General features: G+C 46.6%; 1 long non-coding RNA gene and 3 pseudogenes across 6 annotated transcripts; 2 read left to right on the forward strand and 2 right to left on the reverse strand.

The window, feature by feature from the left end:
• Nucleotides 1-26,366: 26,366 nt before the first annotated feature.
• On the reverse strand, nt 26,367-86,386 carry LOC127488760 (uncharacterized). 6 transcript variants are annotated; one of them, XR_011385987.1, is made up of 9 exons: nt 86,218-86,376; nt 85,713-85,824; nt 46,095-46,232; nt 44,974-45,095; nt 43,282-43,447; nt 41,342-41,633; nt 40,411-40,630; nt 39,139-39,265; nt 26,367-35,357 (listed from the first exon to the last, which is right to left on the reverse strand). It is a non-coding gene; the product is annotated as an uncharacterized lncRNA (long non-coding RNA). The 6 variants fall into 6 exon arrangements; XR_011385986.1 differs by having other exon boundaries at nt 26,371-29,000; nt 35,148-35,357; nt 39,139-40,630; nt 86,218-86,386; XR_011385989.1 differs by having other exon boundaries at nt 39,139-40,630; nt 44,974-45,137; nt 86,218-86,386.
• On the forward strand, nt 67,860-68,624 carry LOC127488759 (BRISC complex subunit Abraxas 2 pseudogene; annotated as a pseudogene).
• Nucleotides 86,387-86,490: 104 nt separating the features above from the next.
• LOC100357451 (NIF3-like protein 1 pseudogene) lies at nt 86,491-111,866 on the forward strand (annotated as a pseudogene).
• On the reverse strand, nt 91,854-93,387 carry LOC100357707 (E3 ubiquitin-protein ligase TRIM13-like; annotated as a pseudogene).
• Nucleotides 111,867-144,179: the final 32,313 nt, after the last annotated feature.

Below are 144,179 nucleotides of genomic sequence, written 5' to 3' on the forward strand. Positions count from 1 at the left end.
GCAGGCTGCAGGGTCGGGCGCAGCGGCCGTGGGGCTCTGGAGCTTGCTGCCCTGCCCGTGGGCGGAGCCTCCACGGGCCAGCCAGGTGGCACAGGGTTCCTGGGGCTGCGCCTCCTCCCGGCCCGGCCCAGCCCAAGGGAGGTGGGGGGAACCTCGGAGGCGCCCAGGAACGCAGGAGGGCCCAGACTGCGGCCCTGCCGGCCCTCGGAGAGGGCCCACGCGTGTCTGCTCGGGCTCAGGAGGCCACGGTGGGACAGCCAGTACCCCAGCACCGAGCTCATCTCGCGTGGACCACCCAGTGGGCGTCAGGAGTAGGTGTGTCCCAGCAGGAGCCCCTAGGAACAGCCCTGCCCTACCAGCTCTTAGCACAGGGAGTCCTGGTCTGCACATGCATGAGCCAGAGAGCCAGAGAGCCAGAGGAGGACGCTGCCGTGGGCTCTAACTGTCCTCAGAGAATGTTGGTATGACCCGGGGATCCAAGGGAGGTGGGGGGAACCTCGGAGGCGCCCAGGAACGCAGGAGGGCCCAGACTGCGGCCCTGCCGGCCCTCGGAGAGGGCCCACGCGTGTCTGCTCGGGCTCAGGAGGCCACGGTGGGACAGCCAGTACCCCAGCACCGAGCTCATCTCGCGTGGACCACCCAGTGCGCGTCAGGAGTAGGTGTGTCCCAGCAGGAGCCCCTAGGAACAGCCCTGCCCTACCAGCTCTTAGCACAGGGAGTCCTGGTCTGCACATGCATGAGCCAGGGAGCCAGAGAGCCAGAGGAGGACGCTGCCGTGGGCTCTAACTGTCCTCAGAGAATGTTGGTATGACCCGGGGATCCAAGGGAGGTGGGGGGAACCTCGGAGGCGCCCAGGAACGCAGGAGGGCCCAGACTGCGGCCCTGCCGGCCCTCGGAGAGGGCCCACGCGTGTCTGCTCGGGCTCAGGAGGCCACGGTGGGACAGCCAGTACCCCAGCACCGAGCTCATCTCGCGTGGACCACCCAGTGGGCGTCAGGAGTAGGTGTGTCCCAGCAGCAGCCGCCCCCCACCCCGGGAACGGCCCCTCCCTAGACAAGCCTTTCCTGTGAGGAGTCCTGGACTGCGCACGCGCGAGCCGGCGAGCCCGCCAGCCAGAGGGAGATGAGGCCTGGGGCTCCTCTTGCCTCAGAGAATGCTTGTGCGGCCTGGGGGCGCCCGCAGGTGTGCTCCGAGGCCTGCCGCGGCCTCTAGCTAGCACCTGGGGCCAGTTGGCAGTGCCGGCTGGCCAGCCTCCTAGAGCCAGGGCTGGCTGCAGCAGGCTCCGCGGGCGGGCGGGCGAAGGGCGAAGGGCGAAGGGCAGACGGAAGCCCAAGGGGGCCCGCCCACCCGCTCCGCTGTGAAGCGCGCCCGCCCTGGAGGCCAGGACCCCAGGGGGCAGAAGTGGGTCTGGCTTTGCATTGCCCGACCAGCGGGAGGGAGCCAGCCAGGGGCAGCCAGTTGCATCCTCCCGGGAACTGCCAGCGGAGGCTTTTGGGGAGCGCGCTGCCAACTCTTGGCTTGGCCGGGGGAGACCTGCCGTCTCTGTGGCTCCAGCCGGCCAGCAGGCTGCAGGGTCGGGCGCAGGGGCCGTGGGGCTCTGGAGCTTGCTGCCTTGCCCGTGGGCAGGGCCTCCACGGGCCAGCCAGGTGGCACAGGGTTCCTGGGGCTGCGCCTCCTCCCGGCCCGGCCCGGCCCAAGGGAGGTGGGGGGAACCTCGGAGGCGCCCAGGAACGCAAGAGGGCCCAGACTGCGGCCCTGCCGGCCCTCGGAGAGGGCCCACGCGTGTCTGCTCGGGCTCAGGAGGCCACGGTGGGACAGCCAGTACCCCAGCACCGAGCTCATCTCGCGTGGACCACCCAGTGCGCGTCAGGAGTAGGTGTGTCCCAGCAGGAGCCCCTAGGAACAGCCCTGCCCTACCAGCTCTTAGCACAGGGAGTCCTGGTCTGCACATGCATGAGCCAGAGAGCCAGAGAGCCAGAGGAGGACGCTGCCGTGGGCTCTAACTGTCCTCAGAGAATGTTGGTATGACCCGGGGATCCAAGGGAGGTGGGGGGAACCTCGGAGGCGCCCAGGAACGCAGGAGGGCCCAGACTGCGGCCCTGCCGGCCCTCGGAGAGGGCCCACGCGTGTCTGCTCGGGCTCAGGAGGCCACGGTGGGACAGCCAGTACCCCAGCACCGAGCTCATCTCGCGTGGACCACCCAGTGGGCGTCAGGAGTAGGTGTGTCCCAGCAGCAGCCGCCCCCCACCCCGGGCACGGCCCCTCCCTAGACAAGCCTTTCCTGTGAGGAGTCCTGGACTGCGCACGCGCGAGCCGGCGAGCCCGCCAGCCAGAGGGAGATGAGGCCTGGGGCTCCTCTTGCCTCAGAGAATGCTTGTGCGGCCTGGGGGCGCCCGCAGGTGTGCTCCGAGGCCTGCCGCGGCCTCTAGCTAGCACCTGGGGCCAGTTGGCAGTGCCGGCTGGCCAGCCTCCTAGAGCCAGGGCTGGCTGCAGCAGGCTCCGCGGGCGGGCGGGCGGGCGGGCGAAGGGCGAAGGGCAGACGGAAGCCCAAGGGGGCCCGCCCGCCCGCTCCGCTGCGAAGCGCGCCCGCCCTGGAGGCCAGGACCCCAGGGGGCAGAAGTGGGTCTGGCTTTGCATTGCCCGACCAGCGGGAGGGAGCCAGCCAGGGGCAGCCAGTTGCATCCTCCCGGGAACTGCCAGCGGAGGCTTTTGGGGAGCGCGCTGCCAACTCTTGGCTTGGCCGGGGGAGACCTGCCGTCTCTGTGGCTCCAGCCGGCCAGCAGGCTGCAGGGTCGGGCGCAGCGGCCGTGGGGCTCTGGAGCTTGCTGCCCTGCCCGTGGGCGGAGCCTCCACGGGCCAGCCAGGTGGCACAGGGTTCCTGGGGCTGCGCCTCCTCCCGGCCCGGCCCAGCCCAAGGGAGGTGGGGGGAACCTCGGAGGCGCCCAGGAACGCAGGAGGGCCCAGACTGCGGCCCTGCCGGCCCTCGGAGAGGGCCCACGCGTGTCTGCTCGGGCTCAGGAGGCCACGGTGGGACAGCCAGTACCCCAGCACCGAGCTCATCTCGCGTGGACCACCCAGTGGGCGTCAGGAGTAGGTGTGTCCCAGCAGGAGCCCCTAGGAACAGCCCTGCCCTACCAGCTCTTAGCACAGGGAGTCCTGGTCTGCACATGCATGAGCCAGGGAGCCAGAGAGCCAGAGGAGGACGCTGCCGTGGGCTCTAACTGTCCTCAGAGAATGTTGGTATGACCCGGGGATCCAAGGGAGGTGGGGGGAACCTCGGAGGCGCCCAGGAACGCAGGAGGGCCCAGACTGCGGCCCTGCCGGCCCTCGGAGAGGGCCCACGCGTGTCTGCTCGGGCTCAGGAGGCCACGGTGGGACAGCCAGTACCCCAGCACCGAGCTCATCTCGCGTGGACCACCCAGTGCGCGTCAGGAGTAGGTGTGTCCCAGCAGGAGCCCCTAGGAACAGCCCTGCCCTACCAGCTCTTAGCACAGGGAGTCCTGGTCTGCACATGCATGAGCCAGGGAGCCAGAGAGCCAGAGGAGGACGCTGCCGTGGGCTCTAACTGTCCTCAGAGAATGTTGGTATGACCCGGGGATCCAAGGGAGGTGGGGGGAACCTCGGAGGCGCCCAGGAACGCAGGAGGGCCCAGACTGCGGCCCTGCCGGCCCTCGGAGAGGGCCCACGCGTGTCTGCTCGGGCTCAGGAGGCCACGGTGGGACAGCCAGTACCCCAGCACCGAGCTCATCTCGCGTGGACCACCCAGTGCGCGTCAGGAGTAGGTGTGTCCCAGCAGGAGCCCCTAGGAACAGCCCTGCCCTACCAGCTCTTAGCACAGGGAGTCCTGGTCTGCACATGCATGAGCCAGAGAGCCAGAGAGCCAGAGGAGGACGCTGCCGTGGGCTCTAACTGTCCTCAGAGAATGTTGGTATGACCCGGGGATCCAAGGGAGGTGGGGGGAACCTCGGAGGCGCCCAGGAACGCAGGAGGGCCCAGACTGCGGCCCTGCCGGCCCTCGGAGAGGGCCCACGCGTGTCTGCTCGGGCTCAGGAGGCCACGGTGGGACAGCCAGTACCCCAGCACCGAGCTCATCTCGCGTGGACCACCCAGTGGGCGTCAGGAGTAGGTGTGTCCCAGCAGCAGCCGCCCCCCACCCCGGGAACGGCCCCTCCCTAGACAAGCCTTTCCTGTGAGGAGTCCTGGACTGCGCACGCGCGAGCCGGCGAGCCCGCCAGCCAGAGGGAGATGAGGCCTGGGGCTCCTCTTGCCTCAGAGAATGCTTGTGCGGCCTGGGGGCGCCCGCAGGTGTGCTCCGAGGCCTGCCGCGGCCTCTAGCTAGCACCTGGGGCCAGTTGGCAGTGCCGGCTGGCCAGCCTCCTAGAGCCAGGGCTGGCTGCAGCAGGCTCCGCGGGCGGGCGGGCGGGCGGGCGAAGGGCGAAGGGCAGACGGAAGCCCAAGGGGGCCCGCCCGCCCGCTCCGCTGCGAAGCGCGCCCGCCCTGGAGGCCAGGACCCCAGGGGGCAGAAGTGGGTCTGGCTTTGCATTGCCCGACCAGCGGGAGGGAGCCAGCCAGGGGCAGCCAGTTGCATCCTCCCGGGAACTGCCAGCGGAGGCTTTTGGGGAGCGCGCTGCCAACTCTTGGCTTGGCCGGGGGAGACCTGCCGTCTCTGTGGCTCCAGCCGGCCAGCAGGCTGCAGGGTCGGGCGCAGCGGCCGTGGGGCTCTGGAGCTTGCTGCCCTGCCCGTGGGCGGAGCCTCCACGGGCCAGCCAGGTGGCACAGGGTTCCTGGGGCTGCGCCTCCTCCCGGCCCGGCCCAGCCCAAGGGAGGTGGGGGGAACCTCGGAGGCGCCCAGGAACGCAGGAGGGCCCAGACTGCGGCCCTGCCGGCCCTCGGAGAGGGCCCACGCGTGTCTGCTCGGGCTCAGGAGGCCACGGTGGGACAGCCAGTACCCCAGCACCGAGCTCATCTCGCGTGGACCACCCAGTGGGCGTCAGGAGTAGGTGTGTCCCAGCAGGAGCCCCTAGGAACAGCCCTGCCCTACCAGCTCTTAGCACAGGGAGTCCTGGTCTGCACATGCATGAGCCAGGGAGCCAGAGAGCCAGAGGAGGACGCTGCCGTGGGCTCTAACTGTCCTCAGAGAATGTTGGTATGACCCGGGGATCCAAGGGAGGTGGGGGGAACCTCGGAGGCGCCCAGGAACGCAAGAGGGCCCAGACTGCGGCCCTGCCGGCCCTCGGAGAGGGCCCACGCGTGTCTGCTCGGGCTCAGGAGGCCACGGTGGGACAGCCAGTACCCCAGCACCGAGCTCATCTCGCGTGGACCACCCAGTGCGCGTCAGGAGTAGGTGTGTCCCAGCAGGAGCCCCTAGGAACAGCCCTGCCCTACCAGCTCTTAGCACAGGGAGTCCTGGTCTGCACATGCATGAGCCAGAGAGCCAGAGAGCCAGAGGAGGACGCTGCCGTGGGCTCTAACTGTCCTCAGAGAATGTTGGTATGACCCGGGGATCCAAGGGAGGTGGGGGGAACCTCGGAGGCGCCCAGGAACGCAGGAGGGCCCAGACTGCGGCCCTGCCGGCCCTCGGAGAGGGCCCACGCGTGTCTGCTCGGGCTCAGGAGGCCACGGTGGGACAGCCAGTACCCCAGCACCGAGCTCATCTCGCGTGGACCACCCAGTGCGCGTCAGGAGTAGGTGTGTCCCAGCAGGAGCCCCTAGGAACAGCCCTGCCCTACCAGCTCTTAGCACAGGGAGTCCTGGTCTGCACATGCATGAGCCAGGGAGCCAGAGAGCCAGAGGAGGACGCTGCCGTGGGCTCTAACTGTCCTCAGAGAATGTTGGTATGACCCGGGGATCCAAGGGAGGTGGGGGGAACCTCGGAGGCGCCCAGGAACGCAGGAGGGCCCAGACTGCGGCCCTGCCGGCCCTCGGAGAGGGCCCACGCGTGTCTGCTCGGGCTCAGGAGGCCACGGTGGGACAGCCAGTACCCCAGCACCGAGCTCATCTCGCGTGGACCACCCAGTGGGCGTCAGGAGTAGGTGTGTCCCAGCAGCAGCCGCCCCCCACCCCGGGAACGGCCCCTCCCTAGACAAGCCTTTCCTGTGAGGAGTCCTGGACTGCGCACGCGCGAGCCGGCGAGCCCGCCAGCCAGAGGGAGATGAGGCCTGGGGCTCCTCTTGCCTCAGAGAATGCTTGTGCGGCCTGGGGGCGCCCGCAGGTGTGCTCCGAGGCCTGCCGCGGCCTCTAGCTAGCACCTGGGGCCAGTTGGCAGTGCCGGCTGGCCAGCCTCCTAGAGCCAGGGCTGGCTGCAGCAGGCTCCGCGGGCGGGCGGTCGGGCGGGCGAAGGGCGAAGGGCAGACGGAAGCCCAAGGGGGCCCGCCCGCCCGCTCCGCTGCGAAGCGCGCCCGCCCTGGAGGCCAGGACCCCAGGGGGCAGAAGTGGGTCTGGCTTTGCATTGCCCGACCAGCGGGAGGGAGCCAGCCAGGGGCAGCCAGTTGCATCCTCCCGGGAACTGCCAGCGGAGGCTTTTGGGGAGCGCGCTGCCAACTCTTGGCTTGGCCGGGGGAGACCTGCCGTCTCTGTGGCTCCAGCCGGCCAGCAGGCTGCAGGGTCGGGCGCAGGGGCCGTGGGGCTCTGGAGCTTGCTGCCTTGCCCGTGGGCAGGGCCTCCACGGGCCAGCCAGGTGGCACAGGGTTCCTGGGGCTGCGCCTCGTCCCGGCCCGGCCCGGCCCAAGGGAGGTGGGGGGAACCTCGGAGGCGCCCAGGAACGCAAGAGGGCCCAGACTGCGGCCCTGCCGGCCCTCGGAGAGGGCCCACGCGTGTCTGCTCGGGCTCAGGAGGCCACGGTGGGACAGCCAGTACCCCAGCACCGAGCTCATCTCGCGTGGACCACCCAGTGCGCGTCAGGAGTAGGTGTGTCCCAGCAGGAGCCCCTAGGAACAGCCCTGCCCTACCAGCTCTTAGCACAGGGAGTCCTGGTCTGCACATGCATGAGCCAGAGAGCCAGAGAGCCAGAGGAGGACGCTGCCGTGGGCTCTAACTGTCCTCAGAGAATGTTGGTATGACCCGGGGATCCAAGGGAGGTGGGGGGAACCTCGGAGGCGCCCAGGAACGCAGGAGGGCCCAGACTGCGGCCCTGCCGGCCCTCGGAGAGGGCCCACGCGTGTCTGCTCGGGCTCAGGAGGCCACGGTGGGACAGCCAGTACCCCAGCACCGAGCTCATCTCGCGTGGACCACCCAGTGCGCGTCAGGAGTAGGTGTGTCCCAGCAGGAGCCCCTAGGAACAGCCCTGCCCTACCAGCTCTTAGCACAGGGAGTCCTGGTCTGCACATGCATGAGCCAGGGAGCCAGAGAGCCAGAGGAGGACGCTGCCGTGGGCTCTAACTGTCCTCAGAGAATGTTGGTATGACCCGGGGATCCAAGGGAGGTGGGGGGAACCTCGGAGGCGCCCAGGAACGCAGGAGGGCCCAGACTGCGGCCCTGCCGGCCCTCGGAGAGGGCCCACGCGTGTCTGCTCGGGCTCAGGAGGCCACGGTGGGACAGCCAGTACCCCAGCACCGAGCTCATCTCGCGTGGACCACCCAGTGGGCGTCAGGAGTAGGTGTGTCCCAGCAGCAGCCGCCCCCCACCCCGGGAACGGCCCCTCCCTAGACAAGCCTTTCCTGTGAGGAGTCCTGGACTGCGCACGCGCGAGCCGGCGAGCCCGCCAGCCAGAGGGAGATGAGGCCTGGGGCTCCTCTTGCCTCAGAGAATGCTTGTGCGGCCTGGGGGCGCCCGCAGGTGTGCTCCGAGGCCTGCCGCGGCCTCTAGCTAGCACCTGGGGCCAGTTGGCAGTGCCGGCTGGCCAGCCTCCTAGAGCCAGGGCTGGCTGCAGCAGGCTCCGCGGGCGGGCGGTCGGGCGGGCGAAGGGCGAAGGGCAGACGGAAGCCCAAGGGGGCCCGCCCGCCCGCTCCGCTGCGAAGCGCGCCCGCCCTGGAGGCCAGGACCCCAGGGGGCAGAAGTGGGTCTGGCTTTGCATTGCCCGACCAGCGGGAGGGAGCCAGCCAGGGGCAGCCAGTTGCATCCTCCCGGGAACTGCCAGCGGAGGCTTTTGGGGAGCGCGCTGCCAACTCTTGGCTTGGCCGGGGGAGACCTGCCGTCTCTGTGGCTCCAGCCGGCCAGCAGGCTGCAGGGTCGGGCGCAGGGGCCGTGGGGCTCTGGAGCTTGCTGCCTTGCCCGTGGGCAGGGCCTCCACGGGCCAGCCAGGTGGCACAGGGTTCCTGGGGCTGCGCCTCCTCCCGGCCCGGCCCGGCCCAAGGGAGGTGGGGGGAACCTCGGAGGCGCCCAGGAACGCAAGAGGGCCCAGACTGCGGCCCTGCCGGCCCTCGGAGAGGGCCCACGCGTGTCTGCTCGGGCTCAGGAGGCCACGGTGGGACAGCCAGTACCCCAGCACCGAGCTCATCTCGCGTGGACCACCCAGTGCGCGTCAGGAGTAGGTGTGTCCCAGCAGGAGCCCCTAGGAACAGCCCTGCCCTACCAGCTCTTAGCACAGGGAGTCCTGGTCTGCACATGCATGAGCCAGAGAGCCAGAGAGCCAGAGGAGGACGCTGCCGTGGGCTCTAACTGTCCTCAGAGAATGTTGGTATGACCCGGGGATCCAAGGGAGGTGGGGGGAACCTCGGAGGCGCCCAGGAACGCAGGAGGGCCCAGACTGCGGCCCTGCCGGCCCTCGGAGAGGGCCCACGCGTGTCTGCTCGGGCTCAGGAGGCCACGGTGGGACAGCCAGTACCCCAGCACCGAGCTCATCTCGCGTGGACCACCCAGTGCGCGTCAGGAGTAGGTGTGTCCCAGCAGGAGCCCCTAGGAACAGCCCTGCCCTACCAGCTCTTAGCACAGGGAGTCCTGGTCTGCACATGCATGAGCCAGGGAGCCAGAGAGCCAGAGGAGGACGCTGCCGTGGGCTCTAACTGTCCTCAGAGAATGTTGGTATGACCCGGGGATCCAAGGGAGGTGGGGGGAACCTCGGAGGCGCCCAGGAACGCAGGAGGGCCCAGACTGCGGCCCTGCCGGCCCTCGGAGAGGGCCCACGCGTGTCTGCTCGGGCTCAGGAGGCCACGGTGGGACAGCCAGTACCCCAGCACCGAGCTCATCTCGCGTGGACCACCCAGTGCGCGTCAGGAGTAGGTGTGTCCCAGCAGGAGCCCCTAGGAACAGCCCTGCCCTACCAGCTCTTAGCACAGGGAGTCCTGGTCTGCACATGCATGAGCCAGAGAGCCAGAGAGCCAGAGGAGGACGCTGCCGTGGGCTCTAACTGTCCTCAGAGAATGTTGGTATGACCCGGGGATCCAAGGGAGGTGGGGGGAACCTCGGAGGCGCCCAGGAACGCAGGAGGGCCCAGACTGCGGCCCTGCCGGCCCTCGGAGAGGGCCCACGCGTGTCTGCTCGGGCTCAGGAGGCCACGGTGGGACAGCCAGTACCCCAGCACCGAGCTCATCTCGCGTGGACCACCCAGTGGGCGTCAGGAGTAGGTGTGTCCCAGCAGCAGCCGCCCCCCACCCCGGGAACGGCCCCTCCCTAGACAAGCCTTTCCTGTGAGGAGTCCTGGACTGCGCACGCGCGAGCCGGCGAGCCCGCCAGCCAGAGGGAGATGAGGCCTGGGGCTCCTCTTGCCTCAGAGAATGCTTGTGCGGCCTGGGGGCGCCCGCAGGTGTGCTCCGAGGCCTGCCGCGGCCTCTAGCTAGCACCTGGGGCCAGTTGGCAGTGCCGGCTGGCCAGCCTCCTAGAGCCAGGGCTGGCTGCAGCAGGCTCCGCGGGCGGGCGGGCGGGCGGGCGAAGGGCGAAGGGCAGACGGAAGCCCAAGGGGGCCCGCCCGCCCGCTCCGCTGCGAAGCGCGCCCGCCCTGGAGGCCAGGACCCCAGGGGGCAGAAGTGGGTCTGGCTTTGCATTGCCCGACCAGCGGGAGGGAGCCAGCCAGGGGCAGCCAGTTGCATCCTCCCGGGAACTGCCAGCGGAGGCTTTTGGGGAGCGCGCTGCCAACTCTTGGCTTGGCCGGGGGAGACCTGCCGTCTCTGTGGCTCCAGCCGGCCAGCAGGCTGCAGGGTCGGGCGCAGCGGCCGTGGGGCTCTGGAGCTTGCTGCCCTGCCCGTGGGCGGAGCCTCCACGGGCCAGCCAGGTGGCACAGGGTTCCTGGGGCTGCGCCTCCTCCCGGCCCGGCCCAGCCCAAGGGAGGTGGGGGGAACCTCGGAGGCGCCCAGGAACGCAGGAGGGCCCAGACTGCGGCCCTGCCGGCCCTCGGAGAGGGCCCACGCGTGTCTGCTCGGGCTCAGGAGGCCACGGTGGGACAGCCAGTACCCCAGCACCGAGCTCATCTCGCGTGGACCACCCAGTGCGCGTCAGGAGTAGGTGTGTCCCAGCAGGAGCCCCTAGGAACAGCCCTGCCCTACCAGCTCTTAGCACAGGGAGTCCTGGTCTGCACATGCATGAGCCAGGGAGCCAGAGAGCCAGAGGAGGACGCTGCCGTGGGCTCTAACTGTCCTCAGAGAATGTTGGTATGACCCGGGGATCCAAGGGAGGTGGGGGGAACCTCGGAGGCGCCCAGGAACGCAGGAGGGCCCAGACTGCGGCCCTGCCGGCCCTCGGAGAGGGCCCACGCGTGTCTGCTCGGGCTCAGGAGGCCACGGTGGGACAGCCAGTACCCCAGCACCGAGCTCATCTCGCGTGGACCACCCAGTGCGCGTCAGGAGTAGGTGTGTCCCAGCAGGAGCCCCTAGGAACAGCCCTGCCCTACCAGCTCTTAGCACAGGGAGTCCTGGTCTGCACATGCATGAGCCAGGGAGCCAGAGAGCCAGAGGAGGACGCTGCCGTGGGCTCTAACTGTCCTCAGAGAATGTTGGTATGACCCGGGGATCCAAGGGAGGTGGGGGGAACCTCGGAGGCGCCCAGGAACGCAGGAGGGCCCAGACTGCGGCCCTGCCGGCCCTCGGAGAGGGCCCACGCGTGTCTGCTCGGGCTCAGGAGGCCACGGTGGGACAGCCAGTACCCCAGCACCGAGCTCATCTCGCGTGGACCACCCAGTGGGCGTCAGGAGTAGGTGTGTCCCAGCAGCAGCCGCCCCCCACCCCGGGAACGGCCCCTCCCTAGACAAGCCTTTCCTGTGAGGAGTCCTGGACTGCGCACGCGCGAGCCGGCGAGCCCGCCAGCCAGAGGGAGATGAGGCCTGGGGCTCCTCTTGCCTCAGAGAATGCTTGTGCGGCCTGGGGGCGCCCGCAGGTGTGCTCCGAGGCCTGCCGCGGCCTCTAGCTAGCACCTGGGGCCAGTTGGCAGTGCCGGCTGGCCAGCCTCCTAGAGCCAGGGCTGGCTGCAGCAGGCTCCGCGGGCGGGCGGGCGAAGGGCGAAGGGCGAAGGGCAGACGGAAGCCCAAGGGGGCCCGCCCACCCGCTCCGCTGTGAAGCGCGCCCGCCCTGGAGGCCAGGACCCCAGGGGGCAGAAGTGGGTCTGGCTTTGCATTGCCCGACCAGCGGGAGGGAGCCAGCCAGGGGCAGCCAGTTGCATCCTCCCGGGAACTGCCAGCGGAGGCTTTTGGGGAGCGCGCTGCCAACTCTTGGCTTGGCCGGGGGAGACCTGCCGTCTCTGTGGCTCCAGCCGGCCAGCAGGCTGCAGGGTCGGGCGCAGGGGCCGTGGGGCTCTGGAGCTTGCTGCCTTGCCCGTGGGCAGGGCCTCCACGGGCCAGCCAGGTGGCACAGGGTTCCTGGGGCTGCGCCTCCTCCCGGCCCGGCCCGGCCCAAGGGAGGTGGGGGGAACCTCGGAGGCGCCCAGGAACGCAAGAGGGCCCAGACTGCGGCCCTGCCGGCCCTCGGAGAGGGCCCACGCGTGTCTGCTCGGGCTCAGGAGGCCACGGTGGGACAGCCAGTACCCCAGCACCGAGCTCATCTCGCGTGGACCACCCAGTGCGCGTCAGGAGTAGGTGTGTCCCAGCAGGAGCCCCTAGGAACAGCCCTGCCCTACCAGCTCTTAGCACAGGGAGTCCTGGTCTGCACATGCATGAGCCAGAGAGCCAGAGAGCCAGAGGAGGACGCTGCCGTGGGCTCTAACTGTCCTCAGAGAATGTTGGTATGACCCGGGGATCCAAGGGAGGTGGGGGGAACCTCGGAGGCGCCCAGGAACGCAGGAGGGCCCAGACTGCGGCCCTGCCGGCCCTCGGAGAGGGCCCACGCGTGTCTGCTCGGGCTCAGGAGGCCACGGTGGGACAGCCAGTACCCCAGCACCGAGCTCATCTCGCGTGGACCACCCAGTGGGCGTCAGGAGTAGGTGTGTCCCAGCAGCAGCCGCCCCCCACCCCGGGCACGGCCCCTCCCTAGACAAGCCTTTCCTGTGAGGAGTCCTGGACTGCGCACGCGCGAGCCGGCGAGCCCGCCAGCCAGAGGGAGATGAGGCCTGGGGCTCCTCTTGCCTCAGAGAATGCTTGTGCGGCCTGGGGGCGCCCGCAGGTGTGCTCCGAGGCCTGCCGCGGCCTCTAGCTAGCACCTGGGGCCAGTTGGCAGTGCCGGCTGGCCAGCCTCCTAGAGCCAGGGCTGGCTGCAGCAGGCTCCGCGGGCGGGCGGGCGGGCGGGCGAAGGGCGAAGGGCAGACGGAAGCCCAAGGGGGCCCGCCCGCCCGCTCCGCTGCGAAGCGCGCCCGCCCTGGAGGCCAGGACCCCAGGGGGCAGAAGTGGGTCTGGCTTTGCATTGCCCGACCAGCGGGAGGGAGCCAGCCAGGGGCAGCCAGTTGCATCCTCCCGGGAACTGCCAGCGGAGGCTTTTGGGGAGCGCGCTGCCAACTCTTGGCTTGGCCGGGGGAGACCTGCCGTCTCTGTGGCTCCAGCCGGCCAGCAGGCTGCAGGGTCGGGCGCAGCGGCCGTGGGGCTCTGGAGCTTGCTGCCCTGCCCGTGGGCGGAGCCTCCACGGGCCAGCCAGGTGGCACAGGGTTCCTGGGGCTGCGCCTCCTCCCGGCCCGGCCCAGCCCAAGGGAGGTGGGGGGAACCTCGGAGGCGCCCAGGAACGCAGGAGGGCCCAGACTGCGGCCCTGCCGGCCCTCGGAGAGGGCCCACGCGTGTCTGCTCGGGCTCAGGAGGCCACGGTGGGACAGCCAGTACCCCAGCACCGAGCTCATCTCGCGTGGACCACCCAGTGCGCGTCAGGAGTAGGTGTGTCCCAGCAGGAGCCCCTAGGAACAGCCCTGCCCTACCAGCTCTTAGCACAGGGAGTCCTGGTCTGCACATGCATGAGCCAGGGAGCCAGAGAGCCAGAGGAGGACGCTGCCGTGGGCTCTAACTGTCCTCAGAGAATGTTGGTATGACCCGGGGATCCAAGGGAGGTGGGGGGAACCTCGGAGGCGCCCAGGAACGCAGGAGGGCCCAGACTGCGGCCCTGCCGGCCCTCGGAGAGGGCCCACGCGTGTCTGCTCGGGCTCAGGAGGCCACGGTGGGACAGCCAGTACCCCAGCACCGAGCTCATCTCGCGTGGACCACCCAGTGGGCGTCAGGAGTAGGTGTGTCCCAGCAGCAGCCGCCCCCCACCCCGGGAACGGCCCCTCCCTAGACAAGCCTTTCCTGTGAGGAGTCCTGGACTGCGCACGCGCGAGCCGGCGAGCCCGCCAGCCAGAGGGAGATGAGGCCTGGGGCTCCTCTTGCCTCAGAGAATGCTTGTGCGGCCTGGGGGCGCCCGCAGGTGTGCTCCGAGGCCTGCCGCGGCCTCTAGCTAGCACCTGGGGCCAGTTGGCAGTGCCGGCTGGCCAGCCTCCTAGAGCCAGGGCTGGCTGCAGCAGGCTCCGCGGGCGGGCGGGCGGGCGGGCGAAGGGCAGACGGAAGCCCAAGGGGGCCCGCCCGCCCGCTCCGCTGCGAAGCGCGCCCGCCCTGGAGGCCAGGACCCCAGGGGGCAGAAGTGGGTCTGGCTTTGCATTGCCCGACCAGCGGGAGGGAGCCAGCCAGGGGCAGCCAGTTGCATCCTCCCGGGAACTGCCAGCGGAGGCTTTTGGGGAGCGCGCTGCCAACTCTTGGCTTGGCCGGGGGAGACCTGCCGTCTCTGTGGCTCCAGCCGGCCAGCAGGCTGCAGGGTCGGGCGCAGGGGCCGTGGGGCTCTGGAGCTTGCTGCCTTGCCCGTGGGCAGGGCCTCCACGGGCCAGCCAGGTGGCACAGGGTTCCTGGGGCTGCGCCTCCTCCCGGCCCGGCCCGGCCCAAGGGAGGTGGGGGGAACCTCGGAGGCGCCCAGGAACGCAAGAGGGCCCAGACTGCGGCCCTGCCGGCCCTCGGAGAGGGCCCACGCGTGTCTGCTCGGGCTCAGGAGGCCACGGTGGGACAGCCAGTACCCCAGCACCGAGCTCATCTCGCGTGGACCACCCAGTGCGCGTCAGGAGTAGGTGTGTCCCAGCAGGAGCCCCTAGGAACAGCCCTGCCCTACCAGCTCTTAGCACAGGGAGTCCTGGTCTGCACATGCATGAGCCAGAGAGCCAGAGAGCCAGAGGAGGACGCTGCCGTGGGCTCTAACTGTCCTCAGAGAATGTTGGTATGACCCGGGGATCCAAGGGAGGTGGGGGGAACCTCGGAGGCGCCCAGGAACGCAGGAGGGCCCAGACTGCGGCCCTGCCGGCCCTCGGAGAGGGCCCACGCGTGTCTGCTCGGGCTCAGGAGGCCACGGTGGGACAGCCAGTACCCCAGCACCGAGCTCATCTCGCGTGGACCACCCAGTGCGCGTCAGGAGTAGGTGTGTCCCAGCAGGAGCCCCTAGGAACAGCCCTGCCCTACCAGCTCTTAGCACAGGGAGTCCTGGTCTGCACATGCATGAGCCAGGGAGCCAGAGAGCCAGAGGAGGACGCTGCCGTGGGCTCTAACTGTCCTCAGAGAATGTTGGTATGACCCGGGGATCCAAGGGAGGTGGGGGGAACCTCGGAGGCGCCCAGGAACGCAGGAGGGCCCAGACTGCGGCCCTGCCGGCCCTCGGAGAGGGCCCACGCGTGTCTGCTCGGGCTCAGGAGGCCACGGTGGGACAGCCAGTACCCCAGCACCGAGCTCATCTCGCGTGGACCACCCAGTGCGCGTCAGGAGTAGGTGTGTCCCAGCAGGAGCCCCTAGGAACAGCCCTGCCCTACCAGCTCTTAGCACAGGGAGTCCTGGTCTGCACATGCATGAGCCAGAGAGCCAGAGAGCCAGAGGAGGACGCTGCCGTGGGCTCTAACTGTCCTCAGAGAATGTTGGTATGACCCGGGGATCCAAGGGAGGTGGGGGGAACCTCGGAGGCGCCCAGGAACGCAGGAGGGCCCAGACTGCGGCCCTGCCGGCCCTCGGAGAGGGCCCACGCGTGTCTGCTCGGGCTCAGGAGGCCACGGTGGGACAGCCAGTACCCCAGCACCGAGCTCATCTCGCGTGGACCACCCAGTGGGCGTCAGGAGTAGGTGTGTCCCAGCAGCAGCCGCCCCCCACCCCGGGAACGGCCCCTCCCTAGACAAGCCTTTCCTGTGAGGAGTCCTGGACTGCGCACGCGCGAGCCGGCGAGCCCGCCAGCCAGAGGGAGATGAGGCCTGGGGCTCCTCTTGCCTCAGAGAATGCTTGTGCGGCCTGGGGGCGCCCGCAGGTGTGCTCCGAGGCCTGCCGCGGCCTCTAGCTAGCACCTGGGGCCAGTTGGCAGTGCCGGCTGGCCAGCCTCCTAGAGCCAGGGCTGGCTGCAGCAGGCTCCGCGGGCGGGCGGGCGGGCGGGCGAAGGGCGAAGGGCAGACGGAAGCCCAAGGGGGCCCGCCCGCCCGCTCCGCTGCGAAGCGCGCCCGCCCTGGAGGCCAGGACCCCAGGGGGCAGAAGTGGGTCTGGCTTTGCATTGCCCGACCAGCGGGAGGGAGCCAGCCAGGGGCAGCCAGTTGCATCCTCCCGGGAACTGCCAGCGGAGGCTTTTGGGGAGCGCGCTGCCAACTCTTGGCTTGGCCGGGGGAGACCTGCCGTCTCTGTGGCTCCAGCCGGCCAGCAGGCTGCAGGGTCGGGCGCAGCGGCCGTGGGGCTCTGGAGCTTGCTGCCCTGCCCGTGGGCGGAGCCTCCACGGGCCAGCCAGGTGGCACAGGGTTCCTGGGGCTGCGCCTCCTCCCGGCCCGGCCCAGCCCAAGGGAGGTGGGGGGAACCTCGGAGGCGCCCAGGAACGCAGGAGGGCCCAGACTGCGGCCCTGCCGGCCCTCGGAGAGGGCCCACGCGTGTCTGCTCGGGCTCAGGAGGCCACGGTGGGACAGCCAGTACCCCAGCACCGAGCTCATCTCGCGTGGACCACCCAGTGGGCGTCAGGAGTAGGTGTGTCCCAGCAGGAGCCCCTAGGAACAGCCCTGCCCTACCAGCTCTTAGCACAGGGAGTCCTGGTCTGCACATGCATGAGCCAGGGAGCCAGAGAGCCAGAGGAGGACGCTGCCGTGGGCTCTAACTGTCCTCAGAGAATGTTGGTATGACCCGGGGATCCAAGGGAGGTGGGGGGAACCTCGGAGGCGCCCAGGAACGCAGGAGGGCCCAGACTGCGGCCCTGCCGGCCCTCGGAGAGGGCCCACGCGTGTCTGCTCGGGCTCAGGAGGCCACGGTGGGACAGCCAGTACCCCAGCACCGAGCTCATCTCGCGTGGACCACCCAGTGCGCGTCAGGAGTAGGTGTGTCCCAGCAGGAGCCCCTAGGAACAGCCCTGCCCTACCAGCTCTTAGCACAGGGAGTCCTGGTCTGCACATGCATGAGCCAGGGAGCCAGAGAGCCAGAGGAGGACGCTGCCGTGGGCTCTAACTGTCCTCAGAGAATGTTGGTATGACCCGGGGATCCAAGGGAGGTGGGGGGAACCTCGGAGGCGCCCAGGAACGCAGGAGGGCCCAGACTGCGGCCCTGCCGGCCCTCGGAGAGGGCCCACGCGTGTCTGCTCGGGCTCAGGAGGCCACGGTGGGACAGCCAGTACCCCAGCACCGAGCTCATCTCGCGTGGACCACCCAGTGGGCGTCAGGAGTAGGTGTGTCCCAGCAGCAGCCGCCCCCCACCCCGGGAACGGCCCCTCCCTAGACAAGCCTTTCCTGTGAGGAGTCCTGGACTGCGCACGCGCGAGCCGGCGAGCCCGCCAGCCAGAGGGAGATGAGGCCTGGGGCTCCTCTTGCCTCAGAGAATGCTTGTGCGGCCTGGGGGCGCCCGCAGGTGTGCTCCGAGGCCTGCCGCGGCCTCTAGCTAGCACCTGGGGCCAGTTGGCAGTGCCGGCTGGCCAGCCTCCTAGAGCCAGGGCTGGCTGCAGCAGGCTCCGCGGGCGGGCGGGCGAAGGGCGAAGGGCGAAGGGCAGACGGAAGCCCAAGGGGGCCCGCCCACCCGCTCCGCTGTGAAGCGCGCCCGCCCTGGAGGCCAGGACCCCAGGGGGCAGAAGTGGGTCTGGCTTTGCATTGCCCGACCAGCGGGAGGGAGCCAGCCAGGGGCAGCCAGTTGCATCCTCCCGGGAACTGCCAGCGGAGGCTTTTGGGGAGCGCGCTGCCAACTCTTGGCTTGGCCGGGGGAGACCTGCCGTCTCTGTGGCTCCAGCCGGCCAGCAGGCTGCAGGGTCGGGCGCAGGGGCCGTGGGGCTCTGGAGCTTGCTGCCTTGCCCGTGGGCAGGGCCTCCACGGGCCAGCCAGGTGGCACAGGGTTCCTGGGGCTGCGCCTCCTCCCGGCCCGGCCCGGCCCAAGGGAGGTGGGGGGAACCTCGGAGGCGCCCAGGAACGCAAGAGGGCCCAGACTGCGGCCCTGCCGGCCCTCGGAGAGGGCCCACGCGTGTCTGCTCGGGCTCAGGAGGCCACGGTGGGACAGCCAGTACCCCAGCACCGAGCTCATCTCGCGTGGACCACCCAGTGCGCGTCAGGAGTAGGTGTGTCCCAGCAGGAGCCCCTAGGAACAGCCCTGCCCTACCAGCTCTTAGCACAGGGAGTCCTGGTCTGCACATGCATGAGCCAGAGAGCCAGAGAGCCAGAGGAGGACGCTGCCGTGGGCTCTAACTGTCCTCAGAGAATGTTGGTATGACCCGGGGATCCAAGGGAGGTGGGGGGAACCTCGGAGGCGCCCAGGAACGCAGGAGGGCCCAGACTGCGGCCCTGCCGGCCCTCGGAGAGGGCCCACGCGTGTCTGCTCGGGCTCAGGAGGCCACGGTGGGACAGCCAGTACCCCAGCACCGAGCTCATCTCGCGTGGACCACCCAGTGGGCGTCAGGAGTAGGTGTGTCCCAGCAGCAGCCGCCCCCCACCCCGGGAACGGCCCCTCCCTAGACAAGCCTTTCCTGTGAGGAGTCCTGGACTGCGCACGCGCGAGCCGGCGAGCCCGCCAGCCAGAGGGAGATGAGGCCTGGGGCTCCTCTTGCCTCAGAGAATGCTTGTGCGGCCTGGGGGCGCCCGCAGGTGTGCTCCGAGGCCTGCCGCGGCCTCTAGCTAGCACCTGGGGCCAGTTGGCAGTGCCGGCTGGCCAGCCTCCTAGAGCCAGGGCTGGCTGCAGCAGGCTCCGCGGGCGGGCGGGCGAAGGGCGAAGGGCGAAGGGCAGACGGAAGCCCAAGGGGGCCCGCCCGCCCGCTCCGCTGCGAAGCGCGCCCGCCCTGGAGGCCAGGACCCCAGGGGGCAGAAGTGGGTCTGGCTTTGCATTGCCCGACCAGCGGGAGGGAGCCAGCCAGGGGCAGCCAGTTGCATCCTCCCGGGAACTGCCAGCGGAGGCTTTTGGGGAGCGCGCTGCCAACTCTTGGCTTGGCCGGGGGAGACCTGCCGTCTCTGTGGCTCCAGCCGGCCAGCAGGCTGCAGGGTCGGGCGCAGCGGCCGTGGGGCTCTGGAGCTTGCTGCCCTGCCCGTGGGCGGAGCCTCCACGGGCCAGCCAGGTGGCACAGGGTTCCTGGGGCTGCGCCTCCTCCCGGCCCGGCCCAGCCCAAGGGAGGTGGGGGGAACCTCGGAGGCGCCCAGGAACGCAGGAGGGCCCAGACTGCGGCCCTGCCGGCCCTCGGAGAGGGCCCACGCGTGTCTGCTCGGGCTCAGGAGGCCACGGTGGGACAGCCAGTACCCCAGCACCGAGCTCATCTCGCGTGGACCACCCAGTGGGCGTCAGGAGTAGGTGTGTCCCAGCAGGAGCCCCTAGGAACAGCCCTGCCCTACCAGCTCTTAGCACAGGGAGTCCTGGTCTGCACATGCATGAGCCAGGGAGCCAGAGAGCCAGAGGAGGACGCTGCCGTGGGCTCTAACTGTCCTCAGAGAATGTTGGTATGACCCGGGGATCCAAGGGAGGTGGGGGGAACCTCGGAGGCGCCCAGGAACGCAGGAGGGCCCAGACTGCGGCCCTGCCGGCCCTCGGAGAGGGCCCACGCGTGTCTGCTCGGGCTCAGGAGGCCACGGTGGGACAGCCAGTACCCCAGCACCGAGCTCATCTCGCGTGGACCACCCAGTGCGCGTCAGGAGTAGGTGTGTCCCAGCAGGAGCCCCTAGGAACAGCCCTGCCCTACCAGCTCTTAGCACAGGGAGTCCTGGTCTGCACATGCATGAGCCAGGGAGCCAGAGAGCCAGAGGAGGACGCTGCCGTGGGCTCTAACTGTCCTCAGAGAATGTTGGTATGACCCGGGGATCCAAGGGAGGTGGGGGGAACCTCGGAGGCGCCCAGGAACGCAGGAGGGCCCAGACTGCGGCCCTGCCGGCCCTCGGAGAGGGCCCACGCGTGTCTGCTCGGGCTCAGGAGGCCACGGTGGGACAGCCAGTACCCCAGCACCGAGCTCATCTCGCGTGGACCACCCAGTGGGCGTCAGGAGTAGGTGTGTCCCAGCAGCAGCCGCCCCCCACCCCGGGAACGGCCCCTCCCTAGACAAGCCTTTCCTGTGAGGAGTCCTGGACTGCGCACGCGCGAGCCGGCGAGCCCGCCAGCCAGAGGGAGATGAGGCCTGGGGCTCCTCTTGCCTCAGAGAATGCTTGTGCGGCCTGGGGGCGCCCGCAGGTGTGCTCCGAGGCCTGCCGCGGCCTCTAGCTAGCACCTGGGGCCAGTTGGCAGTGCCGGCTGGCCAGCCTCCTAGAGCCAGGGCTGGCTGCAGCAGGCTCCGCGGGCGGGCGGGCGAAGGGCGAAGGGCGAAGGGCAGACGGAAGCCCAAGGGGGCCCGCCCACCCGCTCCGCTGTGAAGCGCGCCCGCCCTGGAGGCCAGGACCCCAGGGGGCAGAAGTGGGTCTGGCTTTGCATTGCCCGACCAGCGGGAGGGAGCCAGCCAGGGGCAGCCAGTTGCATCCTCCCGGGAACTGCCAGCGGAGGCTTTTGGGGAGCGCGCTGCCAACTCTTGGCTTGGCCGGGGGAGACCTGCCGTCTCTGTGGCTCCAGCCGGCCAGCAGGCTGCAGGGTCGGGCGCAGGGGCCGTGGGGCTCTGGAGCTTGCTGCCTTGCCCGTGGGCAGGGCCTCCACGGGCCAGCCAGGTGGCACAGGGTTCCTGGGGCTGCGCCTCCTCCCGGCCCGGCCCGGCCCAAGGGAGGTGGGGGGAACCTCGGAGGCGCCCAGGAACGCAAGAGGGCCCAGACTGCGGCCCTGCCGGCCCTCGGAGAGGGCCCACGCGTGTCTGCTCGGGCTCAGGAGGCCACGGTGGGACAGCCAGTACCCCAGCACCGAGCTCATCTCGCGTGGACCACCCAGTGCGCGTCAGGAGTAGGTGTGTCCCAGCAGGAGCCCCTAGGAACAGCCCTGCCCTACCAGCTCTTAGCACAGGGAGTCCTGGTCTGCACATGCATGAGCCAGAGAGCCAGAGAGCCAGAGGAGGACGCTGCCGTGGGCTCTAACTGTCCTCAGAGAATGTTGGTATGACCCGGGGATCCAAGGGAGGTGGGGGGAACCTCGGAGGCGCCCAGGAACGCAGGAGGGCCCAGACTGCGGCCCTGCCGGCCCTCGGAGAGGGCCCACGCGTGTCTGCTCGGGCTCAGGAGGCCACGGTGGGACAGCCAGTACCCCAGCACCGAGCTCATCTCGCGTGGACCACCCAGTGGGCGTCAGGAGTAGGTGTGTCCCAGCAGCAGCCGCCCCCCACCCCGGGAACGGCCCCTCCCTAGACAAGCCTTTCCTGTGAGGAGTCCTGGACTGCGCACGCGCGAGCCGGCGAGCCCGCCAGCCAGAGGGAGATGAGGCCTGGGGCTCCTCTTGCCTCAGAGAATGCTTGTGCGGCCTGGGGGCGCCCGCAGGTGTGCTCCGAGGCCTGCCGCGGCCTCTAGCTAGCACCTGGGGCCAGTTGGCAGTGCCGGCTGGCCAGCCTCCTAGAGCCAGGGCTGGCTGCAGCAGGCTCCGCGGGCGGGCGGGCGAAGGGCGAAGGGCGAAGGGCAGACGGAAGCCCAAGGGGGCCCGCCCGCCCGCTCCGCTGCGAAGCGCGCCCGCCCTGGAGGCCAGGACCCCAGGGGGCAGAAGTGGGTCTGGCTTTGCATTGCCCGACCAGCGGGAGGGAGCCAGCCAGGGGCAGCCAGTTGCATCCTCCCGGGAACTGCCAGCGGAGGCTTTTGGGGAGCGCGCTGCCAACTCTTGGCTTGGCCGGGGGAGACCTGCCGTCTCTGTGGCTCCAGCCGGCCAGCAGGCTGCAGGGTCGGGCGCAGCGGCCGTGGGGCTCTGGAGCTTGCTGCCCTGCCCGTGGGCGGAGCCTCCACGGGCCAGCCAGGTGGCACAGGGTTCCTGGGGCTGCGCCTCCTCCCGGCCCGGCCCAGCCCAAGGGAGGTGGGGGGAACCTCGGAGGCGCCCAGGAACGCAGGAGGGCCCAGACTGCGGCCCTGCCGGCCCTCGGAGAGGGCCCACGCGTGTCTGCTCGGGCTCAGGAGGCCACGGTGGGACAGCCAGTACCCCAGCACCGAGCTCATCTCGCGTGGACCACCCAGTGCGCGTCAGGAGTAGGTGTGTCCCAGCAGGAGCCCCTAGGAACAGCCCTGCCCTACCAGCTCTTAGCACAGGGAGTCCTGGTCTGCACATGCATGAGCCAGGGAGCCAGAGAGCCAGAGGAGGACGCTGCCGTGGGCTCTAACTGTCCTCAGAGAATGTTGGTATGACCCGGGGATCCAAGGGAGGTGGGGGGAACCTCGGAGGCGCCCAGGAACGCAGGAGGGCCCAGACTGCGGCCCTGCCGGCCCTCGGAGAGGGCCCACGCGTGTCTGCTCGGGCTCAGGAGGCCACGGTGGGACAGCCAGTACCCCAGCACCGAGCTCATCTCGCGTGGACCACCCAGTGGGCGTCAGGAGTAGGTGTGTCCCAGCAGCAGCCGCCCCCCACCCCGGGAACGGCCCCTCCCTAGACAAGCCTTTCCTGTGAGGAGTCCTGGACTGCGCACGCGCGAGCCGGCGAGCCCGCCAGCCAGAGGGAGATGAGGCCTGGGGCTCCTCTTGCCTCAGAGAATGCTTGTGCGGCCTGGGGGCGCCCGCAGGTGTGCTCCGAGGCCTGCCGCGGCCTCTAGCTAGCACCTGGGGCCAGTTGGCAGTGCCGGCTGGCCAGCCTCCTAGAGCCAGGGCTGGCTGCAGCAGGCTCCGCGGGCGGGCGGGCGAAGGGCGAAGGGCGAAGGGCAGACGGAAGCCCAAGGGGGCCCGCCCGCCCGCTCCGCTGCGAAGCGCGCCCGCCCTGGAGGCCAGGACCCCAGGGGGCAGAAGTGGGTCTGGCTTTGCATTGCCCGACCAGCGGGAGGGAGCCAGCCAGGGGCAGCCAGTTGCATCCTCCCGGGAACTGCCAGCGGAGGCTTTTGGGGAGCGCGCTGCCAACTCTTGGCTTGGCCGGGGGAGACCTGCCGTCTCTGTGGCTCCAGCCGGCCAGCAGGCTGCAGGGTCGGGCGCAGGGGCCGTGGGGCTCTGGAGCTTGCTGCCTTGCCCGTGGGCAGGGCCTCCACGGGCCAGCCAGGTGGCACAGGGTTCCTGGGGCTGCGCCTCCTCCCGGCCCGGCCCGGCCCAAGGGAGGTGGGGGGAACCTCGGAGGCGCCCAGGAACGCAAGAGGGCCCAGACTGCGGCCCTGCCGGCCCTCGGAGAGGGCCCACGCGTGTCTGCTCGGGCTCAGGAGGCCACGGTGGGACAGCCAGTACCCCAGCACCGAGCTCATCTCGCGTGGACCACCCAGTGCGCGTCAGGAGTAGGTGTGTCCCAGCAGGAGCCCCTAGGAACAGCCCTGCCCTACCAGCTCTTAGCACAGGGAGTCCTGGTCTGCACATGCATGAGCCAGAGAGCCAGAGAGCCAGAGGAGGACGCTGCCGTGGGCTCTAACTGTCCTCAGAGAATGTTGGTATGACCCGGGGATCCAAGGGAGGTGGGGGGAACCTCGGAGGCGCCCAGGAACGCAGGAGGGCCCAGACTGCGGCCCTGCCGGCCCTCGGAGAGGGCCCACGCGTGTCTGCTCGGGCTCAGGAGGCCACGGTGGGACAGCCAGTACCCCAGCACCGAGCTCATCTCGCGTGGACCACCCAGTGGGCGTCAGGAGTAGGTGTGTCCCAGCAGCAGCCGCCCCCCACCCCGGGAACGGCCCCTCCCTAGACAAGCCTTTCCTGTGAGGAGTCCTGGACTGCGCACGCGCGAGCCGGCGAGCCCGCCAGCCAGAGGGAGATGAGGCCTGGGGCTCCTCTTGCCTCAGAGAATGCTTGTGCGGCCTGGGGGCGCCCGCAGGTGTGCTCCGAGGCCTGCCGCGGCCTCTAGCTAGCACCTGGGGCCAGTTGGCAGTGCCGGCTGGCCAGCCTCCTAGAGCCAGGGCTGGCTGCAGCAGGCTCCGCGGGCGGGCGGGCGAAGGGCGAAGGGCGAAGGGCAGACGGAAGCCCAAGGGGGCCCGCCCGCCCGCTCCGCTGCGAAGCGCGCCCGCCCTGGAGGCCAGGACCCCAGGGGGCAGAAGTGGGTCTGGCTTTGCATTGCCCGACCAGCGGGAGGGAGCCAGCCAGGGGCAGCCAGTTGCATCCTCCCGGGAACTGCCAGCGGAGGCTTTTGGGGAGCGCGCTGCCAACTCTTGGCTTGGCCGGGGGAGACCTGCCGTCTCTGTGGCTCCAGCCGGCCAGCAGGCTGCAGGGTCGGGCGCAGCGGCCGTGGGGCTCTGGAGCTTGCTGCCCTGCCCGTGGGCGGAGCCTCCACGGGCCAGCCAGGTGGCACAGGGTTCCTGGGGCTGCGCCTCCTCCCGGCCCGGCCCAGCCCAAGGGAGGTGGGGGGAACCTCGGAGGCGCCCAGGAACGCAGGAGGGCCCAGACTGCGGCCCTGCCGGCCCTCGGAGAGGGCCCACGCGTGTCTGCTCGGGCTCAGGAGGCCACGGTGGGACAGCCAGTACCCCAGCACCGAGCTCATCTCGCGTGGACCACCCAGTGGGCGTCAGGAGTAGGTGTGTCCCAGCAGGAGCCCCTAGGAACAGCCCTGCCCTACCAGCTCTTAGCACAGGGAGTCCTGGTCTGCACATGCATGAGCCAGGGAGCCAGAGAGCCAGAGGAGGACGCTGCCGTGGGCTCTAACTGTCCTCAGAGAATGTTGGTATGACCCGGGGATCCAAGGGAGGTGGGGGGAACCTCGGAGGCGCCCAGGAACGCAGGAGGGCCCAGACTGCGGCCCTGCCGGCCCTCGGAGAGGGCCCACGCGTGTCTGCTCGGGCTCAGGAGGCCACGGTGGGACAGCCAGTACCCCAGCACCGAGCTCATCTCGCGTGGACCACCCAGTGCGCGTCAGGAGTAGGTGTGTCCCAGCAGGAGCCCCTAGGAACAGCCCTGCCCTACCAGCTCTTAGCACAGGGAGTCCTGGTCTGCACATGCATGAGCCAGGGAGCCAGAGAGCCAGAGGAGGACGCTGCCGTGGGCTCTAACTGTCCTCAGAGAATGTTGGTATGACCCGGGGATCCAAGGGAGGTGGGGGGAACCTCGGAGGCGCCCAGGAACGCAGGAGGGCCCAGACTGCGGCCCTGCCGGCCCTCGGAGAGGGCCCACGCGTGTCTGCTCGGGCTCAGGAGGCCACGGTGGGACAGCCAGTACCCCAGCACCGAGCTCATCTCGCGTGGACCACCCAGTGGGCGTCAGGAGTAGGTGTGTCCCAGCAGCAGCCGCCCCCCACCCCGGGCACGGCCCCTCCCTAGACAAGCCTTCCCTGTGAGGAGTCCTGGACTGCGCACGCGCGAGCCGGCGAGCCCGCCAGCCAGAGGGAGATGATGCCTGGGGCTCCTCTTGCCTCAGAGAATGCTTGTGCGGCCTGGGGGCGCCCGCAGGTGTGCTCCGAGGCCTGCCGCGGCCTCTAGCTAGCACCTGGGGCCAGTTGGCAGTGCCGGCTGGCCAGCCTCCTAGAGCCAGGGCTGGCTGCAGCAGGCTCCGCGGGCGGGCGGGCGAAGGGCGAAGGGCGAAGGGCAGACGGAAGCCCAAGGGGGCCCGCCCACCCGCTCCGCTGTGAAGCGCGCCCGCCCTGGAGGCCAGGACCCCAGGGGGCAGAAGTGGGTCTGGCTTTGCATTGCCCGACCAGCGGGAGGGAGCCAGCCAGGGGCAGCCAGTTGCATCCTCCCGGGAACTGCCAGCGGAGGCTTTTGGGGAGCGCGCTGCCAACTCTTGGCTTGGCCGGGGGAGACCTGCCGTCTCTGTGGCTCCAGCCGGCCAGCAGGCTGCAGGGTCGGGCGCAGCGGCCGTGGGGCTCTGGAGCTTGCTGCCCTGCCCGTGGGCGGGGCCTCCACGGGCCAGCCAGGTGGCACAGGGTTCCTGGGGCTTCGCCTCGTCCCGGCCCGCCCCGGCCCAAGGGAGGTGGGGGGAACCTCGGAGGCGCCCAGGAAAGCAAGAGGGCCCAGACTGCGGCCCTGCCGGCCCTCGGAGAGGGCCCACGCGTGTCTGCTCGGGCTCAGGAGGCCACGGTGGGACAGCCAGTACCCCAGCACCGAGCTCATCTCGCGTGGACCACCAAGTGCGCGTCAGGAGTAGGTGTGTCCCAGCAGGAGCCCCTAGGAACAGCCCTGCCCTACCAGCTCTTAGCACAGGGAGTCCTGGTCTGCACATGCATGAGCCAGGGAGCCAGAGAGCCAGAGGAGGACGCTGCCGTGGGCTCTAACTGTCCTCAGAGAATGTTGGTATGACCCGGGGATCCAAGGGAGGTGGGGGGAACCTCGGAGGCGCCCAGGAACGCAGGAGGGCCCAGACTGCGGCCCTGCCGGCCCTCGGAGAGGGCCCACGCGTGTCTGCTCGGGCTCAGGAGGCCACGGTGGGACAGCCAGTACCCCAGCACCGAGCTCATCTCGCGTGGACCACCCAGTGCGCGTCAGGAGTAGGTGTGTCCCAGCAGGAGCCCCTAGGAACAGCCCTGCCCTACCAGCTCTTAGCACAGGGAGTCCTGGTCTGCACATGCATGAGCCAGGGAGCCAGAGAGCCAGAGGAGGACGCTGCCGTGGGCTCTAACTGTCCTCAGAGAATGTTGGTATGACCCGGGGATCCAAGGGAGGTGGGGGGAACCTCGGAGGCGCCCAGGAACGCAGGAGGGCCCAGACTCCGCATTCAGAGAGGGCCCACACGTGTCCGCTCAGGCTCAGGAGGCCACGGTGGGACAGCCCGTACCCCAGCACCGAACTCATCTCGTGTAGACCGCCCAAGTGGGTGGCAGGAGTGGGTGTGTCCCCGCAGCAGCCCTCTGGAATGGCTCCACCCTACCAGCTGTTAATGCAGGGAATCCTGGATGGCGCTTGCGTGAGCCCGGGAGCCCGGGAACAAGAGGAGGAATCCTGGATGGCAGACGTGCGAGTCCGGTAGCCAGAGATGGAGAAGAGGACACTGCCAGGGGCTCCAATTTCCCTCAGAGAATTTTTGTGGGTCCTGGGGATGCCCGCAGGTGTGTTCCTGCGAGTGGCCGCTGCATCTAGCTAATACCTAGGGCCAGTGGACAGCTTTGGCTGGGCAGCCTCCTAGAGCCAGGGGTCCGGCAGGCTCCTTGGGTGAATGGCAGATGGAAGCTGAGGGGAGCCGCATGCTCCTAAGCATGCCCTGGAGGCCAGGACCCCAGGGGGCAGAAGTGTGTCTGGGTTTACAATGCCTGACCACAGGGAGGAAACCAGCTGAGGCGCAGCCAGGTCCATCCTCCCGGGAACTGCCAGCGGAGGCTTTGGGGGTGCTCGCTGCCAACTCTTGATTGGCCAGGGAAGACCTCCCATCTCTGTGCCTCCAGGAAAGCAGGAGTGCCCAGACTCCATTCCTGCAGGCAACCCGAGAGGGCCCATGGGTGTACTCTCAGGCTCAGGAGCCCACGGTGGGACAGCCCGAATCCCCACACCAACTCATCTCGCATGGACCACCCAGTTGGCGTCAGGAGTGGGTGTTTCCCCGCAGCAGCCCCTGGTAACGGCCCTGCCCTATCAGCTCTTTTTGCAGGGATTCCTGGATGGTGAATGTGGGAACCCGGGAGCCAGCGAGCCAGAGGATGCTCCTGGCTCCTCTCTTTGGATCAGCCCATCTCCACACTTTTGGTCAGTTAGAGGGTTAAAGAGTGGATTGTAGACTTTTCTTTCTCTCCTCTCCCTGTAACTCTTTTTTTTTTTTCCTAGTCCCAGTCGGGGCACCAGATTCTGTCCCTTTTGACCCTCCTCCAGGCCAGCTCTCTGCTGTGGCCAGGGATTGCAGTGGAGGATGGGCCAAAGTCCTTGGGCTCTGCACTCCATGGGAGACCAGGGTAAGTACCTGGCTCCTGCCATCAGATCAGCGCGATGCGTCAGCCACAGCGCTGGCCGCAGCAGCCATTGGAGGGTGAACCAATGGCAAAAAGGAAGACCTTTCTCTCTCTCTCTCACTGTCCACTCTGCCTGTAACTCTTTTAAAAAAGATTTATTTTATTTATTTGAAAGAGCTAAAGAGAGGTAGAGACAGATATAGAGGTGTTCCATCCACTGGTTCACCTCCCAGATGGCCGCAACACCCAGAGCTGCACCCATCTGAAGCCAGGATCTAGGACTTTCTTCTAGATCTCCCACATGGATGCAGGAACCCAAGGACTTGAACCATCTTCTACTACTATCCCAGGCCATAGCAGGGAGCTGGATTGGAAGAGGAATAGCCAGGACTAGAATTAGTGTCCATATGGAATACCGACGCTTCAGGCCAGAGCTTTAACCTGCTGTACCACAGCGCCAGCCCCTCAATTCTGTAAGTTTCAACTAGAACATGTAAAACATCTTGTAGCTATGACAATAAAAAAAAATTGAAACCAATGTGCATTCAGCTCAGAAGGCTTTAAATCTTGCAGCCATGCTCCCTTTTTCCTGATTCTGAATTATATTTCTTTATGCTTTTCCAATCTAACCAAATCTTATAAACATCTTAAAATACAATGTAGGGGCCGGCACCGCAGCTCACTAGGCTAATCCTCCGCCTTGCGGCAACGGCACACCGTGTTCTAGTCCCGGTTGGGGCGCCGGATTCTGTCCCGGTTGCCCCTCTTCCAGGCCAGCTCTTTGCTGTGGCCAGGGAGTGCAGTGGAGGATGGCCCAAGTGCTTGGGCCCTGCACCCCATGGGAGACCAGGATAAACACCTGGCTCCTGCCATCGGATCAGCGCAGTGCACCGGCCACAGTGCACCGGCCGCAGCGGTCATTGGAGGGTGAACCAACGGCAAAATGGAAGATCTTTCTCTCTGTCTCTCTCTCACTGTCCACTCTGCCTGTCAAAAAAATAAAAAATAAAAATACAATGTAGGCCGGCACCACAGCTCACTAGGGTAATCCTCTGCCTACGGTGCTGGTACCTCGGGTTCTAGTCCCAGTTGGGGTACCAGATTCTGTCCCGCTTGCTCCTCTTCCAGCCCAGCTCTCTGCTGTGGCCTGGGAAGGCAGTGGAGGATGGCCCAAGTCCTTGGGCCCTGCACACATATGGGAGACCAGGAGGAAGTATCTGGCTCCTGGTTTCGGATCAGCACAGCGTGCCAGCCGTAGCAGCCATTTGGGGGGTGAACCAATGGTAGGAAAACCTTTCTCTCTGTCTCTCTCTCACTTGCTAACTGCCTGTCAAAAATAAAATAAAATAAAATAAATACAATGTGAAAGAAGCTGAGGAATAAACAACTTACTGGCAATATATTCATTTTTGTCAGACTTGGGTACATGAAGATGTCTCCAGGATCTTATCTGCAAGAGAAATTATTCAGAGAGAGTGGTGAGACAAATAATCTAGATTCTTCCTAGATTCTACTGTGCTAGCAAGATCATGAAGGAAATGCATATAGACAAGTGGGTATATTAGCTGGGCAACAAAAATAAAGTACCCTCCCTATGGGGGAATATAGGCTTTACACATGGGAAGAGCAGAAAAGACCCTGAAAGAGCACACACAACTCTACCAATCACTCAGGTTAAACAGAAAGTATTGTTAGGCTAATTAAAATATTAATTTGTTACCAATTCTGTAAAAAAAAAAAATCAATGTCAGAGCCATCACTGTGGAGCAGTGGGTGAAGCTTCCTGCTGCAGTGTGGGCATCCCATATGGACACCAAGTTGAGTCCTACCTGCTACACTTCAGATCTAGCTCTCTGCTATGGACTGGGAAAGCAGTGGATGAAAACCCAAGTCCTGGGACCAGCACTGTAGCACACTGGGTTAATCCTCTGCCTGCAGGACTGGCATCCCATGTGGGCACTGGTTCTAATCCTGGTTGCTTCTCTTCAAGTACAGCTCTCTGCTGTGGCCCAGGAGGGCAGTGGAGGATGGCCCAGGTGCTTGGGCCCCTGCACCCATGTGGGAGACCAGAAAGGGTCACTTGGCTCCTGTCTTCAGATTGGCACAGCTCCAGCTATGGTGGCCATTTGCGGGGTGAACCAATGGAAGGAAGACCTTTCTCTTTGTCTCTCTCTCTCACGGTCTATAACTCTACCTGTCAAATGAAAAGAGGGGAGGGGGGAGAGGAAGAGAAGAGAGGAGAGGAGAGGAGAGGAGAGGAGAGGAGAGGAGAGGAGAGGAGAGGAGAGGAGAGGAGAGGAGACCCAAGTCCTTGGGTCCCTTGCACCAACATGGGAGACTTGGAAAAATCTCCAGGCTCCTGGCTTCAGATTGGCCCAGCCTTAGCCAATGAGGCCATTTAGGGAGTGATCAGCAGATGGAAGACCATCTCTCTTTCTGCCTCTGCCTCTGCCTCTCTGTAACAGCCTTTTAAATAAATAAATAAATCATAAAAAAAAGTCACTGCCTAAATAATTTATAATATTCATCAGGATTGTCCAATTAATTAGCAATACACCAGAAAGAAACCTGCTTTCGTTAGTATCTATATTACACAGAAAATTAGTCAGGCAATATTAACTGTTTTCCTTACAACATCTCTTGCTTTTATGTATCTAAAATTCCATTAAAGTATACAGCTTAAAAATTGGTTTTTGGCCACAATTATATGTATAGGATAAATTGACATGATATATCTATTACAGCTTTCTTTAACTGTTCCATGACATTCCTCTCTGTATACAAACCTTGATATAATTCTTCTCCACAGGGACCCCTGACATTTTCCAGTTCACTTTTGTTCTAGCCCATGAGACAACAGTAAATATGATACCAACATAATTTGAAAAGTATTTTGCCTTTGGGAGTTTCCCTTCTTGTACAGTAATCATGTGGAAAATCCTGAGACTTTCCTGTTGGACACATGGGGCCTAGGTCACAGGCTGCACAAACCAGACATTGGAAGCATAGGCATCATGATACACTAAGTTAAGCTACTTCTCTGGACATACCACATATATATCAGAGTGCTTGGTGTGTGTCCTGGCTATTTCAGACCTCCAAACCAACTTACTGCAAGTATTTTTTTTCTTAAGTTATTTTTTAAAGTTTTAGTTATTTATTTGAAATGCATAGTTACAGAGACACAGAGACAGAGAGAGAGGTCTTCCATCTGCTGGTTCACTCCAGAGGTGGCTGCAATGGCTAGAGCTACAGTGATCCAAAACCAGGAGCCAGGAGCTTCTTCCAGGTCTCCCACACAGGCACAAGGGCCCAAGGACTTGGGCCATCTTCTTCTACTTTCTCAGGCCATAACTGAGAGCTGGATTGGAATCGCAGCCAGAACTCAAACTGATGCCCATATGGATTGCTGGCAATGCAGGTGGTGACTTTACTCATGACACCACAGCAGCGGCCCCACAAGTGTTCTTTTGAGTCAACAGATCATGGCTCAAAAACTTGCTTTTCTGCCATCTGCATGGAAACCCACATGGAGTCCCTACCTCCTGGCTTTCATAGATAGAACCCTGGCTGTTGTGGGCTTTTGCAGAGTGATCAGGCAACCTTGGTTGGCAATGTTCAGATTTTTAAATATTTCACTTTTTTAGGTTTTTGAGTCAGTATTCTGAGTCCTATTGCTTCTTTATTACCAAGAATTCCAAGATCTAACTCAGTATGGGTGCTATGTATAGCATAATATGAGTTACGATGAGGTGAGAGAACTCCCAACATTGTATCTAGTTAGCATACCTTAGAAATAGTGGCATTCTGTAGAAGCTGCAAATTTACCTACCAGAGTGGTGGGACATTTAGGGGATTTTAATAATTTCCAAAATTTATTAAAAGGAAAAATGGTAACATGGTAAGGGCTGGCTTCCCATGATTCCTAACCATCTTCATCTTACTGCACTACACACCCTCACCCATCACCCTCATCCATCCATTATCCATGCCCACCCAGCAATGGCTTGCCTGGGCCACAGCTGGGTGCCCAGCCACGGCTGTGGGAGGGAGCTCCAATAGGAGAATAGCAGCTATCCTAGGCACCTGATCACAGCTGGAGGAGGGACATGGATAGCAGAGCACCACCACTCCAGTGGGCCCTGTGGGTACTTGCCTGGGCCAAGGGTGGAGACTAAGCCCCCACCTCCCTGTCCCCAGTTTTGGGCTCACCAGAGTACACCTGTGAAATGCATGTCAGTAGAGAAGAATTGTGGTTACCAGTGAGTGAGGGGGAGAAATGGTGGATTAAGGACAAAGGAGATACATTGGTCATGGGGCACAAAGTCTCCAGTAGACAGGAGAAATGAGTCTACAGCTGTACTGCAAAGCATGGAAACTACAATGCTGTATTTCATATTTCAGCTTGTTAAGAGAGGCTTTTGAAAGTACTCACCATAGAGTATAGGAGGTGATGAATGAATTATTCTGATTAGACAATTCCAGAATTAACACTCATCAAATGATCACATTGTATCCCACAGGTATCTATAGCTATTTCTCAGTTGAATAGTTTAAAAAGGCAAAGATTACCAGGCTAAACTAAAAAAGCTAGGAACAATACAATGTGTATTAATATAAAGAGAAATGTTTAATGATTTCATAGTAGGACAAAAATGATTCTTAAAGATTTGTTAAATTGAAAGGCAGAGTTAGAGAGAAGAGATATAGATCTTCCATCCACTGGTTCACTCTCCAGATGGCCACAACAGAGCTGTGCCAATCCAAAGCCAGGAGGCAGGGGCTTATTCTGGGTCTCACATGTGGGTGCAGGTGTCCAAGTACTTGGGTCATCTTCTGTTGCTTTTCCAGGCACATTAGCCAGGAGCTGGATTGGAAATGGTGCAGCTGGGACTTGAACCTGGGCCTGTATGGGATGCCAGTGCTGTAAGCTGCAGTTTATCTTCGTTTAACACAGCAATGGCCCCAAAAGAAAAAAATAAAATAAAAACTCCAAAAAATAAAAAATAAAAACCAAAAAAACGTCAGGGATACAAAGAGTTTAAAAGCTGAATGATGAAAACAATACATATAGAAGGGGCTGGGGCCATGGCTTAGAGGATAAAGCCGCCCATCTGCAGTGTTGGAATTCCACAAGGGCACCACTTCAAGTCCCACCTCCAGTGCTGGCATCCCATATGGGCACTGGTTTGGATCCCGATTGCTCCACTTCCAATCTAGTTGTTATGCCCTGGAAAAGCAGTAGAAGATGGCCCAAGTCTTTGGGCCCCTGCACCTCTGTGGGGGACCTGGAAGAAGCTCCTGGCTCTGGGTCAGCAGAGCTCTAGCTGTTACAGCCAACTAGGGAGTGAACCATCGGATAGAAGACCTCCCTCTCTCTCTCTCTGCCTCTCTTTCTCTCTGTGTGTAACTGACTTTTAAATAGAAAAATAAATCCTTAAAAAACAAATGTGTAACTGTTCATATAGATAGGCTCAAAGGGATCACATAAGTAAGATCAAGTGTCTACTAATAACAAAAGATAGAATTAAAAAGGAGAGAATGATGCAACATGGGAAGCAGGCCACACAGCAGACTCACAGAATGACAAATGCCCTAAGCAGCACAATGATATCAGAATCAGCCTTAAGGCCTTCAGATCTAGCTAAAAATCCCATGAGAGCATTATAGGCATGGAAAGCCAAGGCACTGTAGCAAAAAAAAAAAAAAAAAAAATCTACATAAATGATCTCGGTGAGTGAGACCCCAGTAGAAAGAAGAGGACATCAAAGGAGGTACCTTTTTCAGAAGGCTAGAGAGAACTTTCAACTTTTCTTATGTCCCTGTCTACACACTAACAGAATTTGTGGACTCAAAAGGCTTCCATAGCCTTGGCAGCTCATGACAAGAGCCTCGGTGATCACTGACATCATAAATAAAAGTGTCAATTGTTAAAAACAATAGGAGTCACTGTGTACTTACTCCCTATGTAGGACCTCTGTCCTTAATGAGTTGTGCTATGAGAATTAATAGTAAAACTCATCTTCAAGAGTACTTTAGACATTGTGTGTCTTTGCAAACTGTTGAAATCTATACTGAGCTCTAAGTGCTAGGCCTTAGGCTAGTGGAGTCCAGGTATTGTGGTAGCTGGAGAAAGCCAGTTGATAGGAGATCCCTGTGCTTCTCTCTCCCTTTTGCTCTGTCTCTTAAGTTTCTCAAATAAAAAAAATTTTTAAAATTTACAACCCTAGAACCCAAAACCAGAAGGATATTAGAGAATTCTTCAAACTTGTAGTAAATAAGAATCATATTCCCAAATGGACAGTGAGTTATTGAAGAAACCACATGGGAAATTCAGAAATAAGATGATTAGAATCAAAGTACAACACAAATTAATGGACTAAATGCAAAGCAAGGCTTAGGAGGAAATAGCTGTAAAGATCTATATTTCATAATAAAATATAAAATAAGTTATCTGCAATTCTACCTTAAGAAACCAAAAAACAAAATCAGAGAAAACTGGAGCCAAAAAAGGCAGAAGAAACAGAGAGTGGAGTGGAGTAGGGTGGAGAAAGGAATGTGTGTGCTCCCCACTTTGTGTAGGAAAGACACAGTGCTGTGATTCTGGCACATAGCAAGGGATGCTTCTCATACCAAGAGCCAACAGCCTCTGCACCATGATATCAAGCTACCCTACCCAAATCTTATTTTTCAAATAAAGAAATCTTGAAAAACACAGATGTAAATAATCAAGCCCTCTTATTATCCTAAGCTTCTAAGGTAAACTTTTTAACATTTATTTATTAACATTTTTAACATTTATTTTAAAGGCAGAGTTACAGAAAGAGAAAACAAAGAGACCTTCCATCTGTTGGTTCACTTCCCCAATGGCCACCACTACAGGGATGGGCCAGGCTGAAGCCATAGACAAAAGCTTCATCCTTGTCTCCTACAGGGCTACAGAGACCCAAGGACTTGGGCCATCCTCTCCTACTTTCCCAGGTGCATTAGCTAGGAGATGGATCAGAATTGGGCCACCAGGAATCAGACCAGTGCCCATATGGTTTGCTACTGTCACTGGCAGCAGCTTAACCTACTATGCCACAATGTCATAAAGATAAGCGTTTCTAACTCAGGCCACAATAAAGGAGGAGAAAATAGCTTACAGGAGATGACTAGAAATTTGAAAGGAGTCAATCAAATGGAAATTTAAAAAAGCTGCAGTTCAGAAGATGATTGAAAATGTTATTAGAGGTTGCCCTCATTGTGGCATAAAATGTTAAATAAACCTCCCCCTTCAGTGCTGGCATCACATATGGCCACTGATTCAAATCAAGTCCTGGCTGCTCCACTTCTGATCCAACTCTCTGGGGTGGTCTGGAAAAGCAGTAGAAGATGGCTGAAGCCCTTGGGCCTCTGCACCCATGTGGGAGACCCTGAAGAAGCTGCTGGCTACTGGCTTCAGATTGGCCCAGCCCAGGCCATTATGGCCATTTGGAGAGTGAACCGTGGATGGAAAACCTCTACCCATGCCTCTCTGTAACACTGCTTTTTAAATAAATAAATAAATCATTTTAAAAAACAGAACAATGTTTTAACTAAGACATAAAAAACCCACCAATTTCACCAGTTCATTGAGTCCTATAATTACTTTTTTTCTCTTTTTTCTCTTTTGATCTCCATCAGCAGTTTCACAATTCTGTCTTTTTTTTCTTTTTTTGAGTTCTAGAAATTCATGGTTACTCCATTGATCTTCCATGAGAAACCCATATTTATAATTATTTTTAATGGTCTTATAAATATAAATCCTCCTGGAGAAGAACTAGAACTGTGGATGACAAAGACAAAATCATCACAATTAAAATTTTTAAACTAATTTAGCAATTTAGCAAAGGAGATGCCCACAGGATTTGAAAAAGCACAGCAGTATTTTACAAACCAGTTCATCATTTCAGGCAATGATAACACTGGAGCAATTTCAAAATTCTTCTAAAGTACCCAAAGGACCCCCCTCCCCTTTTTTAAGAACAGCAACTTGTAATATTTCACCACTGGACTTCTCAATGTTACATAACCCTTGGAAAACTTACATCAATAACATTTCTATATCAATGTAACAACTTAAAATTTATGATATTGCAACTAGATAATAGTTTTCATGTAAAGTGAGCCTAATTAGCCATCATCTCTGCAAGTTGAAAACCACATCCTTTGTTGATTTCCAGGGATCCACAAAGAAATCAACGTCAAATCAGTTAATTTAGAACTTTTATTTAAAAAAAAAAATGTCAAGGATATCAAAATTGAAAAAAATACTTCATTAACATAGGATCTCTGATTATTATGAGGTAATAATCATTCACTTATATAAAGAGTCAAATTATGTTTAAATATATTTAATACATAGTAAGTATATTTAATATTTGATTAGTAGAAATATATACTTAAAAGATATTAAAAATCAACTCTTAACATTCAGTTTTCTAAACCCAAAGATAGAAAATATATGAGATTATCTTGACAAAACACAAAATTTCTTTCCCTCATGTAATTAGTTACCAAAAGATAAAGAAAATCCTTTTGTACTGTACTTCTTCTAATGGGAAGTTCCCCCAGATAACTTAGAAGTTAAACCTAATGGAAAGGTACCCAAACTTAGACATTGAAATAGTATGTGTGGAATCTGTAAGCATTCAACCTTATAAAAGAATGAGAACACTTAGAAACAAGTACACCTGAGGTGGGTGCTGTGGAACTGCAGGTAAACCACCGCCTGCAGTGCTGGCATCCCATATGGGGGCAGTTGAAGTCCTGACTGCTCTACTTCTGATCCAGCTCTCTGCTATGGCCTGGAAAAGCAGTAGATGGCCCAAGTACTTGGCCTCTCGGCACTAGTGTTGGAGACCCAAAAGATGATGTTCCTGGCTCCTGGCTTCAGATTGGCATAACTCCAGCCATTGCAGCTTTTTGGGGAGTGAACCAGCAGATGTAAGACCTCTCTCTAACTCTCTCTCTGCCTCTCTGTAACTCAGCCTTTCAAATAAATACATAAATCTTTAACAAAAAAGACAATAATACATCTTAGAAACAAAAGCAGAAAAAAAATCCATAGAACAGTTTAAATACATCTAGAAAAGTCAAGTATAGGGGCCAGTGTTGTGGCATGTTGTGTAAAGCCAGCCCCTGTGACACAGGCGTCCCACATGGGCACTTGTCCAGTCCTGAATATTCCAGTTCAGATCCAGATCCCTGCTAATGCACCAAGGAAAATAATGAAAAATTGCCAAGTCCTTGGGCCCCTGTGTGAGACCCAGAAGAAGCTCCTGGCTCCTGGCCATTGTGGCTCAGGTCTAGGCATTGTAGCCAGTAGACCAAAGATCTCTGTCTCTTCCTCTCTCTCTGTGAACTCTGGCTTACAAATGAAGAAATCTTTACAAAAAAATAGGTACTCTTAATATCCTAGTTTTCTAAGATAAACATTTCTCTTTAAGATTAATTAATTTCAAAGGTAGAGTTAGAGAGAGAGAACAGAGAGAAAGATCTTCCCATCTGCTAGTTCATTAGCCAAATGGCCACTACAACCAGAACTGGGCCAGGAAGAAACCACTGCCAGGAGATCCATCCAGGTCTTCCACATGGGTGCAGGGTCCCAAGGACTTGGGCCATCCTCTCCTGTTTTGCCAGGTGGATTAGCTAGGAGATGAATCAGAAGTGGGCCACAAGGAATCAAACCAGTGCCCATATGGGTTGCTGCCATCACAGGCAGCATCTTAACCTGCTGTGCCACAATGTCAGCTGTAAGGACAAGCATTTTTTTTTTTTTTTGACAGGCAGAGTGGACAGTGAGAGAGACAGAGAGAAAGGTCTTCCTTTTGCCATTGGTTCACCTTCCAATGGCCGCCACAGCCGGTGTGCTGCGGCCAGTGCATCACGCTGATCGGAAGCCAGGAGCTAGGTGCTTCTCCTGGTCTCCCATGTGGGTGCAGGGCCCAAGCACTTGGGCCATCCTCCTCTGCACTCCCGGGTCATAGCAGAGAGCTGGCCTGAAAGAGGGGCAACCAGGACAGAATCCGGCGCCCCAACCGGGACTAGAACCCAGTGTGCCAGCGCTGCAAGGTGGAGAATTAGCCTATTGAGCCATGGCACCGGCCTGAGGACAAGCATTTTTAATGAAAGGCCATAACTAAACAATAAAGGAGGAGAAAATAGCTTATAAGAGATGGCTAGTTGTTGGAAAGGAGTCAATCAAATGGAAATTTTAAAAAATTGCAGTTGAGGAGAGGGTTGAAATGTTATTAGAGGGGCCAGGCACTGTAGCGTAGTAGGCTAATCCTAGAAAAGCAGTTGGTGGCTCACTTGGTTAACCCTCCACCTTCAGTGCTGGCAACCCATATGGGTGCTGGGTATAGTCCCAGTTGCTCCTCTTCCAGTCCAGCTCTCTTCTGTGGCTCAGGAAGGCAGTGGAGGATGGCCCAAGTGCATGGACCCTTGCACCCACATGGGAGACCTGGGAGACAGGGAGGAAACACCTGGCTCCTGGCTTCAGATCCATACTGCAATGGCTGTAGCAGCCATTTAGGGGTGAAGCAATGGAAGGAAGACCTTTCTGTCTCTCTCACTGTCTAACTCTATCTGTCAAATAAGTAAAAAAAATAAAAAACAAGAAGTTGCAGTTGATTAGATGGTTGAAAATGTTATTTAGAGGGCATTGTAGGCTAATCCTAGGAAAGCAGTGCAAGGTGTGCTTGAGCATGGGGGATATGCAAGAAGCTCCTGGCTCCTGTTTTGGATTGGCTCAGCTCCAGCCATTGTGGGTATTTGAAGAGTGAACTAGTAGATGGAAGACATTTCACTCTCTCTCTCCCTCTCTTTATCTCTCTCAAAATTTTTAAAAGTTATTAGACTGGGGCAGGTACTGTGGCATAGAAGGTTAAACCTCCACCGCAGTGCCAGCATCTTATATGGGTACCAGCTCAGTTGAATCCCAGCTGCTCAACTTCCAATCCAGCTCTTTACTAGTGCACCTGGGCAAAGCAGAGAAATGTGGTACTTGAGCCCCTGAACCTGTATGGGAGACCCAGAAGAAGCTCCTGGCTCCTGCCTGACCCAACCCCGTCATTTGGGTAGAGTCATTGGATGGAAAATCTTTCTTTCCCTCTTTCTCTCTTTGTATCTCTGCCTTTCAAATAAATAAATGTGTTGTAGAAAGTTATTAGACTTTAAAATCAAATATGAAAACCTCTTGCAAAAAATTATCATTAATATTTATATTTTTGTAAAAAAATTACTAACTTAATGTGGGGTATAAATCCTAGTTTTATTTATTTGAAAGAATTCCAAAAAAATAAAGACAATGAGAAAGTGATCATCTGGATCACTTCCCAAATGACTGCAGCAGCTAGAGCTGGGACAGACTGAAGAAGCCAGAAGCCAGGGAAGTCCATGTGGTTCTCCCACATGTGTGACAAGGGTCCCAGCACTTGGGCCATCTTCTGCTATCCCAGGCACATTCACAGGGTGCTGGATTAGAAGTGGAGCAGTCTGGACTCATGCACTCTTATGGGATGCAGGTATGATAGACTGCACTTAACCTATGATGCTGGCTGTACCTTGAACATTTTTAATGTCAGGGCTGGAACTGTGATGTTGTGGGTAAGGCCACCACCTATGATGCTGGCATCCATATGGTCCCGTGTCACAGCTGCTCTGCTTCAGATCAAACTCCCTGCTAATGGCCTGGGAAGAGCAGAGGAAAATGGCACAAGTGTTTAGATCCTTGCCACAGATGTAGGAGACCTGAATGGAGCTCCAGGCTCCTGCCTTCAGTCTGGCCCAGTGCTTGCTTGCTGCAGATGTCTGGCATTGAACCAGTAGGTTGAAGATTTCTGTCCCACTCTCTAACTCAGCCTTTCAAATACCTAAATAAAACTTCAAAGAATTCTAAATTTTGGTATGTTGATTTAGAATTATTTTTATTGGGGCCAGCACTGTGGCATAGTAGGTTAAACCTCCACCTGCAGTGCTGGCATTTCATAAGAGCACTGGTTCAAAATGCCCTAGAAAAGCATTGGAGGATGGCACAAATCCTTTGGTCTCTGCACTCATGTGGGAGACTTGGATGAGGGTCCTGACTCTTGGCTTCAGATCAGCAAGATCCAGCCATTGTAGCCCTCTGGAGAGTGAACCTGTGGATGGAGGACCTCTCTCTCTCTCTCTCTCTCTCTCTCTCTCTGTGTTATTCTGCTTTGCAAATACTTAAATAAACCTTAAAACAATATTTCTTATCCTTGATAACTTGATTTTTTTTACTTTGAACTTTTATTTGGCAAAGCAACACTGCATAAACTGTGCAGTAACAAATGACAATTTACACAGAATGTTAAATTCATATACATTATTAGCAGCAAATTAGAAATAAATAAATGAAAAACCACTAAGCTACAAATCCCCTATCACTTTTAGAGAGAAAGAATGAACTCTGTCAGTTATGTCCAATCTGAACAGCAGTGTCTACAGGACATCACCTGCCATCTTAAGTTTCAGTACTTACAGATGCCTACTTGGAAGGTAACAAAGCAGTTGACTGTATCTACAACACGCTATTCTGTGACACCACCTCAAAAGCTTTAAAAAGAAAGCTTATCTATATTTTCTTAGTAGCATCTAACAGATATCCAAATACCAAGAATCTTAACTTATGAATGGTGGTGTTATCTGATACACAGAAGAAATTTGGTATATTAACATCAGAACAAAATTAAGTGTCCATGAAAAGGAAAGCCACTCCTCAAAATCAGTCATAAACTAAAATTTTCCATTTTGCAGAAGCCCTATTTTCCTGTTTTAAAGTAAACTGTGGGCATGTGAAAGAAGTAACTCACACATTCCTTCCTATTCTGCAGCCTTCCTCTGCCAGTCAGGCTCTCTGCCTCTGAGGAATAAGAAACCCCTACCAAACCACACATTTTCATGCTGAAAGTAACAGTGTGAAGTCCAAGTGAGCTGTGATGCTGTTGGTTTCCAAAAAGCTTTAAGGCCTGAGATGAACAATCCACTGAAATATCGTGGGCTGGTCAAGCTGATGCTCTTAGAGTTCATCCCCTGCACATGTGGAAGAAAAGAGCAGAAAATAAAATCACTCCCACCTAGACCATTGTTTTTATCTGCTAAAGGCACAGATACCACCCCTACCAAAGGCTTCATTTTGACTCTACCATCTTGTAGGTAACTTATTGTTTAGTGATAACTTAGCAAGTAATTTTGAACAGCTGTGTATAACAACTTATAAAAACATTTACCAAAAGGCCCAATCCCTTCTATATATTTTAAGCCAAGAGTACATGTATTTAGAAAAATCTATCTTTTACATTTAGCAATTCATTTTTTATTTTTTCATGAGCATTTATCATTTATTGAGGAAAAAAAAGTCATGCTACTGCAGAGTAGCCCTTGGTCTCTCTAGCTGTTACACTGCTTTATCTCTCTGCAGCCACTGTAAGTCAGAGATGCTCTTATCCCTGGGCAGGAAAACCTGAGGTCTATTACCTCATGTCAAATTGCATAGGAGCCCCAAATCAGTAATCCATCCCGTGATCACCTTGAGGAGAGGATCTGGGTTGCGCATGGCACAAGCATCATGAGCCATCAGGGGTGGGATTCCCTTTGTACCCAGTCATCCTCCTCACCTTGCACAGCTTGTAGTTCAGTTTGTATACCACCTCCTGCTCATGTCTGCCACCACATGCCTTCTGCTGTGATGTAGTGATCAGCAAAATGGCCCCTTGGTGTCAAGGATGAGGCAGAAATGCTCACCTGTCTTCTCGATGCTAGTCAATGTTTGCTCCATCTCACATGCATCTATGAATGCAGCAAGGTATGCAACATCAGTTTGAACCTGGTTGCTGATTCTGATCAAGCACTGCATACAGTTCTTTACCTCCTCTCCAGTCACTGCACACTTGAGTCCATTTCTCAGGCAGATGAGGAGAGGGAGACACCCTTAGGTTGCAAGGACATGATGATGCACAAGGTGCCACAGCAAAGTGCAGAGAAAGCAAAGACCACCAATTCATTTTGAGCATTTATACTTAGATTGCCTGAAAAACTAAAATATTAGATAAGTATGGTTATTCTTAGGTTATGATCTTGCCAAAGAACAACTTTAAAATTGAACTTCATAGAAAGCAAAGAACATTGCATCACTTTCATATATTCTTTGTGCTTAGCTGAAAAATTATATTTTGATTTTAACACAATAAGCACAACAAACTTTTAAACATACTACATGTACATGTATATAAGGCATAGCATACATTATGAGACAGAGAAACATAGAAATCTCTGCAACAGTTTTTAAATCTTTTAACTCCATTACCTGACAAATAATCAGGCCCTTATGGCTCACCATGTGGGTTGCCAATTCAACAGAGATGAATGTTGGCAAGAGGAAAGAGCTTATTTCTAGAAGCTGGCATCTTGGGGAAAGATATTTATCCTTTTTTTTAAAGATTTTATTCATTTGGGGCCCAGCGCTGGCATCCCATATGAGCACCGGGTTCTAGTCCTGGTTGCTCCGCTTCCAGTCCAACTCTCTGCTGTGGCCCAGGAGGGCAGTGGAGGATGGCCTAAGTGCTTGGGCCCTGCACCTGCACGGGAGACCAGGAGGAGGCACCTGGCTCCTGGCTTCATATCAGCACAGCGCCAGCTGCAGCAGCCATTTGAGGGGTGAACCAATGGAAGGAAGACCTTTCTCTCTGTCTCTCTCTGTCTATAACTCTACCTGTCAAATAAATAACTAAATATTTTATTCATTCATTTGAGAAACAGAGCCATGGAGAGAGGGAGAGCCAGATAAAGGTCTTCTACCTGCTGGCCCACCCCCAAAATAGCCAAAATGGCCAGAGCTGGGCTGATTCAAAGCCAGGAGCCAGGAACCTCCCCAGCTGGGTGTTGGGCCCAAGCACCTGGAGCATCCTGCACTGCAGAAAGCCGAATCAGGAGAGAAGCCAACATGCACATGAAATGGTGCCCACAAGGGAAGCCAGCACTACAGGTGAAGGCCCAGCTCTCTATGCCACAGCATGGCTCCAAGAGAGAGCTCTTGATGTAAAATGTTCTCTTTCTCCCAAAGAGTTTTTAAAGGACAAGGGTAGCTTCAGGGGGAAGTTAGAAATAAAATGATGAGTCACCTTAACTGATGATATGTAGATGTCCAAGCTTTTTTTCTGATGGAGACCTCTTAACCAGGGGAGTCAGCATCAGTTGGTTGGAGGATCCTTGTCAGTGGGGTCAAAAGTCCACCATTATGAGGCCAGCACCATGGCACTGTAGGTTAATCCTCTGCCTGTGGTGCTGGCATACCATATGGGCACTGGTTCTAAGCCTGGCTGCTCCTCTTCCAATCCAACCCTCTGCTGTGGCCTGGGAGAGCAGTAGAGGATAGCTCAAGTCCTTAGGCCCCTGCACCTGCACGGGAGACCTGACTCCAGGTCGGCACAGCTCTGGTAGTTGAATTACTCTGGTAGCTCCAGAGTAATTCAGGTAATTCAGAATATCAGTAAGTGGTTTTTGCTATACAAAATGTGAAAAGGAAAAGGGAAGGAAGATGGTTTTCTTATGGTTACAACTCCTTTTTAAAACTCCCAATCAAAGAAAAATAAATAAATGTTCTAATCAATTAAATATAATTACTTCTTGCTTTTAGTAACCTCAGTTAACCCTATTGTTCCACAGTTGAAACCTGAGAAACTTACTTGAGCATTTAATTTGGAAAGCAACTCTAGTCCCTGTGATGGTACTGGACACTAACATATATAAAGATAATTATATCTTCATTTCAGGTTCAGTTGGCATTCTGCTTGAAAAACACCTTTTATTGCATTAATTCTTGTTCCTCACAGTCAATTTCATCAGAGGCATCTGTGGAAATTTACAACAGGTTTTTAAGAGATCAGGGAGCCAGGAAAGTAAGGGTTTAGTTCAGGTAGGAGAGGGGAAAGTCTGCAAACTAGGGTAGTGTCCATACCACTCAGAGAGCAGGCCAAAGCCACGTGCAGCAAGCACCTCGAGCTGCTATCCACCACTTATCACCAGCAGCAACGCAGAGGCAGAGAGTGTTATTTAAGAGAGAGACGTAAACATGGGTTCATACCGAGCACCAGGAACCAGCCACATGGAGGAGCATCTAGGCCTGGAAGCCTAGGGCACGGGGCTACAGCAAGCCCCTCCTGGCAAGAGGTCAGGGGAGAGAAGGGCCAGACACATCATGTCCTAGGAGTTTAACCAGCTTCCAAAGGGGAGTGGTTAATTAACCTGATTGGCTGGTTGGCACCCAGGTGTGGCCAGGTAGGGGCATGACATCACACAGAGGCGTGAAGGCATGGCCTTCCAGCTCACAAACCTAATCAATTTTAACCTGTATGCCTGCCTACTTCAACTCTGACTTTCAAATGAAATAAATATTTTAAAAATCCACTTAACAGCCATCTTCTCTTAAATTTAACACATACACAGGCCATGCAGTATTACAATAGGACACCACTTTCTTCTTAGTAATAGGATTAGGTTTGTGAGCTGGAAGACCACACCTTTGCCACACCCCTGTGTGGCCTCATGCCCCTACCTGATGCCTTTGCCATGCCCCTGTGTGGCCTCATTCCCCTACCTGCCCACACCTGGGTGCCCACAAGCCAATCAGGTTAATTAACCACTCCCCTTTGGAAGTGGGTTAACAGTCTGGCCACGGTGTAGCCACCTGCTCTTCTTCCCTGGCCTCTTGCCAGGACAGGGCTTGTTGTAGCCCTGCACCTCCAGGGCGCAAGGCCTTCAGGCCATGTGTTCTAGGCTTCCAGGCCTAATGGTCATCCATGTGGCTGGTTCCTGGTGCTTGGTATGAACCCCTATTCACCTCTCTCCCTTAAATAAAGCTCTCACTCTCCTATGCATCTTTCTCACTAAATAAAAGCTTAAAACGTACCATGCTGCCTCGTTTATCTGTGCTGGTATTTAGAATTTTTCTCTAAATATTAGGCAAGAACCCTCTTGGGCTTATTAATATCGAGGATTTAGTAATAAGCCCACGGTGAATCATATGGCACCCCAAATTGTGGTAGTACATGTGGCACCCCGGATAGCATTTCTAGGGAACTTTAAGGGGCCACAATTTAGTGTGGATTTTATGGGGTATTCTCCGATTTCACACAAACCAGTACCACAAAAAATGACCTAAGCCAGGTCCAAATTCCATGAACCCAAAGAGCAGAGACAGAAATTTCAGTCTCAGAGCTGTTGACTCTGTACACAAATGGAAGCCATTGTCTTAATAGGTAGCTAATGTGCAGCAGGAAGAGAAAGGACAGCTGCTGGATGTCCCCAGAGTCCCAGCCACCACGTTAGCTCACAAGCTGCTCTGGGGAGGGAGTACAAGTGGCCATTGCCCTCCTTACCAGTGTGAGAGGGTCAGGCCACTTGAAGAATACACCCGACTTCTGGTTCGCTCACCAATGTGGTTATTGAGCGAATAATCCAGCTCTTGATGCTCGCCGCTTCAATTCACCAAAGATGAGGCCTGGCCAGAGGAAAAGGTTTATTGCAAGAAGGCAGCAGCAGCCTTGGGGAAAGAAAAAGAAGTTTCTCTCCATCCAAACAGGTGCTTTTCTACCAAACCACGCAGTACAGAGGATTTTTAAAGAGACAGGGTAATTGGAGGGTGAGGATTCAAATAAAACAATGAATCTATTCAATTGACAATTATGCAGATTGTCAGGCTTTGTTCTGAGGCACATCCCACCACCCAGTCAGAGGAGTCCAGGGTGTCACCCCAGGGGCTTTCTGCCTCAGTTGGGGGAGGGGGGAAAGGGTTCTTTGTCAGCTGGGGCAAAAGCCTGACACTCCTAATCATCTCCTTTTTTCAGTGGGCTTCTGAAATTCTTATGCAAATATTATTCACAAGATTACAGCAACAGAGGGTGCCTTCATTAAGGTAAACATTTGAAAAGGAAAAATGCATTTATTGTGGTTACAGGAGTACCATTCTGTTGGAGGAGGGTATTTGAGGGCTTATAAAGAGGTTTTAAGGAAGGGTGTGCTGGTGTAAGGACTAGATGACCTAATGGGGAGTCCTTTTAAGAGTGGGCAAGACACTTGCTTCTCCCCAGAACCTGTCTATTAGCAAGACAGAAGTGGAGAGCCCACTCCTCTGAGTTTCATTTTCTCATGAGAATAGAAGGGAAGTTAACAATCCCACCCTTCTAACCTAGTTTTACCACAGAATTTGCCTATCAGATCGTTCCCAAGGTTTTTTGTTTTAACAAGAGCAGGCTAGACAAGATTATGATTTTGTCCCTCTGATAGATTGTTAGCTGTTATTATTCTGCTCATCCAAATTGTGGTTAAAAAACTCCACTCCATTTTTCAGGTCTCCCTCTCTTGGGGACCCCTAGTGGCTGCTGTGGCAAGGTTTCTCATGTAAATAAATCTTGCTTTGCTCACTGCCTGTCCACATGGAAATTCCTTGTGAGACATGCATCCCCATCACCCTCCTTCATCACCATTTTCCCCCCATTACTTTGGTGTGGTGAAGTCATGGAAGAGTTGACGGTCTCTGGTTTCAGATGTCATGGCTTGTCGCTAGATCGATGACAAGGCTTAAGTTCTCCGATTCCTCCTGGTGGTCAGCACCTGTGTCCTTCAGCTCTGCCTCAGCCTAATGGTAGAACAGAGACCTGGGGCTCCCCTGCTCTTTTAAAAACCTACTGTAAATTTCCACAGATGCCCCTATGAAGTTGACTGTGAGTAGAAGACTTAATAATCACTGGGATTTCTAAGGGTTGGGTGTCTGGGTGTCTACTTCTCACTGTTTCTACACACACACACACACACACACACCCCACTCATGGACAAAATATTTCCCAGGTGCAAAATTAGGTAATGTTATCAGACTCAATAACCTCCTTTGCACCAAGCAAACAGGTTTCTCCTGGTGTGCCTTTATTGGAGGGGCAGGGTTTTGTAGTGTAAAGTACTGGGCTGCTTTCCTAGGCCTGCTTCTAAGGCTGCTGCATTCCTTCTGCAGAGCACATGTTTTGTTTCCCATGACTGCTTTCACACACATAGGCTAATTTCTATCTTCCTGTCTAAAAATATTATTGCCTTCCTGGTCCACAGCAGAGAGCTGGACTGGAAGAGGAGCAACCTGGACTAGAACCCAGCACCCATATGGGATGCCGGCAGGTGGAGGATTAGCCAAGTGAGCCATGACGCCTGCCCCATGAAAACCTTGAATAGAAGAATACCCTTAGAAACAAAAGCTGAAGGAATTGTCTGATTACATGAAAAAAATTAAACACATTAAGAAAAGACAGAAGAATCAAGTATCCTATGACCTTAGGCTTCTAAGACAAACAGTTTTAATGTTAGGTCACAAGAGTCAGAACCAAGGAGGAAGAAATAACTTACAGGAGATGCCTAGAAATTTGACAAAGAAAATGACCAATTAAGTAGAAACTACTAAAAGGAGAAACTGCATTAAAATAGATTTCAAAATGAAACAGCAAGATTATTACAAATATGTATGTTACCAGAGGGAAGGCCATGGAAGCTGTGGGGTTCTGTCTTCACACAAGAAAGAATTCAGGTGTGAGACAGAGGGCAGAGTGCTAAGGCTTTGTTGGGGATAGGGCATCTGTCAGGACGGAAGGGACAGAAAGAGCACCCACTCGCTCAGACTGGGGAGAGTGAGGTTACATGGTTGAGTGGAAATACACCTGGGCAGGTGGCTCAGCAGAGAGGCAGAGGGCAGAGCAAGCAGTCTGCTTAGACTCCCTAGGTTTTTAAGGGAGTCTGTTTACCCTCCTCCCCCTCTCCTCCAGGACAAAGGATGGAGAGTCCAGGTGGAAGGGTTTGTTGGGTGAAAATTAGCAAATTCCTCCCCAGATTTGCTGGCAGACTAGGGGGGCTTCCCTTAGGGCATCTGAGGAGGTTTTATTGCCCCATGTAACCAAGTAACCCATTTGGTCCTGAGCAGAGAGAATTCCCCTGGGAGCTTTCCTGGGGGGGGAGGGGAAGGGCTGGGACCCCCTGGGAGGTTATCGGGGTCTGGGGTCTGAGCAGGACTTTGAAGTGCAAGTTGCTGGGCTTCCAGAGCTTTCACAGCAGGTGCTGGTCTTCAGGCCTGCCTCACAAACACATAGGCTAAATTCCTGACTTCCTACCTAACATATATACGCTTTGAATAACCTTATTGCTTTTGCATAGTGAAAAATCCATAGTTCTATTTCATTGAACTTTCATAAATGCTACCAAAGGCAATCTAGATGAGCCCTTGCAAGAGACTTCCTCCCTAGAGACCCCGTTTCAAATCCTAAACAAGGCTCTTCTACAAGCACCCGCCTTGAGCCTTCCTAACCCACTTAAACTGTTCTTCACTCTACCCTTCTCCAGCCCACTGTTACTTTTCATCCCTGCTCTTCTCTCAACCCAGCTACTCTCCTCCCCACTTCTCTCATCCCCTCGAACCCCATTCCTGTCCTGACTTCCTTGATTTTTTCTGACCTCATCACCTCAGACCTTCATCACCTCAGACACTCCTATTCCCAAAGCCCTGCATTGGATCATTAATGGTAGTGCTTCTAAAGCTCCCCCTTTTCCCACTGGATATGAAATAATTGAGGGGCATCATGATGTCACCTCCTCCTCTCCCTGCAAAGGACCATAGAGGCTGGGCCCCTACCTCAAGGCACTACCTCCCAACAGGCCAAGTTATTAGCCTTGGTTCAAGCCTTCACCTTAGCCAAAGGAAAGACAGTCAATATATATACAGATTCCCGATATGCCTATAACATTTTGCATTCCAATGCCCAGATACGGCAAGCCCGAGAGACCCCTATAATAAATGGCAAGTTGATTAAAGCTCTACTTGAGGCTGCCCAGCTGCCAACAAAAGCTGCTGCTATTCACTGGAAAGGACACCAGAAAGGTAAACAATTCCTATCTGAAGCTAATAACAAGGCTGATCTGACAGCTAACACAGTGGCTCCTGGGGAGAGGATCCCATCTTTTCTCTGTAACTTAGCTCCTGTGTATTCAGACCTAGACATCTCTTAGTTCCAACAACAAGGGGCATCTAGAAAGGACTCATGGTGGTTTCTAGATGAAAAACTAATACTCCCTTCTTCTCTCCAAGTTACCTTTCTAAAGAACCTCCATTCTCTCTATCACTCAAACTCAAACTCTCTTCTTCACTTCCTGAGATCACATATACACCTAACTCCTGCCATAAGAGAAACTCTGCATAACATATCTCAGACTTGTAGCCCCTGTCAAACTGCTAACCCCAATTCTAATATCAGGCCACCCCATTCCCCACTCACCAGGCCCATGGATCACTCCCAGGAGAGGACTGGCAGATTGACTTCACCCATATGCCACCAGTTAAGCAAACATGGTACCTTCTGGTGATGGAGGACACCTTCCTGGAGTGGGTGGAAGCTTCCCCCACTACTAACAAAAGAGCTTCCACCATTTCCACTATATTAAATGATATTAACCCAAGATTTGGATTGCCTGCTTCCATCAGTCAGACAATGGACCAGAGTTTATCTCTAAAATAACTCAAATAGTATCTGCCTCTCTTCATAGCTCATGGCATTTTCACATCCCCTATCATCCCCCCTCCTCAGGAAAAAGTAGAATGGATGAATGGAATTTTAGAACAGGCTCTAACTAAACTCTCCACCCAGGTTTACTTGGACTTGGTAAAACTCCTTCCTTTAGCTCTGTTAAGAATCGGATCTCTTCCCCAGAAGCCCTTAATGCTTAGCCCATCTGAAATTCCCTATGGAAGGCCTCTTTCACCTAGCTTCCCTCCCCTACAGAGCTCTGAAGCTATTCCTCCTCCTCTCTTCTTACTGAAATGTGCGATGACTTATGGATGTATGCAGATACACACCTACCCAAACCACACTCTCTGCCTCCCGACTATATCCCTACCTTTCCACCTGGTGACTGGGTTTATCTAAAACAAAATGAGGCTGCTCTAAACCAAAGTGGAGCGGGCCCTACCAGGTGATATTGACTACCTCCACCACAGCCAAACTCAAAGGGCACCCTCCCTGGGTGCATTTTACTTCATTAAAACTAGTTACATCTCCCTCATATAAGTCCACCCCAACAGGACCCACCTCTCAGGTCGACACGCTAACACGATGCATTTACAAGGTAACTCTGTCTCATTTTGGCCGTTGTTTCCACCATGGGCCATGGCTCTAGTGTCTCCTTTTGCCCTCATAATCATAGTGCTCCTATTTCTGCCATGCATAATTAACCCATTCCAAAGGTTCTTGCAGAAACAAATAACTGCTATATCTCAAGCCAACTCACAGGCACAACGCAAGGCTGCTCTTCCTCTTCAATCAATCCAATCCCAAATATAGGTCACTGCTCAAGTCCTGGCTCCATGTCTAAGCCCCCTATCAGCAGGAAGTAGCCAGAGAGAAATCGGCACCCCTCTCCTCATCTATACTCAGAGTCAGGATTGATGGAACAATGACATAAGCCTCAGCCATTCTCCCTCATTGCCCAAAATAGGTAAACACTGGAATGTAGTCCTTGGAATGTATTCCTTGCCCTTGAAACTCAACTGGATTTCACACCCTATTGCATTCATACCCCACCCCTTACAGCCACCTGAAAGACCACTTGTTCTTAACACCTGAAAGACCAGTTCCAGGAATTCCCCTCTGCCTGCTGGCCCCTACCCAAAATATAAAAAGGCCCAGCCCCTGGGGTTGGGGACTTCTGCCCTGTGATCCACTAATGTGCATGTGGGCAGTTGATCACCCACCTCTACAGACTTATTTTCTCTGAAAAAAATGCAGTCTGGCTGTAAATTTGTACACTGCCCCCTCTCTATTCTGCACCTCTTTCCCTAACATTTTGGTGCCCCAAATGGGGAAGCAAAAATCTGCAACTCTTTTCCTAACAATTAACAATGCTCAATTTTGAGAAACTCATAGAATTAATTTCCTTCTAATCTCAGCCAAAGTAATCTCACACAAAATTATCTGCTACAAATCTTCTGTAACATTTTTATATTACCTAAGTTATTTATTCTGTTTTGTTCCTCTCTCTCCTTGCCAAACACCAGTTTTATTTCAGGTAAGACAAAGATCATTTGCTTTCTTTGTTATTCAAAACACATCTTGAGTACAAGACACATTCTCATTCTCGAATTTATAGCTTCCTTAACATTTTTCTCTTCCCTATCTATTGGTTCCTTAATTTGCAATTTAAAATGATCCTAAAAAGCCTCTAAAATAAGAACAAAGCATTTTAATGAAACATAAAATTTCAAATTATTTTAAAGTAGTCAAATCCAAAAGTCCATTGTCTTTTACAACGTTTACAAGACCAACAGTACAAAAGTTTGAAAACATTTCTTTTATGTTTACCCACTTATTATTAACAATTTTTAAAGAAACTAAAATATTAGACTAGTATGGTTATAATCTTGAGTCATGTTTTGCCAAAGAACAACTCGAGGAGTTAAATTTTACTTCAAACAGGAATTAATGAACATTCCGTTATACCACTAACCTGCATCATTTTTTTCTTGTCAAAATCGAACTTTTATGACTTTGAGTATCCAAAAAAGTAAGTATAACTTTTGCTTGACCAGCAAACCCAGGCACAAAACATGTCAATAACCCTGAAAATATTTTAATTTGTATCTATCAACAAAGTTAAAACAACCTATCAGATACTTACTTAGGTCACATGAATCAAAAGATATTTGAGGCCGGTGCCACGGCTCACTAGGCTAATCCTCCCCCTGCGGGGCCGGCACCCTGGGTTGTAGTCCCGGTCGGAGTACCGGATTCTGTCCCAGATGCTCCTCTTCTGGGCCAGCTCTCTGCTGTGGCCCCGGGAAGTGCTTGGGCCCTGCACCCGCATGGGAGACCAAGAGGAAGCACCTGGCTCCTGGCTCCAGATCTGCCCAGCGCTGGCCGCAGCGCCATTGGGGGGTGAACCAACAGAAAAAGGAAGAGCTTTCTCTGTCTTTAACTCTTCCTCTCAAAAAAAAAAAAAAAAAGATATTTGAGTTAATTAGTTTTAATTTATGTGAACACTCATTTGCCTATGTCAGTTAAAACAGAGCTCTTAAGGAATTTTTTACCATTCAGACATAATATACAACAATATACAACATACACAAATACACACACACACACACACATATATATATAGCATATATGAGAAGGAATAATGTCATTTTGAAATCAGACACAACCCCCTAAATTCCACACTGAAATGTGGCCCTTAAGTTCCCCAGAAGTGCTATCTGGGTGCCACATGTGTTACCAGAATTTGGGGTGCAATATGATTTCACCATGAGCTTATTAATCCCCAATATTAAAAGCCCGAGAGGGTTCTTGCCTAATATTTAGAGAATTCTAAATACCGGCACAGATTAACGAAGCAGCATGGTACGCTTTAGGTTTTTATTTAGTGCGAGAGGTGTCTAGGAAAGTGAGGGTTTAGTTCTGGTAGGAGAGGGAGGAAAGTCTAGAAACCAGGGTAGCATCCATACCAAGCAGGGAGCAGACAAAAGCCACGTGCAGCAAGCACCTTGAGCTGCTATTCACTGCTTACCACTGGCAGCAAAGCAGAGGCTGAGAGTTAGGTAAATGTAGGTTCATACTGAGCACCAGGAACCAGCCACATGGAGGAGCATCTAGGCCAGGAAGCCTAGAGCACATGGCCTGAGGGCACACGTCCTGGAGGCACAGGGCTATGGGAAGCCCCTCCTGGCAGGAGGCCAGGCAAGAAAAGAAGGCCCAGACACACTGTGTCCCAGGCTTTTAACCCACTTCCAAAGGGGAGTGGTTAATTAACCTGATTGGCTGGTTGGCACCCAGGTGTGGCCAGCTAGGGGGATGAGGTCACACAGGGGCGTGGTGAAGGTATCAGGTAGAGGCATGACATCACACAGGGGTGTGGCGAAGGCATGGTCTTCCAGTTCACAAATCAATTTTAGCCTGTATGCCTGCCTACTTCATCGCCCCTTTTTAAAATATTTAACTCCTTTTGAAAATTATCGACATCACAGAATTCTTCCTTTCAATAATTTAATTAACCATAATTTTTTTCTCAATTAGGACTGGCAGGAATAAAATCTTAACATAAGCATTTAGTTTGGAAAATAACTCTAGTCCCAGTAAAAGAGTTGAACACCTACACATGAAAAGAAAATCGTGTCTTCAGTTCAGATTCAGTTAGCACCTTAATAAAGAAATATTTTGTAGTGCATTATTTTTCTGATTCTTGTTCCCTGCTGTCAATTGCACCAGGGGCTTCTGTGGGAGTCACAACTGGCTTTAAAGGACCAACGGGACCTCAAGGGCCTCCTCATTCTTTAGAATGCAATGCAAACAAATCCATGCATTATCACAATGTTTCTTAGTTATGAGGCCAGAAATATTGCCTGTCCTTATCAGCTCAGAGGGATTTGGATGGAATTAACATCTAATTACCTGTATTTTAACCAAGATAAACAAATTTTCACACAATGACTCTTCCAAACAAAATTTCCCTTGTGGAGGGACTGATCAAAGAGTCTTAGAATATCATCTCCCCAGGGCCGGTGCTGTGGTGTACTAGGCTAAAGCCTCTGCCTGAGGTGCCGACCTCCCATCTTAGAGCTGGTGTCCCATACAGGTGCCAGTTCTGTTCCCGGCTGCTCCTCTTCTGATGCAGCTCTCTGCTATGGCCTGAGAAAACATTAGAAGATGGACCAAGTACTTGGCCTCTGTGCCCATGTGGGAGACCTGGAAGAAGCTCCTGGCTTCAGATCAGCCCATCTCTGGCTGTTGCAACCATTTGAGAAGTGAACCAGTGGATGTAAGACCTTTCTCTTTGTCTCTCCCTCTCTCTGTCTATAACTCTACCTCTCAAATGCATAAATAAAAATCTTTTAAAAAAATCTACCACCAGTTGGTACTGGAACAAATGACCTAAGCCAGGTCCAAGTGGCATGAAACCTAAATGTCAGATAAAGAGGATTTCCAGTGGGTATCATGTTTGATCTAAGCAGTCTTGGAGCCTCAACTCCCCAGCAAACCCCATTTCTTTGTGTCAACAGATATTCACAGGGAGCTGATGCCAAGGCAGGGAGAAAAGGGAGAGTCCCCCAGAAAGGATGCTTGGCCTCTGCTTGGGCTGCCTCTGAAATCCCTGCCCAGGGTCTGCTCATAACCAGCAGCCACAGCTGAGAGCTGATGCAGGGAGACAGCCTCACCCCCCTAGGAAGAGCTGTGCTAAGAGGACTGGGTTGTGGACTTGGTGACCTGCTTTCTAGCTGAGGGGAATTCTGTGATCCAGGAGGAGAAAGAAGGGACAGGGATCCCAAAACTCACAGCTCCTCCCCCCAAATTCCATGTATGAAGTCTGGATTCTCCCTGAGGACCCACGAATCCTAACCACACAATTTGGAAAAATACAGAGCTCTAGGGCTGAGCCAAAGTCACCACATTCAGGAATGAAACAAGATATCCAGGGTCCCATGCCAGCTGCCAGCCCAGCTGCCATCCTGCAAGAGGGAGGCACCTGGCCCCCACACACTCACCTCATTCCAGATTCTGAGCTGCCCAGGCATCCTTCTGAGGGCTCTTGTACTGAGAGAAGTGCACAGAGAGGCAAGGACTGAGCATCTGGCATCTCCATGAGCAGCAGACTAGAGAAGCTGTTTAGCAGCATACAGAAAAAGACCTCATGTCGCTCTTTATTATTGCTCCCATGTGTCTGATTGGACAGCTTGCTGAGCCAGTGAGCAGGCAGCACATCAGATGATGCAGCCAATCAGTCACACCTACCAGCTTTCCCCAATGGATTGGGGGGAGGGGTGCAGTTCAACCACCCTGTGGCTGGTGGGGGAAGTGAGGGTTAAGTCTTGGGCTCAGGTCTGGTGGTGCTCATGGGGGCCTAGCTATCCTAAGAGCCAGGGCTGCTGTCACCTTCCTGCTGACCCAACCACACAAGATTGGAGACCCTCCCTCCACTGTCTGTGATCCCGCTGGGATCTTAGGACCTGGAGCTTCCAATAACCTCCTTCACAAGGGATGCAATTCACTCACAATTTACTGAATGCGGAGCTTTTCATCCTCTTCATGTTGTTGGCTTAATTGTCTTTTAGGTTTTTCATTTTGGTTTTTAATGATTAGAAAATATTTGCTGGCTCCACGGCTCACTAGGCCTGCGGCACTGGTACTCCGGGTTCTAGTCCTGGTTGGGGCACTGGTTCTGTCCCGGTTGCACCTCTTCCAGTCTAGCTCTCTGCTGTGGCCTGGGAGTGCAGTGGAGGATGGCCCAAGTGCTTGGGCCCTGCACCCCATGGGAGACCAGGAGGAGGCACCTGGCTCCTGGCTTCGGATCAGCGCAGCACACCGGCCATGGTGGCCATTTTGGGGGTGAACCAACAGAAGGAAGACATTCTCTCTGTCTCTGTCTCTCACTAAATCTGCCTGTAAAAAAAGAGAGAGAGAGAGAGAGAGAGAGAGAGAGAGAGAGAGAAAGAAAGAAAGAAAGAAAGAAAGAAAGAAAGAAAGGAAATATCTAAAGGTATTCTTTTTTTATTTTTACTTTTTGACAGGCAGAGTGGACAGTGAGAGAGAGAGAGAGAGAAAAGGTCTTCCTTTGCCGTTCTTTCTTCACCTTCCACTGCAGTTTAGTTCACAGTGCAAATATGGAATAGGAAGTAATCATCAGGAACATGAACATAAAACTCACTTGCTGGGACTGGCATTGTGGTACAGCACATTAAACTATCACTTATGATGCCTGCATCTCCTATCAGAGTGCCAACTTGAATCCTAGCTGTGCTCTTTCTGATCCAATCTCCTAACTGTGCCTAGGAATTAGCAGATAATGGCCTGATTACTTGACTCCTTGCCACCCACATGAAATACTCAGATGGGGTTCCTGACTCCTGGCTTCAGTCTGGCTCAGGCCCAACTGTTGCAGCCATTTAGGGGAGGGAACCAGTGAATGGAAATCTCTCTCTCTCTCTTTATTCCTCCCCTATGTATGTGTATCTCCCTTCTCACTCTGCCTTTCAGCAAAATAAATAAAATATCTCCCTTCAGGATCAAGCATCTGGGGGATACTACACTTTAGAAAGAAATGGACTGATTTGTTCAGAGTACTCAAAGCAGTTTCTTTATATCCCAGTTCTTTCTCTGTACATACTTATGTTTTTATAGTACTGATTATGGCACCAGTGTGAGTTTTCATCCATTTTCTCATATCTGGTGTGTGACCTATTAAAAAGCAGCCTTCCTGATTGTGTGTCTTTTTGCTGCTCCATCCCAAATACTTAGAATAGTGTCTAGTGCCTGACATGTGAAGATCATTTGTTGAATGAACAAACTGAAATATTTACTAAATGTTAATGAAGGAGCTCATGCATAATCAGTCCATATATAAAATAAAGCTCAGCCAACTATGAAATGTTTATATTGTACATAAAATATATATGAATTTGCATCTGCCTTTGAACTCGGTCATAAGCATCAGCATCCTGGTCTCCTTAATTGTTGTGGGCAGTAAGAAGACTTCTGTCTGCTCTGTTTAAAGATCCCCATGGTTCTCAGTGTTCAGAGAGCTTTTCTGCTGGTGACCTTCCATGTCCACCTGGTTTCTCTTTGTACCAAGCCTGGACTTGAGGATTGTGATTGTGGCTATAGATCCCAGCTCAAAACTCAAAATGTACCCACTGAAATATTTTCTGATTTCCTCTTCAAGCCAATGGCTGTTTGACACAGTGTGGATTGACATCCACATACGTGTGACTTTTCCCATTTTTCTGGAATTGATTTCTATTTTAATTCCATTGGAGTTATGAAAGCAATGATATGACTCCAATTTTCTAAAAAATTGTTGACACATATTTTCTGAAATAACAGATGATCCCACCTGGAGGATTTAGACAGCTGTTGAGAAGAACACATGTTCTGCTGCTGTCAGGTAGAATGCTCTCTGTGTAACTGTTAGGAAAAGTTGATTTATAATATTGTTCAAATCTACCACTCTTTATTGATTTCCTACTTAGATATTCTATTCTGTGTTGAAAGTGGAATATTGATATGTTCTGTTTGTTCCATTGCTGTTTATCTCTTCAGAGCTGTCAACATTTGCTTATATATTCTGGTGTTCTGAGGTTGGGTACGCATGTTGTTCAACCTAGAAAAGTACACAGAGGAACAACTCAAGAATATCAAGAATAATATGGAAACAAAATGAGGAATTCAAAAAACACATAGAACAATGAAGAATCAATCAAATTTCAAGATGTAGAAAATGGTGAATAAAAAGAAAAAAATCAAATAGAAAAGTTCTACTCCAAGGAAACACAACAGAAGAAATCTTTCGTTATGCAGAAATGGGGTTGGACTTGTATGATCTTCAAGCTCTGATGCATTTCCCTGGCACAAATCCATGTCTTCTACTGAGAACATTGTCCCAGGATTTCTTCAGGGAGTGATCCATCCCACCTGTCAGTGCAAGTGGTAAGTGAGGATAGAACTAGCTCTGCTGCAGGGGCAAGGGTCATGCTTGTTCTTCCTGCTGTGGCAGTGTTGGTGCATGAGGAGTTGGGGCTCAGGTGTGCACATTTTATGAGGGAATGCACAGGCCCCAGGATTTAGCCCTGGCTGTGGACACAACACCTCTCTGTTCAGCACAAGGTACACCTGCTTCCACCTAAGTGTAAGATGCCCAGGGATGACCAAATTATGTCTCCCTCAAACACAGCCAGGAGGGAGGGAACCCAGGCCACACCCACACTGAACACGGCTTCTGCACTCTGTCATCAGTGTCTTTAGTGAGAGAGGATGGCATCGGATTCCTATTTCAAAAAAAATGACATAGCAACTCAGCAAAATGGAATCAGGGATGTTACTGTTGTGAAAATGGGCAAATATGAGATTATACAAAATTAATAAGTATTAACTGCACTTCTGAGAAAGCATAACTTTTATGAGATGTGTATTTGACCACTTTTTTCTTTTTTTTTTTTTTTTTTGACAGGCAGAGTGGACAGTGAGAGAGAGAGACAGAGAGAGGTCTTCCTTTTTGCCATTGGTTCACCCTCCAATGGCTGCCGCGGCCAGCGCACTGTGGCTGGTTCACCATGCTGATCCGAAGGCAGGAGCCAGGTGCTTCTCCTGGTCTCCCATGGGGTGCAGGGCCCAAGCACTTGGGCTGTCCTCCACTGCACTCCCTGGCCACAGCAGAGAGCTGGCCTGGAAGAGGGGCAACTGGGACAGGATCCAGTGCCCCGACTGGGACTAGAACCTGGTGTGTTGGTGCTGCAAGGTGGAGGATTAGCCTAGTGAGCCATGGCGCCAGCCCACTTTTTTCACATTAACTTTTTTTTTTTTAAAGATCTGTGTTGTTTATTTGAAAGGCAGAGTTACAGAAAGAGAGGTAGACAGAAAGAGATCTTCATCAGCTGGTTCACTCCCCAAATGTCCACAATGGGCCAAACTGGGCCAATATGAATCCAGGAGCCAGGAGTTTCTTCCAGGTCCCCCATGTGGGTGAAGGGGCCCAAGTATTTGGGGCATCTTCCTCTGCTTTCCCAGGCACATTAACAGAGAGTTGGATGGGAAGTGGAGCACCCAGGACTTGAACCGGCACCCTTGTGGGATGCTGACATTACAGGCCAGGGCTTTAACCTATTGTGCCACAGCTCTATCCCCCATTTGACCACTTTTAAAATGTACTGTTAGTGTGGTCCTGACAAAACAAAATATAGCTGATGAATTTTATCATCTTAAGCATTTCTAAGTGTATGATTGAGTAGTGTTGAGGATATGCACATTGCTGTGGGACCAATATTCAGAACTGTTTCTCCTTATGAGACTGAAACTCTACCCATTGAAGGAAAGTTTTTCTTTTTTATAATTTCACCACCTCCAGATCTCAGCAATTGCCATTCTACTTACCATTGCCCACATTGTGGAGTCTTTAGGAGGTATGGTGATATTTTAGGGTCACATAACTGAGAGGGTAGAGGGAACCCTCCTGGATCTCAGTTTGCCTCTGCAAAGCTGGGTCCTGATTGTACCCAGGCATTCCCAGGGTTTTGGATTGGGCTATGTGGCATACATATGTGAGGTTATGGACACGGCATGAGGCAGAAGGAGGATGAGACTTTGGAGAGGTCTTTTCTGCTGAGGAATCCCATAAAAGAGGATCCCAAGAAATGAAATCAATTTCTTGATGAAAGTCTACAATAGAACCTGGAACTCAGGGTGTCTAAGCTTTCTTTGCTGAAGCCCCACTGGAGAAAGCCATCTGTTCTCTTCTGTCCTGACTTTCCAGGGGCCCAGCCTCAAGAAATCCTGGATGTGAATACTTTATAACAGATATTGGCTCAGCTCTTGCTATTGATACCTCAGGCATTTGGGCAGGAAGGACTCCATGGTGACATGGGTTGTCCCTAAGAAGGAAACTAGGCAAGGTCACCACGATGATCCCACTTGGGCATTGCAACACTACTTCCCCTTTTGTGGGTATTTTTGGGAGCCTCATGTAGGCTATCCTGTCCCATGTAGGAACAATTTATTGGAAGAGTTAAAATCTGGGTTGTCCTGTTAGGTCTACACTCTAGGTCATGACAGCCAGAATGGGTAGAGGAATTTGTGGTAGCACTCATCTTTTATGTGAATCCTAAGCTAGAGAAATGTTTAGACAGAAATCTGTGCTTGACCTTGCTAACAGAAAGTTACCTGGAACAGAAACAGTATTGATAGCCAGATGGGGTTATGATACCTGCAGACCTGGCTTTAGAACCACCGCAGGAAGTTGAAAATGTACTTAACAGAGTCATACACTTCTCCCTGGGTGATGGGCAATTTCACCACACTGACAATGAAGCCCAATGCTGATTCACCTTGAGTGCAAGTGCAGAGGGATCTTCATAACCATGGCCAGTAATGGCCAATATGACCTCCTGCTCCTGTTCTTTAAAAACAAACAAACAAAAAACCCAGGTGCATAATTTGATGAAGATATAAAGATTTTCAGCTACATGTACAGTGTCGGTGGTAATGTAAAATGATGCAACCACCACAGAAAACAGTATGAATGTTCATTACATCAAAAATAAAATTTTTATATGATCTGATAATCTCAGTTCTGATTATATATCTAAAGGAATTGAAAGTTGATCGGCCAGTGCCGTGGCTCAATAGGCTAATCCTCCCCCTAGTGGCACCGCGGCACACGGCACACCAGGTTCTAGTCCCAGTCGGGGCGCCGGATTCTATCCCTGTTGCCTCTCTTCCAGGCCAGCTCTCTGCTATGGCCAGGGAGTGCAGTGGAGGATGGCCCAAGTGCTTGGGCCCTGCACCCCATGGGATACCAGCAGAAGCACTTGGCTCCTGCCTTCAGATCAGCGTGGTACGCCAGCTGCGGCAGCCATTGGAGAGTGAACCAATGGCAAAAGGAAGACCTTTCTCTCTGTCTCTCTCTCTCATTGTCCACTCTGCCTGTCAAAAAAAAAAAAAGTTCATATAGGCCGGCACCATGGCTCAATAGGCTAATCCTCCACCTTGTGCTGGCACACTGGGTTCTAGTCCCGGTCGGGGCACCGGATTCTGTCCCAGTTGCCCCTCTTCCAGGCCAGCTCTCTGCTGTGGCCAGGGAGTGCAGTGCAGGATGGCCCAAGTGCTTGGGCCCTGCACCCACATGGGAGACCAGGAGAAGCAGCTGGCTCCTGCCTTTGGATCAGTGCAGTGCGCCGGCCGTGGCAGCCATTGGGGGGTGAACCATTGGCAAAAGAAGACCTTTCTCTCTCTCTCTCTCTCTCACTGTCCACTCTGCCTGTAAAAAAAAGAAAGAAAGAAAGTTCATATAAATAAAGTATTAGCACTGTTTGCCACAGCATAATTCACTGTAGCCGAGACTTCTAGTGTGGCCTGCACTTACAGTGGAAAGTTATGCAGGCACAGAGAAAAGAAAATCCTGTGCCATGGATGAACAGTGAGGACAAATACTCTAATATTCCAACATATGAAGTATTTAAAGTAGTCAGAGGGGTCAGTGCTGTAGTGCAGTGGTTTAAAGCCCCACCTGCAGTGTTGGCAATGCCATATGGGTGCCTCTTCAATTCCTGGCTACTCCACTTCTGACCCAGCTCTCTGTTATGGCTGGGAAAGCAGTAGAAGATGGCCCAAGTCCTTGGGCCCCTGCACCTGTGTGGGAGATCTGGAAGAAGCTCATGGCTCCTGGCTTCAGATCAGCTCAGCTGTGGCTGTTTTGGTCATTTGGGGAGTGAACCAGTGGATGGAAGATCACTCTCTGGCTCCACCTCTCTCTGTAACTCTTTCAATTAAATAAAATAAATCTTTTTTTTTTTTAAATAGAATATGAGAAGCATAAAGTAGAAGGGTAGTTATGGATGGTAGGGAGGGTATGCTATTCAGTAGAAATGGAATTTTTAGATGAAAAAGTCCTAGAGATCTGGCGTGTGTGTGTAGACACATGTACATGTCACTTACCTTAGAGTGACATCTGTGCGTGTGAGATACAGTACTCAAGCCCTCTTCTGCCTGACCTTGTATAAGAAAAGGGCTCCCCCTCTTGGTCTTTGGTCACTCCTCAGGTGCTTGTGAGTAGGATTGGTGGCAGGCTATTCCCAAATGTGTGGAGATTCATGATTAGAGTCATCTAGGAATATTGGGAAAGACTGCAATGCAATATCTCCTCTCTCCCCAGCTTGGTCTCCTTAGTTATCACACTGTATTTCGGTGAGAATACAAGAAGATACACCAGTCTCTGCTGAGTTTATGAAAATGCAATTGCAATTGAATCCTATAAATGGATCCTCCTTTATAAGAAAATGGTCAGCCTCTCATCTTGGCCTGAGACTTCTAATAACAAATATTAGTTCCAGTTTTATTTATTTTATTTTATTTGTTTAAAGATTTATTGATTTATTTGAAAGTCAGAGTTACACAGAAAGAAGAGAGACAGAGAGAGAGACAGAGAGAGAGAGAGAGGTCTTCCATCTGATGGCTCACTCCCCAATTTGCTGTGACAGCCAGAACGGCACCAATCTGAAGCCAGGAGCCAGGAGCTTCTTTTGGGTCTCCCATGCAAGTGCAGGGGCCGCAGGACTTGGGCCGTCTTCTACTGCTTTCCCAGGCCATGGCAGAGAGCTGGACTGGAAGAGGAGCAACCAGGACAGAATCCAGCACCCCAACCGGGACTAGAACCTGGGGTGCTGATGCTGCAGGAGGAAGATTAACCAAGTGAGCTGTGGTGCTGGCCTCCCAGGCAGGTTTGTAAAGATAGTCAAATGTGACTGTGGAGAATAAGATTTCTGCCAAAGCAAAGACATTTTCTTCCTAGTACACAGTGTGTGGCTACAGGGACTAAGTATACTTTATGGTCCACTAACAAGAAGAGCACTGAGCCTTGTGTGATGGTTGGCTTCCCAAAGACATGTTTATCTAATATGCCTATCTAAACATGTTCCAGAGAAACTTAGAATTAGATGATCACAGGCATGAGCTGTACAATATGCGGTTGTCATCCTTTTTTTTTTTTTTTTTTTTTGACACGCAGAGTTAGAGACAGAAAGGTCTTCCTTCCATTGGTTCACCCCCCAAATGGCTGCTGTGGCCAGCGCTGTGCAGATCCGAAGCCAGGAGCCAGGTGCTTCCTCCTGGTCTCCCCTGTGGGTGCAGGGCCCAAGCACTTGGGCCATCCTCCACTGCCTTCCTGGGCCACAGCAGAGAGCTGTACTGGAAGAGAAGCAACCAGGTCAGAATCTGGTGCCCCAACCTGGACTAGAACCCATGTTGCCAGTGCTGCAGGCAGAGGATTAGGCAAGTGAGCCATGATGCCAGCCGCGGTTGTAATCCTTATCAATAAAGAAAACACACCGGGTTAGTCTGGCAGAACTTTGCAGAGGAACAGTTCCCATGTCCTGTCTCTCCTTTCACTTGCACACCCCAACATCTGGTGCCCGAACAAGGACCATGGCACAACATGCAAGGGGTGGCTCACCACACCTGGCAAGGGTACAGAAACATTGCTCATCTCTTCAAGATCCTGGTGAGTCATTAAGATGGGGAATTCCCTGTACCTGGTGCAATGGAAACATAAAGCTGGGCTGCATTATCTCCTTTAGAAAGAGGGACACTCTTTACCAGAAAAGGCAATTGGGTGCTTGCTGTAAAAAATTAGTAGTTGATACCCTTGGTACCCTGATGAAGGCACTTTAGAAGTAACTGATTGTTGGGGCCAGCACTGTGGTGTAGTGGGTAAAGCCACCACCTGCAGTGCTGGCATCCTGTATGGGCACTGGTTGAAGTCCTGGCTGCTCCACTTCCTATCCAGCTCTCTGCTGTGAGCTCTATGGCAGTAAGAAGATGGCCCAAGTCCTTGGGCCTCTGCACCCATGTGGGAGACCTGGAAGAAGTTCCTGACTCCTGGCTTCAGATCAGCACAGCTCTGACCAATGTGTCCAACTAGGGAGTGAAACAGTGGATGGAAGACTTTTTTCTCTTTCTCTCACCTCTCCTTCTCTAACTCTTTGAAATAAATAAATAAATAAATCTAAAAAAAAAAAAAGAAACTGAGAGAAAGTTGGTCAAAAATAACATCAGGAGCCTTGAGCTCCTGTTCTGTTTTTGCACGTGTGATATCTCTGCTGGGATGCCATTAGTAAGGTTACAATTCCCTTGGCCTCTGTCCCCGGCCAGGAAGGTCAGTCAATGGGCTTGTCCCCACTGCCTCACAGAGACCTCTGCACTCTCAGCATCTGCTGTTGTGGTGGTGATATCTGAGTCCCCTTCAGGTGTGTCAGCAATACTAGGTACGCTTCCGCAAGCCAAGGAGCAAGGGGAATCACCAGTGTTAACTGTTTGTCCTGTAGCTTGACCCGAAAATGCAGCTCCATGGCATGAACATCTTCCTTATAATGTTTACAGAGAGCTAAAAAAGGGCTTAACGGAGTACAAGATACAGAGTTCTGGTACAGTGGGCATACTGGAGGGAATTGGAGAAGGATGTGAGATGGTGCCATGGAACTGGAAAACTTTAGTTAAAATCTTGGTTACTCCAGCCCAGTACACTGTTTGGGCTCAGGAATAGAGACTGGGCCTCTGTACAAGCCATAGATTAACTAAATAACAATGTCCCTACCACTTTTGAGCAGTTGCTAAGAGAGGGAGTGTATTTGGATCTTGGTCGACAAGTTGCTTATCCTTGAAGTAAGGCTTATGTAAAAAATTCTAACATTAATTAAAAGCATGGAAAAAGATTCTCGATGTTACAGTCCATCAGGGGCTGACTGAGGGCTATATGTCCTTTGCGGATAGGCTAGAAAAAGCTATTGGACATCAGGTAGATAATCAGGAAGTGGCAAAATATTACTAAAACAAATGGCTTATGAAAATGCAAATCAGGATTAAAACATGTTTTAAAAAGCTGTTGTCTCCAAAACCTGAAACTATGATGGCAGAAATGATTAAATTCCTTCAAACAGTACAGACTGAGACTTACAAAACTAATTTACTGGCTGCTGCCCTTAAACATCCTGATAGAACAAAATACTTTGGCTGCGGGAAGCAAGATATTTTATTATTTCTTTTTCTTTTATTTTTAAAAAAGATTTAGTTATTTACTTGAAAGGCAGAGTTAGAGAGGCAGCAGCAGAGAGAGAGGGGGAGAGGGCTTCCATTGGCTGGTTCACTCCCTAGATGGCTACAATGGCTGCACCTGTGCTGATCCAAATCCAGGAGCCAGGAGCTTCTTCTGAGTCTCCCAAGTGGGTGCAGGGGCCCAAGGACTTGGGCCATCCTCTACTGCTTTCCCAGGCCATAGCAGAGAGCTGGATTGGAAGTGCAGCAGCTGACACTTGAACCAGCACCCTTATGGGATGCTGGCACTCCAGGCAGCAGCTTTAACTGTTATGCTACAGCACCAGCCCCATTAAAGTCATTGTAAAAGAAACTTTCTGTCATTGCCAAAATCAGTTACTCAACCTTCAAAAAAGTGTCCAGGGTCTGGAGCTGTGGCATAGAGATCAGCTCCCTGCTGATCACTTTAACAGTAGTTAATTTTGAAATTATTTCAAACTTACAGAAATACCATGAGTGAGTCCCATTCATTGAGAATGCCTAGTTATTATCCTTTTAGCACTGTTGCCCCGATCCAAGATGTTTCTGCTAAGTATAGGGTGGTCCCCTGATAAAAAGCATATGAACCCCAATTTAGGGAACCAAAATAAATTCCTCACCATAACCCAATCGACAGAACTATTACATTTTTTTCCAACCATGTTAAAATATCTTTTCTCCCATTGAGTCAATGTTATTTTACTGGAATTCTCCTTGACACTTTTCTAATATGAAAACCCTCAATAGGTATCAAGAGCAGAGATGACTCAAGCTGGGTCCCTCCAGTGTTCCTTTCTGAGAAAATGTGGGCCCTGTATTCTCATCAGAAGCTCCCTGGTCCGATGCTGAGCTCTGCTCAGTCTCCCATCCATTCCATGATGGATGCTATCAACTTGGTATTTAGTGAATTTCTGCCAGATTGATTCACATGCAACCTTTTAAGGATTTATTTTGAAGGCAGAATGACAATGAGAGAGGGAACTATATCTATATCTACATCTACATCTATATCTTTTAAAATGATTTATTTATTTATTTGAAAGTCAGAGTTACACAAAGAGAGAAAGAGAGGCAGAGAGAGAGAGACAGGTCTTCCATCTGCTGATTCACTCCTGAATTGGCTACAACAGCCAGAGCTGTATCAATCCAAAGCCAGAAGCAAGGAGCTTCTTCCAGGTCTCCCATGCTGGTGCAGAGGTCCAAGCACTTGGGCCATCCTCTACTGCTTTCCCAGGCCATAGCAGAGAGCTGGATCTCTCTCTCTCTCTCTCTCTCTCTCTATATATATATATATATATATATATATATTTCATCTCTATCTCTATCTATCTCTGTGGTTCATTTCCAAAAGAGTTGCAATGTTAAGTTCTTTGTCAAGCTGAAGCTAGGATGAATGACTATTTCCCGGTCTTCCACATGGGTGGCAGGGCCCAAGGACTTGGGCCATGTTCTGAAGCCTTCCCAGGTGCATTCACATAGTGCTTGATCAAAAGCAGAGAAGCTGGTACTTGAGGCAGCACCACAGCACTCTGATGTCAAATGCTGGTGTGGCAGGCAGTGGCAAAACTTGCTGCACCACAACATTCATATATGCTGTGCTATATGCACATTTTTATTTCTTTTTGTAATGTGTGGACTTTTATTAAAAATATTCTAATATTATGCCAGTATCCTATTTCCTATCAAATTTTCATCCAGTACCTTTGATAGTATTTTTAATCATCAACACTATATGAAATGCTGGTGTTTTAATTCCCAATATTGTTTCTCCATTTATATTTTGATCTAGCATCAAAGCTAAGGGCTCACCCTTCTGTCCTAGTTAGTGTGTCATTATGTTTTATATCATTATGAGTTCGTAGATTCTTTTTTTTTTTTTAACAGGCAGAGTGGACAGTGAGAGAGAGAGACAGAGAGAAAGGTCTTCCTTTGCCGTTGGTTCACCCTCCAATGGCCGCCGCGGCCGGCGTGCTGCGGCCGGCGCACCGTGCTGATCCGATGGCAGGAGCCAGGAGCCAGGTGCTTTTCCTGGTCCCCCATGGGGTGCAGGGCCCAAGCACCTGGGCCATCCTCCACTGCACTCCAGGGCAATAGCAGAGAGCTGGCCTGGAAGAGGGGCAACCAGGACAGAATCCGGCGCCGCAACCGGGACTAGAACCCGGTGTGCCGGCGCCGCTAGGCAGAGGATTATTCTAGTGAACCGCGGTGCCGGCCAAGTTCATAGATTCTTATCTTGTTAAAGGTATTATAGTCTGAAATTATGTGTTCTGATGCTCAAGTTATTCCAGATCCTAGTGGAATCCTCTTCAACACACCAAATTGGGGCCCCAATATCTACAGTTGGTGTAAGTACCATCCTAGGAGAAAAGATTCACTAATTCTTACCTCTCTTCCCTGAATTACATTTCCCTTAAAGGCGCCATTTCTTTCATCAAATCTTGTTACTATTAATGAAGATTTACAATTCAGCTGTATTCTTCAATGTTTTCTTTGGAAATGTTCTTTAGTACTTAATTAAAAGGCCATTTTATGAACCAGAATCTCATCAAGTCACACTCCTCTTTCAACTGTGTGGATGGTTTCCCATGACCTTTGAACAGGGAGTGGTCTTCAGAAAGACAATGCTATGGGTTGTACCCTATTAGGTCTTGTCTACCAGCTGTCTGCTCGCTATTCTCTTCTTACATGCTAGGACCCAGAAGGCTCCCAGTTGTACCACAAACTTTACAAATTTCCTCTCAACCCATCAAAATTACTAAAAGTTCCAAATGTGAGGCTAAACTCTGTTTTGTTTTTAATAAAATGATTTTATTATTTCATTTGAGAGGTAGAGTTACAGACACAGGGAGAAACAGAAAGATCTATCCACTGGTTTACTTCCAAATAGCCACAACAGATTGAGCTGGGTCAATCTGAAGCCAGGAGCTAGAAGCCTGGAGCTTCACTCTTCTCCCCCACATAGGTGCAGGAGCCCAGGCATTTGGGCCATCTTTGACTGCTTTCCCAGGCCAACGCAGAGGGCTGGATTGGAAGAAGAACAGCTGGACCTTGAACTGGCACTACAGGCAGAGGCTTAGCCCACTGCGCCACAGTGCTGGACCCTAAGTACTTTTAAAATAAGATGTACAGTATTTGAAAGGCAGAGATAGAGAGAGAAGGTTTCAGGGAGAGATAGAGATCTTCCATCTGCTGGTTCATTCCGCAAATAGATGCAGTAACAGGGAGATGGGTCATAATGGAGCAGCTGGGACTCAAACCAGTGCTCACATGAGATGCTGCATTACAGGTAGTCGCTTCATTTCTTCTTTCAAAGGAGTTCTCATCTCTAAGTGATTCAGAAAGATGTACCAAAGGACCTTTGAGGTGGTTATGATAAATTATCTCTTTTAAACTTTAAATTCCACAGAGAACAAACAGTATAACTAAATCATAAACCAACACAACCTCATTCCTTGAGAGTGGCCTAACTCAGATGAGATGTGTAATGAATACTGATCTCTGGGTAAGAAGTGATGATCATGTCCATAAAGAAGATTGTCGTATAGTTCAGCTGAACAGACAAAGGATAACATGATACTGTGAGTTAGTCAATAGGAACACAAAAATGCAATAAGTGATTATTTAAGATTCCTGATATTAAAATAATGCATTCAGAGAATTTCATCACGACAGCCATTTTGGACTACACCTTCAACACTATACATTTCTATATCACTAGCAGCAATGTGGGCCATGAAATATTGTTGCTGAGAGAGAGAAGACAAGAAGCAACTTTTAGCATCAGTGACTGGCACATTAGCAATACAGAACTTCTGCAAGTAATTGAAATCCATAACTAACAGGTTTATTCAAAACTTCATTTTCTGTAACCGTGAAAGTGAAATTAAGAGAAGAGATTTGGGACAGAATTCTTAAAGATACGTGAAAGAAGGTTATTGAGTGGTACATAACTTGGCAAACCCGCAGCAGCAGGTTTTATAATAAGGAACAGATCACCCATAAACAGCTCACTCACACCATCAGAGTGCCCTGTCTTGGCTTCCTTCTCTTCAGCTTCATCTTCATTATCAGTAATTTTATTCATGTTTTAGAATTTAGTTCAAACTGAAGGTATAATCAGAGGATATCACTACTCCTAATCTAGGTAATACTAGTGAGCAAAAATACAGTGTCTTCAATGGCGAAAGCTCCCTCCTTTCAGTATTATGCCAAACTTATTAAAGAACATGATACTGGCATTTTTACAATGATGGAGTAATAAAAATCATTAGGGCAATTTATCAGGTTTATAGTGCACATCAAGAAAAGTGCTGGCAGGGTGTGCAGGTAAAGAGCACGGTGCACAAATTGTTGAATATTGTCAGGCAGAAGTGAGAAAATTAAGACAAACCATGTTGAGTAAAAATACATAGGAACAAAAAGATCTCACCAGGCAATGGTAAGCAGAGAAGCACCACATGGAAGTATGGAATCATTGTTTAATGGATACCCTATTCTGGGTTCACAGCTGGGAGGTAGAAATACACTTGGAGATGCAGAGGTCCTTGATCCTCTTCATGATAACTTTTACGCAATCAAGACAGTATTCTTAGTCATTCTCACATGGAAGCAAGGGTCTTTATGCCTTGGCCTCAGCTGTGGGCTCTTTCAATTATGCTTCCTCCAGTGCTGGACTTAAGTATCCTGCAAGTGGAGCAGATTTTCTTCCCCAGCAGAGCAGCTGGGGACAACAGTGGGGAATCAGGTGTCAATGATTGGGAAAATGTAATTGATGCTACAGAACCCTCTAGTGGTTCAAATGATTTTGACCCATTATTATAGCCCAATGAGGACCCCAGCAACACTCAGACCTCCCAGAGTTAATTAAACCAAAGAATCTCTTCAGTTAGCACACCTTCTCTCGCTTGTTATTGAGAGAGACACTTGAGGACTTAATCTAGGAGAGCTTCCTTGTCAGATGCTTTGACCCTCAAGAGGAGAGTTCTTGCACATGGTAATCATAAGCCTTTCTGCTGTTCCATGTCCTTGGATGCAGTGTGCAAGCTTCATGACACAGAAAAATAAGGAAGGAAGGAAGGAAGGAAGGAAGGAAGGAAGGAAGGAAGGAAGGAAGGAGAGAAGGAGGGAAGGAGGGAAGGAGGGAAGGAGGGAAGGAGGGAAGGAGGGAAGGAGGGAAGAAGGGAGGGAAGGAGGGAAGGAGGAAAGGAGGGAAGGAGGAAAGGAGGGAAGGAGGAAAGGAGGGAAGGAGGGAAGAAAGGAAGGAGGGAGGGAGGAAAGGAAGAAAGGAAGGAGGGAAGGAAGGAAGGAGAAAGAAAAGAAAATTGTATTCTGGTGCAATTCATGGGTTTACTGTAAATTTAGGTAAAGTGGGGGCCGGTGCTGTGCCATAGTCATTAAGCCTCTGCCTGTGGCACTGGTATCCCATACAGGTGCCGGTTCATACCTTGGCTGTTCCACTTCCAATCCAGCTCTGTGCTAATGACCTGGGAAAGCAGTGGAAGATGATGCAAGTGCTTGGACTCCTATACCCATGTGTGAAGAAGCTCCTGGCTTTGAGTTGGTCCAGCTCTGGCCATTGTGTCCATTTGGGGAGTGAACTAGCAAATGGGAGACCTCTCTTGGTCTCTCCCCTTATCTGTCTGTGCCTGCTTGTCAAATAAAAAAGTATTTTAAAAAATTAGACAAAGTGAAATTTATCTGTGTAATTTCTGTTCTATAAGTAAATCAGAAATTAGAGACTAAACATAATTGGTTTTCAAATTTCCTATATATTAAAAATTTACTTCTTGCAGTATCATGCAGTAAAATTTACTTTTTCAAAGAGGAACAAGTTTAACAAGAGCCTTCAAAGAACTTTCTATGATGAGCCAAATTCACTGTTACCAGAAAAAAAATTTGTAAATTTTATGAAGGCTGATTAGAATAAATCAGATATGCCTTCTCCTAGCCACATGACTTTGTGAGATTAAGAGAGTGCTTTGTTTCAACTTTTTTCTACTGATGAATGCAAGGTGTCCTGTGCATAACAAATCTTCCCAGGCAGATGAATCAGTTAATTCACAGGCTTTTATTGGGGTTCCGCTCCTGGGCGAGGTTCCCAGTCCCAACAGAGCAACAGAGCGGGGGCTGGGGAAGTCATGCTTCAGACTGGGGAACCTCGCCTGGGAGCAGAGGTCTCAGAAAGCCTGGACATATGGGACCTCTGACCACTTTCTCTCCCTGCGACAGAAATTCTCAAGGTTATTAGGCCATGCCGGGTGGAGTAGAAGATTAGGCGTTTACTCCATAGGTCCTAGGCCAGTCTCAGTTTCTTCAAGTTCTTTAGCAGGCAGGCCAGGGGGCATTTTGAGTCCCACCCTCAGGATTGGCCAGATCCCATGGTCTCCCCGTTAGCCCAGATCTACTGAAATTCAGTCAAGGCATCCCCTGTCCCAGACTTCAGTAGACGGATTAGAGGTCAGTCCTCTATGGGGCCACGCCAGTGGTGGGACATCTCCACAGCCACGGGGAGGCTAAACAGCAGAGAACAGAGCCCATGTGCACATGATTTGGAAGTCTCTGTCCAGACTGAGAGCTAGCCAGAGATCGCAGAGACTGGGCCAACCCAGAGGAGGGAGGGAGAGCAAGGGAGGAGTTACTTACAGTTGGTGAGGCATGGTCCGTAGTCCCGGGGCACCAGACAGGTTCAAGGAGCGAGGGGGCCTCAAACACAGAAAGGAGAGGCACAAACCTTCAGCTCCCAGGTTTCGGCACCATCTGCAAGGTGTCTGGTGCATAACAAATCTTCCCAGGCAGACGAATCAATTAATTCACAGGCTTTTATTGGGGTTCTGCTCATAGGCCATACAAAATTATAATTTTAAATATTAGCCTGTGATCTACTTACTGTATTTTGAGTCCCACCTGCAGTTACCTTGGCAGGGCCAGACCAGTGATTTTGCAGGTTTTCTATGGCCTGCATTCCATACATTCCCCACTCCTATAGACCTAAGAGAGCTGAGAGAAGGAATTCAAAGTAGCTTTACTTCCAAGTTTCCTGGGTAAAGCAGTGGCTGGAAATCAACACTAAGAAGGATTAGCTAAGGATCCAAGTTACAGTACAAATGGAAGCTAGAGGAGCACCCAAATTCCCTGAGCCAACAGTCCTCCCGTATCAGCCTCCTGGTTAGGAAATTTTACAAAAGCATTTCCATAAATGGTAACAACATTTATTCCTTTTCAATTGACAAAATTACCAGGTGTATTCTGCTTGTTGGCTTCTCAGTCTGTTAGGCTAATTGTTTTATACTTTTATCATTTATGATTATTCAGAATTTCTCTACAAACCCCTCTACCTGCAAAAGTTGAGTGGCCTTTCTCCTGGTCTCAGCTGGGATCAGATTTAAACCACGTCCACCAAACAATCCTAAGGGTCCAGAGACCCTCCTCCTTTCCTCTCCTCTATGAAATCCTTTCATTACCTGCTTAATGCCACTCTTAGGATTATTGGTTGCTATTCTCACCCTGACTTGAATACTACAGTGTCTGTTTAAGTGTTTACAGCAGGTGATAATGGAATGAACTGAGGCCTTCAGCAACCAGGCAGTCAACCAGATGCTTCTCCATCCATACATGCCTGTCCCTGTGGAGCCCCAAGATACCCCCAGTGGGTCCCTGTAGATGACATCCCCAGTCAGAAGGAAGTAGCCAGAGAGACTCATCGTTACCCCCTTTCCTATCATCAAAAGGTCACGATGGTATCTTTGGGATCCGCATGGAAGGAAGGCCTATACATCTGGGAATGGAGAAGTCCCTACCTGTACTTCTTGGGAAGAAAAGTCCTTGTCAAGGTCCCCACAGGAGCCTAAAGGTCAACCAATGAGGATCAGACCCACCTCAACCTTTAACCCCATGCCCTGAATCTATAAAAGGAGCCCTCCCAATCTCTGATGAGAGACTTCCACGGCCCCCGCTCTGTTGCTCTCTTGGGACCAGGGAACCTCACCTGGGAGTGGAACCCCAATAAAAGCCTGTGAATTAATTGATTCATCTGCCTGGGAAGATTTGTTATGTGCCGGACACCTTGCAATGAATATTGTCACTTGAAATTTTTTTCTTTAAAATTAAATATTAATTACAAGTAATCAATCATCCAAATAAGTACATGATAATATACATTAATTATTTTTTATTCAGCACATCATAGTGACAAATGTAGAGTAGTAGCACATTTATAGTCTGTTCTGGACTCTTTATTAAAAATAATTGTTTCATTTTTTCTTGAATCTATTCTGCTTCCTTGGTTTCTTTTTTTAAAAAATATTTATTTATTTACTTATCTGAAAGACGTACAGAGGAGGGAAAGGGGGAGATAGGGAAAGAGAGAGAGAGAGATCTTCCACCTGCTGGTTCACTCCCCAAATGACTACCATTGCTGGGATTAGGCCAGGCAAAAATCAGGAGCATGGAAATCCAACTGGTTCTTGATATAGGTGCGATGTGCCCAAGTACTTCAGCAATGTTCTGCTGCTTTCCTAGGCACATTAGTAGTGAACTGGATCAGAACTGGGACTTGAACCTGAGTTCATCTGGGATGCCAGCATTGTGAGCAGCTGCTTAATCTACACCAAATGCTGGCCCCTGTTCTTGATTCTTACAGGAAGGACACAGTAATGTCTACCTGAAGACAGATATGTGCCAGACTTGAGTTTTACTATGGACAGATTACAGACACTGTAGATGTAGCTGAGTTTATGCTCAAGGGGTATGACTCATTAAATTTCTTTTTTTAAAGATGTATTTTATTTACTTGAAAGACAGAGTTACAGAGAGAGGTAGAGGCAGAGTGAGAGTGAAAGCAAGAGCGAGAGCAAGAGAGAGAGAGCGAGAGTGAGAGAGAGAGAGAGAGAGAGTGAAGATGTCTTCCTTTCCACTGGTTCTCTCCCCAGTGACTGCAATGGCCAGAGCTGAGCTGATCCGAGCCAGGAGCCAGGAGCTTCTTCCAGGTGTCCCATATGAGTGCAGGGGCCCAAGGACTTGGGCCATCTTCCACTGCTTTCCCAGGCCATAGCAGAGAGCTGGATCAGAAGAGGAGCAGCCAAGACTCAAACTGGTGTGCATAAGGGATGCCAGTGCTGCAGGCTAGGGCTTTAACCTGTTGCATCATAGCACTGCCCCCATTTAGGTCTTCTAACAAATCCTGGTGTTAGCTTGACTTGTAAATAGAGACAATTAATAAATTGCACAATAACCTTGGTAAATAACAGAGATATCTTTTGTTTATTTAGAAGGAGACTTTTTTAAGTAATTACATAAAGAATATAAGGAGGGGATAGCATTTTTTTTTTTTTTTTTGGACAGGCAGAGTGGACAGTGAGAGAGACAGAGAGAAAGGTCTTCCTTTGCCATTGGTTCGCCCCCCAATGGCCACTGCGGCTGATGCACTGTGCTGATCTGAAGCCAGGAGCCAGGTGCTTCTCCTGGTCTCCCATGTGGATGCAGGGTCCAAGGACTTGGGCCATCCTCCACTGCACTCCCGGGCCACAGCAGAGAGCTGGACTGGAAGAGGGGCAACTGGGACAGAACCCGACTCCCCGGCTGGGACTAGAACCCACAGGCGGAGGACTAGTGCCGCAGGGAGAGGACTAGCTTATTGAGCCATGGCTCCGGCCAAGGAGGGGCTAACATTTAAGCCACCATTTGTGAGAATGAAATCTTATATGGGTGCCAGTTCAAGTTCTGGCTGCTACACTTCTGATCCAGCTCCTTGATGATGGCCTGGGGAAACATCAGAGAATTGGCCAAGTGCTTGGGCTCCTTCATCCACATAGGAGGCCTGGAGGAAGCTCCTGTCTTTGACCTAACCCAACCCCTGCCTTTGTAGCCATTTAGGGAGTGAACCAGATGATGGAAGATCTCTCTCTCTTTCCCTCTTCTCTGTAACTTTGACTTTCAAATAAACAAATAAGTCTTTTATAAAAAGAATATAAATGAAAATCAACTCTTTAGAAATAGGTGATTTTAGGAGCTCATCAATATGGCTAAGGAGGTTATGTCCTATCTGCAATGCTGGCATCTCGTATGGGTACCTGTTCAGGTCCTGATGCTCCACTTCCTATCCAGCTCCCAGCCAATGGCCTGGGAAAGTGGCTGAAATGACCCACATGATTGGGCTCTGCCATCTACATGGAAGACCAGGATGAAGCTTCTTTCTCCTGGCTTTGGTTTTACCCAGCTCTGGCCATTGCAGCCATCTGGGGAGTGAAGCAGCAGATGGAAAGTCTCTTCGACTGTTTCTCCATCCTTGCAAATCTGCCTTTCAAATGAGTACAATGTATCTTTAAAAAGAGAAAAAATAGGTGATTTTATCCAATGTTAAAATGAATTCTTTAATGTGTCTTCAAAGGTATTTTATTCTTCTGTATTGTAGGAAATAGTTGAAAATATTTATACCCATTTTTATAGAGATTTTTAAAATTTATTTGAAAGAATTATAGAGACAGCTATAGAGATAGAGATATAGAGAAATATAGAGAGGGAGAGAGAGAGATAGAGAGAGAGATGAAAGAGCTTCCATTTGTTGGTTTACATCCCAAATGGCCACAATGGCCAGGGCTGGGCTGATCCAAATCCAGAAGCCAGCAGCTCCTTCTGGGTTGCCCACATAGGTGCAGGACCCCAAATACTTGGACCATATGGGACTTGAACTGGTGGCCATATGAAATACCAGCACCATAGTTGCTGGCTTTACCCACTATCTCCACAGTGCTGGCCCTCAATTATTTTAAAAATAATACAAAATAAGTTGCATATTCTACTTACAATCAAAAAGATTAATAATAGGTACATTTGTTTTGGGAATCTCTAACATTTTCAATCATACCAATTTAAAATCTTAGTACATCAGCTTGAACAGATATGGAGATCCAGGTTGGGTAGATTTTTCTCTTCTGTGGAATTAACATACATATATTCTATAATCCTAATGATTTTTAGTTCTTTAAGCTTTATATAAAAGCACTCAAAATTTCATGGTTATAAAATTAAATGATAATGTGTATTGCCCATGGGCCTTTTGAAATAACTTCTTATAAAGTATAGGGGCTGGCACTGTGGCATAGTGAGTAAAGCCACTGCCTGCAGTGCCAGCACCCCATATGGGCACTGATTGAGACCCAGCTGCTCCACTTCTGATCCAGCTCTCTGCTGTGGCCTGGGAAAGCAGTGGAAGATGGTCCAAGTCCTTGGGCCACTGCACCCACATGGGAAACCTGGAAGAAGCTCCTGGCTCCTGGGTTCAGATTGGTGCAGCTCTGGTTCATTGTAGCCAATTGGGGAGTGAACCAGTGGATGGAAGACCTCTCTCTCTCTTTCTCTTTCTTTCCTCTTTCAGTATAAATTTGACTTTCAAATAAATGTTTTTTAAAAAGAAATATTATATACAATTATTATACATCTGTTATTATATAGTGCCACACTGAAGCACACAGCTTGAGTGAGTGTTGCTTGCTTAAATCCATTTAGAGATAAAGAGTAATGTTCTCATGATACAGGGCTGACTCCTATTCCCTTGCACAGAAAAATAGCAGGAACATAAAGGCCATAATCTAATACCCCTGAATAGCAGCAAGTGACAGCAAAATACAGAGTGAAGGAGTCTGGAGAAACTAACTTAGCTTCATTTGATATTCAGATGAAACTCGGTCCTGTATTAATAATCATTATGAGCTACAATTTCTTGCATGTCATGTTAGTGTGTGAGACTTTTGTAAACTAGTTATGCCCAATGAAAACTGTTAGTAATTAAATATACGGTCTAGATAAATGGTGAGCATGCATCACAATAAGGAGTAAGATTAACTCAATCTTAAAACCATGAAGTTCCCAAAAGAAAAACAATAAAATAAATCAAGAGGCTGGCACTGTGGTGTAGTAGGTAAAGCTGCTGCCTGCAGTGCTGACATCCCATATGGGCACTGGTTCAAGTCCCAGCTGCTCCACTTCCTATCCAGCTCTCTGCTATGGCCTGAGAAAGCAGTAGAAGATGGCCCAAGTCCTTGGGCCCCTGCACTCATGAGGAAGACCTGAAGAAGCTCCTGGCCCCTGGGTTTGGATTGGCACAGCTCCGGCCATTGTGGCCAATTGGGGAATGAACCAGCAGATGGAAGACCTCTCTCTCTCTCTGCCTCTCCTTCTCTCTGTGTAACTCTGACTTTCAAATGGATGGATAAATCTAAAAAAAAAAATACATACTGCCTGTAATAAACACATCTCTGCTACAAAGATACATACAGACTTTGAAAGTTAAAGGATGGAAAATGATATTCCATGATAACAAAAAGTAAAAAAAGAGAAATATTAGCCATGATAATATCATGCAAAACAGAATTTAAAGCAAAAACTACTAAACAAGACAAATAAAGGCATATTGTATTAATGAAGGGATCAATCCAACAGAAAGATGAAACTATGGTAAATGTATATGTACCCAATGCAAGGTGCATGATTGCTTTTCATTTTTTTTATGATTCATTTATTTTTTTTTTTTTTTGAAAAGCAGAGCTACAGAGAGAAAGAGGTCTTTCATTTGTTGGTTCACTCTGCAAATCGCCAGTGGCCAGAGCTGAGCCAATCAGAAGCCAGGAGGCAGAAGCTTCTTCTGGGTCTCCCACATGGATGCAGGGGCTCAAGGACTTTGGCCACCTTCTATTGCTTTCCCAGGCCACAGCAGAGAGCTGGATCAGAAGTGGGACAGTGAGGTCTCAAAGCAGTGCCCATATGGAATGCTAAACCTGCTTTGCCACAGTTCCAGCCCCAGTGCCTGATTATTTAAAGTAAAGGTTAATGGATCTTAACAGAGACATTGACTTCAATCCAATAGTAATGGGTGACAGCAATATCACAGTTTCATCAATACACAGGACAACTAGACAAAGAAAAATTGAAGAAGACAACTAATCTACACTATGGACCAAAATGACAGAATTGACATATACAGAACATTTCATCCCATAGTTGCAGAATACACATTCTTATCACCAGTGCATGGAACTCCTTCTAGGACAGATCATATGTTAGGCCATAAAGCAAATCTCAGCAAATTAAAAGAAAATGAAATCATACCATGTATCTTTTCTGACCACAATGGAATGATTCTGAAAATTAAGAACATAAGAAACTCTAGAAAGCATGCAAGCACATGGAGTCTGAACAGCCTGCTCCTGAATGAATTGTGGGTCATAGAAGAAATCAAAAAGTAAATTAAAAATTACAGGAAAGAAATGAAAATGACAAAATACATATCAAAACTTACGATATACAGCAAAAGCAATTCTGAGAGTTAAGTTTATAGCAATTAGTGCTTATCTCAAAATTGGAAAAGGATCAAACAAATGATCTAACAATCCATTCAAAACCTAGAAAAACAATAAACCAAATCACAAGTTAGTATGAGAAAAGAAATTCTTTTTTTTTTTTTTTTTGACCGGCAAAGTGGACAGTGAAAGAGAGAGAGACAGAGAGAAAGGTCTTCCTTTTGCCGTTGGTTCACCCTCCAATGGCCGCCGTGGCCGGCGTGCTGCAGCCAGCGCACCACGCTGATCTGATGGCAGGAGCCAGGTGCTTCTCCTGGTCTCCCATGGGGTGCAGGGCCCAAGCACTTGGGCCATCCTCCACTGCACTCCCTGGCCACAGCAGAGAGCTGGCCTGGAAGAGGGGCAACCGGGACAGAATCCGGCGCCCTGACTGGGACTAGAACCTGGTGTGCCAGCGCCGCAAGGTGGAGGATTAGCCTAGTGAGCCACGGCACTGGTGAGAAATTCTTAAAATTAAAGAAGAAATAAAATTGAAACAAAAAAGAAACAAAATATCAGTGAAATGAAGAACAATTATTTTTGAAAAAATTAAAATTGATACACCACAGGCCTAACTAATTAAAAAAAGAGTGGAGAAGACACATATTAATAAATTCAGAAATAAAAAAGGAAATGTTAGATACTACATAAATAAAATTCATCAGAAATTATGAAAAAAGCTGTATGTGAAAAAATAGGGAAATTTAGAAGAAATGGATTGATTCCTAGATAAGCACAAACTACCAAACATTGATGCATGAAGACGCTGAAAACCTAAACAAAATCATAACCAAGATGGAGACTGAATAAGAAATAAAGACCCTCCACACATAGAAAAAGCCCAGGACTGGATGGTTACATGCTGAATTCTACCAAACTTTTACAGAAAAATGAATTCCAATTCCTCTCAATCTATTTCAAACAACTGAGATGGAGGAAATTCTCCCACACTGCTTCTATGAGACCAGCATAACCTTAATTTGAAAACCAGAAAAACATACAACAAAGAGAATTATAAACCAGTATCACAGATGAACAAAATGATTGTTCACTTGGACCAAGTGGTATCCCTGGTTTGCAGGAATGGTTCAACATAAGCAAATTAACAAATGTGACACATCACAATAACAAACAGAAGAATGAAAACTGTTTGTTTATTCATTGTGAGAGAGTGTTGTATTTTATCAAATGGTTCCTGCATCTATTGAGATAACCATATCTTTTTTTTTTAGTTATTCTTTTTTTAAGCTTTATTTTATTTATTTGAAAGACAAAGTTTGAGAGAGGTAGAAGAGAGATCTTCCATCTGATGGATCATTCCCCAGATGGCTGCAATGGCCGAAGCTGCACCGATCTGTGGCGCAGCAGGTTAAAGCTCTGACCTGAAGTGCTGGCATCCCATATGAGTGCCAGTTCAAGTCCTGGCTGCTCCACTTCTGATCTGGCTCTCTGCTATGGCCTGGGATAACAGTAGAAATGGCACAAGTCCTTGGGCCCCTGTACCCATGTGGGAGACCCAGAAGAAGCTCCTGGCTGTTGGCCAAGAAATGCAAATAAAAACCACAATGAGGTTACACCTTACCAGAGTTAGAATGGCTCTCATACAAAAAAATAGGAAGCAATAACTGTTGGTGAGGATGTAGGGGAAAAGTTCCCTAGTACACTTTTGGTGGGAATGTAAACTAGTGCAACCGTTACTAGAGGCAGTATAGCGATTCCTCTGAAATCTGATAGTATATCTACAATATGACCTAGCCATCCCACACTGTGAATGTACCCAAAAGAAGTTAAATTGGCATATTGAAGCTATCTGTATGCCCATGTTTATTACAGCTCAATTCATAATACCTAAGATATGGAATCAACCCGGATGCCAATCAAGTAATGACTGGATAAAAAATATGGTATCTATGCACTATGGAATACCACTCAGCCACAAAAAAGAATGAAATTCTGTCTTTTGCAATAAAATGGATGCGACTGGAATCCATCATGCTTGGTGAAATAAGTGAGTCTCAAAAAATACAAATATTGTATGTTTCCCTTGATATATGTTACTAATATACAGAGTGTAAAAGATGTAATGTGTAGGAGCAAAATTTGCATTTTGAGATTATTGTTTATAACATTTTCTTTACTCTCAGGGAACAGTGGTTTTCTTCTACTTTCTATTTCTTGAATATTTCACTTTGTGGAGGGTCAAACATGATTATAACATAAACTGACAGTATGTCTTGTAAAAATTAAAAGTAAAATCATAATGAAGGAAGGAAGAAGGTTGGGAGCCTGAGCAGGAGAGAGGGTAGGGTAGGAAGTATCACTATGTTTCTGAATCTGAATATATGAAATACATGAAATTTGTTCACCTTATATATTAATAAAAAATTAATAAATAAATTAAAGCAATCAAGAGAACAATTCAATTTCAAAAGCACCAAAGGTAATAAAATACTTAGGAATAAACTTAACCAAGGAAATAAAATACCTAAACATTGAAAACTATAAAAGATTACTGAAATGAATTAAAGATCACACAAATAAATGTATATATATATACTCTGTTCATGGATCATAAAATATATATAATAAATCAATGTTCCTAGTGATCTATAGATTCAAATCATTCTTCATAATATCACAATAGTTATTTTTAATCAAAAATTTAAAAAACTATACAGAAAATTAATATGGAATGTCAAAGTATTTAAATACCCAAATATTCTTGACCATAAGATCAAAGTTACAGGCCTCACATTCTCTTAATTCAAAAGCAAATGTAATCTAAACAGTGTGATATTTGAACAAAACCAGACATACAGGCACAGATTTGGTCTCAGTTGAGAGTCTGGGTAAGATATCTGCATTGCATACTACAGTGTTTATGTTCAACTCTCACCTCTGGCTTCTGAAACCAGCTGCCTGCCAATGGAAAATATGGGAGGCTGTGGGGATGGAACATGTAACTGGGACCCTGTCACCCACATTGGAAGCCAGGATTTTGTTTCCAGTCCAGACCTGTCATTGCAGACCTATGCAGAGTGAACCAGAAGATAGGGGTTCTAGCTCTCTCTACCTCTCAAATTAAAAAATAAAAATATTAAGTGTAAATATTTAATGTAATACAGAAAATCAAGATTTGATAACCTCATCAATAAAGAAAAAATTGACTAAATTCAATTTATGATTAAAACCCTAAATAAACTGTTAACTGAGGCAAACTTCCACCACAGGAAGAGCACCTATGGGAAATTTACAATAAACGCTTATAAAATGGGAATAAGACTGCTACTTTTAACACTTCTATTCAACAGTGTAGTGGATGATTCTACTAAAAAAAATGAACAAAGCAAAAGAATAAAACTCCAGATTGCAAACAAAAGAGCAAAGTTGACTTATAATATTGAACACATAGTCTTGTATGTAACATGTATTCTGAGAAAGTGACTAATCCCACTCCAAAAATACAGTAAAATTCAGTATTTTTTCAGAATATAAAGATATAAGTATCAATTATATTTCTGTTTAACAGTGATGAACATTCTAAAAGTATAATTAACAATAACATTCAAGGTAGCATCAAAGAGTGAAAATACCAAAAGAAATTTAAGAAAAAAAACTTGATTTTTAAAAAAATTTGACAGATAGAGTTAGACAGTGAGAGAGAAAGAGACAGAGAAAAAGGTTTTCTTTATGTTGGCTCTGCCCCCAAATGGCTACTATGGCCAGAGCTATCCTGATCCGCATCCAGGAGCCAGGTGCTTCCTCCAGGCCTCCCATGCAGGTGCAGGGCCCAAGCTCTTGGGCCATCCTCCACTGCCTTCCCAGGCCACAGCAGAGAGCTGGACTGGAAGAGGAGCAACTGGGATTAAAACCTGGCACTCATATGGGATGCCAGTGCCGCAAGGTGGTGGATTAACCAAGTGAGCCATGGCGCCGGCCCCACAAAATTTCAATTTTATACTAAAAAATTACAAAAAAAAACATACAGGCCGGCGCCGCGGCTCAGTAGGCTAATCCTCCGCCTAGCGGCGCCGGCACACCGGGTTCTAGTCCCGGTCGGGGCGCCGGATTCTGTCCCGGTTGCCCCTCTTCCAGGCCAGCCCTCTGCTGTGGCCAGGGAGTGCAGTGGAGGATGGCCCAGGTGCTTGGGCCCTGCACCCTATGGGAGACCAGGAAAAGCACCTGGCTCCTGGCTCCTGCCATCGGATCAGCGCGGTGCGCCGGCCGCAGCGCGCCGGCCGCGGCGGCCATTGGAGGGTGAACCAACGGCAAAGGAAGACCTTTCTCTCTGTCTCTCTCTCTCACTGTCCACTCTGCCTGTCAAAAAATAAAAAATAAAAAAAAAAAAAAATAAATAAAAAAAAAAAAAACAAAAAAAAACATACAAATTTTAAATGAAGCATTGATTTCATTAAGAGATTTTAATACTGCAAAAGTATATTCTTCTGGGGTCAGTGCTGTGGTGCAGCGGGTTAAAGCCCTGGCCTGAAGTGCCAGCATCCCATATGGGTGCCGGTTCTAGTCCTGGCTGCTCTACTTCCTATCCAGCTCTCTGTTATGGCCTGGGATAGCAGTGCAAGATGGCTCAAGTCCTTGGGCCCCTGCATCCATGTGGGAAACCCAGAAGCAGCTCCTGGCTCCTGGCTCCTGGCTTTGGATCAGCACAGCTCTGGCTGTTGCAGCCATCTGGGGAGTGAACCAGTGGACGGAGAACCTCTCTCTCTGTCTCTACCTCTCTCTGTAACTCTGTCTTTCAAATAAATAAAATAAATGTTTAAAAAATATACTTAATATAAATCATTGTGGAAATGTAAATCAAAACCTCAGGGAAATAGCACTTCATATTAAGTCAAATGACTCTGATTCACTATAGATAAATGTTGACATGGATGTGGAGAACAGGGAACCCTCATACATTTCCAGTAAAATATTGCAGCCACTATGAAAATAATTTGGCAGTTTCCAAGCAATTTCTACATGGGATTATTTATCGCTTCAGCAGTTTCTCTGCCAGGTATGCCACTAAGAGAGACACAATCCACAGGCACATGAATACTGAAGCAATATTTATGAAACCAAATGTGAAAGCAACCCAAATACTGATATGCAAAGAAAGCAATGTTCAGTATATCTTTTATAATCCTATACAATTTGACAATCAAATTTAATTAAGAAATGATAGATCACAAAATAATGCAATTCAAAAGACAAAGAAAAAGAAGAAACTCAAAGCCATCCCCATATACTCTAACATCCTGTTTCCCATTATGACATGTCCAGGAAAGGTCAATCTCTGGAGATAGGTTTAGATTAATGCCTGTGCTGGGGCTGATGGTTAATGAGGAGGGCTATAGATAATATGAAGCATTTGGATTAATGGAAATGTGTTTATACTAGAATGTGCTTATGATTACATAACTTGCAACACAGCACAAAGCATAGGATATTCACTGAAAATATGAGACAGGACTGGGCAGACTGAATTTGGGCCTCATGGAAGAAAATAAAATGAACAAATATGAGGGGGTTTCACATATTTTCTGGAACATGAAATTGAAATATGTTCATTTTGGTTGAAATATATTTAAATCCATAAATGCAAAGGCCTTACAATTCATGGGCATTGTTTAGTATGAAAGAAATATGCATGTTTTTCAATAAAATTTTGCACCAAAATTAACCTGCCATTTAATTCCATATTTCTTGTGATATTGTCCTAATTAAAATTAATTCCATATACTCTTAAAGAAATACTTCATTTTTCTTATATGAAACAACTTAAAAGTTGTACTAATTACCATTGTAAGGTAAAATACTGCCTCCTAATCACTCCACTTAGAATGAAAATATGCCAATTCTTGGGGCCAGTGCTGTGGTGCAGGGGGTCAAAGCCCTGGCCTGAATGCCGGCATCCCGAATGGGCACCAGTTCTAGTCCCGCTGCTCCTCTCCTGATCCAGCTCTCTGCTATGGCTTGGGAAAGCAGTGGAAGATGGCCCAAGTCCTTGGGCCCCTGCACTCACGTGGGAGACCCAGAAGAAGATCCTGGCTTCGGATCGGCTCAGCTCAGTCCATTGCGACCATTTGAGGAGTGAACCAGCGGATGGAAGACCTCTCTCTCTGTCTCTAACTCTCTCTGTAACTCTTTCAAATAAATAAAATAAATCTTTAAAAAAATGCCAATTCACATATTTCAAGATTATGTTTGTATGAATAAACTGCTTCCAAAGATCAGAATTTTAGTTGTGATATTAATTTAAGTATTTTAACACCCCTGAATGTTATACACCAAGAACGATGTTTTGAGTTTATTTTGTTGACAATAATTATACATACTTATGGACTGCAGTGAGAGATTTTAATTCATGCATACAATGTGTACTGAATAAATTGGAGTAAACAACATTTTCCCTTCTCTGACATTATACTTCAAAATCAGGGCCTTGGAGCACCTTTCCTCTATTTGTTCCTAAAATATGGGATAGCTTACAGTGGACTATAGTCACCCACATGCTATGTAACACAAGGAACTCACTATCATCTAGCTCTGATTTGGTACCAATTACTCTATGAAGTTCTTAAAGAATTTCTCAATTAATTAGTTTCAAAGAAAAAGAGACACACAGAGAAATAGAGAGAGAGAGAGAGAGAGAGGGAGGGAGAAGGAGAGAGAGCGAGAGAGGACATTCTCATCCACTGATTCAAATCACCAACATCTAAAACTGTGGCTTTTCCAGACTTTTATAATGATTTAGGTATGACTGCAAATGTACAGGTGACAAAAGCAAAAATAAGGAAGTAGGACTGCAAAACAATAAAAAAAATTCTGCATACTAAAGGAAAAGCTGAAAAGTGAAAGCAAGGAATGAGAGAAAATACTGGCAAATCATGGCTGATTAAAGGATTATTATAAAGAATAGACACAATTCAAAAGGAAATATTGTAATAAAAAATGGGCAAAGGATCAGATCAGTTTTTCCACAAACAGCTAACAGGCATTTAAAAGGGACTCAGCACTGCTAATCAAGACCACAATGGTTATGATCTCACATGTGTAAAAATAGCTATTGTAAAAAAGTAAAAAACATAAATATTGAACCAGCATTGGTGAAAAGGGAACATATAAATTGTTTATAGAAATGTAAATTAGTACACCCACTATGGAGAACACTATGGAGGTGTCTCAAATAAAATTAAAAATGGAGCTAACAAATGATAAAGCATTCCCACTATTGGATGTGCATCTAAAGAAGTAAAATTACTATCTCAAAGATAAAACTGCACAACCATGTTCATGTGAGCATTATTCACATGAATAAGATATATAAACAAACATTGCCTATCAACAGATGAGTAGAGAAATGCCATACACCCACAATGGAGTCACATTCAACCTTAACAAGGAAATTCTGACATTTTGTCACAATCTGGATTGAAAAGTTTGAATATACCATTAGGCTGATTGAAATGTCACAGAAAGATAAATACCACACAATCTCCCTTATTTATGGAATCTCAGAAAGTCAAACTTAAGAAGAGAACAGTGAAGGAAATGGGAAGATGTTAGTTGAATGACTAATAACATTTACAGTTAGTAGATAATGTACAGCCCAGAAATGTTATGAATATATGATTAGATACTCACAACTTGTTAAGGCACTAGGTTTTCTTTTAAAAACTATGTAAGGTGATGGCTATATTAGTTTGATTGTCCTAATTATTTCAGAATGTATATGTACAAGGGAACTCCAAAAGGTTTGTGAAAAACAGGATTAAACAGTGAAATTTCCATAAATTTTTAAAAAGTCTCTTCACATATCAAAACATCAAGTTGCAGGCCTTGAATATATACAAATTTTGTTTGTCAATTATACTCCAATAACTTTGAAAACAATCACCCTACATCAAAATACAAATTAAAACTCAAAAAACTAGGTTTATATCTTTGGGGTTGGGAAGGCTGTCATGGAACAGAAGCAGTTTTAAAAACATTGATAAATGTGACTAGCTAAAAGTTCTTATTTGAAAGTTCAGAGACAGATGACAGCCTGTAAAAGGAACATGTAAAGGCTTAGATGACATCCAAGACCAAAATACAGTGTCCTCTTGTCCCCTCTAAAACCTCGACCAAAGCCCTGATCAAAATAAAACTGTTTCATTAGCTTACCTGGTCTGTGACACTGCTGTTACCAACAGAAAATGTGGTCAGACTTCCAGAAAGAGCTACGCTGAGAAGTCAGGGGCCATGAGCTGAGACAGCTTCTGAACTATTCAGAAAACTTGGGGAATCCGGTCACCCCGGGGAGAAGGGAGGAACTGAGGATCCCATAAGTGACAGCGCTTCGCTGCAGGAACCCAGCACACAACCCATATGCTCCATAATGGCCATCCTGTCCCCACTGCACAATCGGGGAAGACAAGGGGATGCCACCAACAGCTGCCCAGGGATGGCCCCTGGGCTGTGAGCAGGAAAGGAACAGGACGCCGGGGTCCCGGGTGCCAGTCCAGCCTCCACACTGCAGACCAGAAGGGGCTGAGTGGAGGGTCGTATCAGCAATGAGAGGGGGCCTACAGGCTCCAGCCACAACCTCTGGGAAGCCCACATCCTGCCAGCCTTTTCTGACAACTTCCCCACCCTGCCTTCCCCTCTCCTCAAGCTCAGCCCCACGCACCATGTCCCGAGGTCCAAGTGAGCAGCTTCCTGCGATGGAAGGAGGTACGAGAACGATGGACGTGGGCTACATTCAGAGTTCTGAGTGCTGGAGCCCCTCCTTGGGCCTCTCCACCACGGAACTGGTTGACTACTATGACGTCAAGATTCCGCGGGATTCTGTAGTGTTTATGCTACCACACCTGATTGGACAGCTTGCATAGCTGTGAGGACGCACCACGTCATAAAAGATGCAGCCAATCAGCGTCTCCATAACGCTGCTGCATAATTCCAGGTCTTGCTGGAGGCAGAAGCAAGAAGGAGTCTTGGGTTCATTTCTGAAATTTGTTCTCTTATGCGCCTCCCTCCCTGCAGCGAGCGGTGGGATCTCCTCTCTGGTCCTGCTCACTGCTGGGCTCCCACCTGCATCTTCCTGAGAGGATCCTACCTGGAGCTTGCAGTAAACTAACTCAGGTCGGTTACCATTTAATGGCTGTTTATTGGCTTCACAGCCTTTCTTTTTCATCTTCTATGTGATACTTTTTCTGTTGAATCATCTGTAGTTTTTAAAGTATTGATTTAAAGAATATTTAAGGATATCACAAAATTGAATCCTCCAATTTAACTTGTTTTTTTTTTTTTTAGTCTGCCTGTTGTCCTTTATTATTATTTTCTGTTTCCTGCTAGTACTTAGTAAATAGTAGAACACACACACACACACACACACATGTATGTATAATTCTTCCAGTAATCTCATTTATCAGTTTTTAGATTTTTATGGATTATCTCCATATATAAGCATCACCCAGTATATTCACATTTTATGACTTAGAAATTGATCTTTATACCATGTAATTACTTTTTGCTGTTTTATTTCCTTTATTACACCTGTAGTAGAAAGTCTGAGAGAGAGTGCAGGAATCATGGCCTAGGCTTACTGTAAGGAAAAAAGCTTTCAATGACCCTTTATTATTTGCATCGTTTGCTGTAGGTTCATTTCACTCTCAGGCACAGTAAAGAAGTCACTGCCTTTTTTGTTGTTGCTCTGCTAGCAGTTTTCTCTTTCCTAGCTGCTGTACTTTACTAAATGCTTTCCAACACGGAATCTAAATGACCATGGGATTTTCTTCTTGTGATTTTTACCTGCCTGGAAAGCCTGTCTGGGAATGTTAACCACCCTTGCATTTTTTATTATGTCCCTGCTTCTTATTGATATATTTTCTTAGATGATTTCATTTATTACATTAATACTTTTCTGAGGATACTAGTAGCTCTGTTTATAAAAGAGATGCTTTTAATAAAACAATTTTTATTTCAAGTCTTGATCCAAAATTTATTTTTTTAATTTCTTTTTTTTAAGGTTTATTTTATGTATGTGAAAGACAGAGTTACAGAGAGAGGTAGAGACAGAGAGAGAGGTCTTCCTCCCACTGGTTCACTCCCCAGATGGCTGCAACAGCCAGAGCTGCACTGATCCAAAGCCAGGAGCCAGGATCTTCTTCTGGGTCTACCACATGGGTGCAAGGGCCCAAGGACTTGGGCCATCTTCTACTGCTTTTCCCAGGCCATAGCAGAGAGCAAGATTGGAAGAGGAGCAGCCAAGACTAGAACTGGCATCTATATGGGACACTGGCACTCCAGGCCAGGGTTTTAACATGTTGTGCCATAGCACCAGCCCCCTTTTTTAATTTGAAGTCTTGGCCTGCTTGCACCATCCTCACCATAATGGTGGTTTTCCAAAAGAAACTAAAAAATAGGCTTTGCTTATTTTCACTTTGGGTAGGTCTTTGAAATGTAAATTTGTTTTTTCTTTGGTAAAAGTTTGAAGTATTCTCTAATTCTGGACCTGAAATTGTCATTGTGTGACTTTCTGGGTTGACCATTTGGAGTTTTCAAAATGTGATTCAACTTACTTGGGTTATATAGGAGTTTTTCTATTTTATGTTATATTTGTTTTTTGGAAGCCTGATTTTCAAAATAGGGTGGATATTGATCTCTGTAGTCAAATTTTACTCCTAAGAATTTCATATCTTTCTCTAGTATCTTGGTCAAAGCTATAATCTCTACAAAAGAATGATTCTGTTTTAATTCCTAAACTGGTTATTTGTGTTACTTTCCCCATTGGTTCCTTAATTGTTTTTTCCTAATGATTAACTTTGTTAACATTTTTCTTAAAAAAAGTCATTGTGTCCTTGTTTATTTGTGGTACATTGTATAGCATTTCATACATGTCTGCTATTCTTTTTTCTTCCTTTTCTTCAATACTCTGATATTTTTTGTTTATAATTAACAAGGGAGCTGTATTGATTGATTTTCAGTGTTTTATTCTAACATAAGCATTTAAGGTTATAAACTATCTCTAAGTACTGGTTTACTGCATCCTCTTTATTCCTTCATGTGTTCCCAACCTGTTTCCATCACAGGCTGCGTGTGTCTCCAGTTCTGAAACCCACATGTACTGACTGGTAAATTAGTGCTTCAGCCATTAGAGACCCACTTTTTACACTTGTGTGCCCAGGTAATCACAGCCCATCAGCTACCCTTTCCATGTCTGCAAAAGGGCTACGGTCCCTTAAAATATATCACATCTTGATTTCTTTTAGAGAAGCAGGTAAAATTTCCCTGACAGCCCAAGTTAGACATTTCTATATATACTACTGGCTACATCTGAGTTGTTGCTTCTAAATCAATCTTTCGTAGCAAATAGAACTGCTCTGATTGTCAGTTTTTTTTCTTTATGGGGTTATTGGCTAATTACCAACTTGTGTTGATGCTAGTGAGATTCACATACCGTATTTTTCTACTAATTAATTTGCCATTCTGGAGTGGCCTGCATGTCAAAATTCTGCCCTCATAGAGCATATTTGAAGAAAATGGCATAAATTATAGCTTTGTGTAAAAATAGTTTAAATATTTGAAGTGCTCTGGATAAAAAATAAAATAATGTGATAGGTCCCAGTGGAGAGGACAAGGTTTGCTTTAGCCAGAAGAGTTTGAAAGTCCTCACTAATGGATAATACGTGATCTTAAAACATAACAATGGGGAGTAACTTTCAGTGTGGAAGCTAGGAAAAGAGCATCTAAGCTGCAGAAGTGAAAAGCAAATTTAAAGATTTTAATGAGGGGAAAAATATAGACGCATAATTAATGGATAAAAGAGGAAAGATTTGGAAGATGAAGAAAAAAGTAAAACACGGTGACTACACTTAAAAATGTTTTCTCCAAAATTTTTGAGAAAAATTTAAAGAATTTTAACTTTTAAAAATATGCATTATTATTATATGGTAATTAACTTTATTAAACCATTTTACAATGTGTATAAATTTCAAAACAATATGTACAATGGCCATTCAAGGAATTCATGTAAAATGCATTGAGAGATTATTTTGATTCAAAAACACTTATATCCATATAGATTATAATGTGTCTATAGACATTTTCAATGAGTTTTTAAAAATCACCCAGATTCATGAATTTCAAATGTTAATACACCAAAATAAACTTACCTTTGAATCCCATTCCTATCTTATTTTTTTAAAATACACATTGTTGGGGCCAGCGTTGTGGCTCACTTAGCTAATCCGTTGCCTGTGGTGCCGGCATCCCATATGGACACTGGGTTTCTAGTCTTGGTTGCTCCTCTTCCAGTCCAGCTCTCTGCTGTGGCCTGGGAGGGCAGTGGAGGATGGCCCAAGTGCTTGGGCTCCAGCACCTGCATAGGAGACTGGGAAGAGCACCTGGCTCCTGGCTTTGGGCTGATGCAACGCCGGCCGTAGTGGCTATTTGGGGAGTGAACCAACAGAAGGAAGACCTTTCTCTCTGTCTCTCTCTCACTGTCTATAACTCTACCTGTCAAATAAAAAAAAACCACATTGTTCATAGTAAATGAATGTATGATGTATATATTTTATTTTTAATTGAAATCTATTTATTTTTTCCAATAAATAAATAAGAAACATAAATGAGACTATTAGTGAATTTTAAGGATGGAGATCTTTCTTTGTCTCTGGTGATTTTAAGAGATCACTTCTCTTGTTGACACTGGACTGTAGGATCCAATGTGTAGACTAATCCTGCTGGGTGCTCCAACAATGACTTATATATTCTGTTCTGATAGAGATTTGAATTTTCCCCTTATTGTTTTCCTGCTTATTTGTTGATGGGTTACTATTTTAAGAAACACTGAGGCTGGCACCGTGGCTCACTAGGCTAATCCTCTGCCTTGCGGCGCCAGCACACCAGGTTCTAGTTCTGGTCGGGGCGCCGGATTCTATCCCAGTTGCCCCTCTTCCAGGCCAGCTCTCTGCTGTGGCCAGGGAGTGCAGTGGAGGATGGCCCAAGTGCTTGGGCCCTGCACCCCATGGGAGACCAGAAGTACCTGGCTCCTGCCATCGGATCAGTGTGGTGTGCCAGCCGCAGCACACCAGCCATGACGGCCATTGGAGGGTGAAGCAATGGCAAAGGAAGACCTTTCTCTCTGTCTCTCACTGTCAACTCTGCCTGTCAAAAAAAAAAAAAAAAAAAAAAAAAAAAAAAAAAAGAAAGAAACACTGAGAGGAACATTATGTGCCCATTATGTCTTTGTGGTCTATTCCTTTTATTTCCTTAGAATAAATTCCTAAAAATGAAATTATTGGGTAAAAGAATGTAATCATTCTATTCTTTCATCAGACAAGATACTCTATTCTTGGGAGTCATGGTGCTTGGGCTGTGACCATTTGAGAAAAGTGAAATAGAAGTTCTTGTTATGGAAGTATTGCTCCTGCCTTCTTGTTTTTTGATTAGGAACCATAGTTTGGGAATTATTAATACATCCAGCTGATGAGGAAAACTTTTCCCTTCAGTAGAATGTTACTACAACAATGTAAAAGTCAAGGTAGGATTATAAAAGAAGGAAAATTAAATGAAATATTAAAAAAAGATAAAGAAGACATTTTACAAAGGTATAACAACTATGGACTAAAAGAGTGTCCTAGAATACCTTCATGCAGTTCAGCAACTAAGTCATTTCTGGAATGAACAATGTGGATAACTAGGTTAGGATAGTGCTTCTGTTAGGACTCAGGTCAAAGTCACAAGGTATGCAGTAACAATTTACACATTTTATGAGGAAAGATCGACTCTGAAACAGGGACTGTTTAAAAATCACATACTGAGATTTAGCCAACATATTCAGATGGGCAGATTTGGATGGAATGAAAACTTCAGTGGAAACAAAACTGAAAGTCATAATCCTGGGGATGCCACTTAGTTTTACCAATGTAAAGAGAAGAATCATTATTTCAAGGTACAACACACATTGACAGGCTAAAATGAGAAACTATAAGCAATTCAAATACCAAAATGTTCCATACTGAATCACAAAAATGGGATTTTCAGATTAATCCAACTTGTAATGTCTCATAGAATTTAGGAAGTTGTTCTGGTTCTGTGGACTCTTCAATTGCTCTTCACACAGAATATTTTCTTCTTCTTAGAAATAATGTCTTCTGAATGGCTCTGTAGTCAGCATGAAAGGGTAGGAAATGGCTTTTCAGAGTGGCTGGGCAAACATGCTTCTGAAGTGATTCACTGTATCATTTTATAATATCTGCAGATTTACACATGGAACTTCAGGATTTCATTTTTTTAGTTCATTCCCAAGTCTATGGACTTCAGTTCCTAAGGCATCAATGATATTTTTCCTAAGTTTAAGTGCAAAGGTCTCTAGTTCTAGTGTTTCACATCTTCAATTTCATACATCACTTAGTCAAAAATCTTGTCTTTCCAAATAAAGTCTTGTAACAACTCATCCATCAAAATGTACCTCTGCATTAAATCTTATTTATCTAACCTGACATCTGTGGCTTTGATGTCATGAACTGCCCTTGCAGATCGATCTTTCTCCAGGAGTTCAGTAAGCCGTTGTACTTGTTCTGGCTGTCAGGATTGCCATAGAGGCCTTCTGTGTTAGTGTGGATAAGGATTGGTGAGACCACAGCTAATAAGGTGCACACACCCAAAGAACATAGGCTGACAGAGTGAATTGCCTGCATATTCATCAAATAAAGATCACTTTAGGGATGCAGTGGGACTGAAGAAAGTGAGAAAGTCAAGCAGAAAGACTACTGCAAATAACTGATAAAAGTGCCAGGGAATCTTGCTAATGAATGTGACAGTGCCCTGAGGCAAAGAAAGTATCCACATCTACTAATTTGATGTTCTCACACTAACTGGTCAATGTTCTTCATCAAAGGGCTTCTGGGAAAATTAAGAGGCAGGTAAAGGGATTTCCTTGATGACTTTGATTTTCTCCCAGAACGCCTACATCTGTTGCAGAAATATCATGGGTTCTGACAAGTCTTTGAAAGCCTCAGCCATGTTAAAGGCCAATCATTGTTCCTGTAAGGTGGTGTTGAGTTGGTTAACCTCTGGGTCATAAGCTTGCAGAACTGCAAATTTCATGATCTCCAAGTCAGACAGGATTTCATTATCCTTTTGATCCAATGTGTGTTTCAACTTCTCAAAAAATTTCTTAATTTCATCTTAATCTTTAGTCAGTAACTGTGAGTATTTTCTCTTGCTAGTGTCCCAGGTATCCAAGTGAGAAAGAGCATCTCCCCTACACGTTGTCTCAAAGCTCTGGAAGAGGAAATCAAAGGCATTCCTTTCCTGAGCATAGGCATCTTCAATAGATCAGAAGACATACTTGGTGTGGTCAGCAGGAATAGCACAGATCCCACAAATCAGCTGCATATCAGTCAGGCAGAAAGCAATGAGGGACTGCCCCAAGAGTCTTTTGTACACTGGCATCTTGGGAGAAATCTTGATCTTGTTCTACTTTTCCACAATACCCATCAGGGAATAATTAACCTGCAGCCTGCTAACTCCAGTAGCTGACATTTTCTTATGGCAGGAAGGACACTTGAATGATGATAGTCTCCACAATAAATTCTGCACAGTTCCCTCTATGAGACCTTTCAGGCGCTTTTTGCAGAAGTTATGTGAGCAAGGCAAAACTTGAGGATCATCAAACAGATTGCAACAACATGAGATCTTCAAGCACTATGTCACATTCAGGGAGTCTTCTCTAAGTCAGAGGGCACCAAAGACAATGGTGTTTCTAGGGAAGAAATGCTACCTTCTGGTTGAGTAAGAAGCACAAGCAGTTAGCAGCTCCATCCAGCTCTACCAGAAGGAGTGCCTCTGGCATCATGAGGGATATGCCACACCCCCTCTAGCCATGGGGGCCATGTGATATGTGCCAGTAATGGCTGCAAGATGGATTCATGGCCCCACATTACTTCTTTATCATTTTTCAAAAGGGAACATTCCTCAGTCATTAGATGAGTCAGTATTGTGAGAAAAGAACATGTTTTGAATTGGTTGGCTAAATGAAGAGATTTTCCCTGTTTCTTCCAGTATGACATATCCTACAGATACTAAACTCTAGACTCTTTTAGACAAAACAAAATGTACTTAAAATGTCAGTAGTTACAAGATCTATTTTTTGATTTACATCCTTATTTCACTGTTTATCAAACATTTTTCAAGCTCATTTTCTCCAAAGCCTTGTATAAAATAAAACCCTATGTCCAATTCTCATTGGTCATGCAGATAATATAAACTGATTCAAACAAAGAGAGCTCTCAGAAATGTAATAGCTTGACCTCACCACACCTGCACTGCATGCAGCTCCTGAGGAACTATAAAAGTCTTCAAACATCATTGCTTGGAAACCAGTGGTTTAGATGAAATGTTTTAATCTATGTTTACTTTGCATAGTGTGATTGGCCTCCCATTACTGATATGCCCATGTAGGAGCCATAAAGTTCAAGTTCTTGAACCATTTTCTTTGATAAAGAACATTAGAAAGTAGAAAATGTTAATGAAAAATTTTTTTTCTAGTCTGATCTGTCTCTCTAATGGCTCAAATATTTTCAGCAGTGGGACAGTATTTTATAATAAAAAGCTTAATTGAAAATCTAACATGTAAAACACATTAAGCCATTTTACATGTAAAATCATGATTTAAAATGTTAATATTCATGAGTGACCCAACCACTAATTAAGTGCAATGTAAGACATTTGCAGGTTTAAAATTACCAAACATTATATTTCCATCAGATGTTATGGTAAGTACTAAAGTTACATAGTGGTGAACAAAATTAACATAACCCCACCAATATCAATCTGATAGTCCAAAAAAGAAAAACTTAAATAACCAAAGAAAAACCTATAAATCTTGTGAAAAGTCAATATGTTAAACTCAACATTAAATTTATTTCTACATTTTAATGATCTAACATTAAAAATCCAAGTATAAATAAATAAGTAAAATTTATTTCTTAAAAAGTCAGTCCCTGGTATTCTTTAAGACCATTTTTGATTTAAACAAAGATGACAAAAGAAGTGTTATTCTTGAATTCATAGTAAATTCATTTACCTTAACAACAATCATTAATATGATAGTCAATGTGTTAAGAGCATTTCAATGTATACTTTCATTAGTTTCAAAAATAATTTCATAGAAAATGAATGTCAGCAAATATTTTGAACATTTTTGATAAAATGAAAATAAATGCCCCTAAATAATTTTTTAAGATTATTTATTTATTCATTTGACAGGTAGAGTTATAGACAGGGAGAGAGACAGAGAGAAAGGTCTTCCTTCTGATGGTTCACTCACCAAATGGCTGCTATGGCCAGAGCTATGCCAATCCAAAGCCAGGAGCTAGGTCCTTCTTCCTGGTTTCATGTGGGTGCAGGAGCCCAAGCACTTGGGCCATCCTCCACTGCCTTCCTGGACCACAGCAGAGAGCTGGACTGGAAGAGAAGCAACCGGGACAAGAACTTGGTGCCCATATGGGGTGCCGGTGCTGCAGGCAGAGGATTAACCTAGTGCGCCACCTCGCCATGCCACCCCTAAACAATTTAAAATATAGTCAATATAGTGTAAGTTTTTCTCTTAAAGAGGTACAGGGAAGACATTTTATTCCATCCTGATTTGAAAGGTAATCTCTTAGTGTTAAACTCTTACAGTAAAAATGAATCTTGTGTTCACATATATGCACTCTTGTACATATAAATGTCATGCATTTCTTCCAAAAGTATGCATACTATTCACAAGTAAATAAAAATAAATGTTATAAATATTCATTACTTATACATCCATTTTTTAAAAGTTTTGTTTAATTGGTGACTTTCAATTTTCTTTTAATTTAAGGATTTATTTCTTTATTTGAAAGAGTTACTCAGAGAGAGGAGAGGCAGAGAGAGAAAGAGAGGGGTCTTCCATCCACTGGTTCACTCCCCAATTGGCCACAATGGCCAGAACTGCTGATCTGAAACCAGGAGCCAGAAGCTTCTTTCAGGTCTCCCACGTGGGCACAGGGACCCAAAGACTTGGGCCATCTTCTACTGCTTTCCCAGGCCATAGCAGAGAGCTGGATTGGAAATGGAGCAGCCAGGACTCAAACCAGTGCCCATATGTGATGCCAGCATGGCAGACAGCAGCTTTACCCACTACATTACAGCACTGGCCCCACATATACATTTCTATAAAGCTTTTTTTTAATCCCAGAAAACAAATATTTTGTCTTTTGTATTAACATGTGGTACTTGTAAAACTTATGGAGTATAATCCAATATTTCAAACCATGTATAATTAGATCAATCAAGTAATTAGTGTTTCCATTTCCTTATAGTTTTTTTAAGTTCATCAGCTCCTCCCCTCAAATTGTTCATATAGTATATAATGCATTATTGTGACCTATAGTTACTTTGCTCTACTGGGAAAGCTAAGAACTGATTAGTCCTATATAACTAGATTTTCATAACTATTTCCTGATGTCATCTGCTGCTCTTCCCTCATCTTTATTTTAATTAAAATTATTTTAGAATTAAAATCTTTTAATTTAAAAATTGGTTATCTCCTGTAATGACTCCAATTCTAACTTTCTCACAAGCATACTAGTATTTTAAAGCTGAATATCATATGGTTATTTTGTATATGAAAAACATAAAAATACCATTGGTACTCCAAGATGTGCAATAAGTATTGTCATTCTGACTGCATTTTTAAATATAAAAACATGTAAACATGTAATTTCTTTATTTTCTACTGTGAGGCACACAAGTATGCCTCTATTTTTACTCATCTTATCCTAGAAGAAATAGATAAATTCTTGGACACTTACAACATACTTAAATTGAGCCACAAAGACATAGAAAACCTAAACAGACACATAACAAAGACAGAAATTGAATTAGTAATAAAGACCTCCCAACAAAGAAAAGCCATGGACTGGATAGATTCAATGCTGAATTCTACCAAATATTTAAAGAACTAATCAATTCTTCTGAAATTTTTAATAAATCCTCTCAAATTCTTTCTATGAAACCAGCATCACCTTAATTGCTAAAGCTGAAAAAGATGTAACAGAAAAAGAGAATTACAGACTAATTTCCCTGATGAACAGAGACACAAAAATTCTCAACAAAATTCTGGCCAATTGAATCCAACAATATGACAGAAAGATCATTCACCTGGACCAAATGTGATTCATTCCTGGTATGCAGGGATGGTTCAACATTTGCAAATCAATGTGATACAACACTTTAACAAATTGAAGAACAAAAACCATATGCTTACTTCAATAGATGCAGAGAAAGCACTTGACAAAATACCACACTCTTTCATGATAAAAAATCTAAGCAAATTGGGTTTAGAGGAACATTCTTCAACACAATCAAGGCAATTCATAACAAACCCACGACCAGCTCATACTGAAAGGGGAAAAGTTGGAAGCACTCCCACTAAGATCTGGTACCAGTCAGGGATGCCCACTCTCACCATTGCTATTCAATACAGTACTGGAAATTTTAGCCAGAGTCATAAGGCAAGAAAAGAAATCAAAGGGATGCAACTTGGGAAAGAGGAAGTCAAACTATCCCTATTTGCAGATAAAATGATTCTATATATAAAGGACCCAAAAGAATCCACTAAGAGGCTACTGGAACTCATAGAAGAGTTTAATAAAGTAGCAGGATATAAAATCAATATACAAAAACCAATAGCCTGTGTATACACAGACAATGCCATGGCTGAGAAAGAACTTCTAAGGTCAATCCCATTCACAATAGCTACAAAAAAGTCAAATACCTTGTAATAAACTTAATCAAGGATGTCAAAGATCTCTACAATGAGAATTACAAAACATTAAATAAAGAAATGAAAGAAGACACAAAAAATGGACAAATTTTCCATGTTCACAGATTGGAAGAATCAATATCATCAAAATGTCCATTCTTCAGAGAGTAATTTACAAATTCAATGTAATACCAATCAAAATACCAAAGTCACTCTTCTCAGATCTAGAAAAAATGATGCTTAAATTCATATGGATCCACAGGAGACTTTGAATAGTTAAAACAATCTTACACAACAAAAACAAAGTTGGAGGCATCACAATACCATACTTTAAGACATAATACAAGACAATTATAATCTAAACAGCCTGGTACTCATACAAAAACAGATGGACAGATCAATGGAACAGAATAGAAACCCAGAAACCAATCCAAATATCTACAACCAACTTATATTTGACCAAGGAGCTAACCAATCCCTGGAGGAAGGACAGCCTCTTCAACAAATGGTGGATTTCCACATGCAGAAGTATGAGGCAAGACCCCTACCTTACACCTTACACAAAAATCCACTCAACATGGATTAAAGATATAAATCTATGACCTGATTTCATCAAATTATTAGAGAACATGGGGGAAACCCTGCAAGACATTGACCAGGCAGACTTCTTGGAAAAGACCCTGGAGGCACAGGCAGTCAAAGCCAAAATTAACAAGCAGGATTACTAAAAAATTGAAAAGTTTCTGTATGGCAAAAGAAGCAGTCAAGAAAATGAAGAGGCAACCAACAGAATGGGAGAAATTATTTACAAGTTATTCAACTGATAAAGGATTAATAACCAGAATCTAAGAGATCAAGAAACTCCACAACAACGAAACAATCAACCCAGTTAAGAGATGGGCCAAGGACTTAAACAGACATTTTTCAAAAGAGGAAATCCAAATAACCAACAGACACATGAAAAAAGGTTCAGGATCATTAGCTATCAGGGAAATGCAAATCAAAACCACAATGAGGCTTCACCTCACTCCATTTAGAATGGCTTTCATACAGAAATAAACAAACAATAAATAATGATGAGGATTTGGGGAAAAAGATACACTAATCCACTGTTGGTGGGAATGCAAACTGGTAAAATCACTATAGAAGACAGTTTGGAGATACTTCAGAAATTTGAATATAGTCCTACCATATGACCCAGCCATCCCATTCCTTAGAATTTACCCAAGGGAAATGAAATCAGCCATCAAAAGAGTTATCTTCACTTTCATGTGTATTGCACCTCAATTCACAATAGCTAATACATGGAATTAACAACCTAGTCACCCATCAGTGGAAGATGGGTCATTTGCAACAAAATGGATGAATCTGGAAAAATCATACTTAGTGAAATAAGCTAGTCCCAAAGGGATAAATACCATATGTTCTCCCTATTCTTGACAACTAACAGAGCACCTAAAAGGAAACCTGTAGAAGTAAAATTGATACTATGAGAAGCAAAGACTTGAACAGCCCTTGTCTTGAATGTCAAGGAACAGCTTATTATCTTTTTTTCTATGTAATACCATTGGTTGTACTCTTTACTTAAAAGAGAATTAATCATAGGTGTATTAATTCAATGGAAAATATATCCCAGTAAAAAATAAGTGTGGAAATAAGAGAGATACAAGCTATACAGTTTGGAGCACATTCCCATGAATTTACCCTAAGGGTAAACCTAAGAACTTGCCATGAGACTCTCAATCTCATTAAGCTGGATGGTTTTAATGCCATCTTATGTGTTATAGTGATTATATTAGGTGTATAATTGATCATATAGATAGGGTTAAGTGTCAAAGGGATCAAATAAATAAGACCAAGTGTCTGGTAATAACAATAGATAGAATTAAAAAGGAGAGATGTTCCAACATGGGAAGCAGACCACACAGCAGACTCATAGTATGAGAAACACCCTAAACAACACTCTGACCTCAGAATCAGCCCTTAAAGCATTCAGATCTTTTTTTTTTAAAGATTTATTTATTTGAAAGGCAGAGTTACAGAGAGGCAGAGGTAGAGAGAGAGAGGTCTTCCATCCCCTCGTTCACTTCTCAAATGGCAGTAATGGCCAGAGCTGGGCCAATCCAAAGCCAGGAGCCAGGAGCCTCTTCCGGGTCTCCCGCGCGGTGCAGGAGCCCAAGGACTTGGGCCATCTTCCACTGTTTTCCCAGGCCATAGCAGAGAGCAGAATCCATCTGCAGGGGAGGTGCCCCAGGAAGGGAAGACAGCGTCCCAAGGGAGGACACCGAGGGCAGGAACTGGGAGTTGATTGGCTTTCCCTGGCTTAAAGGTTTATGCATTTGGGGCCAGCGCCGTGGCTCACTAGGCTAATCCTCCGCCTTGCGGCGCCAGCACACCGGGTTCTAGTCCCGGTCGGGGCACCGGATTCTGTCCCGGTTGCCCCTCTTCCAGGCCAGCTCTCTGCCGCGGTGGCCACTGCATTCAGATCTTTCTAAAAAGCCCATAAGAGCATTTCAGGCATGGAGAGGCAAGACATTGTGGCAAAAAATGTTCTATGTGAAGGATTTTTGTGAGTGAGATCCCATTGGAAAGAAGGGGCCATCAAGGAAGGATGTACTTTTTTCTGAAGAGAGGAGAGAACTTCCACTTTGCTTATGGCCCTGTCTAAATATTGCTGGAGTTTGTGGACTCAAAAGGCTTCCATAGCCTTTGCAGTGCATGTCAAAAGATTCAGGTGATCATTGACACCATAAATAAGAGTTAATTGTTCAATCAACAACAGGAGTCACTGTGCACTTACTCCCCATGTAGGACCTCTGTCTTTAATGAGTTGTACTATGATAACTACCTGCAAAACTTGTTTTCAAACAGTACTCTATACTGTGTGCATGTGTGTACAAATTGTTTAAATCTTTACTTAGTACAAAGTTTGTCTTTTATATATAAAGTTAATTAATAATGAATCTTAATGAAGAATGGGATGGGAGAGGGAGTAGCCAGTTGGCGGGGAGGGCAGATATGGGGAGGAAGAACCACTATATTCTTAAAGCTGTACCTATGAAATTTGTATTCATTCAATAAAATCTTTGTTTAAAAAAAGAGTCTATTGGATCTCATAGATATGCTTGGTAAAGTAGCAGTATATAAAAATCAACACACAAAAATTATTATCCTTTGCAAATGCAGACAATACTACAGCTGAGAGAGAACTTCTAAGATCAATCCCATTCACAATAGCTGCAAAGAAATCAAATTCCCTGGAATAAATTTAACCAAGGATTTCAAAGTGCTCTATGATGAAAATTACAAAACACTAAAGAAAAAAACAGAAGAAGATACACGAAATGTAACAATCTTTCATGTCAGACTGGCAGAATCAATATCATAGAAATGTCCACAGTTCTGAAAGAAATGTACAGACTCAATGCAATGCCAAGGACATTCTTTTCAGATACAGAAAAAATTATGCTGAAATGCATATGGAAACACGATAGACCCCAGATAGCTAAAGCAACTTATACAACAAACACAAAGGTGGAGGCATAACAATGCCAAATTTCAAGACATACTAAAGGGAAGTTATATTCAAAATAGCCTGGTACAATAGTAGACACTGAAACAGGACTGGAAATTGCTAGAGAATGCAAACACCCAAACCAGGACAACACTATTAGTACTTTATGGACATGGATTTCACTCTTTGGAGTCCCAATAGTGATTGAAAGTGATCAAGGATATCACTTTATAGGTATAAAGTTAAAAGATGGGCAGAAAATTTTGACATAATATGGAACTGGGGCTGTCACTGTGGCGCCATGGGTTAACATCTTGGTCTGAAGCACTGGCATCCCATATGGGTGCCAGTTCTAGTCCTGACTGCTCAACTTCCTATCCAGCTCTCTGCTATGGCCTGGGCAAGCAGTACAAGATGGCCCAAGTCCTTGGGCCTCTGCACCTGCATGGGAGACCTGGAGGAAGCTCCTGACTTCAGATTGGTGCAGCTCCAGTCATTGAGGCCAATTGAGGAGTGAACCATCGAATGTAAGACCTCTCTCTCTCTCTCTCTCTCTCTCTCTCTGCCTCTCCTTTCTCTGTGTAACTCTGACTTTCAAATAAATCAATAAAAAATAATATGGAATTATCATATGGCATATAATCCACATGTTAGTGGTAACATAGAAAGGTTTAACAGATGAATTAAACCTGAAATACTTCTAGACAATAATAATAAAAAAATTGCAAAATGCCCTAGACATTGCAGTTTATGAATTAAACTCAGAACAAGAATAAACACAGAACACCCACATAAAGTATAATACAAAATGCCAATGACTTATTAGAAGTAACATCGCAACAAAATTCAAAACACAAAGTCAAACCTTATAAGTTAATTTAAAAAAAACATTTAAGGATCAAATGTTATCCTCACAAGAAATTTTAGCTAATGGACCAGGAAACACATACTGGACTACAAGCAATAAAGAACAATTAAAACTCCCAAGGAGAGACGAGTTAATATTTTTGTAAACTCAAGTCAATTCTCTTGTGTTGGGGCTAGCACTGTGGTGCAGCAAGTTAATGCCCTGGCCTGAAGTGCCAGCAAGCCATATGGGTACCATTTGAGACCCAGCTGCTCCACTTCTGATCCAGGTCTCTGCTGTGGCCTGGGAGGGCAGTGGAAGATGGCTCAAGTCCTTGGGCCCCTGCACCCACATGGGAGACCCAGAGGAAGCTCCTGGCTCTTGGCTTCAGATCAGCACAGCTCTGGCCATTTTGGCCAACCAACATATGGAAGACCTCTCTCTCTCCCTCTCCTCTCTCTGTGTAACTCTGACTTTCAAATAAATAAATAAATCTTTACAAAAAAAAAAAAGAAAAAGAAACTTGTGCTTATCTGGAGTAGGACCATGCCGGCAAATAGCCAACCCAACCTGGATCCATCAACAATGCAGGCCATCACCACCTTCATCAAAACCATTACTGCCCTTGGATGGATTTATGACAACCAATTACTAGACATCTTGGTGAGTATCCTGGACAAGAGTCCAACCTCAGAGTTTGAGTCCAACATCTTCAACATTTACACTGACACAGACATTAAATTTAACATTCAATAACACTGATCTACCCTGATGATGGGATGCCAATCTGCCTGTGCAACCCCATGAAATCAACTTCAAGATTCTTCCAAACATACTTCTTACAATATATACAGCCTGTTTAACCTTTACTGCAGTTGTCCTGTCTTGACAGTAACATTTTATGAACAGTCAGTGAACATCAGTGAGTGGTAGAGAAAGCTTATCTCCAACTACACCTTCTGTTTGACCAAAACCTTAAAAGAATAAAATTCAATGGATATTAATAACTGGACTATAATCACTACAAACCCATATACATATATGGTAGACCTGTAGAGCCCAAATGGAATTATTCAAAGATTCTTATACACCAGATCAATTCCCAATTGGATATACAACCCAGGAACGTGAATAAAGAGCCCAGGAGTGTATGGAAACAGATGAAAATGATGAAGATATCATCTTGATTGATGATGAGACAGATAGCATTGGTATAAATCAAGAATAGTTCATCAAAAATATAATAAGCTATATCAATGACTTACTTCCACAATTAAATATTCATCATCTCACCATTGTATACCAATTATTGGCATGACCAATGAGAAGACATCTTGACAAACTTTACTACTGCTCCTGAGACAGAAACAGAATAGTATGAGATGCCTCATTATTTCCTATATTATCCTTCAATTTCTTCAAATTTCAATCTCAAGCCCCCCCCCCATATTTCACCACCAACCCCACAACTCCAATCTACAATCATACTGACAATCTGGAAACATCTTGATGAAAATATTACCAAAGTGGCCAGATACTTTGATCATAAATAGCTTTCCAAAAACATCTCTTACAACATTAATAACTTCTATGCCAAATATGCCTTCTGCTTTTATGTAAGTCGTATGTTTATACAGAACAATGCAAAGAATACTGCAAAGCAAATAGAAGATATAGTGTCTGGCAAGCAGAGTTTTGGCGAGTGAACAATTTGGCAGAGCTTTGGCAAGATGCAGCAGATCCACTCAGCCATCACTTGCAATAAGCCATTGTTGCCCAAGAGGATGGAAAGCAGTTGTGAGGCTTGATTTTTATCCCCCTCTGGGGTAGGTGGGCAGTGATTGTGATCTAGGGCATCCCCAATCACAGGCCTATCCTTTTTGGTGTCACCAACCAGAAGTTGGTTTTGGGTGTGGCCAGTGGTGCGACAGAAGCCTTCTGAGTGTGACCAATTGTGATATGGTAAAGTGGGTGAAGTAAAGTAGTGGCCAGCTGGTTGGCTGCTTCTTTACGATGTAATGTTCCCCTGTCCTTATCGTGCTAACAAGCTGTGTCTGCTTCTGGCAGAAGGTCTGGGCAGTTCCACGTGTTTAGTAGCATTAGGTTAAGTAACTCCATCTTGGTTTGATTTTTCTCTTTCTTTTTGGGCTAGGGGAGCTCTGTAACTCTTTTGGGACTCCTGTGAGATTCCCCACAATGTGCCAGCAGGAGTTGTTTATTTTGAAATTGGAGATATAGATTCAATGGGGATCTTTGAGAAGAGAAAGTGGGAAAGCCACACTCAATTGTTGCTGACTTCCCTTTGTCAACTCAATTCCTCTGTCTGAATCAATGTAATACCTCCGACATAGTGATTAGCACTTGTAATTTCAAGCCACTTATCAATGACCTGAGTACTAATATATATTTTGTGTTAAACCTACAAAAATGTATATAATAGAGCTGCTGTGGTAAACATAAAGAGAGTGATAATCAGAGTGGAATTGACTGAGGATCTTACAAGAATTAAGATCTAAGTCAATCTTGTAATAATCATTAATGAAAATATATACATGCATGCATCTCGAGTCTGATTATGTTTAGTTCTATATTAATTCATTTAATATTCTTTAGAAACAGACATAGATAAGATAAATATCACTTTCCTCTTCACCACCCACAGAAAACCTGCTCCCTGAGTTAATCATTCTATTAAGTTTAATTTTCCCAAGCATTTTTAGCCATGTCTACATATAGAATGCATAACAAAGATGAGAATTCTCATTTTATGCAAACTTGATTTTGGAATATTAGTGTATAAAGTGTTACATGAATTCAAGTAATTAAATGTACATGTTTTAAAATGATCTGAAATACAAATTTTTAAATTACTTATGGATTTTTTTTATCCAGTCATCAGTTGATAGACATCTAGGTTGAATCCATATCTTAGCTATTGTTAATTGATCTGCAATGAACATGAGGATACAGATAGTTCTTTCATATGCCTATTTCCTTTTTTAATATTTAATTAATTTATTTGAAATACAGACTTGCAGAGAGAGGTAGAGACAGAGAGAGAGGTCTTCCATCTGCTGGTTCACTCTCCCGATGACCGCAATGGCCAGAGCTGCACTGATCTGAAGCCAGGAGCCAGGAGCTTCTGCCAGGTCTCCCATGTGGTGCAGGGGCCCAAGGACTTGGGCCATCTTCCACTGCTATCCCAGGCCATAGCAGAGAGCTGCATCGGAAGAGGAGCAGGCAAGACCAGAACTGGTACCCATATGGGATGCCAGCACTTCAGGCCAGGGCATTAACCTACTGCACCACGGTGCTGGCCCCTCATGTGCCTATTTCATTTCACTTAGATTAATTCCCAGGATTGAGATTGCTGAGTCATATGCTATATCTACTTTCAAGTTTCTGAGGTGTCTCCATACGTCTTCCGCAATAACTGTGCTAGTTTATTTTCCCGCCAATAGTGGATTAAGATGCCTTTTCCCCACATCCTGGCCAGCATGTGTTGATTGTTGATTTCTGTTTGAGAGCCACTCTGACAGGGGTGAGGTCAAACCTCATTGTGATTGTGATTTGCATTTCTCTGGTGACTAGTGATAGTGAGCATTTTTCACTTGCCTGTGGTTTTTAAAATTTTCTCTTTTGAAAAGTGCCTGTAGAGCAGCTCACATTGGTTGCCCAGAGAACCAGCTATATCCTGTGCCTTCTTATGCAGTCACAGAGTTTCCACAGTCTCAGCACACAGGGCTCCCACTGTCAATGGGTGCAGAGGATTTGATCCACCTTGCTAGACTGTCTCATTCACAGAGAGGCAGAGACATTCCCAGAGCCTCGACAGTTTGAGCATTGGAGCCTGTGACATGTTGTGAGATTGAGGAGGACCTCAGTAATATGTGGGTGCACAGACTCTAGTGAATTTGCCAGCCAGACTCAAAGTCAGTGGGAAACATGGAGTTTTCCTTCTGTTAGAATCTCTGGATCTCACACATTCACAATAGCCACCAACCAAATGCTTCCTTCTCCCCACCAGTTGCAAGTTGCATACATTGAAGCTGCTGCCACTGGTACTGTTAGTAGATGGCATCTTGTCTCAGCCAGGTGCTGGGCACGTGCACAAGAGCTTCTGCAGCTTCTGTTTCTGTCCAAAATGGTGCCCACCTTCTCTCAACTGGTTATTGGGCACCATTGCTTAGTGAATGTAGTGAGAGAAACATGCCCCCTTGTTTTTTTACTGGGTCAGTGGGTACATTTTCCCCCTCAGAGCTCCAGGCCAGACTCACGCCAAAGTCTCCCTCTGTCTACATTACCAGTGGTATGGGTTGCTGCAGTCTGATCTCACCTCACTCTCCAAAGCTGGTGCTTTCTCCTCCTCTTGGCTGCTGGCATCATGTTGTGTCTGTGTTCATGCTGCATGTCTGCATCTTCCACACTGATCCATGGTGTTTCTTTCCTGTAGAATTTCCACCACAGTTTTCTCTAACTCTTCTCCAACAATGTACTTCCAACATTTTTTGAAACTAGTTACCACTAGTATATGCCCTTCCCTATTCCACCATCTTGGAACCCTCCAACATGCATGCTTTTTATGGAATTTTAGGTATATAAAATCTGGAGATACTCTATTGAAACATGCTAACATGGCATCCCATGGGTACCCCTGCATTAAGAGGAACATAGTTAATATCATTGAATTATTTTTCCATTGTTCAGTTGTTAGTGACACATGATCTTTCTTTGCAATTCTGTAATTAATTTGGGTAATAATTCTTAAAATTATATTATCTTTACTAACTTAAATTTTTTAAATAATCAGTAGCAAATGAATGTCTTCATGAAACTAAGTTGTGTTTAATCTTTACCAATTAATAAATTATGAGTGCTCTTTCAAGAATGTCTTTCCAGCCTGTAATCATGGGTAAAACACTATTCTTGCATAGGGAGGTTTATTGTTTTTGTTCTTCCAGCTTATATATCTGTTATTCTGTATACATTTCTATCATAATCTTGTTTTGCACAGTGAAATGTAGGTACAATCCTGACCAGTTCTCTCAATACCATCTTCTTTCACTTTCTCTTCCAGATATAGTTCTATTGACTTCTACATGTCTACATGTTTCTAAGACCAGATAAATTAATATAGCTCAGTAACTTGCTTACTTCATCGTTTCTCAGCTCATTTTACATTGTGCTTTAGGACCTTTATGAAAATTTGTTAATTAAAATGGAAAGGCAAACACAACATTCATCATTAGAGAATGCACATGAACAAGGTAAAGTTGGCATGGTTATAAGACAATAGAGCCATGTAAGCTGAGAGCAAATTAATAGCTTGTCTTTCTCCTATCCATGTACTAACCAGGCCTGACCCATCTTAGTTTCCAAGATCAGATGAGACTGGGGGTGGGAGGTTCAGGGTTGTATGGCTTTAGACAGTCTCTTGTCTTTCTGATGCTATAGCAAAAAGATATATTTGTTACATTTCAATTTAAAAATTAATTTAAAAATTAAGAGGTAATTTGCTAAATAGCTATGAGATGTATTCTGAAACAGAACCTTTATGAGTCATAAAGATGATGTTGTGCATAGTGTTTTAGTTCAAGGCTGGAAATAAACACTCAATATGCTGCAGAGCCAAGAATTACCTAGTGTTAAAATATAAACAGGGGCCAGCGCCATGGCTTAGTTGGTTAATGAAATGCCTGTGGTGCCAGTATCCCATATGGGCACTGGAACTCATATGGGTTCTAGTCCTGGTTTCTCTTATTCCAGTCCAGCTTTCTGCTGTGGCCCAGGAAGGCAGTGGAGGATGGCCCAAGTGCTTGGGCCCCTGCACCTGCATGGGAGACCAGGAGGAAGCACGTGGCTCCTGGCTTCAGATCAGCACAGTGCTATCTGTAGCTGCTATTTGGGGGCTGAAACAACAGAAGGAAGACCTCTCTCTTTCTTACTGTCTAACTCTACCTGTCAAATTAAAAAAAACATAAACAGGTTATTTAGCTTATTTTGGAATTGCTATAACAGTATGATCTTTGATAGCCTTTTGGAGCCTGTACTTATATATAGATAAGACCAGGAGTGTGTGGAGGACAGAATCTATTGTGTGGCCTTAAATAACTGTCCATGCATTTCTCTCAGTCTATTAATGTAGGTTGCACAGGCACTTTTTAATGTTATATTTTCAGGCAAATCATTCTATTATACATTTGAATTTTAACCTACTCAAATTAGTCTTAATTGAAGCCCTGAAACACTTACCAGTAACATAAATTATAGTCAGAGCCAAAGGCTATTCTCTAATCATTGCATTAATTGAATCTTTTGTCATGTCTAAAAACTAGTTTTATCTTCAAGAGAAAGGGAGCTAGGAAGAATGAGACATATAGGTAGAGAGAACACTTTTTTGCATTAATTCATTCCTCAACACCCACAGCAGCAAGACCTGGGCCAAAACTGAATACAAGAGCCAGAAATGTAGTCCCAGTCTCTCAGAGGTATGATAGAAGCCTCATTAATTGATTCTAGAAGTCACATCCAGGCACTCTAAAGTAGAACTAGGGTATCTTAATAGGCATCATAGGCTGATGCTGTGGCTCACTAGGCTAATCCTCAGCCTGTGGCACCAGTACTCCAGGTTCTAGTCCAGTTCATGTGCTGGTTCTGTCCCAGTTGCTCCTCTTCCAGTCCAGCTCTCTGCTGTGGCCTGGGAAGCAGTGGAGGATGGCTCAAGTACTTGGGCCCCTGCACCTGCATGGGAGACCAGAAGGAAGCACCTGGCTCCTGGCTTCAGATTGGCACAGCACAATGGCAGTAGTGGCCATTTGGGGATGAACCAATGGGAGGAAGACCTTTCTCTCTGTCTCTCTCTCACTGTCTAACTCTGCCTGTCAAAAAAAAAAAAAAATAGGCATCATAACCACTACACTAAATGCTTTACGCCCATTTAAATGTTTTTCTTTGGCATATTTGAAAGTACTACATATGATTTTCCCCTGGTAATTCCTCTGTGTTTCTATCAGAACTCCACTGAAGGTTTCTTGTTTTTCCTCTTGAAACCATCTGCATTCTCCTTAACATTACCCATTTAGGTATTCCCTCTAATCTCTATTGATCCCAATCTCTGATTCTGCTTGACTAATTTTGCCATCCGTAATCAGACACTTCTCTTTCCAGTATGAACGTCTTCCATGACCTTTAGACTATAGTTCCTTCTCCATTTTGAATGCTTCTTTGTATCTGTTCAAATAATACCTCACACTTGATGAATCTCAAATGAAACCTGCAGCATTCATTCTTTGTTATTTGTATATGGTATTAGTACAAGCCAGCCAAGACTTAAATCAAAATAATGGGATTTTTGTTGGACTCCTCATTTTCTATCAGGTCTAATTTCAGATCTTTCTGTTTCTTTGCCCTTAAATTTGTAATCTCATTTTTTCATTACTTGATTTTATTTTTACACTAGGTGGACAGAAAGCAATCCTCCTTAATAAAGTTGACAATTAACTTCACTCAGAGCATTTTTAGCAATGCATGTTAAAAAATTCATCTTACAAATTGTTCTGCAATCCAAATATACAACAACTTGAAAAATGATGTTTAGAAAACAAAAGCCAATGTAAAAAGACAGATTAAAGGCTATGGAGATGTACCTGGACTCAAATTGAGTTTTGCCCAAAAATTGCTGTATGTTGTCATCTTGCTTATGCCTGGTCCCCATGACAGTCTGGTTTATGTAATCTCTGAACTGCAATTCTTCCTGTTCCTTCATGGATCTGAAGATTCTCATTTCCTCCTTGAATGACTTTACATCCCTGTCTTCTGCTGAAAGTTGGGACAGTATTGGATTGCTGGTGGAACAAGCCCATCACAAACTAAATACACTCTTCCTGACCAATGACTTGACTGAGCAGGTGATGGAGGAGGCTCTGCATAAGAAGGCAGATCTCATCTTTTCCTACCATCCACCTATTTTCCTACACATAAAGCATATTACCTGGATGTCCTGAAAGGAGCGCCTGGTGTTCCAGACTTTGGAGAACAGAGTTGGCATCTACTCTCTTCACACAGCCTATGATGCTGCAGCCCAGGGATTGAAAAACTGGTTTTCCAAAGGGCTTGGAGCCTGCATATCCAGGCATATCCTTCCAAAGTTCATGGCTATCCTATAGAGGGAACCACTAAGTACAATTCAACATTAACCACACCCAAGATATGGACAAAGTTGTGTCTGCAGTGAGAGAAGTTGAAGATGTTCCTGTCACTTCTTTTTCTGCTAGGATTGATGAGGAGAAAAACAAGGGTCAGCCTGAATTGTACTGAGAAAACTTTGATACAGGTGGTGGCTCAGCTCTCTCAAAACAGATAACTTTACCAGAGAACTGAAATTGTGTCACTGCAGAAGCCTTTGCTCTACATACTGGAATGAGTCGATCATGCACCCTGGATGATTCTGTTGCCCTGGCAACCATGATTGAGTGAATCAAAAGACACCTCAAACTAACTCATATTCAATTAGCTCTTGGGGTAGGAAGGACCTTAGCATCGTGAGTCATAGCTGTGGCCCTGTGTGCTGGTTGTGGGAGCAGCGTCCTGTAGGATGTGGAAGCAGACCTGTACCTCATGGGTGGGATATCCCATCATGATGGTCTGGATGCTACTTCCCAAGGAATAAACACCATCCTCTGTGAACACAGTAACACTGAATGAGGCTTTCTTTCTGACCTTTGTGATATTCTGGGTGCCCACTTGGAGAATAAGATTAATATTATCTTGTCAGAGACAGACAGGGATTTTCTTTGTGTGGTATAAGGCATACAGAAACATCAAGATGATACAACCTACAGATTGCATCTCCACTCATGTAGGTGGATGTGTAACATGAGTCAGTGGAGTTGATATATCTTTCTAGAAGAGTATCTTAAGATGTATGAGGATGCTTCAAAAAGTTCATGGAAATGTTTATTTTGAGAAAACTACACAGATTAAAAAAATTTTACAAAATACACAACTTTTAACTCCATTTTCTGCAAATCTTTCTTAACTGCCCTTATATTATCTTTTCTAGTTTATCTGGTTCAACAAATGTATTATAGTTCATAAGGAAATAACTGAACTACCATAATGAAGAGCAAATATTAAGAAAGATCAATTAAAATCAGTTTCCTAAAGATTATTGGGAAGTGACCAAGTAATTCTCTCCTTAGTTTAGTTATAGTTGGGATATGTTAACCTAGATATCTCTGCCATTGGTTAGTTTTAAAATGTCCTTTAAAAACTTGGAATTGAACACCTATTTTTAGGCAGTAGCCAGTTTGGGATGATATGTTCTGTCCCCATGTCCATGTTCTGTAGATCCACCTAAGTTCCAGTCTTTCACCTCAGTTTCAGAATCAACATGAGATTTATTAGGAGGAAGTTATTTTTAATATGATTGCTATTCATATTACTGTCTTTATTGCTTTTTATTTTATAAAAATAATCCAAATTATAACATTAGTCCAAGCCCTAATCCTTACCCTGGCCCTAGCCCTGGCCTTAGTCCTAACCCTAACCTAAACCTAACTCTATATCTAAACCAATTCTGAAGCCTAATACTAGGTCTATCCCTAGACAAAGCATTAACCCTAAATTTGGCCATCATCTTAACCATAACCCTACCTTAACTCTATACTTAGCCTAAATCCTAATTGTATCCCAACATGGTGCTTTAACCCAATCTAAACTCTAACACTGGCACTAATCCTATCCCTAACTTTAGCCTTAAGAACTCAAGCATTAACCTTAATCCTAATCTGAGCCCCAACTCTAACCCTAACACTAATACCAAAACTTAAACCTAACCCTGCCTTAACCCTAACCCTAACCCTAACCCTGGCCTAAAACCTATCCATAGTCCTAACTAACTATCACACGAGCTCTAACCATAGTCCTAACTCTGGCTATAACTCTAAAATTTACCATAGAACTAAATCTAACCCTAATCTTAAACTAATTTTAAATCTCACCCTAACACTAATCCTATCTCTGCTTAGGCCTAACCCTAAAACAAACTAGCCTTCAGTGTGAACTTGCCCATAGTCCTGATGCTAACTTTAATGCTATATCTAACACTAGCCTTAAACTAACCATCATGCTAACCCAAAGACTAAGCCTCATCCTAGTGATGATGACCCTAACTTCAACTATAACTATATATTATATATAACCACAGCTCTCTCTATATATTATATTTAGTTATATAACCATATTTATAGCCGCATATATTTATAACCATGTACATAAAAATAAATTTATATTATATATAAAATGTATATAAAACCGTAGCTCTAACTCTATCCCTAGCCCTACACCTAAATTTATCCCTAACCCTAGCTCTATCCCTAGGCCTAACAATAGCCTTAACCCTATCTATAACTCTAATCACAAATCTAATCATAAATATAACCCTAGTCCTAGATCTAATCCTTATTCTAACCCTAAAGCTAAACATAACTCTATGTGTAGCCCTAACCCTAAGCCTAGCCCTAACCATAACCCTAACCATGGCTTTTAATCTAACCCTAGACCTAAGCCTAAACTTAACAGAACCCTAATCCTAAAACTAGCCCCAACTCTTGCCATAAATCTAATACTAACACCGACACTAAACATAAACCTAGCCCTAAATCTAACCCTAACCCCAACCCTAACATTAGCCTTAATAATAATGCTCATTCTAAATCTTAACACCAATCCTAGCTCTCATCCTAGACCTAATAATAACCCTAATACTCATCCTATACCTAGCCCTACACTTACTTCTAACCCTAAATGACAGAATTTGTATTCACATGAGCTGTCAGGGTTTATATACACTTGAGTAACTGAAATGGTCAGAGAAACAGAAAGAGAGCCCAAGCCCTTTTGTGTTTGAATGGTGCCATCATTAGTCACCAATTCTGAAAACACCCCATTTTTAAGCAAATTTTGTTAAACTTCTAGGTGTCACTGTGGTGATACCTATGGGAAGGCTTGTGGCTTAGGATGAGAAAAAACTGCAACTTGGCAAAAAAAATTCAGAAAGCATCAGTCAGTTATTGAAGTCTAATAGAGGCTTTATGAGTAACTGCCATGGATTGGCCCTCCAGTCCTAGTGTAAACTTTGTTACAGGAGGAAAGCAGACAAAATGCTGAAAACGTACCATTTGAAACATATTAAGTGGAAAAATCAAATATAGAAGGCAGGTCAAATGAATTTTATTGTCTACAAATAAGAAAATAAACTGAGTGCCAACAGTGGCTGTGCTTTATGATGAAAGATAATATCTGAGTAGTACTTGTGAAAATAAACTGCACCCTCTCAGGAAGGCCTGGAAAAGTGATGCTCACAGTCAAGCACGTACATGTAATGGCTAAAACACTCCACAGAAAAAGAAAACCTTGGATTTGATCCCAAGTCCATCTCTAGACAACTCTTCAAACCACAAAAGAGAAAACAGGCATTTTGCATTTTTCCCCATCAGAATAGCAGGAAAATATGCAGTCATGGGAGCAGAGAGGAAGGGGAGGACTGAGAAACAGTGAGCAAACCTAAATCGGTTTGTGATTTAATGGTGCTGTGACTTTACACCTGTTCTCAAAACTGCCCATTTTAAAACAACTTTATCTTTTTATCTTCTTGTGGTGCATTGGCTTTGGGAAGTGGGTTGGCATGGGGACACAGGAAGTCACCTGGACCATTGGCCACCTTGTGGGCTGCCTTAGATGCTGGAACTGAAGGCATCAAGATCAGCAATGGGGTCTAGCTCTGAGATTAGACCCAAGAACTCTAGGGCTGGCCAAGGTATCTCAGCTTCCCAGCAGGTCCTGGAGGCTGGGGTGCCTCATCTTGCCAGGCTCTGCCAGATTTCCCCAGGTGCCAAAGTCTGTGCTGCAGGACAGGGTGCTGATGCCTCCCTGCCCCCACTCCTGACCTGCTCCCACCACTTGCCTCATAGCAAGCAGCGCTGGTTTCTTTAATGAATTCACTTTTGTGTACATGGCAGTTTAATTTTCTGACTTTGTGTTGACTCTGAAACCAGATGCTATGGAATTATACGGACTTATATTTACCCAGAGTAACTGAAATGCTGTTTGTAAAAATTCACCTGGGTATTTATTTTAAATACATAATTCAAGGTTTAGATGGTTTCATTTTTAGATGCTTAATTTTAGTAGCAACCACAATATTTTGACAAAATATGTGTGTCGCTCCCCGTCTTCATGGAGGAACGACACTAAATCCTGCCTAGGCTTCATATCCGAGTCACGGCACCATTATGTTGCTCCCCCTCTTCATGGAGGAACGACACAGGACCCTGCGCTGTTCTTTTATCTGCTCAGCCCTTCCCGGGTTTGCTGCTGGTTCTTCCCGGGTTGGCTACCGACCCTTCCACCTCCATGGAAGGGCGGTTCCCCCTGCCACTTTCCCCACTTCCGCGGGGGAGCGGCACACCACCAGCCAGCTCTCTCGGGGGCTGCTCAGGTGTTCCTCAGGTGTTCCTGGTGCATGTTGTCTCTCTCCTCCTTTATAGTCCTCTTCCACCAATCCCAACTCTGCTACCCACACGCCGAGTACGCTGCTCTCCTCCAATCAGGAGCAGGTCCTGCTGTTTATTGGTTGAACTGGAGGCAGCTGTGTAGAAGCTGTTTCCTCCTCTCCCAGCGCCATATTGTGGGAGAGCAGATGCATAGAATAAGTCTTAATTCCAGTAACAGTCTAGTCCGAGTTGCTCCCCACATATGTGTAGAGAGTTCTTTCAACCATGAATTCATATAATATAAAATGGGTGTTGTGACTGATGTTATCATTTGCTGCTGACACTGCAAGTTCATGAAAACCAAGAAACTCAATAGCAAAACCTGCCCAATTCAGTAAGAGGTGAAGCTCACTTGTGCTTTTCATTCCTTTCCAGCAGATGTCTCCCAGACTTGTTTCCATTACAGAAGAGATTCCTTTTTTGCTACATTTTATGTTTCCAGGTGGGAATTGGGAATGCTGCTTTCATTTTATAATCACAATGTTCTTCACAAGTGCCAGTAATGGGAGGATTGAAGAAATGCTGAGATCCCATTCAATGCCAGCTCAGTAAAGTAGAATGAACAGGAAATCAAATGTCATTTAAGGAATTTTTTCCCAAATGTACAAGGTTTTATATATATAATATATTTTATTATATTTCTATAATTATATATTATATAATATTCACTATAATATTATATTGATATATTACATTATATTTATTTTATTATATATAAAATAAAAGAACAAGCACTTGCCAAAAACAAATACAGTGCCAATCTTTTTTTGCAAGTTTAAATATATTTTTATTTATTTTATAAATAATCTACTTTGAATTAAAAAGTTAACAAAAAAGGTGTGAGATCAATTACAGAAATTCCCTGAGAGCTACATTATTAAAATACTCTAGAAATCTCAACCTATTTCCTGAAGCTTATTATTTTTTTTTGACAGGCAGAGTGGACAGTGAAAGAGAGAGACAGAGAGAAAAGTTTTCCTTTTGCTGTTGGTTCACCCTCCAATGGCCGCCGCGGCCAGTGTGCTGCAGCCGGTGTACGGCGCTGATCCGAAGGCAGGAGCCAGGTGTTTCTCCTGGTCTCCCATGAGGTGCAGGGCCCAAGGACTTGGGCCATCCTCCACTTCACTCCCAGGCCACAGCAGAGAGCTGGCCTGGAAGAGGGGCAACCGGGACAGAATCCGGCGCCCCGACTGGGAATAGAACCTGGTGTGCCAGTGCCACAAGGCAGAGGATTAGCCTATTGAGCTGTGGCACCGGCCTGAAGCTTATTTTTTTTTAACTTTTATTTAATGAATATAATTTCCAAAGTACAGCTCATGAATTACAATGGCTCCCCCTATAACTTCCCTCCCACCTCCCCACTCTCTCTCCCCTTCCATTCACATCAAGATTCATTTTCAATTCTCTTTATATACAGAAGATCAGTTTAGTATATATTAAGTTAAGATTTCAACAGTTTGCACCCACACAGAAACACAAAGTGAAAAATACGGTTTGAGTACTAGTTACAGCATTAAATCACAATGTGCAGCACATTAAGGACAGAGATCCTACATGAGGAGTAAGTGCACAGTGACTCCTGTTGTTGACTTAACAAATTGACACTCTTGTTTATGGTGTCAGTAATCACCCTAGGCTCTTGTCATGAGTTGCCAAGGCTATGGAAACCTTTTGAATTCGCTGACCCTGATCATATTTGGACAAGGTCATAGTCCAAGTGGAAGTTCTCTCCTCCCTTCAGAGAAAGGTACCTCCTTCTTTGATGACCTGTTCTTTCCACTGGGATCTCATTCGCAGAGATCTTTCATTTAGGTAATTTTTTTTTTTTTGCCAGAGTGTCTTGGCTTTCCATGCCTGAAATACTCTCATGGGCTTTTCAGCTGGATCTGAATGCCTTAAGGGCTGATTCTGAGGCCACAGCACTGTTTAGGACATCCACTATTCTATGAGTCTGCTGTGTGAACTTCCCATGTTGGATCGTTCTCTCTCTTTTTTATTCTATCAGTTAGTATTTGCAGGCACTAGTCTTGTTTATGTGATCCCTTTGGTTCTTAGTCCTATCATTATGATCAATTGTGAACAAAAATTGATCACTTAGTGCCAATCTTAAGTGATTTGGAGTGCTAGTTTGTTGTGTTTTATATCTCAGCATATCAATTATATTCTTTTGTATGCATCAAATATTACATAAGAATGTAAAATGTTTAGTCTTTACAAAAGAGAAGTAAATACAAGAAAAGTAAATATTAATAATATGCAGCAGTACATATTTATTATTTGCAAATGGTTCAAAGCTTATAAGGCCCATTATTAATGGGATAACCACACATGTGAATTATGACTTAGCAACACAGAGTGTAAAGGAAGTTACATATTTATATGAAAATACACATGCAAATGTATTCCAGTCTCTCTCAAGCACTCAGCATACACTGCTTCAGAAGCAGGAGGCATGAAGCTGTAGCAGTTTGAATATACACAACATACTGAAATCTCTCAAGCATAAAAACTGCACCTAATTTGTCATAATAGTTTCTTTCTTCAAGTATTTGGATCTGAACTCAAGCAAAGAAAATAATGAACACCAATGATTTTCATACCATGAAAATAGAAACAGGTTAACAGTTGCAAAAATCTTGAAAAATATGGAGTTTATGAGAATGAAAAATGCATTCATAAAAAAGGCCATAGCGGATCTATTTCATTGTGGCTCTATGTTTCTATTTTTTTTTTAATTTAAGATCTCTCTCTTTTTCTTCTCCTTCCCTCTTTGTAACTCTGCCTTTCAATTAAATAAGTAAACCAATCTTTAAAAAAAGATGGACAGATATGGCTGCACATACCCAAAGGAATAGATACACAAAGGGAGAACGTTGGATACATACACTCTCCAAGTGCAGGATTTGACTGGTACCAAACAATCCATGGTAGGATGACAGCTGCACTACAGTTATTTTCAGATCAGTGGCAACCCTCATTTCCACAATCCAACTTGCAAAAGTTGGAATTTAGAATTCTTTTTTTCCCGGGCTGGTGCCATGGCTCACTAGGCTAATCCTCCGCCTTGCAGTGCCGGCACACCGGGTTCTAGTCCCAGTCGGGCCGCTGGATTCTGTCCCGGTTGCCCCTCTTCCAGGCCAGCTCTCTGCTGTGGCCCAGGAGTGCAGCGGAGGATGGCCCAAGTGCTTGGGCCCTGCACTCACATGGGAGACCAGGATAAGTACCTGGCTCCTGCTATCAGATCAGCATGGTGCGCCAGCCACAGTGCGCCAGCCACGGTGGCCATTGGAGGGTGAACCAATGGCAAAGGAAGACCTTTTCTCTGTCTCTCTCTCAATGTCCACTCTGCCTGTCAAAAAAAAATTCTTTTTTCCCACTCAAGGATTACCTGAACCACATGTACTGAAAAGGGACTAAGAGGGAGGATCTTCAAGCACATATAGTCATCATTCAATTTCAAAGCCAGAGCTTTAAATGCTAAGGTTAGTTTGAATGATATCATACCTTTTTAGCTTCTTAGGGAACATATCCTATATCTTTATTTTTTAAGAAAGCTTTTATTTAATAAATATAAATTTCATAGGTACAACTTTTGGAATATAGCAATTCTTCCCCTCATACCCACACTCCCACTCTCAGGTCATCCCACCTCCTACTGCTTCTCCCATCCCATTCATCATTAAGATTAATTTTAATTATCTTTATATACAGAAGATCAACTCTATACTAAGTAAAGATTTTAACAGTTTGCACCCACACAGACACACAAAGTACTCTTTGAAGACAAGTTTTACCATTAATTCTCATCATACAATTCATTAAGGACAGAGGTTCTACATGTGGAGCAAGTGCACAGTGACTCCTGTTGTTGATTTAACAATAGGCACTCTTATTTATGATGTCAGTGATCACATGAGGCTCTTGTAATAAGCTGGCAAGGCTATGGAAGCCTTTTGAGTCCACAAACTCTATCAGTATTTAGACAGGGCCATATGCAATGTGGAAGTTCTCTCCTCCCTTAAGAGAAAAGTATGTCCTTCTTTGATGGCCCCTTCTTTCTACTGGGACCTCACAGAGATCCTTTATGTAGATCATTTTTTTTGCCTCAGCATCTTGGTTTTCCATGCCTGAAATGCTCTCATTGGATTTTCATCAGCTCTATGTTTTTAAGAATTATAATTCTTGGGGCCGGCACTGTGGCACAGTGGGTTAATGCCCTGGTTTGAAGTGCTGGCATCCCATATGGGTGCCGATTCAGGTCTCAGTTGCTCTACTTCCAATCCAGCTCTATGTTGTGGCCTGGGAAAGCAGTAGAAGATGGGGCAAGTTCTTGGGCCCTTGCACCTGTTGGGAGACCAGAGGAAGCTCCTGTCTCCTGGCTTCAGATTGGCACAGCTCCAGCTGCAGTGGCCATCTGGGGAGTGAACCAGTGGATGGAAGACCTTTCTCTCTGTTTCTCCTTCTCACTGTCTGTAACTCTAACTCTCAAATAAATAAAATCTTTAAAAAAGAAAGAATTATAATTCTCTATACACAGCTGCAAGTAAAGCCAGAACAAGCCTGTGAGAACATCTGAGAACATTTGTACTATGAAGTTCCTGAGTTAAAGGGATTTAAGTAAATAGATGTGGTTGGATTCCAATGAATCTTTATTTACAAAAAGAGGCGTATTTGGCCTCCAGGAACTACTAATGTGGTGGATCTTCCTTTTCAGAATATCTTGCATGCATGTTATTACCCACTTTATGGATACCATTGTGTGCCACACCACATTTTTCAAGGGCGTATTCAAATAAAAATTTCAAATCTTTAATTACAAAATAAGGTTTCTTTCTGCTTTTTTCTTTCATTTTTAAGTAATTCAAAATTTAAATATGATTAAGAAATTTTATACTTGACTAGGGTAGAAATACCAAGTCTTTAAGATTTTCAAACATTTGATCACAGTACCTCTGGTGGAGTGGCAAGATGGAGAATAGGAAGGGAGCACATTGATAGTCCGGGGAGAGACAATTTAATAAAAGTAGAGATACTGCAGGTTCAAGGAAGAGTAGGGGAAGAAACAGCAGAAGAAACTCTTCCGGAATGAGTGATTCACAGTGGACCTGTGTGGAGAGCGTGGGAGCACACAGTTCAGGACACCAGCGGCAGACTCAACACACCAGAACTGGAACACGAGGTGAGTCAAACCTCAATAGCCCAAGATACCGGCAGGCAAGCGGAAAGAGGAGACTAGAGGGATCGACCCCGGGGGAAAAGTTCACCAGGTTAACTAGAAGAGAGAGAGAGAAAAAAAAAAGTGACTGATACAGACACGGGTTTCTCTCTCTCTGCTCACCTCTCAAAGGCAAGCAAGACAAAGATCAGGTGCCATCTTGGACATATGTTATAAGCAGAGCGACCTCAGGTCTGCACTGTCCCTGAGCCTAGCAGAAAAACCTGACTCTGGGCAGGGCGAATTAACAGGAGATTAGGACCTAGTAAATTTGTGGTGCTACTGAACTGAGACTGTGAAAAAAGAGACGGTGGGGGAGAGAACTCACGGAATTCACATGAGTACTCTCCAGAGATGCTACAATTCCGTAACTTTGGCAACCCAGTGGGAGACTGAAGGAGAATTTGAGCCCACTCTGAGGGCAGAACAGATTCCCTGTGTGGTCCTTGGGAAAGAGCTTCCGATCTCTGGCTCCTGTGGGTATATCATTTGCCTGCTAACTACCTCCAACTTCGTTCAGCTGTGTGGAATTACTTCCCTTTTGAATCAAAAAAAGAAAGAAAGGGAGAGAGAGAGATCTACCATGCCTAACCTGGGAGTGTCACCTTTGGCACACCAAACAGAGCTCTTAGGCCACACCCATCTCAAGTCTCTAAGGCTCCATCAAAAACAGACAGTCCACTTAATCTAGAGTCATAGTATAACAAGAAAAAGCACCACAGTGAAGAAACCAAATATCTCCAGTATGCCAAATAAGAAACGCAAAAACCGAGGTAATAAAAACAAGGAAGTCACTATGACGCCCCAAATGAAAAAGACACCCCAATTCAAGATTATGAAGATGATGAGATAGAAGAAATGCAAGAAGCAGATCTCAAAACATTGATAAGAACATTAAGAAGTTCTCAAAAACAAATTCTTGAACTACAGAAATCCTTAATGGACAAGATAGAAAATCTCTCTCGTGAAAATGAAATATTAAGGAGGAATCAAAATGAAATGAAACAACTAGTACAACAGGAAACTGTGATAGTGATGAGAAATAATGAAGTGAAGAATTCAATAGATCAAATGAAAAACACAATAGAGAGCCTTACAAACAGAATGGGTGAAGCAGAAGAGAGAATATCGGACTTAGAAGACAGAGAACAGGAAAGGATACAGTCAGACCAAAGAAAAGAAGAGGAAATTAGAAATCTAAAACATATTGTCGGGAATCTTCAGGATACTATTAAAAAACCCAACATTTGGGTTTTAGGAGTTCCTGAAGGCATGGAGAGGGAGAAAGGATTAGAAGGCCTCTTTAGTGAGATATTAGCAGAAAATTTCCCAGGTTTGGAGAAGGACAGAGACATCCTAGTACAGGAAGCTCATAGAACCCCTAATAAACACAACCAAAAGAGATCCTCACCACAACACGTTGTAATCAAACTCTCCACAGTGAAACATAAAGAAAAGATCCTAAAATGTGCAAGAGAGAAATGTCAGATTACTCTCAGAGGATCTCCAATAAGACTCACAGCTGACTTCTCATCAGAAACCCTACAAGCTAGGAGGGAATGGTGAGATATAGCCCAGGTACTAAGAGAGAAAAACTGCCAGCCCAGAATATTATATCCTGCAAAGCTATCATTTGTGAATGAAGGTGAAATAAAGACTTTTCATAGCAAACAGAATTTGAAAGAATTTGTTGCCACTCGTCCAGCCCTGCAAAAGATGCTTAAAGATGTGTTACACACAGAAACACAGAAACACGGTCATCAATATGAAAGAAGGTAAAGGAAGGAAACCTCTCAGCAAAAGATCACAGGGAATTCAAAGCATATATTAGAACTTATCATTGGCAAATGGCAGGGCAAAGTTACCACTTATCATTAGTCACATTGAATGTGAATGGCCTGAACTGTCCAGTTAAAAGACACCGATTGGCTGACTGGGTGAAGGAACAAAACCCATCTGTTTGCTGCTTACAAGAAACACATCTTTCCAACAAAGATGCATACAGACTGAAAGTGAAAGGCTGGAAAAAGATATACCATGCCAACAGAAATGAAAAAAGAGCGGGCGTAGCCATCTTAATATCAGACAACATAAGCTTTACCACAAAAACTGTTAGGAGAGACAAAGAGGGACACTATATAATGATTAAGGGATCAATTCAACAGGAAGATATAACAATTATCAATGTATATGCACCTAACTACAGGGCACCAGTTTATCTGAAAGATTTGTTAAGGGACTTAAAGGGAGACTTAGACCCCAATACAATAGTACTGGGGGACTTCAATACTCCACTCTCAGAAATAGATCAACAAGACAGAAGATCAACAAGGAGACAGTAGATTTAAATGACACTATAGCTCAAATGGATCTAACAGATATATACAGAACTTTCAATCCTACAGCTAAAGATTTTACATTCTTCTCAGCAGTACATGGAACCTTCTCTAGGATTGACCACATACTAGGCCATAAAGCAAGTCTCAGCAAATTCAAAAGAATGAGAATCATACCATGCAGCTTCTCAGACCATAAAGGAATGAAGTTGGAAATTAGCAACTCAGTAATCCCTAGAGTATACGCAAACACATGGAGATTGAACAACATGCTCCTTAATGAACAATGGGTCATAGAAAAAATTAAAAGAGAAATCAAAAATTTTCTGGAAGTAAATGAGGATAACAGCACAACATACCAAAATTTATGGGATGCAGCAAAAGCAGTGTTAAGAGGAAAGTTTATATCAATAGGTGCATACATCACGAAATTGGAAAGGCACCAAATAGATGAGCTTTCAATTCACCTCAAGGATCTAGAAAACCTACAGCAAACCAGACCCAAATCTAGTAGGAGGAGAGAAATAATTAAAACCAGAGAAGAAATCAACAGGATTGAATCCAAAAAAAAAAAAAAACATTACAAAAAAATCAGCCAAACGAGGAGCTGGTTTTTTGAAAAAATAAACAAAATTGACACCCCATTGGCCCAACTAACTACAAAAAGAAGAGAAAAGACCCAAATCAATAAAATCACAGATGAAAAAGGAAACATAACAACAGACACCACAGAAATAAAAAGAATCATCAGAAATTACTACAAGGACTTGTATGCCAGCAAACAGGGAAACCTATCAGAAATGGATAGATTCCTGGACACATGCAATATACCTAAATTGAACCATGAAGACATAGAAAACCTAAATAGACACATAACAGAAACAGAAATTGAAACCGTAATAAAGACCCTCCCAACAAAGAAAAGCCCAGGACCAGATGGATTCACTGCTAAATATACCAGACACTTATAAAAGAACTGACTCCAATTCTTCTCAAACTATTCAGAACAATTGAAAAAGAGGGAGTCCTCCCAAATTCTTTCTATGAAGCCAGCATCACCTTAATTCCTAAGCTGGAAAAAGATGCAGCATTGAAAGAGAATTACAGACCAATATCCCCAATGAACATAGATGCAAAAATCCTCAATAAAATTCTGGCCAATAGAATGCAACAACACATCAGAAAGATCATCCACCCAGACCAAGTGGGATTTATCTCCGGTATGCAGGGATGGTTCAATGTGCTCAAAACAATCAATGTGATACACCACTTTAACAGACTGTAGAAGAAAAACCATATGATTATCTCAATAGATGCCGAGAAAACATTTGATAAAATACAACACCCTTTCATGATGAAAACTCTAAGCAAACTGGGTATGAAAAGAACATTCCTCAATATAATCAAAGCAATCTATGAAAAACCCACAGCCAACATCCTATTGAATGGGGAAAAGTTGGAAGCATTTCCACTGAGATCTGGTACCAGACAGGGATGCCCACTCTCATCCCTGCTATTCAATATAGTTCTGGAAGTTCTACCAGAGATATTAGGCAAGAAAAAGAAATTAAAGGGATACAAATTGGGAAGGAAGAACTCAAACTATCCCTCTTTGCAGATGATATGATTCTTTGTTTAGGGGACCCAAAGAACTCTACTAAGAGATTATTGGAACTCATAGAAGATTTTGGCAAAGTGGCAGGGTATAAAATCAATGCACAAAAATCAACAGCCTTTGTATACACAGGCAATGCCATGGTTGAGAAAGAACTTCTAAGGTCAATCCCATTCACAATAGCTACAAAAACAATCAAATACCTTGGAATAAACTTAACCAAGGACGTTAAGGATCTCTACGATGAAAATTACAAAACCTTAAAGAAAGAAATAGAAGAGGATACCAAGAAATGGAAAAATCTGCCATGCTCATGGATTGGAAGAATCAATATCATCAAAATGTCCATTCTCCCAAAAGCAATTTATAGATTCAATGCAATCCCAATCAAGATACTGAAGACCTTCTTCTCAGATCTGGAAAAAATGATGCTGAAATTCATATGGAGACACAGGAGACCTCGAATAGCTAAAGCAATCTTGTACAACAAAAACAAAGCCGGAGGCATCACAATACCAGATTTCAGGACATACTACAGGGCAGTTGTAATCAAAACAGCATGGTACTGGTACAGAAACACATGGATAGAATAATGGAACAGAATTGAAACACCAGAAATCAATCCAAACATCTACAGCCAACTCATATTTGATCAAGGATCCAAAACCAATCCCTGGAGTAAGGACAGTCTATTCAATAAATGGTGCTGGGAAAATTGGATTTCCACGTGCAGAATCATGAAGCAAGACCCCTACCTTTCACCTTACACAAAAATTCACTCAACATGGATTAAAGACTTAAATCTAGGACTTGACACCATCAAATTATTAGAGAGCATTGGAAAAACCCTGCAAGATATAGGTACTGGCTATGACTTCTTGGAAAAGACCCCAGAAGCACAGGCAGTCAAAGCCAAAATTAACTATTGGGATTGCATCAAATTGAGAAGTTTCTGTACTGCAAAAGAAACAGTCAGGAAAGTGAAGAGACAACCGACAGAATGGGAAAATATATTTGCAAACTATGCAACTGATAAAGGGTTGATAACCAGAATCTACAAAGAGATCAAGAAACTCCACAACATCAAAACAAACAACCCACTCAAGAGATGGGCCAAGGACCTCAATAGACATTTTTCAAAAGAGGAAATCCAAATGGCCAACAGACACATGAAAAAATGTTCAAGATCACCAACAATCAGGGAAACACAAATCAAAACCACAATGAGGTTTCACCTCACCCCGGTTAGAATTGCTCACATTCAGAAATCTACCAACAACAGATGCTGGCGAGGATGTGGGGAAAAAGGGACACTAACCCACTGTTGGTGGAAATGCAAATTGGTTAAGCCACTATGGAAGTCAGTCTGGAGATTCCTCAGAAACCTGAATATAAACCTACCATTCAACCCAGCCATCCCACTCCTTGGAATTTACCCAAAGGAAATTAAATTGGCAAACAAACAAGCTGTTTGCACATTAACATTTATTGCAGCTCAATTCACAATAGCTAAGACCTGGAACCAACCCAAATGCCCATCAACAGTAGACTGGATAAAGAAATTATGGGACATGTACTCTATAGAATACTATATAGCAGTCAAAAACAACGAAATATGGTCATTTGCAGCAAGATGGAGGAATTTGGAAAACATCATGCTGAGTGAATTAAGCCAGTCCCAAAGGGACAAATATCATGTTCTCCCTGATCGGTGACAACTAACTGAGCACCAAAGGGGAAACTTGTTGAAATGAAATGGACACTATGAGAAACAGTGACTTGATCAGCTCTTGTCCTGATGGTTGGTGTACAATGTAATACTTTATCCATTTTAGTATTTTTTTTGTTCTAGTACCATTGGTTGAACTCTGTAATGAACACACAATTATTCTTAGGTGTTTAAATTTGAACTGAAAAGTGATCAATGTTAGGAATTTGGAAAACATTATGCTGAGTGAAATAAGCCAATCCCAAAGGGACAAATACCACTTGTTCTCCTTGATAGGTGACAACTAACTGAGCACCAAAGAGGAAAATTGTTAAAGTGAAATGAACACTATGAGAAATGGTGACTTGATCAGCCCTCACCCTGAGTGTTGATGAGCAACTTGATATGTTATCCCTCTTAATATTTTTTTGTTTGTTCTACTTAATACTTTTGGTTGAATACTGTAATCAATACACAATTCTTCTTAAGTGCTGAAACTTAACTGAAAAGTGATTGCTGTTAAATACAAGAGTGGGAATAAGAGAGGGAAGAGATGTGCAATTTGGGACATGCTCAAGCTGACTTACCACAAACGGTAGAGTTAGAAACATACCAGGGGATTCCAATTCAATCCTATCAAGGTGGCATGTACCAATGCCATCTCACTAGTCCCAGTGATCAATTTCTGTTCACAATTGATCATAATGATAGGACTAAGAACCAAAGGGATCACATAAACAAGAATAGTGTCTGCAAAAAGGGAGAGAATGATCCAACATGAGAAGTGAGATACACAGCAGACCCATAGAATGGCAGATGTCCTAAATAGCACTCTGGCCTCAGAATCAGCCCTTAAGGCATGTGAATCCAGCTGAAAAGCCCATGAGAGTATTTCAGGCATGGAAAGCCAAGACACTCTGGAAAAAAAAAAACCTAAATGAAAGATCTCCACGAATGAGATCCCAGTGGAAAGAATGGGTCATCAAAGAAGGAGGTACCTTTCTCTGAAAGGGAGGAGAGAACTTCCACTTTGACCATGGCCTTGTCTAAATATGATCAGAGTCAGTGAACTCAGGGGGGCTTCCATAGCCTTGGCAACTCATGACAAGAGCCTAGGGTGATTACTGACGCCGTAAACAAGAGTGTCAATTTGTTAAGTCAACAACAGGGGTTGCTGTGCACTTACTCCTCATGTAGGATCTCTGTCCTTAGTGTGCTGTACATTGAGATTTAATGCTATAACTAGTACTCAAACAGTATTTTTCACTTTATGTTTCTGTGTGGGAGCAAACTGTTGAAATCTTTACTTAATGTATGCTAAACTGATCTTCTGTATATAAAGAGAATTGAAAATGAATCTTGATGTGAATGGAATGGGGGAGGGAGCGGGAGATGGGAGGGGTGTGAGTAGGAGGGAAAGTAAAAAAATACACAATGACTCTTAGGTGTTTAATTAATGCTATAACTAGTACTGAAATAGTATTTTACACTTTGTGTTTCTGTGTGGGTGCAAGCTGGAAATCTTTAATATATGCTAAATTGATCTTCTGCAGATAAAGATAATTGAAAATTAATCTTGATGTGAATGGAAGGGGAGAGGGAGTGGGAGAGGGGAGTGTTGTGGGTGGGAGGGAAGTGGGGGGGGGAGCTATTGTAATCCATAAGCTTTACTTTGGAAATTTATGTTCATTAAATAAAATAAAATAAAAAAAGTAAAATTAGATTGTGTATGATTACAATACTCAGCAATGAAGACTGTGAAAGGACTGCCTTTACACATTGTCTCAAATATCCTTTTCCTTTACTCCTTAACTCATTCCAGTAATTTCTACTCCCCTGACCATTCAAAATTGTTCTCTCCAGGTTGACAGTTATTTTTATAAAATTAGAAGTCATTTCTTCAATGTCGTTTATGTAACCTGTCAGCAGTATTGTTCTCAACAGAACACTCTTCTCCAAAATAGCTTCCTCATTTGTCTTCCAAAATATTTGCATCTAGGGAGTGATTTTAGCTCATTTGTCAAATGTTAGTTGGTTGTCAATGTGTGTGTTCATTTCTGGGGTTTCTATTCTGTCCCATTTGTTTACATGTCTATTTTTGTTCCAGTCCTAGGCTGGTTTGATTACAGCAGACCTCCATTATGTCTTGGAATCGTATTCTGATGCCTCCAGCTTCGTTTCTGCTTAATATTGAGTAATTGGGATCTTCTTTCTTTCCATATGAACTTTAAAATCAGTTTTTTCTATAATTGTGAAGAATGTCCTTGGTATTTTGATTAGGATTGCTTTGACTCTATCAATTACTTGGGGTAGTATGGCCATTTTGATGATATTACTTTTTCCATTCTATGAACATGATTTTTCCCATTTTTATGTTCTTTGTTTCTTTAATTAAGGTTTTGTAATTTTCATTGTAGAGATCTTTCACATTCTTGATTAAATTTATCCCAAGGGTCTTTTTTTTTTTTTTAACTACTGTGAATGGGCCTAATCTTACAGTTCTTTCTCAGGCAGAGAATTGTTCATGTATAAGAATGACACTGGTTTTTGTGTGTTGATCTTATATCCTACAAATTTCCTTAAATCTCTTATGAGTTCTAATAGTCTCTTAGTGAAGTCTTCTGGTTCCTGTATATAAAGGATTATATTATCTACAAACAGGCATAATTGGAATTTCTCCTTTCCAATTTGTATCACTTTGATTTGTTTTTTTGCCTAATGCCTGACTAAAACTTCCAGAAGTATACTGAAAAATAATAATGAAAATGATCATCTTTGGTTCCAGACTTAATGAAATTCCTCACAGCTTTTCCTCATTCAATATGATGCTGCCTGTGGTTTAGTCATATGCTGCTTTGATTGTGTCAATGTATGCTTCTTATATCCTGAATTTTAAAGGTTTTATCATGAAAGGATGTCATTTTATCAAATGGTTTTCTGCATCTATCGAGAAAATCAAATGGATTTATCTTTCATTTTATTGATTTTAAATAACATATTTATTTGCATATGTTGGACTACCCCTTCATCCCTTGAATAAATTCTACTTTGTGTCTTATTGATGTATTATTGATGATTTTATTGATGTATTTCATACCATTTTGTTAAGGATTTTTGAGTCTATGTCCATTATGGATATTGGTGTATATTTCTTATTTATTGCATCTCTGTGCTTTTGTAATTGAGCTAATTCTTGTCTCAAAGAATAGATTTGGATTGATTTTATCCCTTTCAATTGTTTTGAATGATTTAAGAAGGGGGATCAGTTCTTCCTTCAGTTTGATAAAATTCAATTGCTTCTGGGCTGGCACTGGGGCATAGAATGTCAAGCTTCCACCTACAGTTTCTGCATCCCATATGGGTGTGGGTTCAAGCCTCAGGTGCTCCACTTCCAATCCACCTTTGTTCTAATGCACCTTGGACCCCTCCACCCATGTGAGAGACCCAGAAGGAGTTCTGTGCTCCTGAATTTGACCTGGCCCAGCCCTGACCATTACAGCCATTTGGGGAGAGAAACAACAGACTGAAAATCACTTTCTCTGTCTCTCTTCCTCTCCCCCATCTCTGTCTTTTAAATAAATAAATAAATAAATACAATTTTAGAAATTAATTCAGTCTCTTCTATAAATGATGTTTGGAAAGTTGGATTTCCACTGCTATAGTTCAAAATCAAACCTATATCTTATTCCCTATACAAGAATCAACTCACAATGGATCAAGGATCTAAACCTCGTACCTGAAACCATCACATTACTGGTGAACAACATAGGGGAAAGGCTATTGGCCTAGGCAATGAATTCTTGAATAAGATAGCAGAAGCACAAGTAATAAAACAAACACCAATAGACTAATGTGATTACATCAATCTAAGAAATTGTTTCATGAAAAAGGAAATAATTAACAAAGTGAAGAGGTAATCAAAACAATGAGAGACAATATTTGAAAAAATTATGCATCCTATAAAGGATTAATATCAAGAATATACAAGAAGTTGCAGAAATTCAACAACAAAATAATCCAGTGAAAAATGTGCCAAGGGCATGAACAGCATTTTCAAAGGATGAAAAAGGGCCAACATGCAGCCAGCACTGTGGCATAGCAGGTAAAACCACCGCCTGCAGTACCAGTATTCCATATGGGTGTTGGTTCAAGTCCTGGCTGCTCCGCTTCTGACCCAGCTCTCTGCTGTGGCCTGGGAAAGCAGTAGAAATGGCCCAAGGCCTTGGGCTCCTGAACCCATGTGGGAGACCCAGAAGAAGCTTCTGGCTCCTAGCTCCGTACTGGCTCAGCTCCGGCCATTGCAGTCATTTGGGGAGTGTACCAGTGGATGGAAGACCTCTCTCTCTCTCTTTCTCTCCTTGTCTCTCTGTATAACTCTAACTTTGAAATAAACAAATAATTCCTTAAAAAAGGGGGGCGGGCAACAGACAGATGAGAAAACTCCAGGATCACTGCCCTCAGGGAAATGCAAACACAAATTACAGTATGAGTCCCCTCACCCCAGTTAGCATGGCTGTCATCCAAAATCAAAAATGGCAAATTCTGCTCATTATCAACCATACATATTCTGAAATAAGAATTAAAACTATCACTCACCTAGCTTTCCTATTGCTTTTCTAGTGTACCCATCATAGTCTGTTTTTATTTCTCATCTCCTTTCTAAACAGAAGTCCTGTAGAGCTCAATCTTTGATATCCTTTCTAACGATTTGTACAACCTTTTTTTTACTAATGGTTTCCTAATTTATATCTCCAGCCCAGGAACCCCTCCTTAATTTCAGATTGGTATATCACACTGCCTACTTGAGACTTCTCTTTGATTATCTATTGTGTATTTAAATCCCAACAGGTCCAAAATATTACTAATGTTATTCTTTCTCAAACCTGTCCCTTAGGTAGTCTTCCCTACTTGAGTTAATGGCAGCTTCTGCAGTTGCTGTGCTGAGATCCACAGTGCAAATATTTATTTATTTTTGCCAGGCAGAGTAGACAGTGAGAGAGAGAGAGACAGACAAAGAGAGAGAGAGAGTTATAGACAGTGAGAGAGACAGAGAGAAAGGTCTTCCTTGCATTGGTTCACCCCCCAAATGGCCTACAGCTGGTGTGCTGCACTGATCTGAAGCCAGGAGCCAGGTGCTTCCTCCTAGTATCCCATGTGGATGCAGGGCCCAAGAACTGTGGGCCATCCTCTACTGCCTTCCTGGGCCACAGCAGAGAGCTGGACTGGAAGAGGAGCAACCAAGACAGAATCTGGCACCCCAACTGGGACTAGAACCTGGGGTGTCAGCGCTTCAGGTGGAGGATTAGCCTAGTGAGCCACAGCACTGGCCCACAGTGCAATTCTGGATTAATCTTTCTTTCACAACTCCTCTCTTGTCTGTAAACAAATCCTATCAAGTTTACCTCAAAAATGTGTCCAGAGGCTAGACATATCTACCTTTAGTTCACCAACAGCTGCAGTCTATATTAGTAGGCTAATTGCTTTTCTTCATTTTTTTTAAATGAAATACTCAGTTAATTGATATTCATGCAGGAGTCTGCTACAAGTGAATGATGAAAACTTTATGTGATCAGGATAAAAAATGGTAAACTAAATCCTTCATTTTCTTTTGCAAAAATGTTAGAAGTGATAACTTTTTCTTGTTAAGGAACCATTTCAATAGATGGTTGCTATGGAATTTTGACTGATATGGATAAGTTTAGAGAACTTAAAACATTTTTACTAAGCAAGGCAATAAAAAAGTTGGTGATAATTGAGGAATGTGGAATTCTAAGAAGTTTTCTTTTAAAAATAAATCAATTACAATATGTTTTTACAGTGCTTTAAGTAGATCTGGTAGAGAAGGCTATGTTTATTCTATATACTTTTGTTTGCATGTGTAGGCAGTACAAATCTTGAAACATTTTATAAATTTACTGTGACAAAATATATGTATGCTAGCAAAATTGAGACTTTAAAATGTGAATATTATTTAGTGCCCTTGTGTATATTCTTGAAGAACAGTGGTTTTCTTACTTGATATCTATTGAATTCTTTACTTAGTGGAGTTTTAAAAGTATGTCATTGTGAAAATTAAAAGAAAAATTAAAAAAAAACAAGGAAGAGGGAAGATGTGAACAAGGGTGAGAGAGAGGGTTGGTGGGAAGTATTACTATGATCCTAAATCTGTACATATGAAATGCATGAAATTTGTTCACCTTATGTAAATAAAAAATTAAAAAAGAATTATATTTAGAACTTCAATTGCTTTATAGTTCATGGTTAGATGTGATTCTTTATTAAATGGCTCAGAAATAGAATTACTTTCATTTTTTAAATTTGGAAGGCATAGAGACAGAGATAGGAATGTAATGAAAGAGCTAAACTCTTCATGTCCACTCCATGAGTGCCTAAACACTTGGGGTTAGGTCAGCAGAAAAGGCACTCAATCAAGGTCTCCTAGGTTGGTAGCAAGAGCAGTTATCTGTCTCCCAGGGTCTGGATTATCAGGAAGCTTGAGTCAGGTTCTAGAGCCAGAAATGAAACCCAGGGACTCTGACATGGGATGCAGGCATCTTAACTGCTAGGTTACATACCTGCTCCACAAATGAAATATTCTAGCACAACTGAACATTGAAATGCTGAACTGAAAGTTGACCTATCATAAATTTATGTGATAATAAACAGAAACACTAAGGACATTCTGAATATAATTTAGCCATTTCTTTCCCTCCCTAGGACTCCTGGAAAAGGATGACATGAGGCAGCTCTGGGAATCTCTTAGGTGTAGACACTTGAGAATTAACTTTTTTTTTTTATTATTGTAAAGACAATACTGGGTTATGCTGCAAATTTGGGCTTTAGGTTTTGTAATTCACTTTCATGAAATTAATTTTATTTTCCATTTAGAGTTCTGATGGTTTCTTGTAGTAATAATCATTACTTTTTATGCAGAAGTGTAAGTTTACCTACTTAGAGCTTTGAATGTAGCAAATTATCCAAAGGAAATAGCTGCTGTTGAGAGCAGTGCATTTCTAGTAATAATGTCTATTACTGTATGAGTGTCTCTAGAATAGTTGCCACAGACTTGGTGTTCTTCTCCTTTTGAGAATTACCCTAACAGTTGCCTTGGAAACCCCAGGAAGCCAATGAAGTGATCCTAACCACCCCCAAATTTAGAGAAAGCAAATGAGGACATTGATTTCATCCTGGAAGGTCTTTACTTGTGGTGAAGAAATGAGCAGAACTCATCATACACTTTGGTTATTAACATCTGTTTTGTTTAGATAATTCTGATTTCACAAGCTGGGAATTTGTACAACTGTTGTGTGTGCATGTATATTTTGCTGCATCAAAGTAGCTGCTATATGTTATTCAGATTTGATTTTTTTATATTCTTAGTTATACTGTAAGATTTGTGTCTAGTAAAATCTAATTCTTGCCTCACGTGCATTTGGGATTGTCTTTTAATAAAGAAATAGCAATTTTAATTACTGTTTTCTGAAGGCCAACTTCATATGTATTTAAATTTCATAGTAGCACTTCAAAGTAGGTGTTTTATCTCCGCAGATGAGGAGACAGATGCTGAGGAGCAAGATAATTGGCTCAAAGTCTTGTGACAGACTAACATGTTGCAGGACCTGTATTGGAACCAAGACTGGTTAGTTAAGCACATGTTGTCTCTACTACTCAAACCTGAATTACACACTTCTCCATATTTCTTTTTATTGTGCCTTTTCTTCACTCGAGTTTGGCTTACGCATCTCTCTGGTCCATCCAGCTACAGAAGCTGGGGATGTTGAAGTAGGGCCTGGGTATAGGCTTCAGTGCTGCTGAACAGGGTAGAGGCCAGCTGATGAATGATGATGGCTACAGTTCAGCTAGGGGGGAAGTATGGCATCTGTTTGATGGCTGACATTACCAAGAGGGCACCAGACCCTGGACAGATGCTTCATGAGGTGGAGAACATACTTCAAGCATCATGTTGAAAAATGTGTTTCTCTTCTTGTCCCATTAGAGTCAGCCTAACTGGATTCTTTAGCTGTCTTTTCTTCCTGGGGCATCTCAGCTTCTTGGAAGCTTGATTCTGAATTTTGGAAAGCAAGAACTTTTGGTGTGGACCCTCACTCTTTCAGCTGGGGTTGGCTTTTGCTGGTTCAGAGCTTGCACTCTTGTCCAAACTCTTTTCTTCCTCAAACTGCCAGCTGCCTCCATGAAAAAAGGAAAAAATAGCAGCACCCTAGGTTCATTTTCTTATTCATTCCATGATGCTATGTTATCTCTTTGTCCTAATGTAGTAAGTAGCTGATCTAATAATCTAATAAATTTTAATTGGCTAACACAAATGTGTTAGAGGAAGACCTGACCTTTTTTTTTAATAGGGAACTCTATGCTGTCTGTCTTGATCCAACTCCTTGGTGACCTTAGCCATGAGAATTTTAATCTACAGGCTCTGGGAAGACACAAAACCCATGAAGTGTGGGATTGCTCTTGTCTTTTTTTTAGTGCCTGTTTGTTGAAGGACGTAACAGTAACTGTTGAATGACAGAGTGGCTGTTTTTGGAGGTAGAAGCACACAAGTGTCCAAAAAGGAGCATCTAAACAGGAGATGAAGTGATGGCAGGTGCATTCTTTTTCAGAGAGTGAAGATGATACAGAATCCAAGTTAGAGATAGCAGTTTGTAGGGAGGGAGGTGTGGTTGGGAAAATGAGCTTAGGGTGAAACCTTTCTAATAGTGTTCTCACAAGCATGCATCCAATAAAAGCAATTTGAAAGATGAAATTTAGCCATTCCTTAGCATTATATATATGACAGTGTCATTGACCCTGTTATCATAAACGGCTATGATTTTTCAGGGTGCTGTATAATAGTTGTTTATACTCTAGGGAAAATGAGAAGACTTGGTATATGTACTTTAGAAAATAAAATATTGGCAAGCTATCACAGATTATCATTTTTATTATAAAATTTTAAAATTTAAAAGCCACGTTTCTTTCTACCATGACTATTATGGACATGCATTGGTTGTTCAATAAGTATTTGTTGAACCCAATAATAAACAATTGAACAGATGAGTTAAAACCTATTGATGAATTTCTTGAGAAAAAATAAATCAAGGATTGGATTAAGATGGAGCAATAGAGGGAGCTTACTGTTGTAGAAGATAGTATGAAAAAAGTGGAGAGAGTACAGTCTCAAGGAAGAGTTAGGGAAAAAATGGCAGAGAAAACTTCACACAAATTAGAGGGACACTGTGGACCATGTGCAGGGTGTGGACATGCACAACTCAGAAACCCAGCAGCCAAGAACCTCAGCAGCAGCTCAGGAAGTGAGACCAGACTGGAGCAATCCAAGCCACTGGTGATAAAGTTGCAGAAAGATCCTGGTGGGAATCCAGCTAGGAGCTCTAGGTAGGACAGTGTACCTGCTTTGTTTCTCTCTCCCAGACCACCCTGAAACTGGCATTCTGTAACAAGCTGATAGAGAGCAGGCATCATTTTGGACATATGTAATAGATGCACCAGTGTCTGCACACCCAGCAAACAGCAGAGCAGAGAAACTTGAATTTGGTTTCAAGAACTGACGGGGGGCTGGGTGCTCATGACTGTGGGAGGCTTGTGTGCTGGGACTGTGAGAACACTGATACTGTGTGGGAGGGCTCAGGGTGTGGCTGGGACTTTGGGCAGTCACTGTGGGAAGTTGCATGTACTCAGGGCTCACTGATTACCTGGTGAGGATCACTGCGTATCGGTCTCCCACATATGTACCCGGGGTCAGAATATGTGTGGAATCCACTGCTGCTTTCCCAGGAGCATTAACAGGACTAGTTTGGAAGTGTAGCAGCCAGAATTCAAATCAGCACTCATATAGAATCCCAGTAGTGTAGGAGATGGCTCAACCCATTATTAAACAACAGCTCCCTCTCCTGTCTTCTGTGGTGAACTATTTCTAACATGCTTACTATTTTAGAATTAAGCGTTGTTTTGTTGGCATCTTACGTATTGCACTATAAAATTTAATTTATCAGGTATATTTTTCCTTTTTCTTTTTTTAAAAAAGATTATTTACATGAAAGAGTTACACAGAGTGAGAAGGAGAGGCAGAGAGAGATAAGTCTTCCAACTGCTAATTCACTCCCCAGTTGGCTGCAATGGCCAGAACTGTGCCTATCCAAAGCCAGGAACCAAGCATTTCCTCCGAATCTCCCATGAGGGTGCAGGGGCCCAAGGATTTGGGCCATCTACTACTGTTTTCCCAGGCTATAGCGGACAGCTGAATCAGAAGTTGGGTAACCTGTACTCAAACCGGTGCACATATGGGATGCTGGTACTCTAGGCAGAAGCTCTACCCACTATGCCACAGAGCTGGTCTCAGTATATTTTTCAAGGATTTTTTTTTTTTGCTTTGACTTTCATTCTTTAAACAGTATTTTGAAAAGAAGTTTTTGGGGCCATGCTATGGCATAGTGGGTAAAGCTGCTGCCTGCAGTGCTAGCATTCCATATGGGTATGACTTTGAATCCTGGCTGCTCCACTTCTGATCAAGCTCACTGTTATAGCCAGGGAAAGCAGTAGAAGATGGCCCAAGTGCTTGGGTTCCTGCACCCACATGGGAAATCCAGAAGAATCTATTGGTTCCTGACTTCAGATCAGCCCAGCTCTGGTCATTGTGGCCATCTGGGGAGTGAACCAGCAGATGGACAATCTCTCTTGTGGTGCTCCATGGGATGCGCACCCATGGAGCCCCCACGTCAAGGTTGTTCTGATAGCTGTTGCTGTGTCTTTATCACAAGGCGAATGTTGCTAGTTTCAGTTAGGGCAATGCTTTCCCATGGTTGGGACTTTCCAGAGGAGTTGAGAATGTTGTAAACAACAAGATGGTGCTGAGGACCACGTGGTGAGCCTGCCTGCTTCATGACACCTCATCTGATTGGCCCGAGGACGCGTGCACACTGCATGAACAGACAGCGGATTGGAGTGTCCCATGCATGGAGTTGAACCTGCTTGCAATTGGCCGGATTTTGTATATAAGCTGTGTGCTGAGGAAGGAGGGGGCTTTTCTGTCCACTCTCCTCCCTTCATTCTTTCTCTGTCACTGTTATTTTCTCATTAAAAGTCTACTGAAGACTGATAAGCTGCGAACAGTGTCGTTCCTTTGCGGGCAAGGGAGCGGCATCTCTCTCTCTCTCTCTCTCTCTCTCTGAGTCTGCCACTCTGTAATTCTGCCTTTCAAATAAATAAGTCTTGAAGAAAAGAAGTTTTAGACTTTGATTAAGTGTAAATTATCCCTGTACTCAATTATAGATTTTAATTTTTTCTTGTATCTAGGAAATCTTTGCCTAACTTAAAGTGAAAAAAAATTTTCTTCTATGATTTCTTTTTCTGAAAGTATTGTAGTTTTCAGTACTACAGTTAGATCTGTGGCATATTTTCTTTTCAATTTTGTAAATAGAAGCTATTTTATTGGAAATTAGTATCTCATTGTGCTAACACCATGTGTTAAAAAGGCTATACTTTCTCCCCTACACTGTGATAGTGCCTCTGTAGAAAACCTGTTCACTGTTTGTGTTTGGATCTTCTATGGAACCTCTTTTGTGTTCCATTCATCTGTCGGGCTTTCTGTATGACAACAGCACACTTTAGATTAGTATAAATTTATAACACTTAAAAATCATCCCTTTGATTTTATTATTTTTTTCAGAGTTATTTTGGCTATCCTAGATTCTTTGCATTTTTGTATGCACTTATTTCAGCTTGTTACTTTAAAAATAACCAGGTTGCTAAATGAAAGATCTCTGTGAGTGAGATCCCAGCAGAAAGAATGGGCCATCAAAGGAGATATCTTTCTCTGAAGGGAGGGAGAACTTCCACTTTGATTATGGCTTTATCTAAATAAGGTCAGGATTTGTGAAATCAAGAGGCTTCCATAGCCCTGGCAGCTCAAGATAAGAGCCTTGGGTGATGACTGACATCATAAATATGATTGTCAATTGTTAAATCAACAATGGGAATCACTGTACACCTGCTTCCCATGTAGGATCTCTGTCCTCAATGTGTTGTACTATGTGAATTAATGGTAAAACTACTACTCAGGCTGGCACCGTGGATCACTGGGCTGATCCTCCGCCTGTGGCACCAGCACACTGGGTTCTAGTCCCAGTTGTGGTGCCGGTTCTGTCCCAGTTGCTCATCTTCCAGTCCAGCTTTCTGCTGTGGCCTGGGAAGGCAGTGGAGGATGCCCAAGTGATTGGGCCCTGCACCCACATGGGAGACCAGGAGGAAGCATCTGGCTCCTGGCTTTGGATCGGAGCAGTGGGCCAGCTGTAGTGGTCATTTGTGGGGTGAACCAATGGGAGGAAGTCCTTTCTCTCTGTCTCTTTCTCTCTCTCACTGTCTAATTCTGCCTGTCCAAAAAAAAAAAAAAAAAAAAAAAGAAATCAGGCAGACTTTATCTTTTCTTTTTAAAGATTTTACTTATTTATTTGACACATAGAGTTACAGACAGACAAAAAGTGAGACAGAGAGAAAGATCTTGCATCTGCTGGTCACTCCCCAAATGACCAGAGCTGGGCCAATCCAAAGCCAGGAGCTTCTTCTGGGTCTCCCACATAGGTGAAGGGGCCCAAGGACTTGGGGCAACTTCCACTGCTTTCCCAGGCCAAAGGAGAGAGCTGGATCAGAAGTGTAGTAGCAGAGACTCGAATTGGAGCCCATATGCCACTATACCACAGTGCCAGGTCCCAGACTTTATCTTGAAACTTTACTCTGACTGAAGTTATCCCATCTCACAGATATTCATCTGCAAGTTCAGGCTGTTGAAACAGGATGTGCTATTCAATGCTAATGGCCCACATGATTTGTGAGCTCATTTCCTTCAGCAATAAAATTTTTGTATGATATGTTATCCCAAGTTCCATTGTCCCCAAAGACCACCAAGGAGCCTATACTGTTGTAAAACACACGAGAGTTTTATTGCAGGTCTGGGCTTGGGCGATCAACTATCACTGATGCCACGGGTCTGGTTGAAAGTCCCAACTTCAGTGAAGGGGGTTTTTATAGGGTTTTCAGAGACAATCTATACATTCTAGCACCATTCAGCAAATCATCTCATTCCACGGGAAATTCAAAGAACATCTCATAAAATTGATTAGTGCATCCAGCGGCAGGAATGGACCTAGTAAAGATGGTGGGATGGCTTTTGGGGTTGATGCCTTTTAAAATGATTGGCTGAAGTATAGGGTCTGAGCCACTAGGGTGTATGTGCCAAACTGCAGGGTCTCAGGATGTTATCAATTACCTTAAGTGCCTGAAAAGACACCTGAAACTTTAGGTATCTCCCTGCTATCTGCCGACTGGCTGTTGCTAGGCGGGGTTTATTGCAAGGGGAGTTCATTTATTTATTTTTTCTTTCATGAGCTTCAGGTTTCAGGGCTCAGTCAGGCCCGAGTTACAAGATGGAGGCCTATTCTAAAATAGCTGCACCTTTATCTAGGCTCAGGTCTCTCAGACACAACACAGTTTACTCATACATTCACCTGCTGAAGAATATCCTGTTTCAAAATTTAGTTTGATTTTTAATTATTGCTCGTGTGGAAATTTGATTTCTTCAATCATTGCAGTTGGATAATGTTTGCATTATGGATTAGTCCAGATGTGTTCTTCCTCTTTGTCTTTTGAAAAGTGTGTAGAATTACATTGGTTTCTCCCACTATTTCTCCAGTTTTATTGACTTCTTCATACTGTCACAATGAAATTGATTATGAAAACAGGCTGGTGTTCAGACATTGGGACAGACAAGTGCTTTTGGGTGCTTGGCTCAGGGGCAGTGGTGTGCCTTCTTTATGTTGACACTATCCTTGCTGACAGAGGCCATGCCATGCACTGAGCAGTGCTGTGGGGCCTGCTTGGCCATGTCTGGATTAATTCTAGGCAGACAAGGGATGAGCCAAGTTTTGCATGGGGCTAAAGCCTCACAGCCAGCATGATTCACATAGTAACCAGTCCTGAAGTGAGGATTGAAGGTGAGCAATCCTCTGCCTGCAACAAGAATCCACCAGAGGCACACTCACTGTCCTCTGTGAGACATGGGGAACTCCTGGCCACACTGCCATGGGTCCTTGCCCCTCGTTGAGAATCCAGCCTCAAGCTCCACCTCTGTCACTGTGGGACTGTCCTTGTTCTCTGCAGTGATGCTGGCAACCCAGTTTCCTGTAACAGAGAATGGGGAGCCATGCAGAGGTCATGCTGAGGTCAAGGTGGTCAAAGTCAGAGGGGCCTCTGGGTCCATACAGGTGGTGCTGCAGATCCTCAGGCTAAGTTTTACTGATTTTCAAGTACAAATGATCTATGGCCTGACCAGAGTCACTCCATTTTGTCCCTGATTGTCCTCTATTTGTTTCTAACCAGTCCCACAACTGCTAGCTACTCAAAAACTAATCTTGTGAGAGGTTATCTGTAAGTTTATTGACATTAGGTACTGGGAAACTGGTTAATGCCCCTGAGATAGGCATAATGTTGCTTGCTCTAGCTCCTGTAACAAATGCTTGGCTTTGTAATTAACTTCAACAAGATATCCTTTTGGCCTTTAGAAGCTTACCCTTGAGCTCCTTCAGGGCAGTATGATTTGGAGAGCACATGCCCCTGTGCAGCCACAGGCTTTTAGAAATAAAAGACTCCATAATTTGGCCCTGAGACTTCAGCACTTATTAATATTTCTGAAATTAATAATCTGTGTGGGTTCTTGCCATGAATTCAGAGACAAATTCTGAATCCTGGTTCAAATAGACCAGATGATAAGCTGAGTTTTTAAACTTTTATTCAGTGAGAGAAATGCATAGGAAAGTGAGGGCTCTATCTAAAGGAGAAAGGAAAGTCTGGAAATTAAGTAGGGGCCATACCAAGCAGGGAGCAGGCCAAGAGCTGTGGACTTGTCCTGTGAGGCCCACACCATCAGGGAGAGTGAGGCAATGGTGTTCTTCCACTGGAAGCACCGGGGACAGGCTTCAGTGAACATGTCCACCTTTATTAATGACCACATACAATTTTAAAGGGCAGGCAGAAGGGGCATAACTAATTCTGGGCAACCCTAACTCTATAGGATAGAACCAACACTGGCACCAATATGCATCTCCAATTAGCTTGAAGGTCTCATAGTTAGGGCAGCTTTCCAGGTGGGCCTGGACCACCCCCAGCAACGGTTTACCTAATTGGCAGAAGGTGGGGGTGGAGGGAAATGTGCCTGAGGCTCCCACCTCCCACCATCAGTCAGGCTAGCCACATGGGCTAGGCAGAAAGTCTCACAGGATCACCCACATCTCCCCCCTTTGTTTTAGGGCAAGTGTGACTCTGCTTAGTGTGGCATGGCAACAAGCCACAACCCACAATAAACCTTGAATTAAATTGAAGAATCTCTAGCATGGGGATTAAGGGCAGGGAGGAAAAGAAGGGCAAAGGGAAAAAGGCCAGGCCCACCATGTTTCAGGCCTTTGTAATTGGCAGGCGGTGCACAGGTATTGGAAAGCAGGGGCATGAGATCACACCAGGGGCTGGGGAAAGTGTGATGAAGGTGTAGCCTTCCAGCTCTCAAGTCTAATGATATATGACTGCCTGCATCATTCCCCCTTCAGAGACTCCATTCCCTTAATCCTAGGGATGTTGAAGGGTGTAGAATCATCACATCCTCTATAGCTGCTTCCTGTTTATGAGGGATGTAGTGCAGGCCCTGCCTGTCCTGGGTCTGGAAGTCTCTGCCTATCTCATCTAACAAATTCTCTTTGTGAGCTGGAGCAATCCTGGTCACCACCAATGTCTGTATCGGCTGCATGGTCAGTGACTCCCAGAAGTTGTTGAGTTCTGGAACATATAAGTTTGTTAATTAGTATGAGCAAAACTGGAACATGACCAATTGTAAGTGGAGTGCCCCTTTAAGATGAAAAGACCACATCCTACAGACTCCCAGATAGTGGGTGGTGATACATTATAAACCCATTTAGCTTGAGTATAGAGAATTATAATAGAAGAACACATTAGGAGTTTTATTGTTAATAACAGAGAGAATCCAAAGAGGCAGGTACACCATGCCTGCCTTCAGGTGCAGCACTCTTGATGTGAAGAAAGCAAAGGCTTTACTTTTCTTTTTGCTTAAGGTCTCTGGCTTTCAGGAATAATCAGGCATGTTTTTTGAGTACACCTGTGAGGACTTGAGAGGTAGACATTTAATCCTAATTTTATTGAGGTAGTCATGTTCAGTAGCACCTGGTACGGTCTGTTCCACTTAAGCTGTAGCCCATCTGAAGAGGATCTTTCTATGAATGGCTTGTTCAGGGAAAGGTGATGAAGTTGGTTTGTAGAGGGTCACCTTTCAGAGACTGGCTGCATGGTTTGGTATTTCAGGCTGCTATCCACATAGGCTGCAGAGTAATCTCTGGAAAACACAAGCAAAACCTTTACCCATTATTATGAGGGGATCAGGCCCCTTCCATTGTTGGGTGGTTGGGTCCCTCCATCAAACCAGAAGCAATTGGGTTGCACCTCTCAGAGGTCTCCAGTGTTTCACTGCTGGTGGCTCTCCAGAGTGTGAGACCTGTAAGAACTTTATGGTGAAAGGAGCAAAGTTAATACACTCATAGTGGGGGTACCACACTTTCCCCTCTGTTTTTTAAGCATGGTCTTAAGGTCCTGCATGGGAAGTTAGTGCACAGTGATTCCTATGGTTAATTTAACAATTCACACTCTTTTGTATGATGTCAGTGATCACCCAAGGCTCTTGACATGAGCTGTCTAGGCTATGGAAGCCTTCTGAATCCACAAACTCCATCAATATTTAGAGAAGGCTGTAAGCAAAGTGAAAGTTCTCCCTTTGAAGAGAGTACAACCTTCTTTGATGACCACTTCTTTCCACAGGACTCTCACCCAGGGAGACTCTCCCTGGAGGCACACCTTTTTGCACAAGTGTCCTGACTTTCCATGCCTGAAATGCTCTTGTGGGCTTTTTAGCCAGACCAGAATGCCTTTAGAGAGGACTCTGAGGTCACTGAGTGTTACTTAGAGCAATTGCCATTCTATGAGTCTGCTGTATGGACTGCTTCCCATGTTAAAGCATTTACTCCTCTTTAATTCTATTAATTGTATTGATATGATCACTTTAACAATTAGTGCCTTCTATATGACCAACTTAAAACTTAATGCAATCAAATACAGTCACTTTTAAACTTAATCATATATATATAAATATGTTAAAACTTAAGATGTCACTTTCACCATCTAGCCCAAGGGGATTTGGGATCCCATGGTGAAGTAAATGCAGCTGTGAAATTATGATTTAAGCTCTCATTTTGGCTATGCTGTTACACAGATTATGTTAGTCACTCCTTTCATAAGATCGAAAAATCAAACTACATCTTGAGGAATCCCGCAAGACAGTCAGTGTCCCATCTTAAAGAGAATAGAGAAATGTGGGAGCAAGTCAAGCTTGCCAGAATGAATGCCCACTGACAATGTCAAATTGAATCTTAGCAAGTGGCTTTAACCATTAAATAATAGCTTATAAAATATTTACTGTAGGTCCAATGCCTTCTATAAATTTTAAGAATACATGTATTTAAATATATCTTAAATATCTAACATGATGTGGCTTGTTTAAACAGCAAACAGAAACATAAAACATTTTTTAGTTCCTTTCTATCAAGAAATTTAAAACATCTGACAGAGATTCAGGTCACATGAATCAAATGTATCTTCAATTAATTTTACCTATTAAATTTATGAGCAATCTTTCCTTGATAAACCAATTAAGACAGAGCTCAAAATAAATTTTCCCATGTAGACATACAATATGAACACACATATAACACAACATACAAGGTAGAACAATAAAGCAGTTTTAGTAATAGTTTCCTAAAATCTTTAGCTGTTTTTTTTAATTACCAACCAATTAAAATTACTTTCTGTTCTTGATAACATTGATTAACCATACTTTCTTCCAGTTGGAACCTGTAGTGCATTATGGACTTCATCCATTTACAGAACAATTCAAAACTACTGAATTCAATAGAAGTGGCTAGAAAAAGTCCATCAGAACCTATAGGAGGGCAGCTAAACACAGAACCAACAATGTTTTAGTTTAGAGCAGCAAATGTGATATACAAAACTGTGGATGAGAAAAGACTTTAAATAGCTATGTTCAAAATGATAAACTCATTAACCAACAAGAGGCATTTGCTTACTTCACACAGTATTTTCAAATGCACCTGTAGGATTTTACAAAACATTTAATTCTTTTAGGCCTCTGGGCCTTTCTCATTAAGATAACCACCATGTCTAATAACACAAGATCATTAGACTTTTTAACTTTCAGACATTTGTATCAGTGGCATTTTATATTATCAAAACTTAGACATATATCCTTTGACATTTCCAGGAACCCAACTGGAAATATCAAAGTCCAAATTCTTTGGAACTTTGATTTTTTTGAATGCCTGTAAAAGATGACAAAAGGCTTAAAATATCTGGTTGAAATAAGATCCCTTTACATCATGACAAAGTATAGACCAGATTTGATCAAATCATAACTCCTTTAAAACTCAGTTGTTTTAAACAATTAGAACTTAAGAGGCAGTAAGAAAACATAATAGATTACTTTAAAATAACACAAAATCTGTCTCTTTGGTTGTTCAAAAGTCAGAAATAAAACCTTAAATTTAAGACCTGGTGCATTGAATCAAATCCCATAATTTGGAACAGTGTTAAGAGTCAGAACTAGGGAAGAAAGAATAGCACCCACATGGGAGACCAGCAGGAAGCACCTGGCTCCTGGCTTCAGATCAGCACAGTGCACTAGCTGCAGTGCGCCAGCCGTAGTGGCCATTTGGGGGGTGAACCAATGGAAGGAAGACTTTCTCTCTGTCTCTCTCTCTCTCACTGCCTAACTCTGCCTGTCAAAAAAAAAAAAAAAAAAGAAAAGAAAAGAAATCAACAACAAATGACAAAACTGATGAGGATGTGGAAAAAAGTTACCCTGGTCCACTGTTGGTGGGAATGTAAACTGGTGCAAGCCACTGTGAAAGACCATATGGAGATATCTTACA

This window comes from Oryctolagus cuniculus, unplaced genomic scaffold, assembly GCF_964237555.1.
Source record: "Oryctolagus cuniculus unplaced genomic scaffold, mOryCun1.1 SCAFFOLD_35, whole genome shotgun sequence".
Lineage (NCBI taxonomy): Eukaryota > Metazoa > Chordata > Mammalia > Lagomorpha > Leporidae > Oryctolagus > Oryctolagus cuniculus.